This window comes from Lytechinus pictus, chromosome 3 (assembly GCF_037042905.1).
Source record: "Lytechinus pictus isolate F3 Inbred chromosome 3, Lp3.0, whole genome shotgun sequence".
NCBI classification, from domain to species: Eukaryota; Metazoa; Echinodermata; class Echinoidea; order Temnopleuroida; family Toxopneustidae; genus Lytechinus; species Lytechinus pictus.
The window spans coordinates 67,421,155-67,557,761 of NC_087247.1; the positions used below are offsets into that span (position 1 = coordinate 67,421,155).

Below are 136,607 nucleotides of genomic sequence, written 5' to 3' on the forward strand. Positions count from 1 at the left end.
AGAGGTTGGCAGGTCTGCGTACGGGACAACTTTTAATAGGACAATTATTGAAAAATGAAGGGCAGTAATTAGATCCTTATGGGATAAATCGATCACCCATGGTCAAAGATAGAGAAACTGATATTGTGAAATTGCATCATCAAAAATAAAATTATAGGAAAAACTTTTGCATTTTCATGTGTAGTACGGGACATTGCCAAAAATAGGTTCGGATAAAGCAGGGCTGCCCCCATTATGGATCATGAAAATGTTGTAGATATTATTTGGAACCATCAATTATACATTATTCCATTGACCCGCAATATTTTCAACCTTCTCGTGCTTTGCCAATAATCGTTTCAGGCAGTGTTTGTACTTGACTATTTAATTAGCAAAATTATTGAAAATGGAAAATTCCATTGTTTCCCCCCAAAAAAACTACCGGTATTCTTATTTTTTAAATAAAGGCTCTCCAAACACTTGTTAAACTAATTACAGGATATAAGGATGTGCCAACTTGTTTTACGAAAATCAGATCTCTGTAGCCTTGGGAAAACTATAGCAATTTAGTTTTTTTTTTGGTTTCAATTACATAGTGTGATATCACAAATGCATATAATGAGGATGTATTATTGAAAACAAGCTTGATGTTGACTGTACTCAACATTTCTACTGAAATCATTATAGGGAATCCAACTCATTATATCACGGGTGCTCAGGTGCTGTTTTTTTCCTAATTGGTAACGACAGACCCTGCATAATTAAATGTTGGATTACAATTTTCTCTCTATCTATCCCTCTCTCTCTATCCAATTAACTTGCTATGAAGATTTCTTCCGTGCTTTGATCAGAAGCCAATCCTAGCATCATGATTGCTTTTGGTTGCTCAGTAAAGAACAATTCAGTTATGCGGTCTGCTGAAATGAGACTTTATAAGTGAGAGAAAAAGTAGGAAAACTTTTCCTTTGTCTTCTTGTTGCTTTAACATTAATCTCTTATAAAGTACATTCTATACGGTAGATATGTGTTGATTTTGTGCCAGGCATGTTGATGTCTGAAGACGAATTATTCATCTGAATATTTGTAAAAGGGGTGATTTTATGTATTTGATTTTCTTTTTTTTTTCCTTTGCTTTTTGACTATCATGTTTGTATATTATTGACATTCACATTCCTGATTTGGCAGACTGTTTACATAATGACAGGCAGAGTCATTTCAATATGTACACACTTAAAATAAGCATTTATTGAAGTTAGTCTGCATGAATTTGATTTCCACTTGTAATTGTACCAATTCAAAAATCACAGTTGATTTTATAGATAAAAGGTGTGGGTAGTACCAGATTTCAGAATAAAACAAGGCCAACAAGTAAATTTGAACCTTGGATCATAAATGTGATGGTACTTGTTAGAAGCTGAGGAGGTTGTTGTTATGCAATAACTCTTTAAGAGCAAACCTAGTAATGTTGTATTACTAATCATCCTCATACTATACCCACCAGCTTCTTTATCAAATCACTTCATCAGGATAGCTGATCCTAGAATAAAAAAGAGTATACGATTTAATAAAAAAGAAAGGTAGTGATTGGCTTATATCAGACATGAAGTGTAGCTGACTGACCGAGAACAAGATAGAGTTATTATGTATCACTCTATAAACTGGCTTCCAGACCAATTGGATTGATTGTTGATTATAGTGTGTTCACATATCTTTGGATCATGTGGTATGGAAATAGTTGCTCAGAGATGGATCAATCAATGTGTATATCATTGCAACAGCTTCCTACGATGTCTGTAAGTATGAGAGTTGTTATGATTGCTTATATAAATTATTCTCCCTGAGCCAAACTTGTATTAAAATCAAATGTCATCCAGGTCCAAGCATTTTTTTTTTGAGAGATCAGGTTTGCAATACAATGTAATATCAAATGAAAACTAGTTGTGCATTGCGCGAAATTCCCATTTTATACGCAATGACTGATTTTTGAAAAATTTCTTGACACGTGCACAAAATTAAGAAAGAAAGTAAAGAAAGAGAATAACTAAAGAATGAGCGAAATAAAGAATGAACAAAAGAAAGAAAGAATAAAAAAAAAGAAATAAAGGTTCTATTTTATTCTCTGGAATAAAAAGGAAAGAAAGAAAGTAATTGAAAAGGCATTAAAGTGTCAGAAAGTAGAAATAATAAAGAATGAAACGAAAAAACAAAGGAACGTAAAGAGAAAAAAAGAAAAAAATGAAAATAAGAAAGAAAGAAAACAAAGAAAAAGAAGGAAGAAATAAAAATTAAGGACGTTCCACAATTAAAGTGAAATCCATGTCATTTTCACCAAACTTTGCACATAGATACTTTAGAACCTTAATATTCGAAATATGCAAAAACATAGGTCCATGCGCTTGATTTTTTGCTATAGAGCTTCAAAGTTCACCTAAATTGGTGTTCTTAAAAATTGCGCATTCAAAAGAATTTGGCATTTTTAAACCGCCCAAGATTACTACAATGAGTTTAAACCTTTATTACTCAGTCAAAATACATGAAAAAGTCATCAAATTTCGCAAAAGAGTTAATAATTGTATCGTTAGAATGGAGAATCTATTTATAGTGCTATTTGTTTGCAATTTTAAGTTTAACAGCACTGCCAGTTCTTAAAAATGGCGTAAAAGATAACAAAATCCCAATCTAAAAAATGTGAAATTTCAGTAACAAACTCTAAACGTACAATAAATGCTGCACTTTATTCAAAATCCATGTCATTTTCACCAAAATTTGCAGAGTTGTAAAGGAAGGTATACCGAAGAGGTACAAACATTAAAAAATAGGGGTTCATGTGCTTGCTTTTAAACTATCAGCATTTTTATTAGAGCAAATGTGCTTTTAAAAACACCAAAAATGCGCCGAATACTTTGTATCTATGTGAAGAAAAAATCAAAACCGCTCTACCATTTATTCAAACTCGGGGTAATATTCGTGATTCTTGGCAGCACTGCAGAGTAAAGTATTTTGAAATTGTAGATAATTTTTTTTTAATCGTCCATGGAATAATTCCACTTTTTAGCTTCATGAAATAACACATCGGATCTGCAGTTAAAGTACAGAAGATGAGAAAAATCAGCTCATACCCGCAGCTAATTAATCACCTGTTCATCCATTGTGACGTCAGCGCGCAGAGTGTAAACTATGCGCAGATCATAATGCGCACAAACATAACTGTGGAACGTCCTTAAGGGAAAGAAGAAAGAAAGAAAAAATGGAAAATAAAATGAAGAAATAAAAAAGGAAGAACAAAAATAAAGATTAAAGAATGAATGTAAGAATGAAAGATAAAGAACAATAAGAAGAAATAAAAAGATTACAAAATATAAATTGAAGAAAGAAAGAAAAGGGGAAAGAAAGAAAGAAAGAAAGAAAGAAAGAAAGAAAGAAAGAAAGAAAAAAAAAAGGAGAAAAGAAAGACAGAAAGTTATAAAGAATGAAAGAAAATGAGAGGGTTAAATAAAAAAAGGAAGAAAGATGAAGAATAAATGAAAGAAAGCAAAAGAAAAATAAGGAAGAAATGAAAAGAATGAATGAATAATGAAAGAAAGACAGATAGACAGAAAGGAATTAGAAACAGAGAAAATAAGGAAAGAAATTCAAAAAAATTATAGAAAAAAGAAACGGGACAATATAAAGCGTGAATGAATGAAAGAAAGGATGGAAGGAATACTCGTTACTACCAGTGGCTGTCGATTTTGAGCAAGAAAGAACGCGGCCATCATTAAAAGTGATAACCCTAGCTATTATAAATATTATCCTAAATATCGTAAAAGATAAGAACGTTTTCAAAATACCACTTTACATTCTGTCCTTCATCTTTTAGCGCTTTGGTATTATATGCGCAAGTTATAAATTTATGCACTTAGCAAGAAAGAAAGAAAGATTTAAAAAAGATAAGAACGTTTTCAGAATACCAATTTTAGATCATGACATAGATAAGAACATATTTGAGATAAGAACGTTTTCAGAATACCGCCCCTGGAAACTAAGAAAAAAAAGGAGCACTGGAAATCCCCATACACCGTAATTCTAATGCTTATTGAATGTTGCAGAGTTAGGCAGTAAGTTGTGAAAAGTAGCCCATGAAAATGAAAAAAAAAAATCTGATTTTAAGTCAGAATATGGATCATATAAAATCATTATTCAAGGCATATTTAATGTCCACTTATTAATCAAGTTAAAGGGATCGTTTAACTTTGTGAGCAGCTGATTAAAAAAATTCTCAAACTGAGTTGAAACGTGCGTATGAGTGCCTGTATTTGTCCTAAAAAACCCTGAAACAGACCACAATATAGGATGAAAAACTCTAATTTAGATACAAGTAGTAATTTATTAGCCTGATTTTGAGAACCGTCTAGTAGACGGGTTCAGCTTATGACCAGTTTTCTCCAATTGAAAAAGTCCGTTTGCTATTTTGACTGCCTTCTGTTGTGTGTATCTCTTATACACACACTATTAGCTGCACTGTACATTCAGAGTATACCTTGTACACACTGTATGTAGGTCATGCTGTGTTCATCTAGAATTAATGTGTTGTGGTGCACAGATTCCCTGTATACACATAGTCATTGAAACCAACTCCCAATTATTTCAAACTTTGGTTCACATCTCCAAGGTTTTTAAATTGATCCTGTAAATATAATTCTTTGAAACTTTTGGGATGGTATTTTTACACTATAAGCCTAATGTTTAGCCCATTTTCAGGAACCAAAAGGAGAATTTTTTAAATCAGAACAAAGTGAAATGATCACTTTAACCTGGTGGGTGTTTCATAAAGCTGTTCGTAAAGGGTAGAAGAGTCAATCTCAGTGACTGGTTTATTACTGAGGTCAAAGGAGAATGAAACTCTTGGAGCAAGTTAGCTTTTGTGAAAGCAGAAAAATCAAAGAATAAGATCAACAAAAGTTTGAGTAAAATAGGACTAGCAATAGAAGAGTTATGAGCATTTGAATGTCGAGATCACTAATGCTATGGAGATCCTCCTATTGGCAACGCAACCAAGATCTATGATATCACAGATGAACAACTCTCCCCTTTTGGACACTGAAAATATACCCCAAAACATCTCTTTTTGCTCATTCTAATCATGACAAACGATTCATCAATGATATAATGTTGTGAAACCTCTGTACTTGTCCTCTCATAAAGAGAACACCTCACCTTGTGATAGATTCTATAAAAGTGAGAATATAAGTGAAATAAGTACTAAAGCAATGAGGGAGTTGTACGTGTGTGACATCACAGATCTTGGTCGCATTGCCAATGGGAGGATCTACATGGCATTAGTGATCTCAATATTCAAATGCTCATAACTTTCTTATTATTCATTCAATCTTCCTCAAACTTTCAACAATATGTTTCTTTGATTTTTCTCTTTGATATGGATTCAGCTGGTTTCAAGGGTTTCATTCTCCTTTAAACTGTTCATTGCACTTGTACTGGCGCAAACTTAATTGTATTCATTTATATATTGGTGCATACTGTACACATTTTGCAAAGCAGCATAGGATTACCAAGGTCAAGTTACAAATAGTTTTATGTAGTATAAAAATTACTAATGTATGTATGTAAAGCATTGCAATAAGAAATATAACAGCTATATACATGATAGAAGGAATTTATGTTCATCAAAAAAATGAGAAGATCTACCTGCAGGAAATCTAAAAATGCATGGATGAATATAGTTATGAATATAATATATACATTAATTTATCAATGTATCTGATTTATACTTTTTATGGGAAGTCCACCTCGAAATGTTTTGCTTGAATAGGAGCAGAAAAATATGTGGGAAAGGATAGTGGAACTGTGTTCCTTTTCAATTCAATTTAATTCAGGTTTATTGTTAAAAAAGAAATAATAATTGGCAGCCAAAGACTGAATTGTACATGTTTACACAATGCCAATACATAAAAATGATCAAAATTATTAAGATTAACAATGAATATTCAAATTAAAAATACATATGTGGAGTTAAAAATGGAGTTAAAAAGGATTGAAAAAATGATAGACAACACAATATTGCACATTTATTTCACAAATTGCAAACTTATTTTTTCTCAATTTCTTAGTGAACAAACTTATTTCCAGGTTGATTTTTTATTTTATGTAATTTGTTTCACAGGCTAAATTCATTACACATCTGTACATTATCTAAATGTTTTTAAGAAATATCTAAATTTAGTTTGTAAATCTTTGAGCCATTCATATTATATTTTTGCTCTAAATGAAGTATTAAGTCTCTGAAATATATCAGCATAATACATGCAACTTTGCACCAAATTCAAATAATTCAAGAATGCTTTACTGCAGTAATCTGTTAGAATCTGGCTGTTTTCTAGTCTGTACTGCTTGCTCTTTACAGACATGTGGGAGTGTTGATACAGTCCCACTACTGATAGATGCTCAACCAGCTGTGTTTGGGTTTTTACTTGCTAAAGATGGCCAGAATAGTCTCTTCTTCTTTCTCTCTTTCTCTTCCTCTATCTCTCTCTGGAGGGGTATTCCCCTATGTTTGTGTTTTGATTCTGTATCACAACATTGGGGATATGGCACCCATTGACAGTGCACCTGTGACTGGGTCTCACTCCTTACCATCCATGTGTTAGTCCCACCTGCTAGCATTCTATCTCCTACTGTATCACATGCTATTCCAACCAGTCTGTTCACACATGAAAACTGCAGCCTGAAACTTGATATGAAATTTATAAAGTATCAGTGTCTAGGTAATTTGATGTTCAGACAGCACTAAAATTATCCTGCTAATGGAATGAGCATTGCTTGGATCTACTCTTTTAAACTATACATTTTTATTTTAGCTCTGACCTACACCTGTCAGTTAACTATCTAAGAATTCATTTTTAATGCCCCAAACCCTTTCATAATAGTACACTTTGTCCCAAACACCTTGGCTACACATTTATCACATAGATCATAGATTTAGATGTACCAGTTTTGTGTACCCATAAAATTTTAGTGTGTGTCTGAACACAAAGTTACAGACTGTCCTGATTGCTAATGAACAGTATTAGAATTCCACCTGTTTCATTCGCCTCTCAAACTGCTGCTGGGCTGAAGCAAAAAGTGAACATATTCCATGCTGTTCAAAAAAAAATAGAAGTAGTTTTTTATATATATTTAAAACAAATGTATTTATCTCTTTGATGTAAATTTTCTCCCAGAAATGGTTAACCCAGTATATGTACAAATAAATAGGCCAAAGAAAGGAAAATATAAGAAACATCTGTTTCAAACCTATAAAAGGAATTATGCAATTGTGTTTGTAATTATATACATAATAAATAGCAACGCATGATTTATATGGAGTAATCCATTGTCCATTCTCATTGACATGATGAATGTATATATGAGCCTACTACAGTGAAGTTTAATGTTACCCAAAAAGACAAACACAAGCCAGATGTTAAATTTCATTTTTGCAGTTGACTGGAGTACAGTGTAGCACTGAAAAAAGGGGGATGGGCTTACGTGTATATTGTCTCTATCTTTGGAAAGAGCCTTCTGTGAGTTTTCAACTTTAACAAAACAAGAAGAAGAAACAATGGTACTAGCAGATTTTATCTTTTTCCCCCTTTTAACCAATACCCTGTATGTTACAAGACAGTTATACTTGTAGTTTTTACTATGAGACGGTGGTAGAAATCCACATTATGGTAAAAGTTATACTGGTACCTGCATCTAATTGGGGGGGGGGGGGATAGTTAAAGAGCACATTCTTTTCCCATATTTCTGACCATTCACTATCAAATAAAAATTCTAAATCTGTGAAGTGATTTTATGCTTAATTAGATGAGTTCTGTGACATGGACACATTAAGATATGAGCTTTGAAATAAAGAATGCTGTATGAGGGCAGATACTGTCATTAATGTCTTGTATTGATACACATCAAAGTTCTTGAAAATAAGCAGGGAAGTAATGCCATGAACTATTATGTTACAGATATTGGCCTAAATATTATTGATGCTCAGTTCAAATAGTTGTCAGTAAGATTGTCCAGGCTAGGTAAATTTTCTTGACCAATGATGAAGAGTTGTTTGTTTGGTCAGACCGCATGTGACATATCAATCTCTATTTAAATCACAGACCAGCTCAACAGATTCACAGGCGACTCACTAGATTAGTCCAATAGTTCATTGCCCTTGTACTGGCGCAAACTTAATTGTCTTTCCCCCTCTTCCCGACATGTAGGACCCATTCATTACTGTGAGAGAGTTGGCACTATGTTCACTATGATTCACTTTGATCTAGTAAACCAGTGAGGTGATTTCAAGGGAATGTAATTAATTGATATATCAGTGATGTCCAGATTACATTACATTAGTAGCTCTCACTTCTTGGCACAAATTTTCTGTATTTAATTATGTAAATCATTCAGAGAAAACAAAAGAGTATTAAATGAGTTTCTTCTTTTGTGCCAATGTCCTTATTTATGAAGCTAAATCTTGCATTTAGAAATTCCTTTTCTTTCATAAAGGAAAATATTGTCCAGAGCAAATGGATGTTGTAAACTTGGATTGATTTGAGTGCTTTGTTAGAAGGTCTTTAGCTTTCATATATAAGTTTAATCTGGCTAAGATGAAGAGAATGATGATTGGAATGTAGATGGATGCAAAACCTTGCAAGAAGTTATTATTCCAAAGTTATACTTGCAGCATTGCAAATTTGATATACAGAAACAAACAAAATTGTGCATTTTTATATTTGTTTTTAAGAAGCTTCAACCTATTTACAAGTTTGGCTAATTTCTCAGTGCAGGGTATTAGTATTCTTGATTCACAGTTATGCTTCCTATAAACCTGTGGTTGTTTGTCAGTACATGTTCCCTATGTATAGCCCCATGTTACTATTCCATTGCTGGAGGCGTGGATGACAGCTTCAACCTTCTCTCATGTTGAGAACCTTTGCCTGCACTCTGGCCGCAAGTGTAAAATGCTTGGTGCCAGTCAATTATACCAATTTCTCTTCCCCCCTCCATAACGATCGATTGTGAGAAGCTGGCAAGGGGGAGAGGAGGATAAGATTCAATTTTGGATGGCCTTTTTGTTGCGGGCGGGCGATTGTTTTGCATGCGTAACGAGATATTAGAAATGGAAGGAGGATCTGCAGATTTGACAAGTGTCTCTGGTATGGTGCATACCCCCAGGCCGCTCCGAGCTTCGGCTTTTCTCCTACTCACTCAGCCAATTCTTGGGCTTTTTAGAAGATAAAATATAGAAGTGACAAATTGCTTGAGGTGCTTGCCAAATTGTTGCCTCATCCACATCAAACCCAAATCAATTAGAGTAAGGGACGGGGGGGGGGGGGGGGGGGGGGGGCAAGAAAAGGGGCAGTTAGATAACAAGGAGGTAGTGACATAGCTTTAATGGTTAATCATAGAACGTTTAATTTTCATCTTGCCATTTCAAACAATGAACAATGAAATACATAAAATATTCCCTTTCAAACTGGCCTCTTTATTTTTACGTGCGAACTTCACGGGCAAACTTCTCCGGCAGGCATTCCTCACTTCCCTGGCAAAGAAAAAAAATGTACCCTTTCTTACTGACATTTCTTCCCCGGTGAAAGTTGACGGGTGATTGGCTCGAGTGGAAGTAAGTGCAGACCGGGTGTCAATGAAAGCGAACGCTTTTTAATTTGAATTTTAATTGTACTCTTTCCTTATTGGTTGCAGATACCTAATTAATTCTATCAGTGAAGTTATGAAGATGTATTTTGATATTTTAAGCGTATTTTCAGCATGTAAAATATAAAATAACGCTTTTATAATAAATATTGTTAAAGAAAAAAAAATGTATGTTTGAGTGTGTTTAACTCTATGTAATGATCGAATCGCACACAAAGCGTGGCCTTCCACATTTAGCCATCAAAATAATAGCTAGCTATTAGTGGAATCTCAGTTCAGCGGATTTTGGGGAGAAAAAAAAAAGAAGAACTGACGTCGTTAAAGAAGAGAAGTTCTCCGGTTAGCTTTCATACGGGCCGTTTCACTGGTGAACTTCGCTGGGGAAACAGTTTCACTGGGGAAGTTCTCTACCTCTCAAGGTGGAGAACTTCGCCAGCAAAGTTCTCCTGTGTACCTTTCATACTGGACACTTTCCTCTTCGCCGGCGAAGTTCACCAGGGAAAAGCGCAGTACAAAAGGGGTATTATTAGATCTTATACACCCCTATAAGGTTGATTTATAATTTCCAGCCTCGCGACACAAAATATGGTTTGTAACAATGTTTGCAAGGGGGGTGATTCCCCCTCAAAATCATAATGAATTTATAAGTTTAATTTATAAGTTTAATGTTTAAAAGGTATTTATTAGTACTAAGCTGAAGTTCATTGATGAGCAAAATATAAATGCCATTTATGATGACAGGTAGTTAAATTCAGCATTTACCACCATTTTTTTTATACATCTATGGTGAGATGATGAATCAATACACTTTATAACTATAAAAGAAAGTCAATTAACATTATAATTTATGGTAAACAAAGAGTTGTAATTTTGGGCAAAATAATGAGAATTAATTAGTGTGTTTCATTAATTTTCATAAAACAGCTGAGCCCACTTTGTAATCAGAAGAAAAGTAGATGGCAGTAGCAGAAATTGTAAACAGTTCACCCCATTGAAAAATCATCAGAAGATCATGAAAAGATAACAGACAGAAAAATGGGAAAGGAATTTTTGACAAATATAAAATACAAATGTAGTATTTAGTTGTCATGATATTGAGTTTTGCTTAGGCTTAGAAGGCGGTGCTGCACCATCCCGAGTTTGATCAATCTCGAGATTTTAGCCCGATCGGCCCTCTTCGCGATTAATCTCGATATTCAAGAAACCTCGTCTCCACCATCGCAAGAAGAGCGATTTACTGCTCGAGCGAGGCATCGATGCATTATGGTCTGACGCCGTAAGTAAATAATCCAGAGTGCGTCTGTACCTACTAATTAGCGCGATAATTCGTAAAATAGCGCGCCATTTTGCAAATAATCCCAAGTTGACTTGGGATTGCAATCTCGAGATTAATCCTACGAACTAGCGCGATAATTGCGTCTCCATTGCAAATAATCTCGGGATTGTTCAGATCGGGATAATTTGCCGGATCAGAAATAGCGCGCTAATTTGAAAACTCGGGATGTGCAGACGGCCCTAGAGAGTGCTTTCATAAAGCAGAATGAAAATGCATGATTACAATAGAGGAAGACTCTGGCAGTTATCTATCTTTTTGTATGTTGCTTAGTGAAAATATAAATGTATATATAGAGACAAATGGTCAGATAGATGGATGAATGGATGGATTGATAGATGGATTGATAGATGGATAGATAGAAAGATCGATAGGTTGGTTGATAGATAGATAAAAAGCCAGATGGATGGATGGATGGATGGACGGATAGATTTATCTCCCTTTTTTGGTTCCCTGAAAGAATTCATACATGATGAACTTAATTTCAGAAAAATGTGCTTTCAGTATAAAGATTGTAATAAAACTGGTGATTCAAGAAGTATGTTTCATAAGATAGAGATGAAATGCAGGTATAAGAATGGAACACCCTTATATCAAATTTTGAATTAATTTAACTAGTGCCCAATCTATAGGTTTGTAAGAGCCTGGGGCCCAAATGCAATAAAAAAGATTTTTATTTTATGAGAAGAAGCACGTTCCTGCTCTTTTTTCGAATCTCCATTTTCCATCGTTTTGTCCTTCAGTTCCCTCTCTCTCTTAACGTCTTTCTGTAAAATCAAGTGAAAAGGAGTCATCTTATTGGCCAACATGTAACAGGGAATGGGTGTAGGTTATAGGCTCAGATTTTTAGAATTCTTATGCAGTCATTTGGGGTCGATGGCACCCGCTCCCTGTGCTCAGATTTGTTCTAATTTCTGCAATACAGTAATCAATCAGTTTATTTGATTAGTGGAAGATGCTGCACGTTTGAAGCGATATGAGAGAGACTGATGTAGCTGTTTGTATTCACGGCACTACTCAACCTATGAAAGTGCACCAATAGTCATTTTTTTAAACTACAAGTCTTTTTCATTTCATTTTTTTTTTGGTGCCATTCTCATTTTCCTGTGCTTGCACACAGTATCGGCTGCATTTCCCAAATGTTATAAACATGTACAAAGTTTTAAAGAGTGAAAGGTTTAGCTGTGAGTGCAGATGTCAGAATATAAGTTCAAAGGAAAACAAATGAAGTGAACTGGTGAACTAGAAATAGCCATTATACTTTATCTATATTTATCTCTATATTATCTTATAGGAGAAATTAAACAATTCCTTTTTTTTGCAATCTTCTTTAAAAATTGGGGAGTGTCGTTCAGGTTGGAACACAATTTCAAATGATTTCTATGAATTTATGTATACTGAATATGAACATACTATCCTACATATTCAAATTTAAAGAGAATGAAATGTTCTCCCTTTGAATTTTACCTCTTTAAACTTAATTTGTCTAATTTTATATTTTCTGCACTCTTTATATTGCCTACGTGGAAACAAAATTACTAAGCATAATAATGACAAAAATAGATTATGTAAAAAAGCCCCGTTACTATATTCAATTATACTTCTGCTGATTTTAGATTACATTTTAAAACTCTCTTCTTTCTCTTTTCACAACCCCCCCCCCTTCTCTCTCTCTTTCCAAGCAGGTGTATTCTCCAGGTGCAGAAGACTATCATTCAGACCCTAATTATTCATCGCCTAAACCCCCTGGCATGTATCCAGAATATTTCATGGGTGAGTACCTTTAACCTTGAATATTATAACCATTTTATTTACATTTAATTTTATTTAAAATAAACATCAATTGTGTAATGATGCAGTGCCTCAGCGTTTACAATGTGGTGCTCTCTTATCTTTTTTTTGCTAATTCATTTTTATGAGGAGTTATCTTAAATTGCACATTAAATATGAGAAAAGAAGAGAAGTTTGGGAGTGAAGTTTTCTCTGACTTTCCTTCTAAGAAGATGCCAATCAAAGCAAACTGTTTTGTAAAATGGAAGAGCATCCTACTATAAAATCCTGACATATTTGTTAAAGAGAGGAAGAACACACGCCATGAAGATAACAAACCAGCTCATCAAAATACATGTGATAATGATAAAGAAAGAGATGCACTAACGGCATGAAAGTGATCTGCTCCTATGTGACAGAGCCGAAACAAAAACCAGCTCCCGGGACAGAGTCGAGGATCAAACGAGGCAGGTGTTTGGAAGAAATCACCCCGCGGGACAATTTATTCAGACCGGAGAACGAGCACGAAAATGACTACTTGTTGCTGGAGTGCTCGCCATGGGATGAAGTTTCCAATCGATGGAATTCAGTTCTTGATTTCAACCAATTTTCATGGAGAGAAGGAACTAGGGTAGGGGATGAAGAGGGATGAAGATGTTTAAACGGATGTGGAGTGGATTTTTATTGGTTTGTGGGAATTTCTGAGTAATATTTTGATTGACAATGCTGTTAGGCATGAAGTATTATTGACGTATCATATCTCAGGGATTTTTTCTTTCTTTTCAAGGTCCCTTTTTTCAATCTGGAAAGTGATAATATAAATTTGAAAGTAAAATCGTCTAGGATAGATGATTTAAGACATCTTTTTCTCCAACAATATATTCCTTTCTTGTTTGATGGTGAATTATAATTGAATAGAGAGGGTATTACAGAAGTGACCTGGGTAAAAGCAGAATATTGTCAAAAGCGTTTTTCAAGCAGCCTTCTTAGTCAGTGGACCTTTACATTTGTTGATAGATGCAAGTATCTGGTAAATAGATTTTGTTTCCATGGTTATGTATAGTTGACAGATGGTAAGTTACTTGCCTGGTATGAGATACTGCTGCTGCACTGCCCTTTGAAAGTAACAAATTCAGGATTGAGGGGAATGGGATGTAGTCCTTAGGAACACCAAAACAAGGCTTTATTGTCTGGAAAGTACATCCATATTTCCATTCTTCTCTCAAGTGACATACAGAGATTTTCAGAAATTATGGAATACTTTTGTAATGAATTTTACAGATTTCAACATTTTCTGATTTTAAGTGTAGAGAGGATATATCATAAAGTTTGGGTCCTGGAGAGCAATTAATTGTTTTAAGATTATATGCTTAGTGTTGGCTATTTTTCTCTATATTTTTGATGGATTGAAGAGGTTTTTTTTTTGCTTGTGATATCTATGCAATATTCTGGGCAACCTTTAGTTATTTTTTAAATGCCCCTGTCTTTTTTTCTCTTTTTTGTTGTCCTAGAAGGTTCACACTCCCAGGGCCACTCTCACAGTAGTACAAATCCATGGAGCAGCAATGGCATGGCGCCAACGTCCAATAGCTTCCATTCCTTACATAACTCCAGTTCTTATTCTCAGGCAGGGGAATACCCTACACATGAACCTATGGTGAGTGACATTACATAACCCCAAATTTGAAGGAGTGTAAGAGAAAAATCAAACAAGCATGACATAATTAAAAAAAAATCAAGGTTTGAAATAAAAAAAGTTTTGACAGTTATATAAAAAGTTATATTGCACAACACAGGTTTATGCAAATGAGATAGGTGAAAATGTTGATCACTCACTATTTCTTTTATATTGTTTGAAATATAGAATATTTCAATTTTGGTGGCAGATTTGGCAGTAAGGAAACTTTTCATCAAATCATGATTGTTACAATAGCATGATTTAATAATGTAAAGAATGAATAAAAAAAAAGAGATATCCTTCTTTTCTATTTGCAATTTGAATGCTTTTGGGTATGTTCAATGAAGATTTTCCAAATTTGAATAACGTGAATCATAAATCAAAATTGTAATTACAAAACACAGAACACAATCTGCGTGCGCTGTTCATGGTTGAAAATATGAAATTGATTATACAATGATTGTCTGTAAATTCCTCTCTCTAAAAAAAAACTAACTTCATTACAGCTTCCACTGCGAGATCACATTAAACTACTCAACTATGTTCAGTGTCGCATTTTGTTACATTCGCGATGCTGAAGGTTGTAAAATCTAAGTTGATTGTGTTTCAAAACGTACCTTTTCAGCGATTAAATTTTCCTTTGAATCAAGATCTCAAAGATGTTTACTTTCACAACTGAGAATGGGGTACATAGAACTTTCTCATATATATCTGAGTTCTTTGATTTTTTTTAATCATGATTCATGATTGTTCAAATTTGAAAATGGACATTGAACACACCCTTATACAGGTATTAGATGAGGTTACGATGCTCATAGCAGTTCTGAGCATTTTGTGTTTTGTCTTTTATGGAGTGATTATAACCCCCATTGATACAGTGACTCCTTTCAGCTCTCATTAACTTCTCATTGCTCCCACATCCTGCCCTCAGACAGACAGACAGTCAGTCTAACCAACCGTAGCCTTGTCTTCTCTATAAGTGTTCCCACAATATTCACACCAAGCACCTCATACTTGGCTTTGCACTGAACTTCCAGTCTCTAACCCCAGACCTTTTATGCTCCAGCAAAATAATTGACAACATAGTAAACAATAGATGACCTTTTAGCAGGTTTGCCCATCTACCTAAATGCGTCAGGATCCTAGAATATATCCCTCCCTATCCCAATCCAAAAGTATTCTCAATAAGATTGATTTGATTATATCTCATTGAACAACATCTGAAAGGCTATCCTAGAAATTTGTGTGCTTTTTGATGTCTAAGCAGGTTTTTTCAGACAAAGTAATGCAGTATTAATGCATGTGATATTCACTTTTTATTCTGCTTAAGTAAAATGTTGCCCAAGTAAAACAGAATACTGGTTTCCAAAGAGATTTGAATTGGGCAGACTCACCTGTACTTTGATGAGACTTTGGTAGGCCAAATTTATACTGTATAGTGATTGACTTACATCATTCCAAGTAGTAGGCCTTATAGTAAATATATTGTAAATTGTCAATTTTTACAAGTGATTTCCTGTTTTCAGATTCCTTGCTTTTTCAATGTCATTGATGACTGATGACAATACCAATTAATTTCCAATCATAGACTCTTTGATGTTCTGAAATGTATGAATATACATTTTGAAATATTTATGAAATTTTTTTTGGGACTGGGACTGCAGACTAAATTCCTGTTTGTGCAAATCGTAACCTCTTTGACCTCCATGAGGTCAAAGCTTCCTCCCTCCCCCTCTCTCTCCCTCTCTCCTTCCATCTTCTCTCTCTCTCCTTCCATCTTCTCTCTCTCTCTCCTTTCATCTTCTCTCCCTCTCTTTCTCTCTTCTCGCTATTTCTGGTACTCCTCTTCCCTTTCTCTAACTCTTTCCAATTCTCTTTATTATTTCTTTCCAGCTCTTCCTCTTTTTCCTTTTTCTCTCTTTTTGGGCCTTTCAGCTTTTCCACTATGGGATGGTATATAAATTACCATTGGCCATGAGGGAATTGCCAAACTATGAAATTATAAGTGTTAGCTCTTAGGAAGAGAAACTGTAGCTACAAAGTTTTACAGCATCAACTTGAACCTTATTTCAGCCACAAGAATTGTTTCCTTCTACTTTTTTTAGATAAGGATGATTTGATGATGTGCATATGTATCAGTACTACTACATCACTACTTTTTAGAACAATATACAATATTTCAACTCTTTTCATATATTCATTAAGAATTTTATGATTTAAAAAAGAAATTTTTAGTAACCTAGTTTTCACTCAAAAGCTTAACTTCCAAAACACTTTTGAGGTTTTGGGATAAAATTCAATCTATTTACAAGAAGTACTTAAAAACTTAAAGAGTTTGTTTGTTGGAAGGGAGTGTTGCCTCTTGTTAAAGAAATGTTTGAAAGTGCATAAAGGTCTTTACATTTAAAGGCCATCGCACACCTACCTATTAGTCTATGACCTGATTTTGGAATAAAATGTAGTAGAACTTGATGCTAATGATGAGACATTTAATATGTCACTGTGTAATGTTCTAAATCGTACGAATAGCTATGTTCAAATCTGGGACTGCTATACCCTTATTAGAAAAAAAGCGAATTCAATTTCTAGTCATAATGACATCATAGCAGTCGTAAGATTGGTTACGATTTGAAACTAATTTGGATTTTATTCTAAAATATAGTCTTGCATTCATCCAAAATTGTTACATTAGTATTCTTACAGTTAAGTTGAACCTCAAATAAAAAATTTTTTTCTTTCGGATTTTCAGAAAATGCAATTTGTTCCCAAATCAGATCGTGGACCAGTCAGAAGGTCTCATAGTTAGAATGATACATATTATTGGTAAAGGGGAAACACAACAGAAAAAGTGTGGCAAAACAGGAAATTTAAACTGCAATAATCAAGATTGACTGGAATTGAAATAAAACTAAAAAAGAGACCAGTGCTGAAAGAGACACAAAAAGATCCAACTTAAGAGAATGAATCAGTGGTTGAAAAGCAATGTTTTTGGCATGTTAACACTGGTCAGACATGCTGGGAGGAAGAGTGAAATTTACATAATCAACAAGAGAAGGAAGGTCCTATTGGCAGACCACCAGGCTACCAATTATTAGTAGTTATTCCATCAGTGTTACCATTCAAATAGAGTTAGTGCCAATGCTTTACATTCTAAATCAATTATCAAACGTAATAATTTTCAAACTCTTGACAGAGGGCTGGAAAGTTTCCACTTTCCAACCCCCAGGTATGACATAGGAGAATTACTAAAACGGGGATGAAAATTCATTTATATGCATGTCCCATCTTTAAGATAAGCTATAAAATAGCTGCTACCTTGATTTGAGTTTACTTCACTTGTCACCAACAAAATATAGCCAGACCCTGTAGATTTCATCAATTTAAGCATGTAAGAAAAGCTATTTATGATATTTATTGGTGATAGAAGTAACAAAAATCAAATGTGTAATCTGTAAGAAAACAAAAACTGTTTTCTCTGTGTACAAACCTATGAAATCACACCGCTTCTTAAACTGAATGACGTCATAGAGTTAGGCTGGTGAACAGCATATTGAAGCCTATATCCAAAGCTTGATAATTTGAGCTATTCTCAAGCAAAATCTGCTTGCAAGTGGTGAAAATGCTTAAACCTTTCATTGCTTTGTTTTGTAGTTTAAAAGCTTTTGATTGGTATTTACTTTGTCATTTCACTTTTGAGTTCGGTCGGGGTCTTTAAAGTCTGTACTTCGTTGGAGTATGGAAATGGCTATGAAGAGTATATAATTACATGAAAATTACAAGTATTATAGTGGTAACTTGTGTTGTAAACAAAGGAAAAATTATTCCCCTCTCACTCTGTCTTGTTGTTACCCCATTCCATCTCTCCTTCTCTCTGGCTTTGTTTCTCTCTCTCCCTCCTTTCCTCAAACAACTATCTAGACTTCTCTTCACATTCTCTTGACTTGTATTTTTAAAGTCATCCCATTAATTAGGATTAAACATAATTTTTTAAAAATTGCAAACATTCACAAAATTCTTAAGACCTTATGAGCTAAAACTATAAGCCTATACAAACCCCCAGCATACAATATGAATAAAACTGAATTAAAGAAATATTTTTTGTAATAGATTGAAATGAATATTCTTGCTTTATGTGATTTCAGTATCAGAGTAGTAACAGCGGTATGTCATCAGGTCATGACCCTCTTAGTCTTCCTCCAATGACAACGTTTAGACCAGGTACCACTAACACTGCCCCATACACCTCATCACCGCCCATTAATGGCACAGAGACAGTCATGTGTAAGTAACACAATCTACCTTTCATTCCTCTTGGAGAACATATATGTGCTTTAAATCTATTTGTAGAGGATCATTTTAAAGTTTTTCCTTCTTTGAGTTATAAACCTTCTTATGTTATGCAAAATAGGACATATAGTTTATAAAATTGTTGAATTTTAAAACATATCAGAGCATGAAACTTTACCCTAATGTACAAGAAACACTAAACGAACCCTAAACAAATGAAAGTTTGAAGATTATAACAACCCCTCCGTAAAAGGTGAATTTTATATAATTTTTGTCCTTCAGAGAGGACCTTTAGATATTGGTCATCTGCTCATGAACAAGTATTCATACTTTCATACCAGGTAGAAACTAACAGCCAACAAAATGATGGATAACTTTGTTCAAATTTAGTTATAGGCTACATGCATGTTTTATTTTTGGTAATATTATCCTTTGCCAGTGTAAAATGTTGATTTAAAGAATATGTTTTCATATAAATAATAATGATTTACTACATTTATAATATTGAAAAAAATTCTTTCATGTCCTTATTGCAGTAACCTATATTGATTAGAGGGTCTTAATCAACACAATTTTTTATTATTTATCTTTGATTTGACAGCAAGTAGTAGAGGGAATGGCACAAATAACTCATCAGGTTCCAGCTCACATACAGGAGCTGCACTTGGCAAAGCTCTAGCATCTGTAAGTAAAAGAATGGCTTCGTTTCTTGGAAGCATGTTGAAGGATGAGAATAATGGTTGTTGTGAGGAAAAAAAGAGTAGGATAAAGTTTTAAAAAGTCATAATAAGCATTTTCACATACCCTGCAAATGAGCAGTGAAAGGTCATTTAAGATAAACCATCAAGGTACTATTCATATTCATGAACATACATATTCATGATTTGATGATTATTCATACATTCCTTTATAGAATTATTTTTATCACATCCATTGAATAGCAACAAAGTGTTCATATTCACTAGTATTTGACAGTGGCCCAAATAATAGTCAATGTTCTGAATTCAGATAATACCATAAATAAATACCAAACTTGATCACTGACATACTTTTTTTAGTCACCTAAGCCCAGGGCTCCGTTTACATAAAAGTTACTATCATGGTATCTTTGCCATCCATTGGTAACTTCCATGGTAACAATGATCAACAGCCAATCAGAGTGGATGCAAGTTACCATTGGATGGCAAAGTTACCCTGATCTTTCTTTCATAGAATTTTTAATACTACAGAATGCTATGTCCGGAAAGCTTAGGCAACGCCTTAATTTTAAGTGTTATTGCTCATTTTAATGAAAATCTGAGAGGTTATTTGAGAAAAAGATGATGATGAGCTAACTGTGAACTGGCTTATTGTAGTTTGAGGTTTTATTTTTTTTTGGATTTTTTATGAGCAGTGAAAACTGTTGCTCAATGGTTTAATAATGCACACTAACAGTATTAAGGGGGGGGGGGGTGGGCTCTAAAAATAAGTATTTTTTGACAGACAGGCAAGTCACCTATTAACAGCAACATTATATGATGTTTACAGAGATGCCATGTTCTGAGTGCTTGACCAATGCCAATTATCATAGTGCACATATGCTGATATGATGCCATTCTTACCTCGGCTCATGTCCAGATTTTTTTGATAGAAATGGTTTTATCTAGCTCACTCTTCTGTTTGGAAGAAATATATAAATCTCATCAGCCCAGGGAGGCAGAACAATCCCTTTGACCTTCCTGATTGGCTAGTGCATACACAAGCAGTTAAGGCACACCATTTAAACCGTTGAAGCCATTCACACCATCTTGCTCTTAACGCTAAAAGCTTGAATTCTCTGTGCAAGAGAAACTGGATGTTGACTGTAGGTAAAATCTGTCTGCTGCCAACTAGTGGCCAAATCAATCCTAATTGAGGTGGAAGAAAGAGGCCAGTGAAGCTCAATGCATGCACTCTATTATGGATAATATTTATTTTTTTGAACTAGTTTGGATGGTGGGATATAATCATACAGAGGAATGTATGTTAGCTTTGGAAGGTTATATCAACATTGATGCTTAAGAAAGGTATTAGAATCTTATACAGAGAGGCCTATATACCATTCTTCCCTTAGCCTTCCAATTTTTCTCACCTTGTTTTCACACCATCTTTCCATGTCTGTCTTGTTTCCTCTTTTCTCTCACTGTCACAGATCTTCCCATAAGTTGTATAGTGAAAACTTTGGCAGCTCAGTTAATGTTACGTTTTATTCATATACTTTTGAAAAGATTAAATCATGTAAAAGTGTGTAAGGTAACCGTTAAAATTAAATGGGATTACCATCCCCTTTGTCCGCCAAGTTCGTGCTCTGAGCTCATCATTTCCAACAACTCGTACTCCCTCTGGAACTATAATGATTGTCTTGGTAAAGTTTGGGAGTACTCTTGGGGCTAGAGGGATCCAGGCTAATGGGAGATGGGGTACAAATTTAATCGGTGATGGAAGAACTTAACAAATTTTGCCCATTTTCATTGTATTTTCTTAAACTTTTCTGCAGACTGTTTTTAAGTGTTTAGTCTCCACAAGTGTACTCTTATTGCTGATTCACTTTTATGCTTATTGAATTCAAAGCTTGCAACATGAAAGAACAAACTAGCGTAAACTTCTGTTTTATGTTTTAACGTAGGCCTACCAGGCTACCACACTCCTCAATACAAATCTTTTGGTGTGATGAGGGCACTGTATGTAGAATCCATGATAGAATTAAGAAATTATTATTGTAGTTTGCACTAAGAATATGGGAGAAAACGTCTCATATTTGCGATTGAATCACAGGTCATCATGACAGTAGCCTGGTATGATGATTACTTCAATTGAATACCATAAAATGTGAAATTTACCTGACTATATAATTGGCTTCCCCTCGGGGTTTTGTCTAAGTAGATACCATTGCTGAAACAAGAAATCCCTGGTATTAGCATTGTCCTATATTTGTCATATCACAATATCTCATCAATAACCAGTAAGGGAAAAAACATGATCATCAAGAAATAATAAGTTGCTAGATTGGCTAATTGAGAAAAATATTCAGAAACTGAAGTTCCATCAGCCCGGCAATTTACTGATTTATGAGCGGTAGCGCCACCAGAATAAACATGGTAATAATTCTGAAATCCCTTAGAGGATGTGATGTGTACTTTTCTCATATTACTCCCATACATATTTGTCTATCATGTCATACTGGTTTTGTTGTATAGAAAGAATATGATTACCAATCTGGTGCACAATCTCAACTCATGACAGTAAATTATTATGCAAATTTAGAAGATATGTCTCAATACACCTGTAATAATTGAAATACAAACATCTTGAACAAATATCCATAAATATTATAAATGCTTCTTTTACCAAAATCAGAAAGATCTGATTTTAAAGACTACTTTGTACTTGCTCTTCATTCATTCGAAAACAGCAACATGTGGAGAAGTTATTATAGTCGGGCCTTATCCCCCCTCCCATCGTTATCCTCTCTTTCCTTCTACTTTTTTTTTTATTTGGTCATTAACATCTTACTCCCTGGTTATAATGTAATAGGAATATGGGACACTTTAATTGGAATCTTCCATTACCACCATGGGGGTGCAAAAATCATGCATGCAAGGGAGTATATTTTGTACTGGCAGTAGGCCCTACATATTTTATGTTCTGTGTGAATCATGGCTATGATAGGACTTAAATATAGTGTTGAGAACTTAAGATGTAATTCATACTTAAATAATGAAATTCTCTGATTTAAGTGATAAAAATTATAAAATTAAAACTTCTTGTCACCAACTGAATGTTTTTTTCTTAAGAGTTTTACTTTTATCTTAAGAGATATACATAAAAAACACATTTTATGTAATGATCTACTCTAAGATTTATACTGTGTTATAATATATTGGAAAAATGATATTAAGAATATCCCAATGTTGGCATTTTCCCTTTCTTCTTTTCAACAAAATTTATATTGGACCAAAGGTTAGGTTTAATGTACTATATCATATGGTATTGTTGCTTCATTGGAAGATACTATTCAGTTGATATGTTGTGGTGTGCAGCTTTAAGATAGAGTTAGTAGACTGAGAGTTTAGAACGAATCATGATATGTCCCTTTAAAATGTATAGACTGTGTAGTCCCATACATATTGGTTTGTCGTGGCTGTGAAATGTCAAGGCGTCAGGCCTTGTCAGCTGACAATCCAGTGACTGATAAGTAGCAGCCAAGAATTTGACAGAATGCTGGTAAACCATGGCATTCCAACAGGAGATTCCCTCCATTTGGGATTCATATGGTTTGTAGACTTACTAAATGATTCATCCTATGCAAGCACTTGTTATGGTTCTTGAATTAATCAAGGAATAGGCCTACCATTCATAAAGAGAAAGCTGAAGATCAAGATGCATATTTGTCTCGCCTGCATAGCAGAACAAGACTAAAGGCGCCGCTTTTCCGACGGTGATGGCGTCGTCTTCAACATTGAAATTTTAACCAAGGTTAAGTTTTTAAAATGTCATCATAACTTTATATGGACCTGGCTCATGAAACTTGGACATAAGGGTAATCAAGTATTACTGAACATCTTGCCTGAGTTTCAGGTCACTTGACCAAGGTCAAAGGTTATTTAAGGTCAATGAACTTAAACCATGTTGGGGGAATCAATATCGAAATCTTAACCAAGGTTAAGTTTTTGAAATGTTGTCATAACTTTGAAAGTATATGGACCTAGTTCATAAAACTTAGGCATAAGGGTAATAGTGTATCACTGAAGATCCTGCATGAGTTTCAGGTCACATGAATGAGGTCAAAGTTCACTAAGGGTCAAAAATCTTTGGCCACATTGGGGTTATTTGAGGAATTTTCATCATAACTTTAAAAGTTTATGGATCTAGTTCATGAAACTTGGACATAAGAGCAGCCATGTATCCCTGAATATCATCTGCAAGTTTTAGGGTCACATGATCAAGGTGAAATGTCACTTACGGTCAATGAACTTTGGCCATGTTTGGGTTATTTAAGGAATTATCATAACTTTGAAATTGTATGGATCGAGTTCATGAAACTTGCACATGAGAGCAATCAAGTTTCAGGTAACATGACCAGGGTCAAAGGTCATTTTGGGCCATCAAACTTTGGCAATGTTGGGGGTACTTGTGGAACTGTCATAACTTTTAAAGTTTATGGATCTAGTTCATGAAACTTGGACATAAGAGCAGACAAGATCAAAGGTCATTTAAAGGTCAATGAACTCTGGCCATGTTGGGAGTATGTGTTGAATTGGCATCATAACTTATGAAGTTTATGGATCTAGCTCATGAAACATCGATATAAGGGTAATCAAGTATGAATGATTGTTTTGTGCATGTCTTAGGTCACATGATCATGGTCAAAGGTCATTTTGGGTCAATGGACATAATATTTTATTATCATATTAGTGTTTTCTTCTGTGAATAATTATTCATTAGCTGTTTTCAAAGGCAGCACTGCTGCTATATCGAATTGCATAATGCAGGAGAGACTGCCAGAGGCGTTCCACTTGTAATTTAATTACATCACAACTACTCAACTCCAGTTTTAACTGTAAAAAGATAATATAGTTTTGACAGTTTAATTGCATTATCTCCCCGTCCCATTTCATATGTCTTTTAGGGTATTAATCCTTCTTTGGGGGGGGGGGTACATTGTTGTAGCTGGTTAATGATACTGTTCATGAAATATTTGAGAATTTAAGGACATACCATAATATGACAAGAATATTTTAAGAAGAAGCAGAGTATATTTTATTTGTTAGGATATTAACATGGTTTGTCCCTACGGACAGTGTCTTTTGAAAGGAAGTATGATGGAGACTGTTAGTCCCACTTTGTCTCTCTGATCACTTTATAGTCTCGTAATCAGGAAAGCGTTCAAGGACAGACCTTACCAGCAAGAGGAAGGCTCCAGTTTGTTCTTTTTATGCTCAATTTACTTCCATGACATTTTTACCTTCCTTTCAGAATCAAGATTAAAGATAACCATCAACTCTAATCTCATTTCTTCTTTTTCTTCAGGAAAGCCTAATTCTGTGTCATAATTCGCTTGTTAATTGCAATTATGTTTTCCTAATAACTTGTAACAGTTGTCCCAGCAGAGAGGTGAAACATTCATATAGATATTAAAACTCTATTGGCAGCGTCTTAAAGATATAATTAATTTTAATTTTTGGTGATAAATTGATCTGGTTCATTGCCAATTCGAACATATCGTTGAAGTGAAATACAGAAGAAGATGGAAATATACAGCTCAAGATTAGTCAATTAGAATCTTCCTAGACATTAAAAAAATTATGAACACTGATTTTTATCAGTGTTCATATTCAGTTACGGTGTTATGGATATGTTTCCTCATGTGAATCATAAGTGGATAAGAGTAAGAAAAATATCAATTTGTAGCAAAAATGTTTTATTTCCTTAAGCTTATAAAATAATCTTTTAAAGAAGAAATATTTTATTTTGTTGTCAGTCATTAATTACATCATGTCCTGGTGAGGATGTTTTGAGGAAGTAAGGTGATATAATGGTGTATCTAATTTCTACCCTTAGGATTGCAATTTCCTTTTTACTTTTCTTTGAAACAATGTGATTTGTTGAAATCTATATTACCAGTTCGAATTTCCAGTGGTCACTGGTCAGACACATCATTAAAGAGATTGGGTAACTTTGAAGAGATATAAAAAAATCTGAGTTGTGGGCTTTACATGCTGTCAGTGCATACAATAACATTTCAAGAGAAAACTCTGAAAATGATCATTTCATAAGTATCATTACATGCTCAGCAATAATGAAATAAGAATGATTATTTTTATCTCCATAGCCTACAGTGTTGACTAAGTTACATATACACTTTTAACTGTAGTCATCATCACAGCAATTGAGTGGCTGATTCATTTAAAAATCTCAGGTGATTCCTGTCCGACTTAAAGGTTTTGAAATTAAGATTACCGATTTAGCTTCAAGAGAAATAATATTCTAGTTATTGCAAAAGTTGGGAGTGAAAATAATAATGATAGGGGTCTGTTTCAAGCCGTCTTTGCTAAGCCATGGGTCAGGGTTTTCACCGGGAGGGGGCACTCAGTTTATGCGTGGTGGGTATGTGCCGTGGAGGGGACCCCCATTTTTACACTAAAATTTCTTTTCCAAAGTATAGCATTTCATTCTTATCGAGAAAAAATAAGAAAGAAATCCGTTCCAAAGTTTCGCAATTTTTTCGTTACGCCGTTCCGGCCCATTGATGTGCTATAATGAGCTGCAATTTTGGTGAAAAGCGGCTGCAGAGTGCTGTCCGACCATCACCTCTGCGCGAGCGCACCCAGTGCTAGCTAGCTGCATGCATGTATGCCCGTTCCATAGGGATGCATACGCACTCCCACGTAGGCGACCTGTTCCAAGGACCCCCATTTTCACTAACATTTGTAGTTACGAAGGCCGTTCCGAGCACCCTCCTTTTTACCATAGGCCCGCTCCAAAGCCCCCCTTTTTTTTATGGCACATACCTTCCACTTTTTCGGTCGAGTACCCCCCCCCCCCCTTGGGGGGTTTTCATTGCAGTACATAGGCCTACAACTTTGAAGTGTGTAAAAAGTATTCCATGATCACTGAGCCTAGCTGAAGATCTGAAAAAAGAAGTCCCCAGTCTTTATACCGATTGCATTTGATTGCACTGTTTCTGTAATGCAACCCTAATTTGGTTAAGTAGTGCATCCCTTGTGAACCTTGTATGTATGAGTTTCATTAGTCTGAGGTCAGTATAAATAAAGTTGCTGAAACTTTTTTGTTTTTTTCCAGTGCAGTCTACAACCCTTTGTTCACTGGCATTTTTTTTTCTTAAACCCTGTACTATAGGTGGTGCAATATGACAAGTGGGCTAACCCACCTATTATGCGGGACTATCTCGCCCTGCAAAATAACGGTTAGCCAGGAAATTGCACTATTAAAGTCCGGGCTTCAGAGTTATTAGCCAAGCTAAAGTGGCGTATAGAAGGGGGCTTTGGGGGTGCAACTTTTTTTTAATAAACTTTGCCCAATACGCCGTATTTGACCCCCTCAAATTATTTTGGCTCATTCCGCCACCGCGATGCTCCATGTATGCCCTCTGTCCAACTTAGCCAGAGCTGTTGTCCAATCAGAGATAAACACTCCAGGGTCCTGTACCACAAAGGTTAGCAATTGATCGTACGCTTGATTTTTATGATTGATTGTACATTGTAGTCAATGTAATCAGTTGTAGAAAAATGTTCTACGATCATTGCTAAGCTTTGTGTTACGGGACCTAGATGGCTACCACTAGTCCGGGATCACTGAATTTTATGTGAAAACAACAATATATTTCCTTTGCTGGGGTTAGGCAGCAAATTTGGCCGGTGTGAATAGGAAAATTTTTATTTTGGGGTTAAGGAAAGTCCGGGGTTAAAAAAAAGTCATGAGAAAAGTCTGTATGGTACAAACCTAGAATAGAAGATTCTCCAGTATATTTTGTTTGAAGATAGTAGCTGGATATTTGTATTCAAATTGTTAATCAGCAATGAAATTTGGATTGCATAGATATATGGTATAACTTGTGTGAATGAGGTCCTTGAAGTCAGTCACCACTCAGCCATAGAACTAAAACCCATCAAAGCCTTACTCAAGATTCAAACCTAAATTAGCAATCACAGTAAATTTCCTGTGTTGACATGGTTCTCACTCTGAACTTCTTAACATTCCTTGCTCAACATACAGACCTCTCTCATGCAGCAGAATCGGCAAGACTGTAAAACAGTGAGAGTGAAAAGTAATGTTCTCAAGAAAGATGAAGAAAAAACATGTTTTGGCCCTTATGATATGATTGAATTTACTGACAGGAAATTGTTCTCCCACAAGCTTTCAGCCTGTTATCATTTTTTTTTAAATTCTTCCCAAAAGATTGTCGGACCTTACTTTATATTTTCAATTCTCAACATGCTCCTGAGTGATTTGTTTGAATCATGAAACATAAACATTTGTTTGAATATGATTTCTTTTAAAAAAAGGATAGGCCTATACTTTTTACAATTCTAAGTTGCTATTTTGTGTTAATCTTATTTCTGAGTGAAAAAAAATGCATTGATGTGGTATGAACTCACCCCAAAGAAAGGGAAATAAATATTCAAGCAAGATTCTTGTGAGATCTCATCACATCTCCAGATGTTGTTTGTGTATTTGATTACCAAGGCCAGAGCTATACTAAATAACATCCCAAAGCTGTTAGAAATGAATATCAGATAAACAGAATAAAATCAGAACCATTGATTTCAAATCACATCCAAGCTACAAGTCGTATGACTGAATCTCTTTCACCTCGCCCCAATATCTCAACAACAAGAAATGAAATGAGGAATAAGTCAATATTCTTTCTGGTAAAAACAAGAGTTGTAACCACTAGACCATGATGCCCCCACATTCAATTGCTTTGCTGCAGCAAAACTTAATGTATATTGTGAAATTGAAATATTCATTACAAGTATTTAATTGAGCATATTTGGTTCAAAATCGACGGAAAATCAAAGGAAAAAGAACGTTTTATTTTTTGGGAAACAGGGTATCATGCTGTAATTCACACATGTGTAGATTGGATGATATATCATCATCTTATGACATATTTTCAAAAAAGTTACCCAAATTTATGATTGTGACAGATAACTTTTTAGAAGTCAAGTGATATGACAATATTAAAACTCAGTTTCATTCTAAATTTGTAAAAATAAATAGGTCTATGTATGTTTATTCTCTCACTTGTGTTACTATGACTAACAATGCTTGTGAATTTTACATTTCATGAAGAGCTAAAATTTATTCTTGAAAAAGAAAATTTCAATAACCCTGGGGTTTATTTTACTTTGATATGTATTAAAGGTCAAGTCCACCCCAGAAGAATGTTGATTTGGATTTATAGAAAAAATCAAATTACCATAACACTGAAAATTTCATCAAAATCGGATGTAGAGTAAGAAAGTTATGACATTTTAAAGTTTTGCTTATTTTTCACGAAACAGTTAAATGCACAACTCAATGATATGCAAATGAGAGAGTCAGTAATGTCACCAACTCTTTCTTTCTTTTGTTTTTTATTGTTTGAATTATACTTAAAATTTTACAAATTTGACAATAGTGACCAATGTGACCGAACCATAAAGTGATAAAACAGTGATAATTCCACATATTCATGGAAGAATAAAACTTTATTTTAAATTTTAATGAGGAGAAACTTAAAATATGGCATATTTTGTATAATAAAATACAAAAGAAATAGTGAGTGGATGATGTCAACAGTTCCCTCATTTGCATACCTAACCGGATGTGCATATAACTTTTTTTTGTGAAATTTTAAAATGTCATAACTTTCTTATTTTTGATCCGATTTTGATGAAATTTTCAGTGTTATTCTTGTTGGATTTTTCTCTTTTTATTCAAACATACTGTTTGTTGGGGTGGACTTGTCTTTTAATAATTAAATCTTTTCAGGAAGCTAATTATATTGATCATGATAAACAAACTCATGGCCTCTTCATTGATTGAGAGTAATTAGACTTCATAAAATGTACTGGTTTAGTTGCCCATTTAATATGAATGACATCTTGTACTTCATATATGCTTTAACCTCCTAAAAAGATGAAATGGCATGGCCATTTAAATACTATTCTGGAATAAAGGTATGTGCATGATTTCCCTCCACTATTAAACATGTATAAGCCTGAAGATAAGGGTGTAATAATCACCTTCCCAATATAAAACTTTCCCAACTTTTAACCTGACGAAGAAAAAAAGTAGAGGTTTGGTCAAAGTGAAAGCTATCAAATTAAGGAATTGAAAGGGGAGGAAGCGGGAAATACGGATAATGATTGAAATAAAAATAGAGTGAAAATATTTAGAGAAAACAAAGTGTTGTTCTCAAAGCACAGAAGTCATAATTCATCTATGGGCTCTTGAGGAGAGTCAGAGATTGCTCAACTTCCTGAGGGGAATTTCACTTCAATAATTTCATTAGTGGAATGACTAGGCTTCGTGTCTTTGTTTTAATGCCCTTTGACCGCTAAAACCTCCATAAAAACAGTTCAGAATTTTATGTGAGATTACAAAAAAATATGGCATATGACATAGGTACCTGTAAGAAAAAAAATGGAAAGGATGGGGGGGGGCATGTAGGTCTATCTGTTCAATGGGTGATTTCAAGTACGGTGTTCAGTGTTGGTGTTGGTGTTGAGAGCGTAAAAAGGCCGCTGAACCGAGCTCCAACACCGAGCTGGGTTCAGAGGAATGATACCGATTGTGTTATTGATAGCACATGACGTCACGCCTCTGCGCTGCGCTGCTAAATCATCTCAACTTCACGCGATAAGTCTCGACGACGAAAATGAAATCGGAGAGAAATGCATTAAATTCTCATCGTACAGAATACCAATGTTTTAATTAATTCAAGAATTCGAAAGAGTGAACATTATTCTTCATCAAAATATATACAGCTCAAATGATTTGTACTCATCTTAACTGTAAAAGCTAATTTTACGGGGATGTTTCATCGTGTTCGCCTCCTGTTCACGAGCTTGAGATTGCCAACACCAACACCAACACCGAACTTGAAATCATGATTTGGTGTTGGTGAATGGGGAAATTGCGCGTAGATCGTCAACACCAGCCGCAGTGCGGGGTTCAGCAGACGACATTCAACACCAGCATTCAACACGAACTGCCGGAAATACGTCATATTTTCCGAGGTCAATCCCAACACCAGCCTGATTTCAAGTACGGTGTTGTAGCTGGTGTTGGTGTTGTCACAACACCAACACCAGATTTCAACACCGTACTTGAAATCACCCAATGATGTATTTGCTGATAGGCATACTCTAGCCACTTCATATCTGCCATCTTGACCTTTTTGTGATGCCTGTTTGGGATAAAAGGAGTTAGATTTGTTTGTTTTTTCTATTCAGTATTTTATGTTTTCTAGCATGAATACTTTTTTTACCATTGGAATCAATTTTTTTACTTTTTCAGATGCCCATTTTTGTGCAATAAGGTTTTATTAACACCATTCCTATTGAATATGATTGATAATTTCTAAATAAGGGGTATGAAGAAACCTCTCATGTCTCACTCAGTTATCAATGTGCTTGTCATGATTAAATGATGCACTGAAGACTATTGGCATTATTTAATTAAATCTAGTTAATGGTAATATCAGGTCTATGTAGCTGCTTCAGTCAGTGTGAGGAGTAGAACATCTTCAGGCCATCGAAGCGTAACGTGATGAGAGTGAAATGTACTTTGTGAGACAGAGAAGGAGAGTGATGGCCTGACTCTACCCGTTTTTGTCGTCGATGGTTGCGTAATTGGATTTAAATTACTGAATTGTTTTACCAGAGCTGTTTATTAAATAAATAATGAAGGGTTACCCGCCGGGAGAGCAGTGATGCCATTAATCATTCGGGATCACAAATTGAAAATGAATGTTCTTTAGAGACTATGAAGGGAAGCGATAGGCATATATGTTTAAACAGAGTTAGAATACATTATTACATTCAGATGTTCAATGGTTTTCAAAACATATCATATAAAATTTTATAAAACAAAATCTTTACACTCCATTAAAAAAATTAACATTTCTGTTTTCAAGTAGACCTAGAGATATATGACTTGTCTTTATATCATTAAAGTTAAAATGCATTTTGTAGATATTATACATTTTCTATCTTTCTGTAGATCATGTCATTTGGCCCTTGTATCAATAAGCAATACAATGTATTCAAGAGAAATAGAAGAAAAATATAAATGCAAAAAGTTTTTAAAAAGGTAGCAGTAAAATGACACATGTAAAACCTATCATGGTACGTAAAGCGTGGTGTGTTGCATGATTCAATTAGTTGACGATAGTTGCTCTGCCCGGTCAGGCGGAGTCTCCCTGCCGCTACTATAGCTAGATGCGTTGCACTGTTTTTGTCGTTGGTTTTGACATAGCCTAGTCGTTTGTCCCCTTCACGACAAATTAACACGGCGTGTCTTCAATTTCAAGTTTTATCGCTACTCAATATCATCTGTCATCCCTAGAGAGTTGTAAAATCAATAATGCATTGCCTGAGATAGATAAATATTATGGGTAGATATACCATGCTGCTCACTTTATACTATCTTGTACTCTTCTTAGCTCACCTGATAGATAATATTTGGAAACAGTGTGCCTTTAAGAAAATCATTTTGATATCAAAATCAGGTTTTATGGATTTTGTGTCCCCCTACTTGAAAATGGACTCGGACTATTCTCATTCTTCCGACAGAAATTACTGCACGTACAGAGTAAAACCCGTAATCAGGGGTGTCTTTGTTTGCGCAGAGAGAAACTACCTCACGTGCAATAGTAAAAAACCCTGATCAGGGGTATCTTCGTTCGTGGAAAGAGAACTACCGCATGTGCAATAGTAAAAACTCCTGATCAGTAGTTTCTCACTGCTCTTGCTGAGAGAAACTACTGTACATGCAGAGTAAAACCACTGATCAGTAGTTAATCGTTGCTCGTGCAAAGAAAGACTACTGCATGTGCAGAGTAAAACCCCTGATCAGTAGTTTCTTTTTGCTCGTGCAAAGAAAGACCACTGCACATGGAGAGTAAAACCCCTGATCAGTAGTTTCTCATTGCTCGCGTATAGAGAAACTACTGCATGTGCAGAGTAAAACCCCTGATCAGGGGTTTTGGGTATTTTGGAACAATTCGCCTTCCATAGGCTACTTTACACCTTAGAGTTTTCTCTCAGATCAGGTACATAAACATGCTTATTAAACGCAAACACCCTGATCAAGCAAACACTCAAGCCACTCTGACAGAGCTTCAAAAACCCAAGCAAATGCTTAAATGCAACACACAAGCCAAATGTTCGCATTATGCATACGCTTTTTAGCATTAGCTTAATCGTCCTTAGCGATTGCTAACAGGCAATTAGCAATCACTAGTTTGCTTGAGCTTAGTAGCAAAAGCATTTGTTCACACATTTTTGTGCATCTGACCCATTGTGTTAGACAAGCAAGAATTTATTGTTGGTTTCTATTAGCCAATATTGTACTCTTTGCCTGTCAGTTTCAGGTGTCAGCTACTTGGATGATCCCAGCAGAACTGCCCCTTGTTTCATTAAACCCTTTGTCATTGTTGTACTTTAGAAAAATAGTAAGGCTTGTCTGATGTCTTCATCTTGAATAGCCAATGTTCTTTTACTTACTAAGCTATTTCAATTTTGATTTTATGTACATCGTGATAAAAAAAAAATTAAATGACCATGAATTTAGGGTTTCTAAAAAAAATGTGAATTTGGGCTGAAATAAATCCTTGCATGGTGCTTCAAGAAGACTGATCATGCCTAGGCTAGGTGGTAGCTGAGTGAGTCGCTAGGGAGTACAGAAAGGAAGTTCAGAGTTGCCACTTCCTGACCTCAGGCTAAAATACTCCCTGTACTCCTTTTATTTTTTACCTTCTTCTCGGAATCTATGTACTTTATTCTCTTCATAGGTGGAAAACACTTCTATTTGGAATCAATAGTTGTTCATTACCTAAATAAAGTAATTAACTTTTTTATTTGAAACAAAAGTATTGGTGTATTTTAAAAAGATAGAACATAACAAAGGGCTCATTTTAGGCCTATACAATTTTATTTCAATTTAAATATTAATATTTACATTAAATTAATTTACAATTTGTGATTGATATTCTGCAGTTATTTGCCTATCATAACTGTTTTAAAATAGTCCTATTTTATTCACTTCTCTGCCTTTCAAAAATATACAGTGCAAAAACCATTTGAATAATAAGGCTATAAATGAAAAAAATTGTAACATGATTACTGTGATAGGCTTGTTATTTATCTTGTAGATATAAATATCATGAAGTAGTGGCCTACATATGAGAATAACAATATTATACTTGTTTTTTTCATTGATTTTTAATACCTTTCAGTGCCAACTCAGTATGTAGGCCTATACCTGCTTTGAGAGAATTTAGTTTTGACATTTCATGAATCATACACTTATTAGCAGCTACTGTGTAATGTGACATACATCCATTTCATAGTCAGCACTTAAAATCCACCAAAGTGCACCTTACCATAAATTAATGGAAATACATTAATGTGAATGAATAGAGTAAAATTAAACAAGCAAAATGGTTAAAATCTAAAAAAAACAGATGAAATATACTTAAGTTTTACCATTGAATAAGAATGTGCGCAAAAGAATGGTGCCATACAAACGAAAGCCCATCCATTTTTTTCTGTTTGATTATGTTATGAAAGAACATTATGAAATTAAACTATGGTTAGGCTCCTGATGTTTAGGCCTATATTATGTTAAAGGAGAATGAAACCCTTGAAACCAGCTGAATGCATATCAAAGAGAAAAATCAAAGAAACATATTGTTGAAAGTTTGAGGAAGATTGAATTAATAAATAAAAAAGTTATGAGCATTTGAATATTGAGATCACTAGTGCCATGTAGATCCTCCCATCGGCAATGCGACCAAGATCTGTGATATCACACACGTACAACTCCCTCATTAATTTAGTACTTATTTCACGTATATTCTCACTTTTATAGAGTCTATCACAAGGTGAGGTGTTCTCTTTATGATATGACAAGTACAGAGGTTTCACAACATTATATCATTGATGAATCGTTTGTCATATGATTAGAATGAGCAAAAATAAATGTTTTGGGGTATATTTTCAGTGTCCAAATGGGAGAGTTGTACGTGTGTGACATCACAGATCTTGGTCGCATTGCCAATGGGAGGATCTCCATAGCATTAGTGATCTCGACATTCAAATGCTCATAACTCTTTTATTGCTAGTCCTATTTTACTCAAAGTTTTGTTGATCTTATTCTTTGATTTTTCTGCTTTCACAAAAGCTAACTTGCTCCAAGAGTTTCATTCTCCTTTAATTGATATGATGCATGTGTGATATTGAGATAGATTCTTGCTGCACACCCTGAATTTGAAAACAACATGATTTTTTTTCAAAAGAAAAAGAATATAGTTACAACCCAGAATTTTCATGGAATGATATTTAAACAAAGTTTGCATTTGTAGACTAGGTTAGAAAAAAATGGAGAGGGGAGAGTGCTGTAGTGAACAGCTGAGCTATATCATTTCTCAGGCCATTACATAATCATGATATCCCCACCCTCTCTTCCTCTTTCTCCCTCCCTCTGATAACACACAGTCCTGTATCTTTTTCCAAGAAGCTCCTTGCTTTTTCCAATTCAGCAATAAATGCACATGGACACTTCTCCCACTACACCATACTGTGTTGTGGTAGTGGTGCTATCCATTGAATTTATTTAACTTTTAAGCTGTTGTCCAGAAGATGTTCTAGTGAGTGGTAATAGCAGAGCTGGATTGCCCCATCTAATCTGGTGGTGGAAGTTTTTGGTAGCAGGCGCTAGTTTGGGCTTGCTGTGAGCGTGAGAGCAGGAGAAAGCGCTGGGAAACTGGAAGTGATGTGTAACTGGTGGAAGCATTTACTGCTGTGCGATGCGATAAGGTTGTAGACAGTGGATCAGAGAGCACATGGGCATAGTGAAGGGTGTCAGCGCTTCACTTCTTCTACAACTTTACAAGGTTCTTCTGGAATACCTGTGCTACCAATTTTAGTGGAATTTGGTTGGATATACAGCAAAGAGAAGTTAATAAAGTTTGATGGAGTTGTTCAGCTTGGATGTACATTTAGAGAACACCAGATGCACATGGTTGATAATGTAACATTTGCTTGGAGTTTGAGGTGTCTACCAACTTGCATGATCAGCATCTCATAACAATTAAATAACTTGGAGTTGGTGTGCTCTTCTTGGAATGGAGATTATCTGTGGATCAGCCTGATAAATTAAAAAAAGTGTATATTAGGAGCATCCCTTGAATTAGTAAAATGAAAATAATCTTTCAAAGTTGTAGGAATTTGCAGAAATTTGTTTTGTGAAGTTTGCTCAATTAGAAATCTTCAATATTCTTATGTTGGACCCCATCAGAAATAAAGGTCGTATTCAAATCCAGTGAGACTGCAGTCACATCAAATTAACAAATTAAATTGATTGATAATTTACTCTCCTTTAGCTCTTATTTTTTATGAAGAAAAGTGAGTTTAAAAAAAATTACAGTAAACTGAATTTGTGATTCTCTCTGCAAGCAAGTGCCCAAACTCTTTCCTGATCCTGTAATTAATACAAAGGAGTAAATTTGGAGCAATTTGGGAATAAATATTTTGTTTTGATAGACAAACCATCTTGATTGAGATCAAGATGTATAGTCAAGCAGCCCACACTATGCAGGCGGAGTCTGGCTACCCTGTACCGGTAGCTGTGACTGTAGCATCATATCATCAGCAGCCGTCCATGTTTATACCCAACTATGCACATGCTAGATATCCATGGGTAAGCAACCTTCAACCCTCCCGCTGGCCACCCGCCGCCCAACCATGTCTGTTTGTCTGGTCTTGGTTCATAGCTTGCTAGAACTTATTATATCCATTCATCTTGAAATATTATCTATCATGTTTAATTGATGTTTGTCTTGTAAATGCAAGAGGAATCTCTAGATCTTTCCTACCATATTATTATGCTACCTGAAAAATGCATATTAATATCTTAAAAGTTTGGTATATCTTTGTTAACTCATGCAATGTTTAATTCCAAGTTCAAATCTTGTGTTGCAGTTTTTATTGGGAGTAATATTTAATTCCAGCAAATAACTCCTTTTATATTTAATATGGCCATTTTATTAGTCTGCTTCCATAATTATCTATAAGTCTTTTTACTTACTTTTACTTTATGTCCACAATGCTGTAGTGTTACATGAGTGCCTTATTTAAAATTTAATAATGAAGGCTTTCAATCATGTCTGTACAGATCAATCCTGATTCCAGGCATGTGAAAGTACAAATTTAAAGGCAGTTTTTTCCTATTTCAGGATTTCTACCAAAGAGGAAGGTCATCTTCCATGGATAGGAAGGTTAGAAAGGTTATGCTAATTGACAGTGTGAAGAGGGGGTGGGTGGGGTTTGCATGGATCATGAAGATGGGAATAGGGGTGGGGGTAAAGTATGGCAGTCATGTCCTTGTAATTTATGGAGTGAGGCCAAACTCAAGTAATGTTTCCAAATGTGACTGCTGGTCAAATTGTGTATAGCTCTGGTTTCGCCTAGAGACTTTTTGAGTATGCTGTCCTCAGGGAGAAGACTGGCAGAGGAAATGTTCATTAACTCAATTTGGTTTTATCCTTGAATATTATGACCAGAAGAAATGGATATTTCCCATGTTTATGTGTTTGTGGGTTAGGATAGCTCTAAAATTATTCTGTATGTAATGGTTAATACAATAATAACTTTACATATTGTTATTTCCTATTTTCTTAATTCCTATGATGACCTGAACTTTTGGCAATATGCTACTCCTCGAACATCCCCCCCCCCACAATATGTACGACCTGAATAAAATTTAATGGCTTTGTCTAGTCTTTGATCAGTAATGAAAATGATGGAGATTGAATTTAATTCCATTTTACTTTGTTGCTGCAGTTTTTATTAATCTTGGTACTAATCAATCTCAATTTCAAAATAAAAATTATTTTTTAATGTTTACTAAAAAAATCTTCATTTGCTTATTAATTAGATTTTTTAATATAATTTTAATTTTCTTATTCAAACAGTATTTAGGCCTATTGAATTTTGGTAGATGTGTAGGCCTAGCTGGTAAAGAAGAGAGTATAGAACAATTGACCTTGCGTGGCATTGGTTGTAATTTATTGGACTTTTAAAATCTGAGCTGCCGGTTCCCATTTTTTACCTTTACCTGTGATAATGCATTATGATGCAAAAAAGGCTTTGCTAATTAAGTTTTCAAAATTGACATTGCATCAATAACAACAAGTTCAATAAACATAAATTCAATCTCCAAACCCCAACTAAATGTTTTCTTTAATTTACTTATGCCTATCAAAAATCTAAATCATGTAGACACTTATCAATATGTACAGGGTGACTGAAAAATCATCATGTAATAAATCTCCTGATGAGATTAGTGTAACACACTTGTGAGTACATGTATATGGAGTAATTTGGGATGGTCACTTTATTAATTTTATCTTTAAAGTTTTATGCCAGTTGCGGTAATGATCTCAAAATGACTTTTTACAGAATCCAATATAACGACCGCCCAAGTGTCTGTTTGTATGAACAAAAAATATGTGCCAAAGGATTCTGGAAGAAATTGTGTAATTGCTGAGAAGTAAGCAAAATGAGCGCGGATTCTGGCAGGTCTTTATTCCAGCAATTATAATATACACTGTCCCACGTGTGCCTATCTGTGTTGGCGATCTTCAGTGTGATTGTTTTTCAGCTTAGAATTTATGATTTCACAAAGTTCAGTTTAAGTTACTGTACCAGATCTAGATCCACGATGATATAGTAATACTTAACCTTGGTTTTACAGACTTTCTCATGAAATCAGTGTTTTACTGCAACTACTTTCATTTAGCTTCAACTTTTAGAAGCACAAAATGATGATTTTCTGACACAATTTTCTTCTTCAGGGTTTCATAATGATGTCTATATTCTTATTATATTACTATATAGGCCTGTTGATAATAAGCTATCTTATTATTAAATAACATTTAGATATCATAATTTAATTTTATTTCAATCTTCATAGCCACTTATCGAGAATGGGTACACCCATTTTTGCCCATCCTGAAATTATAATGATATTAAGGCACCCTTTGATATGTTAAGTTCATGCAGTTTTGCTGTGTAATTTCATGAAATCAATTTTCTGATTTCATTATTTGCTAGACCTAGATTGATTCTGACAAGAACACCTTACTCAATCACTTTCAATTAAAAGATGAAAACTGGGCTAGGGAATGAGCAATATTATCTTAATTGGAAATCATGATTGTGAAATGAAAGCTAAGAAATATTTACCAAAGTCATCCCATCTTGTCAGTCAGTCAGTGTGCATGATGTCTTGTACAGTGCATATCAAAAAAAGTTTACACTTAAAAATAATGCTGTAAAATTATATATTTGTAATATCCTTATGCTTTTTCCACATTTATGCATTGGTACAGATCTCCTTTAAAAGCAAATGACGATATAACTGTAAAAAAATCTCTCCGCTATAGTGAGCACCACTTTTGAAAAATTTGTTTTATTCCAATTCGCTAAAAATGCAAATGAATTGTATGAGAAATGTACCACAAGGTCATTTTGTTTTCACCTTTTTTCCTTGACCCAGCATGAAAATTAGCATTTCTGTGCAAACTGATTTCTGCGAGCTTTACTTACAAAAATGGACAGTTCTCACTCAAGGTGTGCGATTCTGTCAAAATTTTTACTTTCATTTGATAGATGGGACCCAAACCCAAGAATATATTTGAAAAAAATTATCCCCATATTGTATATTTTTCAATTCCCAAGACTTTTTCAAAGTGTAAACTTTTTATTGATATGCACTGTATAAAAAGGAAATGTTTTATGCATGCTTAATTTACATATTGAAGATATTTTCATGAATTCAAAATAGGCAATAATATCATAGTGGGTAATGACTCTTTAGTGTAAATTATATAATACTAATTAATATATTGATTTCATATTTAGTTAACTGATTCTTACTTCTGTTTCTTGGCTGTCTGAAATTTAGATCTTAATGACAACATTCTTAAATTATTCAAGCCAAAAAAATTATTGACCCCTCAACTGTTATTTTTTTTCAGTTATTTGTTATTTCTTGGTTGTTTAGGATGTCATTATGTAAGACAGTATAAACTATCACAAATCTTTTTAACAGTAAATATCAAACTGCAGTTTCCTATACTTCATAATTTATAGATTCATTATTAAAGGGCAATTCCACTCCAACAAAAAGTTCATTTGAATAGAAAGAGAAAAGTCAAAATTTAATCAAAATAAGATGTAGACCTACAAGAACAGGCTTATGACATTTTCAAATTTCAGGAAACAATGTATGCACAACTCACTGACATGCAAACGAGATATTGAATGATGTCACTATTTCATTTATATTTAATTGTATGAATTAAACAATATTTAGCTTTTTACAAATAACAAGAGGTCACAACAATGTCAATTGTATGTTTCAATGAGGAATCGAAATATTTTACAATAAGGAGAAAATGAAAATAATTTCATAATATGAAATATGGAAGAAATAATGTGTGGGTGACATCATTGTTTCCTTCATGTGTATACTGACCAGGATGATCGATAACTGTTTTGTACAATTAAGCTTAAAAAGAACTAGAAAAATAATAAATAGCAGATCTTATTGTACATCCAATTTTAATGAAATTTTCAGTGTTTAGCTTGTTTCATTTTTCCCTTTTTATTCAAATCAGATTTTGTTGGGCTTGACTTTTCTGAAAGGTTGTTTTCAGATATTCTTGTAACTTTATTTTTCTTAGATCTACTTTTGTTTGAAGTGTTGTCCATATAATTGAGATTTTTGTTTTATCATATGAGAAAAGAAAATAAAGAAAGAATGATTTGCAATTCTGATATGGTCACAAGTTCTATAGTCAGAAGTTGGTTCACTAGCACAACCACTGAGAACAATTTGTAGTGATGGTGATCTTATTGCATGAGGGAAATATTTAGAATTTAGAATTTAATAATTAGTATTCCCAATAGATGAGGACTTACCACCGTCACTGTTCCTTCCTCCTTGTTATTACCTCGTGTTGCTTAGTTTCCTAACAACATTGAAAGATAACTCTATTAGGGTTTGTTGGGCACACAGGAAAGTATGGCAGGCTCCTTCTTGGCGCTGATAAAGGCACTGATAAAATTACGAAGCATGCAAACACTTATGTTTTACAACTTTTTCTTTCTTTTACTCTTCCGTCAGATTTTTAAGGCACATTATCTTGAAATGTTATCTTTTCGAGATTGTCATCAAAATTTCTCTATTTTTCTTTTGTTTTTACCTTTACAATTCAGCATTTTATATTAGTCTTCAGATCAATATCATTTAACTTGAAACTGAAAACCGATTATAACTAAATTAACCATTCACACTCTTTGTAAATTTTGTATATTTTGATATGTTTATTATTCTGTTTATTTGTTATGTTAGTGATATAGCAGGATGAAATGTTTATTTTGTGATCTTTAGAAGTGAGATTTATTTCTTAAATACTTTCATAATTTTCATAAAGTTGCAGAAGAATTTATGGTATATCTATTAGGACTAGTCTTGTAAATGTGGGGGAAAAATACCTTTCATTAATTCATTCATTCACATTAAGTAGAATTTTACCCTTATGTCAGATTGGATTAAATAGAAATTTAAAAGAAATAAGAACAAAAAGTAGAAAATTTAGAGAAACAAATTCATTTGTAAAAAAAATAAAAAATTAAAGGTAAGAGTAAGCCCTGATTTTTAAAGTTTTTGATTTTGTGACATTACATGTGAGCAGCTCTTTTATGATGATTAGTTATATAGTGTGGGATATAAATCCCATAAAATGGCTGGACTGGACTTTGTATTCAATGTGATTTCATGTATGCTTCTATAGGGCCGTCTGCACCATCCCGAGTTTTCAAATTAGCGCGCTATTTCTGATACGGCAAATTATCCCGATCTGAACGATCTCGAGATTATTTGTAATGGAGACGCAATTATCGCGCTAGTTCGTAGGATTAATCTCGAGATTGCAATCCCAAGTCAACTTGGGATTATTTGCAAAATAGCGCGCTATTTTACGAATTATCGCGCTAATTCGCAGGTGCAGATGCACTCGGGATTATTTATTCACTGCGTCAGACCATAATGCATTGATGCCTCGCTCAAGCAGGAAATGCTCTTCTTGCGGTGGTGGAGACGGGTTTTTTTTAATCTCGATATTAATCGCGAAGAGGGGCGATCCGGCTAAAATCTCGAGATTGAGCAAACTCGGGATGGTGCAGTACCGCCTTATGAGAGAATTTTTTTCAGTCGTAACAAATAGATTATAAATTGACTGGTATCTCTGCCTGAACTCTTAAAAACTTGGTAAAGCCCATCAAAAGCTGTGGTAAAGAATTTGTAAAGCCTTAGTAGGTAATGTGAATTATAGTAGGTCTATCATCAAACTGATCTTACATTCCAGTAGGCCTATGACAAAAGTGTAGTGGCTTTTGCATTTTTTTTAGCTGTTTGATTTAAAATTTCTCGGTGATGTTTTTATTTTTTAAAAGCCCTTTGAGCACTTAATTTACAAACTTGGAAATTATATCTTGGAAAGCTGCAGACAAAGATGATATATACCTTGGTATTTTCAGCCCATTCCATGCTTGAGAAGGGGTTTCATTATAAACAAGGCAAAGTTCTGCAAATATTTTATTTTGGTCAGGCACCCAATAAAAATAGATCTTTATGTAGAAATTTGTAATTTTTCTTATATATCCTTCACATCATAATCTTTTAGGACACACTCCAGCACACATATTCATGTAATCTAGTAATGAATTTAAGTATTCACATGTACTTTTGGGGGAATTTACCAAAACCAAAAATAGATTTTAAGCCTCCCTGATCATCATAAGAATTCTTCAAGATGGTTTCAGTATTATTATTTCCATTTTCTGACATTGTAAAAGCTTGACTGTCTGAGATATGTATATATTGACATTAATCAAAGCAAAAGTCACTTTTTCAGTTACTTTCTCTAACCCAAATCACATGGTTTCTGACAATATGAAGCTTTACCATTTTCGATTGTTTTTCACCTCTTTTCCCCTGTATTGTTATATTTGATAGGTCATGCTTGGTCGCAGCCTGGCTGTTGTTGGTATGAGGATTGTATGAATAGGGATGGTAGGACCAGGGATAGGAGGGCTAGGGGAGGAAGAACCAGATAAGTCCAAGCTTGGATTTCCTCTGGATTTCACAACCAAACAAACTAGTGATCCTCAATGCGGCCTGTCAAAGGCAGTGGTGTACTGATAGTCAAGCTAAGCCTGTGGTGCAGGCCTGTGATAAGATGGAGAGGGGTAGCTCTGCCAATTGGCGCAGGACAAAACTACCAGATAAATTCATCAGAATACAAACAATAGTGGTTCAGGCTAGGGCTAAATCATTCCTATTAAATTTTTTTTTAGTTAGTTAGGTGCTCTTGAATTGGTCTCATGACTTTTTGCAACTGATGTGATGTATGCAAAATATATTGTAATTGAATGGTCGCAAAACCAGTTACCAATCGTCTAGGCCTATGTACAAAATAATGTACTGAACAACATCAGATTTACTTCCCCTTGCAATTTTGTGTATATCAGAGCCCTCATTCTGTGATATGTAGACTAAAATTTGACTTTTTATAGTTAAATTCAATTGGATGAAAATTGACATAAATACTTTTGAATGCCATACCCATTTCTGCTTAGTTGTTTTTCTGGTAAAGTCTTTGTATTTGTACAGACATAATTATGAATAATTTTGTTTGCATCATTCTCGTCAACCATGTGTTCGTTCAAGGCTTCAAGCCCCTTGCCCCTATTTTCAGATCAAGCGCAAGCTATTGTAGTAATCCTTTTGGGGGAGACTTGTTGTCATGTACTCAACTTTGTGTATAATTTCATTGAATATTAACTCTTTTCACTCTTAATGAATGACATTTACATAATTGTAAATAATATCAGCAGCAAATTAAATAAAAAGTAATAATTCAAATGCACATCAAAGCTGTTGTGGAATTTGCCAAAACTTAAAAAAAAAAAAGCAAATATTCTTGTACAACATTGATTTTATAATTGGAAAATCATAAAGAGTCTGACCATGAATCTACAAAATGAAAACCATGTTCTCATTACAGTCCTGAAACCAATTTGGAAAAGCACCTAGTAATGTGGTTTTCATGACCACTTTGTTTCGTTTAACAGGCTTAAGCATAGATAAGAACTCAATTGTTGTTCTGGAAGCGATCTTCACATGTGTTTCGCACGCTACTCTACACACGTGTGTAGAATGTCAATGCTGCGGTTTCAAAAATTTGTGCGAATGTCAATGCTGCGGTTTTAAAGTTTGTGCGAATGTCAGTGCTGCGGTTTCAAAGTTTGTGAGAAACATGTCACCTCACTTAGAGCGTTCTCATAGCAATAAGATCGCTTTACATGAAGTGGTTTTGAAAACCCATTTCAGGTGATCAGGTAGGATTGCTAACCAAGCTATCTTCCAAACTGGTTTCCTGAACCGGTTTCCACTTAAATAGTTGTAGAAGGTATACTGAGAACAGGGTCATTTTGGCCCCTATCTATATTTATGAACGAAAGATACAAAATTGTCATTATAAAACTCAAAGTTGCATGTTGTATGTTAGGATCATGGTATTTGGAGTTGTCAATAAATCAACCTGGCTAATGGGCTAACTAAAATAAAAACAGGTTCTCTAAATTACATGCTCTGTATAGGCCTGCTGAAAATGGCCATACTTTTCTTTGTAAGAAATGTGTGCTTTGGAGGAATTAACATAAGTAACTAAAGTGTAATCTTATGACTTGTTTTAATTCCTTTCATGATATTGTTGTATTTCGTTATGTTGCACTCAGCAATAGAACATGATAGGTATGCCATGTCATATTGTATACTTAGGTACCAGGCCTCACTGAACATTGGAAATCATTTGCCATTTATTATTGGAATTGACATTTACACACACATATCTACTTAATTTCTAATGTACAGTGTCATGAATTTCACTCTGCATGAAAATATATGAGGCTTTGAATTGAAATCTGATCCAGATCTCCCTGCCTTCTTCTAGTTTCTCACGAGACATATGGGAAAGATCTCTTGTGGCTGCCGTGTTCAATAATTGTTGGAAAGCAGTGATATTGGATCGGTCTCAGTATCTCCCTACCTCATCTTCCTCCTATCACTTTCACACATGTCCTGGGACCATTGAATACTTTGTTCCTGGGGAGTTCATCCCCAAATGCAACTAAATTGGCTTGTAACAAACAGACTGCAAATGCATTTCCCCCATCATCTATCATTAATGCCTCTGCTTTTCATTCTCGTTTGCGCCTTGCTTTCCACCATAGTAGACTGGACAACGTGAGGAAAGAACCTTTTATCCATCTACATACTGAGCTCATTGTCTCTTGTCTCATCAAGCTAAATCAATTTCACAAATAATTTACATTGCATGGGTTATGCCAGAGAGATTCAGTCTAGAAATTCCAACCTAAATATCAAGCATTCAGGATGAGAGGGCAAAAATGTTGTTTACAAATCCCACGCCACAATGTTACGCAAATTTTACTAGAGTGGGTCATTCTCTTCTGTGTACTTTTTCCTTCCCTCAAATCTTTTCTTCGCCTTCCGATTCTGTCATAAAAAGTGTGTGTGCGCACATATGCGGGTGTGTGTACTACGCATTCCTATGTAGAAAACTTGGTAGGAAGAAATGGATTGCGTGTGAAGCAGCGCTTGTTCAAAATGCACTAATGACTTTTGCAGATGTCTCAGAGCGCCATCTTTTTTTCTTTTCTTCCTCCCTCTAAAAAGTTTAACGAAGAGAGTATGAGAGTGATGTGAGGATGTGACAGGGTTGCAGTCCTGTTTGTTGTAGATCAGGTCAACATCACACACACAGCTCATTCAAGATTAGAAATGACAGTCAGTAGAAATTAGCTGAAATCACAGAAACCTGTCCCCACTATCTGCCACCCCTCCCTGATCAATCATGAACAATAAAAAGACAGGGATAGATGGTATGAAATAGCCACCAGGGAATTAACCCTTGATTAGAGGATATATGTATTTTTTTAATAGATATCTAAAGTGTTAATTGCTCTGACATGCCTTGTTCATTCATGAAACGAAAAGAGTAAGCAAGACATTGCTCTTTTGTAATTAGTGAGTTTTTTCATAATCGATCTTGGTTGTTTATGATAGAGTAGAGTGATTGTTGAGAATGAGTGTTATAACACCTTTCAATCATCTGTATTCTATACTCTATTCAAATTAAAATATCGCTTCTAATATAATTGCTGTTTAAGATCTCTCTCTCTCTCTCTCTCTCAGTAATTTTCACTTTCTTTTTACTCAACTTTTATGATTCTGTTTCACTAAATTCTTTTTCGTTCATACTTTCACTTTTTTCTTTTTCTTATTTTAGGCCATTTTGGAGCATGAAGTACATTTTATAATATCAGATTAATAATAGTCTTGCAATGAATTGATCTTGTCTTTATTTTCTTAATGATTCATACAGATTTATTCAGCAGATCATCCTAATAGCACATATCCCTCCAATCCTTCAACGCCTGTTGGTTCTCCGCCGCCTCATTCAGGTAAAGTATATCTTGTTTTGATGTGAGTAATATCAGAAAATGCTGCTTCAATAACAAAAGTTAATAGCTTAGGCTATAGGCCTACTAATACCCCTCACAAACTGGCCTCTTCATTTTTCCACTGCGAACTTCTCTGGCACGCATTCTTCACTTCCACGGCAAAGAAAAAAATGTACCCTTTCGCACTGACATCTCTAGGGACAGTGATTTTCTGCGATCTCGTAAAACGGACGGAATTCACGGAAAGGGCCTTTTGAGACGGAAAGAGGCATTTCAAACGGAAAATCACGGAAAACATTTTTCCTCAAAATACACATAACAGCAACAGAAATTACACAAGATCTTAACAAAATATGAATATTAAATGGCCACAAAACCCCAGAAAACACGATCTCAATTCGCTACAATTCACACATCATGACTGCACTCAAGTTCATCACACTCGATCGAACCCCTCACCGCCCGTACCCTGCGCCGGCCCTGGCGGGGTTGTATTGGGCTTATCGAAAACATTCACATGCACACATTTGATTTAAAAAACACGGTCGTGTGTTGCTGCCCTCTACATTCGAAGATGTAACAGCACAATATTGGCTTCTTGAAATCCAAAATGGCAGATAGGCGAAACTCGTTGACTGCTGAAAACGATGTCCAAAAAAGCCCATAATCATCGATGAAATTTCATTTTACCCTAAAATAATGCTAATAATTCGAAAGGTGAGGATGTATTTATGTTAAATGTGTTTGTCAAATATTTTGTGTACCCGCATAGATCCGATTAGAACGGATTCTATTGCGTTGCTGGTACAGTGGCAGATACAAATTTTGACCAGCGCGAGTGTTGTGATATTGCTATTCAATGGGTAAACAGAATTCTCTTTTTTTATGTACACAAAGTCTATGGGGAAACGGAATTTCCGTTTTCTGACATGCTGAAACGGAATTTGAGATTTTCTGAAACGGAAAAGGCAATTTTTTTTAAACGGAAAATCACTGTCCCTACATCTCTTCCCGGCGAAAGTCGACAGGTGATTTGCTCGGGCGGAAGTAAGTGCAGACCCGGTGTCAATGAAAGCGCACGCTTTTTTAATTTGAATTTCAATCGTACTCTTTCCTTATTAATTGCATGTACCTAATTAATTTTATCAGTGAAGTTTTTGAGATGACGGCTTGTAAACACTTCTCAGCTGTTGCTGCTGATCAGCTCACTCGGCACGTGCATGCAGAATTAGAACGAACGAAAAGAAAATTGTTAACATCGCTTCTTACCGATTACATAAAGGTGTAAACAAATAAATTACAAGATATTCTAGAAATATTAGAAGCAAAGTAAAAAAGAATCAGAGTATTTTAATATTTTAAGCGCATTTTCAGCATGTACAATAGTGCTTTTATAATAAATATCGTTCGTGGTAAAAACTGTATGTTCAAGGGTATTTAACTCTCTCGAATGATCGAATCGCTCATAAAGCGTGGCCTTCTACATTAAGCCACGGAAAAAAAGCTAGCTACCGCGCGGCATCTCAGTTCAGGGGATTTCGGGGAGAAAAAGAATGACCTCTGACGTCATTAAAGAGGAGAAGTTCTCCGGTTAGCTTTCATACTGGCTGTTTCACCGGGGAAACAGTTTCACCGGCAAAGTTCTCTACCTCTAGAGGTGGAGAAGTTTGCCAGGGAAGTTCTCCTGTCACCTGTGTACCTTTCATACTGGACATTTTCCCCTTCGCTGGCGAACTTGGCCGGCGAAGTTCACCGGGGAAAAGCACAGTATGAAAGGGTATGAAAGGGGTATAAGTAAACGTGATGTCTATGTGGCAAAATATTTGTATTGTATTGCTCAGAATGGAATGTATACCGGAATTATTCCAGGAGTTATGGAATTAAGCACTATCAAAGATTTGCACTACATTTGACCTAACAAGTAGGATGTTTCTGGTATCCCATGAAGCAAAGTCTTCTAATGTTAGTTTTATCTTTAATTCTCATTATAATTTCTGCAGATATTGGCACATTGTGCAATACGTTCTGATATTGCACGGTGCACCAGCAAATCATGCAGACTAAAATAAAAGCTTTAGATACACTGCTGAAAGGCCCTATATAGATAATAATTTATAGTAATAAAAAGAATGTGAACATATTGGAAAATATTGTGTGAATAATTTGAAGGAATAAAGACTAAGGGAAAGGTAGTGGATTTATGCCAATTCAAAAAATCTGGTTTTAATGATAATTGAAAATGCATTTGTTTGTAATTCCGTTAAGCGGTAATTTCTTTTTGAAGGTGGTAAAGTGATTATTCCAAGAAGTTCATCTAAATCAAGGTAGAAAAAAGATTAAGGCCAAGTAGAAGGAAAGAAAATGCTAATTGACTGTGATTAGTAACAGCTGCTTTCTAAACTTGACTGCTGAAGAGATCAAAGTCATTCAATTGAAAATTCATTGAGAAAGTTTTTAAAGGACAAGTCCACCCCAACAAAACTTTGTTTTGAATAAAAAGATAAAAATCCAGCAAGCATAACACTGAAAATTTCATCAAAATTGGTTGCAAAATAAGAAAGTTATGACATTTTAAATTTTCTATTAATTTCACTAAACGGTTATTTGCACATCCTGGTTGGTATCCAAATGAGGAGACTGATGGCGTCATCCACTCACTTTTTCTTTTGTATTTCATTATATGGAATATGAAACAATTCTAGTTTTTTCCTCATTGTCAAGTGAAATAAAAATTAATTCCTTCCTGAACATGTGGAATTAACAACGTTTTAATACTACATGGTTCAGTCTAGTTGATCCTTATTGTCAAATTTGTAAAAAATGAAATATTGTTTAATTCAAACAATAAAAAACAAAGAAATAGTGAGTGAGGGACATCAATGACTGTCTCATTTGCATGTCACTGAGTTGTTTATATAACTGTTATGTGAAAAATAAGCAAAACTTTAAAATGTCTATAACTTCTTTATTTCACAACCGATTTTGATGAAATTTTCAGGGTTGTGCTAGTTTGATTTTTCTCTTTCTATTCAAATCAACATTTTTCTGGGGTGGACTTGACCTTTGAGAAGTGGATGTATTCCTAAGTGCTGCTGGGTACCAAAGGTTCCTTGTTTGAATGCTTATTGTTGTTGAATACTTGTAACTTTCCATACCATTAATGTAGAAGGTACAGCTCTAAAAAAAAAAAAAGAATCAATTTTTTTTTTACATTTTTTTTCCAGTTGCTTAAAGGTCAAGTCCATCTCAGAAAATGTAGATTTGAATAAATAGAGAAAAATCAAACTAACATAACGCTGAAAATTTCATCAAAATCAGATGTAAAATAAGAAAGTTATGACACTTTAAAGTTTCGCTTATTTTTCACAAAACAGTGATATGCACAATTCAGTGACATGCAAATGAGGCAGTCGATGATGTCCCTCACTCACTATTTCTTTTGTTTTTTATTGTTTGAATTATATAATATTTCATTTTTTACAGATTTGACAATAAGGACAAACTTGACTGAACCATATAATATTAAACAATGCTAATTGCACGTGTTCAGGGAGGAATTAATCTTTGTTTCACTTGACAACCGGGAGAAAATTAGAATATTTCATATTTCACATAATAAAATACAAAAGAAATAGTGAGTGGATGAATTCATCAGTCTGCTCATTTGCATACCGGCAAGGATGTGCATATAACTATTTTGTGAAATTAAGCGAAACTTTAAAATGTCATAACTTTCTTATTTTACATCCGATTTTGATGAAATTTTCAGTGTTATGTTTGTTGGATTTTTGTCTTTTTATTCAAATCAACTTTTTTTGGGGGTGGACTTGTCCTTTAAATAAAAAATGTGAAAATGTTTGTCCCTGTCAATTTTAATGTTTGAATCATACTTTTAATTGAATTGAACATCAAATCTAAAATTACTTTTCACAAATATCAAAAATTTGGAAAAAGGATGTGAATATGTTTCTTTACCACTGAACACCAAATTTTGACAATTTTTTTAAAAGTCCTTCTGAGTTGAAAAGAGCCCTCATAAGTTGCTGTTTGAATTCAATACATTATGTACTTGGAATGGAAAAAAATCACCCCCATAACAGAAAATGTAATTATATTCCTAGCCTTAAACGATTTCCTTCTTCAAAAGTTCATATCTGATATTGTTTGATCTTTAAATAGTTTTTGGTGGATACTAGATATTAGTCTACCAAGGCAGGTAAAGTAATCATGTGATATTGGTTGTGGGTCTCATTGTCCAGTCACAATCCTTGTATGACAAATACATTCTATTCTACCTAAGATTGGGAGGGGGGGTGGAGAACAAAAATAACATATAGACCTATCCATTTGTTTCTCCCTAATTTTGGGTGAAGATTGGCTTTTGTTTGAAAAATTGATGTTTTTTTTTAAAGTAATTGCACATTTATTCAAAATCAAGTTTTATTATTTTATGTCTGGAATAGCATTGTAACAAATATTGTGTGATTGTGATGGTGGTAGACTTTCCTTATTGATAATTTAATCAGTAAGGTAACTTTGAAAACATAAAACTTTCCAAGCTTTTCAGTCATTTCCTACAATTCAAATGTTAAAGCTACCAATATATTGGTCAGAATATCTTGATCCAAAGGAACAAGTTATGAGGAGACTTATACCCCTTTCATACTGTGCTTTTCCCCGGTGAACTTCACCGAAGTTTGCCAGCGAAGGGGAAAGTGTCCAGTATGAAAGGTACACAGGAGAACTTCGCCGGTGAACTTCGCCAGCGAACTTTTCCACCTCGAGAGGTGGAGAATTTCCCTGGTGAAACTGTTTCCCCGGCAAAGTTCACCGGTGAAACGGCCAGTATATATGAAAGCTAACCGGAGAACTTCTCCTCTTTAACGATGTCAGAGGTCATTTTTTTTCCTCCCCAAAATCCCCTTTACCGAGATTCCGTGCGCTAGCTAGCTGTTATTTCCGTGGCTAAATTATGGAAAGCCACGCTTTATGAGCGATTCAATCATTCCATAGAGTTGAATACCCTCAAAGATACCGTTTGTTTTTTTCACGTAAGATATTTGTTATAAAAGCGTTATTTTACATGCTGAAAATGCGCTTAAAATATCAAAATACATTGATTCTACTTTGTTTTGCTCTTAATATTTTCAAAATATGTTATAATTTAGATTTTTTTACACCTTTTTTTAATCGGTAAGAAGCAATGTTTACAATTTTCTTTTCGTTCGTTCTAATTCTGCATGCACGTGCCGAGTGAGCTGATCAGCAGCAGCTGAGAAGTGTTTACAAGCCGTCATCTCAAAAACTTCACTGATAAAATTAATTAGGTACATGCAATTAATAAGGAGAGAGTACGACCAAAATTCAAATTAAAAAGCGTGTGCTTTCATTGAAACCAGTTACTTTTGCCCGAGCAAATTACCCGTCTACTTTCGCCGGGGAAGAGATGTCAGTGCGAAAGGGTACATTTTTTCTTCACCGGGGAAGTGAGGAATGTGTGCCGTAGAATTTCGCATGGGAAAAATGAAGGGGCCAGTTTGAAAGGGGTATTATATGCTTACTAATTGTATCTCATACTTGTATCACATACTTGTAGCTCATATTTCATTTAAAATTATCTCCAAGATACCTGTTAAAAAACAGTACATACATGAAGGTGTGGATTTTGATGATGATGCTGTGTAAAATCTGGTGCTTTGTTGAACCTGTACAACCAGCTGATGTGTAACATTCCTGATAAGCATTTGTCAAGTGACTCATGCTGACTTGAAGAGAAACACATTCCAATTGTTAAGAGAGTACAATGCCCCTAACCTGACTGATTAGTCGCCATATTTATTAATGCCATCAGAGACCTGGCTACATCTCAAATTAGTCTATGTCTCCTCCCCCATCCTTCCCTACAGTACAAGCCTGGCAACAAGGAGTAGCACCTCTCAGTCTGCTATTAACTAAAACTTTCTGTTTTATCATTAGCGATTGTCATTTGTTATATGTTGATATTTATTCTTATGTTTAATTAGTTTTTAAAGGTCCCTCAAATATTTTGGTAGATTGAGTAGCAAAATCTACCTTGGTTTTATGTTGAAAGGTCTGAGTTAGTGATCTAGGTCTCCAGCCAAATAATGTCACTCTCTCTCTCATTTAGGCTATGAACCAGCAACTTGAGAGCAATCAGTTAGTCCCCAGCTGTTCTTCCCCCATCTTAGTGTTGATTAGTTATCTAATTGATGCTGTAATTAGGCTATGACCATAGCCAGCCAATGACTTTTCCCTTCATAGTAGGTAATGAATAAGTGAGTGATGTTAGAAGCTGGATATGCTATTGCTAGTGGGTTAGGTGACCACGGATATGTAGATGGATGGAATTCAGTACGAGTCAGTCAATGGCATATATAGGCTATACTCCTCTATCCTTCACACAGACTTCACCTACAAACACCATCACTTAAATACCCACCACCCTCATTTCCAATGATATTAGAAGAATGTTCATTAACTAGTGATCGTGGTGTGTTTTATATCTATAAACAAGACAGTTCCTTTGATATAGACCGTTCACACCCTGTTATAATATATCCATCTCCTATTCTAACATTTGCAATTTTTCACGAGGGAATAATATGCTATGATCATTTAAATATATGCTGTTATATTATAACCAATTCGAATTTCATTTGGGGGGAGTATCATTTAAAAATGTAATCAATATGATGATAATGATGACAAATTTGTTTTATTATATTCCCTAACATGATCTTTTTAAAAAACATTTTGGAGCAGAAGTAGAAAGCATTTGGAAAGGTGTTCCAAAACAAATTTTAATTTTTAGGAAATGGAAATGCAGCAGCGCGCTCTTTGTTGTTGCTATACCAGTATATATATGGCAGGGGGAGGGGTATAATTATTTGTGACTGTTAATATAAATTTTCAAGTTTTCAGAGACATCAAACCTTTTTATTTATATTTTTATTATTCAGCATGGCAACAAAGGACAGCAGATCCTCAGACCTCACCGGGACCATACAGCCAGAGTCATTTACATTCATTGGTAAGTTGATTGTTGTATCCATGTTTAACCCTCTGAGAGAGTATGGGGTTTGATTTATCATTAATAAAAAGGTGCATCTTGACTTGCTTGAGCTTTTGAAATGACCTGCTATTTCTCCTATAAAGAAGCCTGTTCAATGAGCTAGCTTGTTAGTCTCCTTAACATTTAAGTAAACGGGATCCTTGACACATTGGATTTCTCTTTAAAAGAATTATTGAAAATTTCAAGCTGTTTATGATGGGACTTCATCAAAAGCAGTTTATCATTCACATGGCATGTGCACTACCCACCAGTCAATCCTGGGATAAATATCACACAAGATTTGCGTTTGTTTTTAAAGCAGAGTTCGGGCTCAAGACTATATCAGGCTATTCTTTAAGTTCCATTTAGAGTCAAACATTGGTCAAGTTGGTCATTAGCATTTGACATTGATAGAAGATCCAGGTCTTGTTGTTTTCTTTCTTGTCATTTAGCTTAGCCTTGGAGCAAGTGATCAGGCCCACTTACTAGAGAGGGTTAATCTTAATTCCAATAGGGGGAAACTGATGAGTTCAAAGGCAACCATACAATTTCTTGAATTAACATGTAAAACATTCAAGTCACTTTGTTTTGTATCCGTTGGTGAAATGTTGATGGAAATTTTCAGAATATTTGTATCTTATTGTTTATCCTACTTAATACTTAAGAATACGATTGAAATTGTCAACCATGGGTTAATACTTGATGTAAATGGAATTCTAATTAGCAATAGTAAATGGTTATGGAATTGTGATGAAATAAGGTCCAATGGATTGTTTCTTCTACAGACACGTTCCAATTCTTTGGATTCAAGGCATTCAGAACCGATAATTCAGAACTTGTATGGTGGGCCTAAGCAGATTGTCAAGGTTGGTTCTTCAAAACACAACTCACACACAAATTATGCTCTAAACTTTATCCTGTTCCATGAAGTTAGGTTTCCCTTAAATATCTTTTCATGACTTACGCTGGCAGTAGAAAATATCAAGTATCATTTCTTTTTTAATTCTCTCTCTCTCTCTCTTTGTGCATTGGAAAGTGTAATGCCAATGGCTAGGTCAGGTGTACTAAAAGCAATGGCAGGGATACCATGAGCAATCTCCTAAGTCAATTCTTGAAACTGCCTTTGAAATTCATTCAATCCTTATATGCTCTTAGAACAAACATTCTAATCCCTGTTGTTTTTAGGGGGGGGGAGGTGGTAAACTTCTTTCAATGGAAGTGCTGCTTAAATTAACTTCACTTCTCTCAATTGTTAAACACTACTTTGAGTGGTTTGTAGACTAACAGAAAATATTTTGTTCAAAGAGAAGATTGATTTTGAAATTTGTGTTCAGTTTTTTTACGTATTCATTGTAGGAATCCCAATATTTATCATACCTGAAAGTGAATAATAATAACTTACTAATATAAATAGAACGACTTGCCCATTGATATGTAGTATTCAAATAGGCCTATAGGCCTATCACATTAAATGAAAACACACCATGAGTAATTGTATAAGTAAAACAATATTTGCAGAATTTTTACACCAAGAATTGGTTCTCAAAAGTGTATAATGGGATTGATGACTCACCTCCCTACCTTTTTTTTAAGGGAAGGGGGGGGGGGGAATATGGGAAGGGAATTTTTCTTCTGGAGGGTAAAGGCATGAGCGCCCCATGATATGCACATTTTCCAAAGCTGAAATGAGATTTGTCTGTCACCTTCAAATGAATTACACAAATTGACTCACTCTCGAATCCCAACGAATTGAGAAATTTGGTGATTTGACTGATTTCCTCTGAAATTAGAGAGATAGAGCAAGTTGAGAGGAGGAAAGAGGACTAGGATGTATCTGAGTTGAAAGTCTGAATTGGGGTTGGTTGGTTCTAACCCTCTCCCTCCCATGGGGTAAAGCTTAGATATCATCACCCATAAACACATGGTATCTCAAAGCAAAGGGACACACCACTAACTGCTTTGCATCATTCACAGACACCTTCATTTCCCCTTCAATCCAACTAAACCTTTCAACTTTCTCTTCTTAAGATCACCTTTATTTATACCATTTTTTGTACCACTAACTGGCTGCCTACATGATTTCCTCATATTAGCAAGTTTGATTATTTCCTCTTTGAACATCAGTTGAAGTATGTGTAGACCAGGGCCCGTCTTACAAAGAGTTACACAAAGAGTTACGATTGATCCAATCAATCTTAACTCTATGGAAATCCATCAGTGTCATAATTTTTTTACAGGAAATTTGCACAATGTCCTTTGTAAACAAAGAAGAACACACCAAATTGTCAAGAAATCAATGAATTTATGGATAAACATTCACATCTAGAATTTTTTTTGAACAAACATGCATTTAACATGTTGACTTTGCTGGCTTTTCCTAGTTGCGATTGATCAGATCAATTGCAACTCTTTGTAAGACGGGCCCCTGTAGGCTATATGTCTGAAAGCTTATATTGTAGCAATTATTGTCAATTTTGGTTTTTGTTTTTAAGGTTTGTAAGTTGGAAAACAGGGTCATTCATTCACTCACTCATTTTTTTAGGTCTCTACAAGTCTCAATAATATCTTTTTGCTACTGATTTTTTCACACACCCACATTTACACATGCTAAAATGACCATGACGAAAATAAATAGCCCTATAACATAGGTGATTTTAGTTTCTATATTTACAGTTATCCATGCATGTTTGATTTGTAGAATAGATATTTCAATATTGGTTGGTAATTGTACTATATCCATTTGTGGTTTTATGACCCTAGCCAGAATTAACTTGTTTGTTTAGAGGATCAGTTTAAGTAATGCCTGTGAACAGGGATTGGTCACTATTGCAAACATTGACCTAAATATGAATGTTTGAGTAAAATAGAATGTGATATGGAATGGGTTTGATATTAGGGTGAGGTTCTTCTATCATGTCATTGTTCAGACCTAGGGGATACATGTAAGAAGCTTCGGATATGAATTCATCTGACACGGTAATTACATAGCACCATCTTGGACCAATTTACCAAACCTATGGGACAATCTCTGCTTACCCGCTTCCTCTTCCGATTTGCCGTATTATTAGAAACTCACGGATCACGGACTTGAAATTATTTGGATGTGCCCATAGCGGACTACTGTCCTACATGACAAGGCCAATCTTGGATTGTGCTCCTTTGATGAGTAAATATCTCTCCTCCCCTCCCTGTGCTCCTTTCTCCTGTCTGACATTTCCAACTTGGCTACACTAGTTAGTATCAGGCAATTAAAGCATTCACCAAAATCACTTCTGATTTCTGATGTGGGCTTGATGCTACTTGGAAATAGAAATTTCTCTAGCTAACAATAGTCTGTGTCTCTTGACTCTGTTCCGAGTATATCTGATGCAACTCGATGGGTTCGTTCGAGTGATTAAACTTGAACTTGGTGAAGTCGTCTCCTACTGTGTAGAGTGACATTGGAAGTAAATTCAGATCAGGCAAATTCACAGGCTATGTGTCAACTTCTTAGCACTTACTAAATAACTAGACCCCGGCTTGGTGGTTGCGCTAGTTCTTGAGTCACTTTTCTCTTAGATCATTCAGTTATTCTGCTACTTTGAAAGCAACACCTGCAAGTCTAGAAAATCTCTTAATGCTAACCTCACCAAGGATTTTGAGGACAGTATTTACCTTGTTTATCAAAGATCTCTCAGCAGTAACAATTCCTGTATATTTTTCTGTTCATGGTTGTGGATACCAACATTTTTCTAACAAGGTATAGAATTTTCCTTGCATTATGTATTGTCTTCCTGATGCCAGATCTTACAGAATGTACTACACAGGGGTAAGTTGAACATCAATAGTATTTAGCTACTCTTCCATCAGTGCTACAGTCAGTATTCTGCAATTTCATTCTGTTTTTCTTCTTTTCTAATTTCAGAGGCATTTTTATTTCATGATTTTATTTTGTTTTACAGTACATTAGGTTTGTTCAGTGTGTGCTGAAATTTGAATTTATTTTTATTTTTAATTGATATAAGGTATGGAATATAACAAATTCTGTGCTTGGTTGATTAAGTCTTACAATTGACTGATAATTGGTCAGCTTGGTCGTGTTTCAGTTCTCCAGTATGGTTTGTCCTCTCCCAAGTAAGATTTTTCTCATCCCTCAATTCTGATGCATCTAGCTTTACCCCTCCAGTTGTTTTTCCACCTGCTGACCCCTTGCGACCCCGTGAAAACAACCTACCAACCACCCCTCTCTATCTTGAGTGGAGGGAATATACCCTATCGGCTTGCCTTAGAGCTAGGCATGTAGGGAGTCCACTCGAGCCCAAAGGTGTACAAGTGGGTTGAGAAGGACTCTTTATATGCCATATCACACAAAGATCAACACTGAAGAAGATTTTTTTTACTAAGATTTGGGATAAAAATTTCAAATTTTGTTGTAAATTATACATTAATATGAATATTTTGGTTACATTATAGTTGGAAATAACTACCATATGTGAATGACCTAGGCCTACATATTTATGTAAACGGAGGTCCTAAATACTATTGATTTGGAGGATATTGACCACCTCACTGTGCTAGTAGGTGGTTCTTATGACATCTACACTTGTAGAAAGTAAATCACATTTACATCCAACTTCATTCACAACATCAAGTCCATTGGGAAATTTTGTTTGATATCCAAACCTAGTTATGAGAAGATTTATTATCCTCTCAGGAGGCACCATTTTCAGATGGGTGTTGTTGACGAAAGCTTGTGTAATGTAATCCTCTATTGAAAAATAAAATCTAGTAAGCATGAGGGAAATAGTTCCATACCTCTATGAGATATAAAAGCTTTATAGATCTTTAATATTAATATCAATAAAGTGATAACAAATCAAGAATATTACAGAAAGATGTGATACAATTTATACATTCAATTCAATTTAATATATCAGCAATTTTAAAAGTATACCAGTACTACCTATAATACACTCATAATACAGCTTTAGAAACGGATTTTAATAGAACAATATTACCTCTGGGGAAATCTCTTATTTCCCTGTTGAAGATCCCTTTTTGGGTAAAACTGAACAGAATACATTATCAAGAATCAAATTCATGTTCTTTTGAGATGGTTAGGAAATGGAAGTCTGAAAATAATGGAACAAGCCTTTTACTAGCCAACTGAATCTAACACTAACGAGTTTCAACTAAAAGCTCTTTTGTAGCATTAATATTTATCTTGGGTGGGATCAGACAAGAAATCACACCTTTATTGATAACCAGTTATGAATATTCAATGAAACTTGCAATATTGCAGGTTTGAATCTAACACATAATTGTCAAAACCTATTAAAGCTCTAATCTAGTAAACTTGACTCTTGATAATGTATTCTGTTCAGTTTTACCAAAAAAAGGGAAATCTTCAACAGGGAAATAAGAGATTTCCCCAGAGGTAATATTGTTCTATTAAAATCTGTTTCTAAAGCTGTATTATGAGTGTATTATAGGTAGTGCTGGTATACTTTTAAAATTGCTGATGTATTAAATTGAATTGAATGTATAAATTGTGTCACATCTTTCTGTAATATTCTTGATTTGTTATCACTTTATTGATATCAATATTAAAGAGCGTTGTGGCCCAGTGGATTAGTCTCCGGACTTTGAAACAGAGGGTCGTGGGTTCAAATCCCAGCCATGGCGTAATTTCCTTCGGCAAGAAATTTATCCACATTGTGCTGCACTCAACCCAGGTGAGGTGAATGGGTACCTGACAGGAATTTATTCCTTGAAATGCGTGTGCGCTGTAATCTTAGTAATTACGGCTGCCAAGCTACAGCTGGGGTAATAATATCCAAGTCCTTTGGAAGTGCATAGAGACATTATTCATAATTGTGATATGCGCTATACTAGAACTGTTAATTATTAATATTATTATCTAGTAAACTTTCAATATTTATTTGATTACTTTACAGCAAACGCGCATGGAGGAGAGGTTAGATGATGCAATCAACGTGTTACAAAAGCATGCCCAGAGTTCTGTCGATTTGGGTCTCCCGGTGGGACCAATGGGTAGTAGTGGGGGTCTTATGCCTGGTGCTACATCTCATTCTGGTTCAGGACCTATGGGGGCTAACATCTCATCATATGCAGGACATACAGGACAGTATCTAGACTCACACATGGTAAGTTACTTTGTCCTCTTCAGGGGCCCATTGCATGTAGAGTTGCATTCAAATGCAACTTGACTTTCAACCAATAAAATGCGAGTATTAGAGACTTGCGCTTGATTTTAAACACAGCTACTTCCGCAATGGTCCCCCAGTACTAACAGCTTAAAAACATTGTTTTGTCCTTCATTCAGGTTTTCATTCGCACTATATCACAGATTCACTATTTTAGAAATCCATATTCGTAGTAAAGAGTTAAATTATTCAAAGAAATTTTTTTTTACCATAAGAAAGGCAGAGATATAGGTGTACCGTCATATAGCTACACTTTTTTTAAATCCCAGAAAATTCCTTTTTAGTGTAAGAGTTTTGAAATAAAACACAGATAATAGGTAGTCATTTCTAAAGTAATTAGCTGCATTGCTCTCATTTTATGAATTCATAAGGATATCTACAACAGTCTTTCATTTCTTTATAACTTAGGGCTTGTGAATTTAAAACACACAAGGCCACTTTTGAAGGCCATCTATACAGGAACATGACCTATAGTATAGTTATGGAGGTATTTTGTACCTCTGTGGTATAGTGGTAAACAAGAACAAGAACTCCCAAAGGATAAGGAAAAGCGTCCCAGGACTATGCAAACACTGGTTTCTAAGTGCTGAGCTGGGAATGAACTTGAACAGCGGAAATTAACTTTGTAGACGTTACTTGTGATCTCTTTTACAGATATTCTGCCAGCTCTACTGGTTTGGTCTTGACTTGAATATATGTGTTTGTATAGCTAGGTATCGGCTGTATATTTGTCATGCATAAATGGCTTTAGTGAAGTGAATCAAAGAATAGGCCAAAATGCTGAGGAAGAGTTTGAAAAATTAATGTGTATAGAGTAGAAAGTAGATTAATTTTTGTTGAGTTTTAAATCAGACTTTTGTCCATTTAGAGATAAAAAGTTTCACTGGACTATGATTAATGAATGTTGATCTTCTATAGAACTATAATATAAAATTGATTTTTCAGATGAATTTTGATATGGAGCTTATTAATACTAAAACATTTATTTTATTTGAAAATGAAAGACAGGAAAGGAAGTAGGACAAAGGATTTATGGAAGATTGATTATCAACTTATAAGCGTAACCTTGTTTCCCAACATTTTCTTAATACCAGGCTAATCGTTTGAAAGATCTTGACTAGCTCTTAATACAAGGGATCTATTAATAAAGAAAACTATGAGGGAGGTATTCTAATATCTTCATCATTTGCCTGGCATGTGTTAGCATGGTGTAAGAAGCACATCAATCCAAGCTTCATCCAAAATACTGTGCAATGGTTCAAAGATGGACTAGTAGTAAGCAGCTGCCATACTAGTCATTGAAACTGTTCAAGTAGCTGGAAAGCTTGACAATTGATGATGGTATGACTCGCTGCTCACTCCCATCTTGACTGCTCAAACTAAATATGATATGATGGCTGTATAGCTATTGGAACAGTACAAAAAAAAACTTGATCTGTACTATTACTTCCTAATAGTGATTCATTGACAAGACTCAAACGATAACCCACAAAAAATGTATTATCTCTATTAAAAAAAATCTTTATATTAGTTATTGTGTTTAACATTTTTATCACTTTGTTTTGTTCCGATTTGTATTCCAATTAAGATTTTTTGAAAGATTTTTTCTTATTGGTTCATCAAGGATGATTGATTTGTTTAGAATATCGTTTATGGCATAGGCCTGAATAAAATTATTAGTGTCAGCATATAAATAAAATTTTGAAGAGAATTCAGATTAGGCCGGAGTCATGTCAGAATCTTTTCGTTCCAGAATCTGCTGGTGTTGCGCTGGTCGGAATCTGGTATCCTGATAAATGAATTCATGAACGGGGAAGTACAAAAAAGTCACAGATTATACAATATTGATTTAATATTTACACAAACATTCATTAAAAAAAAATATGATGAGAAGACCGGAAAAACTTGCCGATGTTTACGTGGCCATCTTGTTCTCTTTGTTAGTAGCTAAGCTACGAGATGCATATAGAGTCTGCCGCCCTCTATATGCATCTTGTAGCTTAGCTACTAACAAAGAGAACAAGATGGCCACGTGAACATCGGCAAATTTTTTCCCCTCTTCTCATATCTATTATGTGGTCACCTGTCATGTAACAAAGAAACCTAGATTATGATTGGTAAGACTGAATAAAACATAGGCCTTCTCTTTAATTATATTAAGATTAATAAGATATTCAGAAGAAGAAAATGTTAAACGATTTGTTATGTTATTACATTGTTTTATCAGAATACCGGAACCGAAAAAAACAAAACAGGTACCCGCACACATCCGTCCGTTCCGACCCAGGCCTAATTCACATTTTATTATCTACAGTTTATTCATTTAAAAAAAATGATATATATCTTTGAACTCCTCTGTTTTGTGACCTGATTGCTAAATCACATACTTGAAGGAAAAGGAAATCTGGTAGATTTCTGGTATTAATTGGCTATTGCTCTCACAAAATAAGAAAGCATACATGAACAGATGAAATACGGAAGTATTCTAGTAGTAATGGACTGTGCAGTCTAGTATAGGAAAGATTATTTGTCTTTCTGTATTGGAAAAGGGGGAGGAGGGTATACTAGAATGGGGTTACCGGTAATCATTTTACACTAATCTAACCACAACTGCATTTAGGTTCAGTTGCATTGCTACCACAACCACCATCAATCTACAGAAAGTGACAACTCTTACCACAACCTTGGACAGCCAGAATAGAGATAAAGAACCTTTAAAGAAATATGTTTGGTAAATCATCATTACAGAAAAGCTTCACTGGCCCTACATGTGCAAAGTGAAGTTTGCCAGACAAAAAAATATGTTCTTTGCAAAATATCAGAAAGTGATTTGGCTTCTGTTTGAATTCTTCCTTCTCGCCAAATTGACTACCCATCCATCCGCCCTCTTTCCCTTGATCATCTGTGTTTCTTGTTCCTCTCATTACATAAGGTGGTTTCAAACCGCCTCGATCATAAGAATCCCTGTTAAATTACGAGAACTTTTTTAGGCTAAAAAATACCCATTAATTATTCCTGCATTCACACCGCCCCAAATCATACACTTCGGAATAAGTTCCTGAAGTTACGAGCATGCGCAGTATGGTCTGAGAAGCAAGCAATGCGCGAGATTCAAAATCACTAGCTCAGCAGCCACCCACGGCGCTCGCGCCCAACTACACGCTGGGCTAAAAGTTCCAGTAAATTGCTTTCACAATGCCAAAATACCTGCGAAAGTTCTCGTAATTTTGACAAGTACCTACTATTTAGTGGGTATTTTCTTTCGGGGAGATTACGCGTAATTTGCTTTCACATTGCAAATATTACCCAATATTTTCTGATCGGGGTAAATTTCCCAGTCAGAAAATACCTTGAACTGACGAACTTCGAGGCGGCCTGAAACCACCTTATTCATTCTCATGTGTAGACTCTATCTATCTAATTTTTAGGTCTATAGCATTAACTTGAAATTAGCATTGAAAAGGGGGTTATTTTAAGCACATTTTAAAAATAACTTATCTATATTTTCAGTCATCTTTTGAAAATTTAAATCTTTTGATTTTAGAATTTTACCTCCATAACATGCAAAACAAAGAGGAATGGACCAAATACAAAGTTCAATCCCTCATCTATAAACACCCTGTTTTTACAAATTAAAGAGTTTAAAGTCAGGCTTATTGAGTAACAAAATTCAGAGGAAACTCTTCTGACAAGCATTAATATGATTCAAAGATTGAAGAACTGTTTGTTCTGTGGACAGAGTGATAATTTAGAAGTTGTATAATATTTTTTTTCAAACAGTTTTAGACCTTATTCAACTCAGTTACAAAAAAAAATCTTCATAGGAAATTGGAAAAAATTGGTTTTCTAAAGAACCATGTTGTGTTTTTATCAATGTTTAGAAAAGTTGTTGCTCCACTTGAATCACAAAATTGAAAACAAACTTTTTTCCACACCCCCTTCTCAGTGCCGTTTGATGCCACAATGCTTCACTCACATACATAACTCATATAATACCAACACTTCCAAATAAATTTCCACCCAAATTCATAAATGTCAGCAGAGATTATGAATTGGATTTGAAAGGTAGGAGTTGGCAGAGATCGGAGAAGGAGAAATGTAGAGAATAGTGGGATTAGTTAGATTATTGTAGAAATAGGAAGACATAAATAATATAGCAACAGTTGTGTGCGTGTTACGTCTAGAGAGAATTGATTGTCTGGTTTTACTTCTTGAATATTGCGTGCCGAATGGTTGTATTCCCCATGACGTGCTTGTATCGTCTGCCCCCATCTCCACCCCACGTTACCCCCCCCCCTGACAATTGTATTCTACTTGTGACCTAAAATGAGTTAGATTTCATTTCTATTGTTTCAATCTCTCTTTTATGAGCTGACAATTTATACAATCTTTGTATCTTTCAAGATCATGAAGGAACAGAAAAAGAAGCAAAAAATAACAGACTAATTACACCTTTTTTGCCGTCAAAATTATATTTTAGAAAATAGATTAATCAAATTGAATCCTTATAGTGAATCAATTGATACAGGAAAAGAGAACTTTTTTTTTCATGAGAGAAATAATCTTTTCCAAGATCATAATGCCGAATTCATTGTAGAGAAATTATAGCAGCCAAATTTGCCTCTGACAAAATGAGAGGCGTACCTACAAATTGGAAGTTTCTTTTTTTGTTTGTTAAGTTTTACCATACATAGTGAATGAAGCAGCCTGGCAGAGTCCAGCAGGCTGATTATATGTGTGGGCCAGAGCGATGGCCTGTCTGCAACACACTGGGAGCTATGCCATATTGGTATACTAGTAAGCTATTGAGACATGAATTTTCTATTGTAAATAATATATATCTTGATATATGTTTGACCACTTAGTCTGTAAAGTTCAGGAAATTCCTGTCTGACCCAAAGGTTTGCGATTATGATTACAAAGTAGGTTAGGATTTAAAATTTAATCCTAGACAAAGTTATTAATTAATTGCCTTTCATTGAACATGTTTTTGTGTCTCTTTTGAAAGTGAGCTAGGTTTATGAAGGCCTACATTTTTCTTACCACGTTTGTTGATTGGTTGGTAGTTAGATCTCCGAAGGCTGTCGTCATCCATACCTCACCTTGGGTTCTCAATCCATGTGCATTTATATGTCTGTCATCATATCACTACAGCTTGACAAATTTTGCTTATCTCACCATTATAATTCCACTCTGTTATTCCCTCTGTTCTTTTTGTTTTACCTCCCGTTCTACCTTCTTATTATTCCTGTTTTGTCAGGCTTTCTTGTTGATTTTTTTGCTGTCCTCTGCTTATCACAACCAAAATAAATTAACGAAGGAAGGGGCACAACTAGACTAGGCACAACCATAGTAGGTGAATTTAGTGAATATCAAGTGTTCGTCATCTTTCATTTCCACCAAAATGCTTGATGGACTTGATTTTAGTTTTTTCTTTCCTTTTATTTGTTTTGAAATGAGTTAACTTATGAACTCCACTTTTTATCTCATCCAAGCTAGCTTTATGGACTAGAATAGTGGACATGTTAGTCTAGGTTTCATTTTAGAATTTATTTTGGTCTCATAAGGTTTGTAGTTTGAAACTATTGACATGTTTCCTTTGGTCTTCAAATGATGAGCAATTTGCGTGTTTAGAAATGACACACGAGGTCATCATTCTCATCAGCACTAGAGGAGGTACTACAGACAAAGCAAAACAATCTTTTACTTTCACTTGGAATACTGGCCAAATCAGGTCAAATCTTACAGGCTATTTCTTACTCAGAATGAAGGCGAACCTATATCTAGAAATAAGTAAAACAAAATGAAACAAATCTATTAAACATTAAAATGTATGTAAACAATCAGTATTGCAATTAAGAAAGACTTGAATAACAAAGCACATGTAGTGAAATAGAATTATAGTGATGATAATCATTCCTATCCTTATTTATATGCACATGGTGAATCTAGCTATATTATTGTCCATTCTTAATTTGATAAATACTAATTATTAGGTGTTTTATACAAGATTTTTTGGTCAGGAATTTATGTGCCAACTCAACTTGCAATCATCTCAAAAGATGAATATAGGTATTACTAGAATTACTTTAATATGGAAAGCATTAAGAGAGTAAAAGAATAGCCAATTCATAGTGTGAAGTCACATTAAGATGATAGATACACTGGAAAATGTGCACTGCACACTTTCAACATCATGTGATTGAATTTGTAATTGCCTCTGGATTATTCCCAGCTCAGATAATAAGTAAAGGGTTATTCTAGAGTTTGTCAAAAGTGTCACTAAATTTCTTATTTGTATTATGTTATTGCAAATTAAACTAACAACAGTTGATATAATCCTTTTAGTATCTTGATGTTTGATACAGTTTTGACAATATTGTTGATAAGATTTCTTGTAAGATCATGACCATGACCTTGTCTTCCTTCCACCATGCCTGTTACACAGGGTAAGAGAGAGGAAGAAGAGGCGCCATCAAACTCCTGTATTACAATATTATCTTCTCTCTCACTTTCAAAATAGTCTAATTTGTCTCCGTTCAATAACCCTCATGACCCTACAATGTCAACAGACATTACAGTATGTTTCCAATCTTGGACTTGACTTTAATTTGTTCTTCCTTTTCTTTATATACATCTTTATAGATATTTATTTTCTATGATGAATGAAGATAACAATATGTTGTGATTACAATATGAAATATGATTTGATTCTGATGTATTTGGTATTTTGGACATGACTCTTCTTTATAATTTGTAATGTTCATAATGATATATATTTATATATATATTTTTTACAGCCTGGCGGTGCACAGTCATTATCAGAGAGGGGGAGTATGTTATCACAAGATATCAATCCTGGTCAACCTTATGGAGGTAAACTTTGCTTTAAATCATCTGAATTTTGTTTGCTAATTGTATTTTTAAAACTATTAGTTGTTCACTTGTTTGAAAGTTTAGTTTAAGCATGGGAAGGACACAGATAAATGGATTTAAGTAATTATTTTGTAAATTTAGCTAAAATGAGATATGTTAGATTTGTTTCTCAAAGTGAACAGTATGGCATTTTTATATTACCCCTTTGTATGTTTGATTTGTTGTTCATTTTCCTTTGGTCACCTTCTTCTCATTTGATTTCAAATTTGTCCAGCTCGAAATATTATTACCCAAGAAATGTGGAAAAGCTCCTCCAAGTTTGGTAGTGTTAGATCCACTGTGAATAGGGTCTTAGATCTGTGGTATTTTCATCCATGGATTTATGGCTTCTTGCAATTTTTTATCATTCACACATGGCAATCTTTGCCTGATATGGCTTAATTTTCACCTCTCAACAATATTCTTACCCCTGTTAGAGTTAAAGGATGAGGGATTTCTGTATAGCTTTGAATCAAGATGTAATTATGAATATGAAAGAACTTGGTGAAAATAAAAAATGTGAGTTGTCCGAGAGTGTAACCATGATGAGTGTGTATTAAAGGAGTGTGTAACCACACATGAAGTCAGAGTCTGTGTTTTGAGAGGGTATGTTTATTTTCACTGTGCTTGAATCAGATTCTCATCTCTTGCTGAGAGACATCATCATCTTCACCTCAAGCCCCAATCACATATCACTTTTAATCACCTTTTATTCTATTCACATATCATTCTTATTCTGTATCTTTACCAAACTCATTTTAGTCTCCATGTTCATCTCAAGCACCCCAATTCACATTTTTTTCTTTCTTCCCCCTTTTTTGTCATTAAACCTTCATAATTTCATCTGTTCGTTTATATTTAAAACCATCAATCTCACACATTATATCCACTGTTAATGTTTAGGGCTATATGCTCTCAACTATTAATGTTCATACTTAATAGGCCTAAATGGGCATAAGAATATTCTAACCAGGCGTTTGGGGTTTTAAATAAATCCCATAGAAGTAACACATTGTATTAATCACATCAGGCCTAAGTATTTCATATTCACATTTTTGTTTTGTTTTCACATCAAATTGTCCAATGCTGCCATTGTACATTTCAGTGTGCTTTGACAGTCATGTAACAAGATTAAGATGTGGGCTGCTTATTCAAAATTACCATGTCAATAACTCAAAATGTTTATTAGAAAAGGGTTTTATAGATCATCAAATAAATAAGGACTGTGCCCAAATTTTAAATTTTATTTATATCTATAGTCATTTAGGCAGGTGTATAAAGAAAAAGAGGGCAATGATGATGTAGGCCTACTTGCAGGATGGGACTCTGGGTTTTACTTTATTTTTATATTTTTACAAAATGGGTAAAATGAAATATAACCATAAGGCCTATAATTCTAGTTGAACATTTCACACCTACAGTAAACATGAGAATATGATAAGGTATATCCTTGACTCTCAATATAACTTGCAAAATACCTGTTGATGGTATAATGAAGGGGGTGGGGTTGTGGCTAGGTGTCAATTGAGTCGTTGATTCATTTATCATGTGTCATGGCTAAACTATTGATGCTTATAGAATGAATCCATTTTGATGGTCTCTCTGCTGGAGGATACAATAATTAATTTTGAACTACTTGGCTCTGGGATGGAAGACAGTAGATGGGGGAGGGGTAATAATACACCCCATTTGTAAGAGCTTTACCTCCTTGCGAAGGTATCTCAAGGGCCAGCAGCCGACAAGAGTATAGCGTTCAATCCTTTATCTCCCTCCAACGGCTGACTTCAATTTACACCCAAGGTTGGAAAGCACTCCCTTCTAGCTTCAAGATGACTGAATGTTCTTTGTCTATTGTTTGAATGAAAGCAATTGCATTACATACCTGTGCTCTAATAAGAACCAGCTATGGTACATTCATGTTCCAAATAGAACTAGCAATTAGAAATTTGATGTAGACATTTCATAAACATAACAATTATCTCCCATCATGTTATGGTCAATGCATATTGATTGTCAGAAATAATTCTGAAATCATTGGTTGGAATTATCCTACACTGTTTTGTATAGATGTTGAAAAATTAGGATGAGTTTACAAATCTTCGCTGTACATGTATCCAGGCTTTAATGATTATTTTTGTCTTATTGTACATTTAAAAAATCTTTGTCTCCTGTTCTTGCGTATGCCCATCATTCCCCCTTCCTTGAAGAAAGTTGAGAATTTGTAAAGAAGAAGATTTCCATCTGGTGACAGACATGAATTGCTTCATCCTATCCCAAGTCTAGTAGCTAGGCATATTCCCTTTACATTAAGAAACCCCTTTCAAACTGGTTCCAGATTTGTTGTGTTGTTTGCTGATGTCTTCCAAAGCCCTAAAGCATGTGGCTTTTGACAAATTGATCAGGCATGGGTTCAGCTGTCTTACTGACAAACTTTGGGATGGATGGGACTAAAGCTGTCATAAATAGGCAACCCATGTCACTAATTTGAAATGAAATTGCAAGCTCCTTTTTACTCAAGAAAGAAGTATGCAAATACTTAGCTGATACTTGACATTGGTTACTAGTAGGCATGTGTGTTATAAATAGTTCAGTCTTTATATATTTGTTCAGTGTTGGTTACAAATGATTTAAGTTAGAGTGAAATATTGCTTCTTCGCAGTGGGATTAGACTTAATGAAGTCACAGTTTGATTGCAAACTCTCTAATTGATTTCACCTGTCTGGTTAAAATAGCCCATATGTATTGATTTATCTGACACTTTTCATGCCTAAATTCATAATCTTTGCATGATCTGTTCATGGATAGACAGTTACCATGGTTACTGGTCAGAGACAAACATGACTAATTAATCAGAAAATCAAGAGCTTAATGTCAAAACTATTAGTAGAACCTTTGGGGGTTCCAGATATTCTGCAAGTCACTACATCAGGGACTAGAATGCACTTAAAAGTGAAAAGGGGTTTCTGCAAATGAAAATGAAGGAAGCATAGGGATGATTTTTTTTAGCATGAACAGATGAGATGAGTATTAATAATGAAGATTACTTGTACTTATTACAACCATTTTATTGATGATGAATCATATAGATGGTACATATATTTACTCATCTTTATGGTATCAGCTAAATATCAAGATTGCTTCTCATAATTACAGTCTTTGCTATGGGAATAATGTTAATTTATACAAATCAACTTCAGTAAGATTTGAACATATTCAACTTGTCTGATGTAAAATATACAATACACAAATGATAGAGGACCTCAAAATTTATGTCAAAGAAATGCTGATTTGTGTTTGAATTCACAAATATTCCTATATTTTTATTTGAATGCTCACCAATTCTATTTTGTCTTTCATTTATTACCATTAAGCAATTCAATATTAAGATGATTTCCCTTTCATATGATAACATTGTTGAATTGACCAGTAGAACATTTAAGAAAGTTTCATCTAAAATAATATCAATGAATAATTTTTTTTCATATTTCAATTATCAAATATGTTTTGGTGTGAGGAATGGATGCCAATTTATATTAAAGAGGTCATGACCAGAGGCCGATCAACCATGTTCTCCTTTCTACTTCTTCTTGTTTTCCTTTCATATCTGTGCTTGAAAGGGATAGAGGAAAGTAGAGAGTAAGAAAAAAGATTATACACAGCTGGAGTCAAAGCAAAAAGTCTAGCAACCTGCTGAGAAAGCCTAGCTAATTTGAGCTAATTTTCCCTACAAGATGTACATCTAGGAAGACAACAAAATGCCTATTTTTTATGAAGATGACTCATGAATTCGGCACAATTACCCCCCCCCCCCCCCCATCTTGGATTAAAAAAAAATCTACCGTAAGTAACGGTCTATTAACCGCACCTTTTTCTCGGCGGGATAGAAGCAAAAGTCGGGGGTGCGGTTTATCCACGGTGACGGGTCTGAGCCAGCCCGTCGTAACCCCTCCGAACATGTAAGACGTCTGCCAGTTCACAACACATCGAGTGGCCGGGCGTAGCCGCCCAGGGCAATGTCGTTTAGAGGGGTATGAGCCGCGGGTAATGAGAAGCGATTATTACGATCTTATCAAATATTGTCCTTAACAAATGCACCCACCTTCATGACACTAATTTCGACTTTATTCTCGGTTCAAAGCAGCGAAGTTCCCTGGCTAAGTTCAAAGAGCAGCCAAAGCATACTCAGTAATATTTTGTCACAGCTGAGCGAGCGCGAGAGTTGAGTTAGCTGAGCTAGCTTGCGTTGTATTGTGGTAATGGTTATAGTGCGACTTAAGCTGGCGCTATTCATTTTAACCCTCGATTCCCTCCAATGTCCCGTTTCGCGCCAGCTTATTTTTTCTTTCCCGTTTGCTTTTCATAAGATACCATGTACACCACGCAACGAGAGAGACGGCACGAAGCCGTCAAAACAACTGTAAAAAAAATCAAATTTCTTTGTTTCTTGAACCTTCCTGTAATCCCGTATCCAAAATTCATGCTAAGACATCGAATGCTAGACAAATACTGAAAGTGATCATGATGCAAGAAATGTGAATGTTTCTTCCTCCTACGGCGGGAAAGACACAGATCATTATTTTGATAAGATGTACTGGTACCGTATCGTAGTTTCCAATGTACAAGAACGGCAGTGCTGTGTGTGTACACTGTGACTGTGAGGTGAGTGAGCGTGTAAGTGGCCAATATTGTCGGGACCTTTCTTTCTTGCAAACATTTGTAGATGAATTGATCAAGAACAGCAGATTTCTGCATACCGGTAATCTCTTTGGATACTTTGAAATCTTTGACTTAGTTTTTGTTTCTTCGTACCTCAAATATAATGTGAGGATTTTTTTTTTTTTTTAGTCCAAAGTTGGGGGTACGGTTAATCCACGGGTGCGGTTTATAGTCTGTTACTTACGGTAATCAATTGCAATGCAGATACTTTGATTTTGTTGTTTTGTGTCATGATCATCAAATGAGGAAAAGAGGTCAAGTGCAGGAAAGCTGACTCATATGCAGCATTATAGGCCTATTTATGTAATTTCTAAAACCCTATATTTCCTATATATTCAATATGCCTATCTACTAATGTATAGGTTTAATCAGTTTATTTGACATTGACCTTTGACTTTCACACTATACAATAATGAAGTAAGAAGTTTACCCCCCCCCCCCAAACAAAAAAAGAACAAGAACTACACCCCCTAGAAGTTGGTATGACCTGAACTTTATTTGCGCCGTAAAATTGAAGCCTTCCCCTACACAGATGAAAACCAGGTGCTACTTCTCACTCAAATCTCCCTGGCATTTCTAGAAACATTTCTTTAATATCAGAACAGGGATATGTTTGTGAATTTATGCAATATGCCAGAATAGATGTGTGCTTTTCCACCATTTTTTCTCCCCTGTGTTACCTCAACTTCAGTCAAGTCAGAAAACATGTTTTCCACCAAAGTCCAAATAAGCCATGGATTTTTCCCTTTCATCTGAGCACAAAGTACTTTCAGATGATGTAGATGAAGTTTACAGTATCTGTATAGTGACATCTTGTAAGAAAAATGGATAAGGGAGGGGCATAAGAATAAGACGTGTGTATGCCTACTATCCCCATACAATTATTAGTTTGGAGAATCAGAGATGAAATAGAGTATGGAAAGGGGAGGGAGGGCTTCAAGGGGAAATATAGAATGCAAGATGGTGAATTAAGAGGTGGGAAGTAGGTTTAAAAAGATTCTTGATGAAAAAGAATGAAAATTAGTATCAGAAAAGTGTCATTTTCTTTACCAATTATCTTTTTTTTAACTCTCATAACCCTTAGGCCCCTATAGTTTATGAATTTGATAATGATGAAAAAGGCTCTTGTATTTAGCTATTTTTTTTAAAATTTTGTAATGGATTCTTATTTACAAAGTGACAATATTTATATCTCACCCATGACTATGATTATTGTTTAATGCCATTTTTCAACCCTGTATAGAAAATGTTGATAATTCTTTGTACCTCCTAATGGAAAATTGATGCATGATTGTCAAATATACCTTACGGGCATTTGAATAAAGAAGGATTCCAGACTGTCATTTGAAAAGGAAACTCATATTAATAAGAATGATTTACTAGACCCCTTTGTAGATTTGATTGGTATTTGATGAGGATGTAGGTCTTATACAGCATAACATAAAGATGGAGAGTAGTGTGCTTGTAAACTTTCTCAATTATTTATTTGTCTCCAATATTTATTCTTGAAATGATAGTAAATTTCACATGAATATGATGTAGAACTAGTCTGGAATAGCATGCTTCAGAGTACTGGAGTTAAAGTGAATTTGAACTGCTTGTAAGTCTAATTTAATATACCACCAGGGGGTGCAACTTGGAAGGGTAGACAGTGGAAAAGGTTTTGGCAGTCTTGTTTGGAATTGGTATGACAACTGTGTTTTGAAGAGTTCCAGTATAGGCAGTAGTTCTCAGGATCTCACAGTCACATTTGTCTAGTGTGTCTGTGGGTATACTGGTAGTAGGAGATAGATCCCATTACAGTGTAGAGTCCTAGCGTTATTTGAGAGGCATTTTTGAATAATGATAATTCCTCATACCTTTTAAGAAATGCAGGGCAAACAATATCAAAGAGCTAGATTTTTTTTCTCATTTAATAAATTACTTAGTTTATAAATTTATGTTTTCCCAAAGATAGCATACATTTCTGTTTTACATGATCAATTTTGTTTTAAAGAAACCTCTGACAGTACTATATATATATATTTGTCCTTTTTAAACACTTTATTAGACATTTTGGAAGAGTCTATATATATATATATATAACGCCCTTGCTTTCTGCTTTTTATTATACATATGAACTTTCAAAAGTAAGCTGAATAGACAGTTGATCAACTTTGTTTCCTATTATATTTCCATACTGATTTTGTTTTGAAGGGATGATAAGTGTGGTGAATTGTCTTCTCTTTGCCCTCTATATGCCACTGTTATGCTTCTAACCCTTCTGTACCTCTCACTCATAGTCAATTGGTGTTAATAAGTCTTGGCATGTTATGGGCATGGGGGTAAGTCATGCCCTCTTTCTCATGATAAGAGTCACAAGAGTTTAGAAGTCTAGGGAATTTATGTTTAAATTATGTGAACAGTAATCTATAAAGAGAAGGGAAAGATAAAATGAAGGAAAAAAAGAAAGAAAGAAAGATAGAAGAGAGAGAGAGAGAGAGAGACTAAAAAAAGTAGGGAGATGGACAAACAGAGAGGGAGAGATTCAAGAGATATGGGAGTATGTTAGGTAATAAACTAAAATGACATTCTCAATAACACTCTCAATGAGTTGAATGAGGTATTTGAATTCAAAGAGGAAGTTTTTGGCCGCCTCGGCCTCCGGAATGGAAAAGGTCCTTAGAAAGTTTGTCAATCACTGGCACATCACAAGAAAGATGGGAATTTTAAGATGGTTCGGTAGCTCAAAGACTCAACAAATCAACTATATATGTTACCCCTTTCATAAACCCAATAAAACCTATCCTCCAATTAGCCGCCTAAGAGTAATGCGGATAATTCAATAAAAATTGCGTTCACAAACTCCGAAAATTATCCGCATTATTTTTACGAGCGCCCGTCCTGAAAAAGGCGGATAATCGTCATGACAACTGGACACGCCCCCTCCGATGCGGTTGTGTTGGAAAAGGGTGACCTTGTGACCGCACCATGGCAATTATCCGCATTATTTGGAAATACGTTCATAAACTCAAAATCTTGTCCCGATGCTGCTATTATGCGGATAATAGCAGCATCAGAATAATGCGGATAACTCTTGTCCTCCTCTGATTTTACGACCAAATTATGCTGCTATTAGCCGCATAATTGGGTTTTATTGGGTTTATGAAAGGGGTATGTGTCAATTTTGTCGTTCAAAATCATCAAATTGGGAATACTTGTTCAACCCTTCAAAAAATATATTTCCGTCAAAATATGAAATGTTTATATAATAGTCTCTGTTGCTCTGTCCTTTGGTTCATAATTCAACATGAGTTGTGCGCTTTAAAACTAAAATAGAATGAAATATTCAAAGATTGTTGGAAAAATGTAAGAAAGAAAGCTGAAATGGAGCAGCATGAAGTGCAGAAAGGTGGAGATAAGCCAAGTGTAAAAAGGCGTAAGATGAGAGGATTGGGTGATTCTAGGGAAGTTCAGAGATGAAATCATAATTCAATAGTGGAGGTCGACAGAGATTCAGTTTGAAATTGAGGCGTAATTCAATCAGTGGCCTAAAATTTGGGATATAAGATTACTTCTTTAGTGTTGCCTAGCACTGGAGGTGTAAAGGTGATAAGGCAGTTTATTGACTTCCTCAACATTTTAGTGGTTTATGATTGCAGAGAGAAGTTAATGCAACTGAAATGAATGTTTCCTATGGTGACAATTCATATATATCTGAACTGTGGTTGTAGCCAGACATATTGGCGTTTCCTGGGATCTATGAATGCACTGAATGTACACTCAGTATGACTAAAGAATGTGGAGGGAATTTTTTTAAACAGTATTTAAATAGAAGGTACATGTTATTATTTTAAGATGGGATAGAATTATCAATGTCACTTGCAAAACCAGCAAAATCTTACCAGAGTTTTTTTTTTTTAATGACCCTTTATCATAGACTTTATGATGCCCAGTTATGTCTTCATGTGACATTTATACTTTTATCATTTTCTTGTTAATAAGTTGAAGGTTTTGCATAAGTTTTATGTTCTAGGATTCATTTGAAAAATTACACAAATGTTTTAATGTTTGATATTTTGTTATTTCAGTACATGGTGATATGATGGGTAGTGGACTAGACAACGGCCTAAAATCAAGTACCAATACCAAGAAGAAGACCAAATCAGATGAGAGTAAAACGAAAGGAGGTGGAGGAGGAGGATTGATGCTGGATAATGATAGAGATGATGTCTCGGGTGGAGGTGCTCCCAGTTCTAAAAAAGGAGATGCTAATAATGCTCCTAAAAACAAGAAGAGGTTCAAGTAGGTCTAATATGACTTTAATATTATTATCCCTTAATTCTAAGTCACTGTTTACTTCACCCTTATTTCAGAAAAGATATGTAAATGAAAAATCAGAAATCTATTTCGTCAGTCCTGAAAATATGCATTTTTAGCTTCTTAGTATGTATGCTTGCTCTTTATTTTTATTGATCCTTGTATGTCACACCTTAAAAATATCGAACCGGGGAAAATGTCATGTTCATAAAACTGCAAGTCAGTTGAAGTCGTTTTCTCTCACCTACAAGAAGGGAATGACTTTCGTTGCAGGAATATGATCTTGTAGATAGGATTATACCCAATCTTCACTAAGCATGACTGTTCAAAATTCAAACATTAATGTGTTCATCTACTCACTGAAAATGATGAGAGGAGGAAAAAATGTGTGATTGGACCTGTCACCGCCAGCTTAAAGTTTTGACACTGTGCTTGGAGATCAGGTATCGGATGTAATTGAACACCTAGAATGACACAAGACTATGATAGTCATTCCTGTCTTAACTCGCATCCTCTTAATATATCAAGTTCAATGATACAAAAAAAAGACTTCCATCTAAGGAGAGTCAGATATCTATTTTATTAGACCTGTAGCATTTTTAATTTCTGATATGTGTAATCATACATATTTTGAAAGGGCACTGTTGGGTAAAATCTCAGACAATTTCCACAAAAACTCATGTCAGATACAAATACGATGATAGGCAAGGATAGTGTCAAGGGAGTTATAGTTTAACAGGTTTGTAGGCATTCGTGTCATCAACTGACAACCCCCTTGTAGATAATCCCATCTGATTACCCCGTTATTGCCCCTCTTAATCCCTTAGCTTCCTCTAATGAGACAGAGATGACAGGAAGTCTACTGGATTATGGGTTCTTCTCCTTACCTTAATCCAAGTCCCCCTAAGGTTGCTGTAGAAACTCTCTACTTGTGTGTGGGTTGTAAGGGATCAAGCAATTGCCGAGCAGGCTACATAAATCAATTAGAAGACTACAAACTTAATATTTGTAAAGCCTAAGTCATTTTTAGATTAATAACTAATAAACAGTAAACCGTTTGACCTTTTTGAAATGATTTCTTTTGAAATAAGGATGCAGATACATTTTTCCATTCAATGAAACAATAGTCGGCTTGTTTACTGAGTATTAATGTTTGAGCATGAAATTGATTGTGTATGATTTGATTTTGTCAAGTATGATATATAGCATGCTGGGTTGTGTAATCAGTCAGTTTTCATGTGAATTATGTGAATTATAATTATTTGTTTTAATCTGATTTATTTGATTGGGAAGGTGGATAAGATGTAACTAACACCATGCCCTCGCTTTATCTCATCCAATTCAGAAATGATTCAAGAAGTGGTGGTGGTGGTGGTGGTGCAGGGCCACAGCAGGGAGGCAAAAGTCTTATGATCCTCAATCCTGGATCACCAGAGTTAGTTATTTTACTTTTTTCACCTAACACTTTGTCAGAGCTTTCCTGACATAACACCATATAATATCAAAGCATGAACTCAAAGAGATTTATTCAGGACTCAATCAATTCAGCCTTTGACGTGCTGTGTAAGATAGACTTAATCCCACTGATTATATCATTAATCATTTTCTCTGAATCATGTTTCAACCAACCTAGTAAAAATAATTGGTATTCCTCAGGGGACAACAAAAAAATTGCATTAGTAGTTCATGTTATTTAAGATGAATATTTTTTCATTTGACTGTAAATCTGTAAATTGTAGTGTAGGATTTATTTTATATTGGCCAAAAGGGAAAAAATGCCTATTCCAAATGGATGCAGTTTTGCAAACTGGAACCACCAATATGTGAATTTGTCTAAGAAATTAATGACCTAAAAGGAGAAAGAGGAAGGAAGAGATGGAATAAAGATAGGACTTGTGTGAAGGTAGTTGTACTAGTTGACCTGGTAATGAAGGTTCATTGTATTAGTTTTCCATCACTGTCAAAGGCTGATTTGTACATTAAAACAGAGCCATTGGCAAATAAGATCTATATCTTCTTCCACTTTTATCAATGACATGTGATTGTTACATTAATACCCAAATTTAATGAGATGAACATAATGAGCAATCGTTTTTTCATGCAAGATTTTTGCCCACCCTGGACTGTTGCTAATGAAAATGGCATATAGAAATAAGTTAGTCTTGAAAATACATCAGGATATTAGCTACATGCATCATCTGTATGTGGTCGGCCCTTACTTTTCAGCTAATTGAGTCATTATTTGCTCTATATTTTAAAAAGCTTGGGCATGATGTAGAAATACAAATTAGCTACTCTAATTTGGGGATCTGACTTGCATTTTAGCTCTTCTCTCCCTGTAAAAGTATGGCTCTATTATGCAAATATTATTAGGGCTTTAGTTCTTTGTTTTAATTGTTTTTTCAATGATGGTTTGATATAGTTAAGTTTGAAAGTATCAATGAAGTTTATTTACAGTCCCCATTGATTTGATAGTTAATTTGTATGGATTAAAGTAAGCACTGATATTCGGTTATGTGAGGCCATTTTCTTTTTTTTTAATCCTTAATATGAGGAGTAAGACAATTACCTCTTTTTTAAATATTTCTCTACATTATTTTAATGCTGTTAAGAGTCGAAAAACAGAAATAAAATTCTATTATTTATTATTATTTGTAATGATTTATTGTGTAATGGTTCTTTTGTCATGTTATCTACTGAGCAATATTGTTCATTGTAAACTTATTGGTAGTATCATCCAAGACACTAAGAAAGGAATTGTGATCGCATGACTAGTAGATATGAAATAATTGAAGGGTGTAGGGTAGAACAATAATAAGGTCTGTATGTTTATTTAGATAAGCTTTATATTGATTTAGAGCTTGATACAAAGCATGCACTAATATCTTAGATGAAATGCTCAAATTTCCATGTCTTTGTATGTGTTATGTTTGTGAAAATCAGTCTACAAATGGGGAGAACAATTGATTTTTGTACATTATAGTGAAGCATTATAAACATTATAAAAAGATATGCTGTTGCTGAATGATTTTTGCAGCTTCACATCAGAGAACAAAGCATAGCACAAATGTATTGCAGAGCGTTTATATAAGGGGCAATGAAAAAGACAAGATTTTAAAATCATTTTTTTTCATTTATTTTTTTTTCTTTTGATGTGGTAACCTTTTATTTTATTTAAGATTTATGAATGTTATAAAACCTTAATATGCTTTTCACACTGCATTTCCTTAACCCCATACTATCCTAAACTCTGGACTATCCTTAACCCCGTACTATCTTTTTTCATTCACACTGTCTTTCTTAACCCCATGCTATTTGCTTAGCCGGGGTTAACACCTTAACCCAGGACTATCATACAGCTCATGAATATTGATGATTTTACCATACAGAGTGCGATTAACGTGCAATATCAACTTCTGTGATTGGTAATGCTTAGCCCCACTTTCCTTAGCCCAGTTTCGTTTCACACTGCATCTCTAAGCACCGCAATTGTGGTGCTAGCACCACAATAAGCTGGCTTAGCCTGCTTTTTTGCAAGGCCAGATAGTAACATACTATTTATTGTGCCAGCCCACTTTGCTAAAACGTAGTGTGAAAAACTAAATGGGCTAAGCTTAACCCCTGGAAATTGGTGGGGCTAAGACCACCTCCCCCCCCCCCTTCCCCCTTAGCCCACCAATTTCCTGGGGTTAATGAACAAAAATTGAAGTGTGAAAAGCATAATAGTATTATTGTCATTGTGATTTTAGTGATGAAAGGAGAAAAGTTTATGTGGAATGTTTTATTTCCATTTTTTCAGCAGTGAGTCAGATGATGAAGGGTTGTCACCGGAGCAAAAGCAGGTAAAAGAGAAAGAGCGCCGCCATGCCAATAATGCAAGGGAGCGTATCCGTGTAAGGGACATCAATGAAGCATTCAAAGAACTTGGTAGAATGTGTCAGTTACACCTCAAACAGGACAAGGCACAAACTAAGCTTACCATACTACATTCAGCAGTCTCAGTCATTACTACATTGGAGCACCAAGTTAGAGGTAATAACTATCATTCACTTTTCCATAATTCTACTTAGTAACTTTTTAAGGAAGTGAAACATGGAGTCTCTGACTCTAGAAAAGCATGTTGTTTTTAAATAAATACGAAGAATAATGAATATCCCGTAGACTCTCATTTTTATTAATGAGAAGCTCTTCACTCTTAGTTCAATTTGACCCCCCCTTCCCCCATGAAATTTTGTGACCCCCCCCCCCCCTCCGCAGAAACTTTTTGACTGCATCGCTTGTTGACTTTTTATTTAAGCCTTGCAGGTCAAAGCAAATGTGTATTCAACTATAGATGATAAATGTTGATTAATTTTTTTATTTAACTGGGTATATGGATTTATAGTTTATGGTGATTATGATTGCAAAAGGGTCCCAGACACAACGTTCATCAGAAAGAAAAAAAAAGAAAGACATAAGTAATTGACACAACAATAAATCACATAAAAAGTTAATTCTCATTCACTTTTTTTTTTTTAGATGATTGATTAAAATGCTAAGATAAAAACTTCCACCTAAAATTAGCATTTCCCTAGCTATTTTAAGTGAGTTAAGGTAAAAAGCTTATTTCATATTTGCATAATTAGTAAATACCCAGTCTGAAAAAGCCCAGTTAAAATAGGGTTAAAAGAATTGGAGTGCATGGAAATTTGATATGAGCTGAATCTTGTTTTGATTAGGAACATTTAGGCAAAGCGTTTAGGAATAAGAAACATACATGTACTTTGGATGGAAAATAAGATTTGTTGAATATGCTAGCTTTTTGCTTGGAATTATCTGTAAATTTTGAATTCTGAGTATAATCATTGATAATCAAACGGTTGGTATGATCTATGTTTGCTGACAGAACGTAACCTGAACCCCAAAGCAGCGTGCCTTAAGCGGCGAGAAGAAGAAAAAGTAGAAGAAATGCCAAACAGAGGGTCACTTGGAGGACCAGGTCCTGGTTCGGATCCCTTAGTCTCACAGTCTGGACTTGCAGGTAGGTAAGTCTTTGTTTCTCTCAGAACACCTTCTTGCATTCATCTAGCAAGTTGGCTCTGATGTTTGAAATGAGACTAGTGGTCAGCATTATTTGTTGCATAGGATGTACTTGCAGAGTTTCTTGTATTGTCTTCTCTTGTGTGGGTCAAGTAGGACCCCCTTTTCCATTTCATCTTGATCTACCAGTATTAAGAATAGTATTTAGAGGTATAGTCGGTGTTGAGGTACGGAGGAGATACAAGAAGCAAGTAAAAATACATGCAATTGTTTTTTTCCCTTGAAATTGAGCACACTGTTGCGGCTTGAGGTACAGGATATGTTCTGTCACTTTGAATCTTTATATGGCCTTTTCTAGATTTGGCTCTTACATCTATATGATGTTCAGGGTAATAAACCCAATTTCAATTTGGTTCCACATATATTTCTGACCTGGCTTTAGTACATGGAAGTGACAAGTTACAGGAAGAAATCATTTAAATCTTAACCTGATGAAAAACAGCTCTGTAGCATGATGTGTCTTTGTCTGGAAGCTCAGGGTGAAACTCAGGCTAGAAACCCAACATCTTAGTGGTGATTGTAAAGGCTGATTATGCCAGGACCAATAAACCCTAAGCCTGCTACACCAAGTCATTACTGAAAGAGACTTGTCAGGAAACAACGCCCCTTGAATTTGGTTCCAATTGCCCCTCGTCAATTCCCGGGAGGTGTGCAGACGAGAGCCGCTGTGACTGGGCGAGGAACGCATAACCCCAAAGACCTACCCACGAAAAGTGCTGTTTAATCGCAAGTGGGGAGACCAAGATTTGATCCTCATCCTGTTTTGAAGGGCATTTTGTTTTCTGCTCGTAATATTTTAGCTGAAGAAACTAATCAAGTAATATCGGTTATCATAGTGTTAAATTGATGCCTTTCCTGTAGAGGCCCATATTTTGATCCTAAGAGGATTATCTAGTTGTCAATATTTGGGAGCGGAGTGACAACCCAAATCAGATGTTAGCTAGTTTTCTAGTTAGTATATATGCCCCCCAGTTGTGAAATCCAACACCATAACCTCAAACTTGTTGGCTGAGAAAAAATGGAAGTTAATATGTGTTAGTTTTGCCTGTTTTTGATGGCTTATCATTATTGGCTTGTGGTGTGGTCTTATGGCATGGGTTATTGAGTTAGGTGTCATTCAAATCAAAGCCTGCATTATTAGAATATTCATTCAGGCTTTTATCTCTCTCAGATTTTAAACAATTTTTTGCCCTTTTCAATCAAATGGTAAAAATTTATCTAGGATGCAGGAGCATCTTATTCATGATATATGATATTGGTATATACATTTGAATAAACATAGAATTCAATGATGTTTGTGACATTCATCACAGAAAAATGTTAGTTTTAATTAATAGAGAAAAATCAAACAAGCATAACGCTGAAAATTTCATCAAAATCTGAGTTCAAAGTTTTGCTTATTTTTCACAAAACAGTTTATGCACAACATGCAAATGAGAGAGTTGATGTCACTCACTCAATATTTCTTCTTTTTTTTATTGTTTGAATTATACAATATTTCAATTTTTACAATAAGGACCAACTTGACTGAACCATAAAATGTTATAACGATGGTAATACCACATGTTCAGGGAGGAATAAAACTTTGTTTCATAGGAGGACAAGGTAAAATTTGAATATTTCATGTAATAAAATACAAAAGAAATAGTGAGTGATGTCATCAGTCCACTCTTTAGCATACCAACCAGGATGTGAATAAAACTGTTCAATGAAATTAAGTGAAATTTTAAAATGCCATAATTTTCTTATTTTACATTCGATTTAGATGAACTTTTCAGTGTTATAATTGTTGGATTTTTCTCTTTTTATTTAAGTCAACTTTTTGTTGGGTAGGACTTGTCCTTTAATTTGAAAATGAAGTGCAAGGGCCGACATTGTATTTGAATACCATTTTGCTCATTTTATTCAAAATCATTTAAATCAATAATTTTATTTATCTATCTATCCATCTATTTATTTTTATTTTTTTAATTTCTTTCTTTTTTTTCTCTTTTTTTTGGGGGGGGGGGGAGCTTTAGTGACCCCTGCTCCTCTTCTTTAAGAAAACAAACATGTTTTCCCAAATTGATTCAGTTCCTCATACCATTTTTACACTATTATTGTATACATTTTATGTGAAGCATTGATGGAAAATTCATAAGATATCAACTTTGAAAATTTATTATACCATGTTTTCCCAACTTATTTTGTAAGTGGGTATTGTGTCATAAGCCGGTCTGAATAAAGAGATATTTGGTGGACAAAATCTGAATTAATTACACAATATAGAGTAACCCAGGTTTTTCAGTGTGTATTCTTTGGGCATATGAGGCATAACTGAATGGAAGCATTCTATATGATTGGATCGTTAACAGTGATCACTGTGGTTAGGTCACTGTGGTTAGGTATGAATTTGTTTTAAATGTGTAGTAGAACTGTTAGAACTCACAGGACAAACAATGTGGGACGAGAGGGATGACAATTAAAGAGAGGGGTCTTGTTAATGCCTCCAACCTGAGCATTATTCTATTTATGAGTAATTCTATGTGAGAAAAATGATTTCCTCACTTTATTCAAACAGATAGCACTGGGAAATACCCAAATCCTAGAATAAAAATAACCATGCAATTCTAGGTACAATGAATTACAGGTTGACTATATCTAATTTATATTTTCTTATTTAGTAAAGTTCATCTCTTGATCTTGTTTTTTATGTCCAATATAGGCAATAACCTCCATGGTCGTGGAATGCAATCATGTCTGGGGCAGACATCAGGTGCACCAACAGGCTACGCCAGCCATCTTTATGACAACTCCATGTCCCATGGTGGCCCACATCAGACAAGTTTGGGATCGATGGGAGGGGGACATATGTCAGCCATGGACCTTAACCCTTCGCCATCATCCATGGGAGGTGGAGATCACATATCTAAGAGTGCTTTGTCACACCTATCACACTCATCTGCTCAACCATTAGAGCCACTCACGCCAGAGGAAAATGACAGTATTGCTGTACAGTAACACTCACTTGTTTGTTAGTCTACCGTTACAGACCTTGACGGGTGGAGTATCACTCTTTATCTCTTACTGTGACTTGAATAAAGTGAGTTCACTCTAACATAGGATTCATGGAAGCAGTACAATATCAAGACCAAGTAGTTCTCTTTCAGACTGCCAATAACTTTCACTGACTTTATGATCATGATGTCCTTGAAGTGGGTCTGTACCAGTAGACTACATCTGTGTATTGCAGCCGTGCAGCTTTATCTTCTAAAGTCTATTGATTATATATGCCTGTAATGTACATTGATGAAGTCATAAACTTGATTGGAAAACACCTCTTCTATATTTGTGAAGGAGAGGATTTTTGTATGAGAAATTTGTTTTCCCCCGTCTCTCATTGTCATTGTAAAGCTTGATGAGAAAGGAAGTTACAATTGTAATGTTGTGTTTCACATCTGTGAAACCTTGTTTAAGAGATGCTATTGGGTAGTGCAGATAATATGGTGAAGGTACTAAGTTTTTTGGATGAAGACATAACAGGACACCTTTATTTTCAGATGTTTTTTTTTTTAAATGCCCAGAATCATGTGTGCAGATATCATTTGATAGTATTTGGGTTTCTTCTTTTTGTTCTCTTGTATGTTTCATAATAGGAGTACATTTGTTATCATACCTTGTTATTCACTGTGTAAAGTTGTAAAAAGTTTCCAGGAAAAAAAAAAGAAGAAAAAAAAAGACAAGGTGTAGTGACGACAGATTTATTTCTGCATCCAGTTTTATCTGGGTCAGCTGTATAATTATTTTGTATAATAATATTTTATTTCTTTCTATGTCTGGGTAATCGAATTTGTTATATTAAATGTTTCACTGCACAATAGTAGCCACTTTAACCCCCTTCAGTTCCCCATTGATATGTTTCGGTGCTCATTATTTGTTTTATTCTTTGCCAAGTCTTGATGTACTATCAACTATTTCTTTCTCATGAGGGTATGTATTGTCATTTTTTTTTCTTTTACCATTTGTAATCTGTAGGTCAGCCTTGCTATGTCTTTATTCATGTGGACTTTTTAATAATCTTGTTCAACAGACGGTGCAATCTTGTCAACACATGGTTTTTAACTTTTCCTGAAAAAACTTGTTGATAAATAATGTTGCTATCCTGAGAGTGTTAATCTTCCTCCCTGCCCATGGATTCATATTAACTGCCATAGCTCTCATGCTGCTTTCATTTTAAGTCGAAATTTCTCCCCGTTTGGCTGCCAAATCGAATAATGCTTACATTGGATAGCAACTCACTCAGATAATGAGATTCAGTGATTCTCAGGTTGTTAATGGTCACAATTACATTTGGCACATCATATTCACATCAATAATATGACTGGTCACATGATTGATTAAAAAGAAATAGCAAGACAAAACATTCAGTTGAAAGATTAGAGAGTAAATAGTAAGAAACTCATAAATAGTGATTCGACTTGACATTTCAGGTTGAGAATATTGACAAAAATACTTTTTGAAAAATAAGGTTTGGAGAAAAATGAAATTGCCATCACCTTGATGTTTGGTTTCCACTAAATTGGACCAACCTCGTTAATGTATGATGACAATTCAACATTGGCATTAGACAAGAAAAAGGGTCAATAAACCATTGGAAACCAGGTAAAATAATCTTGGAAACCAGGTAAAATAATTTAAAGACTTTTGATTGACTACATTATTTGTAATTTGTAATGTTATGGCATCAAACATAAGATGCAGTGAAAATTAAAGAGAGAAAACAAATACAAAGGGTATGAATGTTATAAAGATTATTGAATAACATGGTTTTAGTGAGATTTTAATATTTATTAATCAAAACAGTTCATTCTTTCATGTGTAATCATTTGCCTTGCAAATTTTATTCCACTGACCATAATTTATCAATTTTTATTTCCATAATTCCAAGATATGGTTGTCTATATTGGAATATATGAAGAGGGATATCTCTATTTTACATCACCTTTTAAAAATTGTGTGTTATTTTTGTTCCAGTTTGTATTATGGAGTAATGACTGAATTTTTCTCCCAATTTCCAATGTTAAAAATTTGGTTGTCATATCAGGAGAAAGTTTATATCAGGGTTTTACCCGTTTCTCAGTATTCTAAACAAATATGTGATTGTATTTAATATAAGAATGGTTTGAATATCTGAAAATACCAATGAACTCTTCTGAAGACACCAATATTACCATGAAAAGTAAAAATTAATGTCCCTTACTTTTCAGTTTTATTTTGCTGTTCTGAGGTGCCAGAAGCATTCTTACCTTTAGCAGTTATTCATAATTTTGTTTGGCACAAGCCACCTAGGTCATTAATGATTGAATTTATGACAAATTAAAGCTAATGGTCCGATCAATTGAGAATTTTTCTTTGCCATGCTTTTCAATTTTAATTTATCAATTAATAATCAAGATTTGCAATTTGTCTCAATTTTGAAACCATCATCTCATGAAATTGACAAATCACATTCCATATGATATGTCCATGCATTAAATGATTTCAATTGTTTTTTATTCTTGGTAGAAAAGGAAAATAAAAGTGCATATTTATATTATAGTTCATAATTGTTATATTGATTAAGTGTATTGTGACAATATACTTCCTTACTGAATTTTACTTATAGTTTGGATAAGCCTGATAGTATTATAATTGTACAGATATGTATTTCTTTGAGCGGTAAATAAACAATCCAGTATTCTTAATCTCAAGGATCCATCACATCTGTGCTCCTCTTTCTCCCTTTTTTTGTGTATTTATTCTTATTTATTTATATTGATTTTATTTTATTTATTTGTTTTTTATTTTTTGCTGCAAAGGTGAGAGGGTAAATGAATCTTCAGTAGATATTAGCTACATTGATACATTGTAGAATTTTGCATGATTTTTTTCTACAATGCTTGTATATGTATTACAACTGTAAATGTTGTAGATTATTGTTTCATTTAGTTGATTAATGACTTAATGATGAAAAAGTATTTTCTGTCTCCCTGTTTCATGACAAGGGAGATAGGGAAATAATGAAAGAGGAGGCAGAAGAAAATTTTGGAATATATTTTGTGACTGTAACCCGAGTGGGGTTAACTTATTTATGATGACCAGGTAAAAGATGAGATAGGCACACTCTAATTCAAGGTTTTGGGGTTTTCGTTATTGCTCTCTCCTAATGTATCCTGTAACTATTTGTAGAAATGTATTTTCTTATGTGTTGTTAATTCTATTCATTTGATCCTATTGTTTTGTTTTACCGTACATGGAAGATACTTCTCACTCATTCATGGACATTGACACTTTTAAACTGTGAAGAACATATAAGCTATGGTGACTGGTATGGAGATTGTCATGTTTTATATCATGATAGTGAATCAATCTTCTCAAATTGGTGAATAGTCAAGGCCATTCTCCAAGCAATTATATTTTTATTTCTCTATAGTAACATGTAGAGTCTAGTAGGTATTTTTGTAGATTTTTCTTGATTTTTCTTATATCTCTGTGTAAGAAGAATAAATTTATTATTTGTGCTTTCTATTGTTGAAATGACACTTCATATCTTTCAGATAAAAGATGGCTAGATCTTTCAAACCATGTAATAATGTCCATGTTTCAATATTTAACAGCATTCACCTGAAGAATTACATTCTAAAATGGCTCTCAACAAATTATTTAATGTAAAGCAATCATGAAATTTATTAGAAGATGAGTTTTATAATATTCACAAAAGTTAGTTTATTTGTCAGATCTTCAAATGGTCTCTAGAAAGCAGTTGCCAAACATCTTAGAACATCTCTCTCAAGGAAATACATGTATAGGTTAGCATAATATCCATGCAAAATGCATTTTCTCATGTACGGTTGGTTGAATAATGAAATAATTTCCTTCATCACAGTGCAGTAATTTTCATTTGTTTCTGTACCGCATCAAGGCTCAGTACTTAAAAATCTACTGCATCCACACCCACCCCCCCCCCAAAAAAAAAGATAAATGGTCATTATTTGTTGTTTCAACACTGATTTCTGATTTCTGTTGAAATTAATGCCAATTATTAATGTTATCTACTGATATGAAAAATCCTGTACAAGAGAATTGTCTTCAGCTTTGGTGAGCCTGTATTCTATCATAACTATTCCTCCTGTTAATTAAAAGTAATATGATTTTTTTTGTTTCTTTTGTTTTTATAGTCTTTAAGAAGAATCTGTCTGTTTGGTATCAACCCAGCATCTTTCAAATGTATATATGCTTCTCGTTTAGGAAATAAATGTGCCATCTCTTTTTACCTACCCAGAATGCTTGACATTGTTTGATTTCATCTCAATGATTCATTTCATCTCAATAAGAGAGAAGTTGTCTGTTAATACTAAAGGGGAAAAAAATGCTATAAATTCTCTGTACCTTTTCTGCAAATATTGTATATTGAGCATCAAAATATTGGGTTACACTTCGTAATTCCGAAGGTTCTTTATTCCGACGGTTCGTAATTCCGAAACACGTAAATTGCCTATACCTCGATGTTCGTTAATCCGAAAACGTAAAAGGGTTCGTTAATCCGAACATTTGTGGCGTTATTCCGAAGGTTCGATAATCCGAAAACGAAATAAGGTTCGATGTTCCGAAGGTTCGTCAATCCGAAAACGAAATAAGGTTCGTTGTTCCGAAGGTTCGTTAGTCCGAAAACATAATAAGGTTCTTTAATCATTAGTTTTCGGACTAACGAACCTTCGGAATTACGAACCTCATTTCGTTTTTGGATTAACGAACTTTCGGAATTGCAAACCTCACTTCGTTTTCGGACTAACGAACCTTCGGAATTACGAACTTTATTTTGTTTTCGGACTAACGAACCTTCTGAATAACGAACCTTCGGAATATCTGAACCTTCGGAATAACGAAGCTTCGGAATTACGAATGTATGCGAAATATTGATAGGGTATGGGAGCAGAGTTGTGGAGAGATTATATTCCACTTACCAAAAAGTATTAAACTTAACATTTGCTGTTATTAAATTAAAAACAAGTGTTAGAGATCGTGGGATTATGGGCTGAGAGTGGAAATGAAAGTGTGCAAGACTAAGGACAAAATATAAGACAGAGACAGATCAAGAAAGAAGGAGAGAGAGAGATGGAAAGTAAAATGAGATATGGATGGTGAGAAAGTAAAGTAAGATAAAGGGAGAATAAATGGAGCAATAATCATAAAGGATATATAATATATAAAGAAATGATTAAACGAGAGGGTTGTTTCATTTATACCTCAGTCACATATGCTGCGGCTGCTGTAGAATCGAAAATTTCTATGGTGAGTAGCAATTCTACGGTCGCTGCAGAATTTCCATGGCTACTCACTGTAGCAGTCACATATGTTAGGGTTGCCGCACGGCGTATTTTTTAATTCATGGTGACAGAAATCTGCGTAGAAATGAAAAAATGTTCAACTCTGCGCTATAATTCTACAGCCACCCTTACGGCCTGTAAAAATTAGGAATCCGCTGTATGTCAATCCTGTAAAGCAAATGTGACTGAGGTATTGTTGATAAATTCACAATTTGAAATTGTAAGCTAGATTTCCAACTGCAAATTAAAATTTTGTTTTCCATATTAGTTCCATTCTTCTTTTACAATATTCCAAGGGCTCTGCTGCCTATCTCAATCATAAATTAAAACAAAGTAACCAGTATTATATATGCAACAGAGTACTAAGAAGTGTTCCATCAACAATTTATAATATTTAATATCAATTATGATTTTATGTAAAAAAAATTGAAAACACTGCCGTACAATTTAACACACAGATTATTCTCAAATTTTACTCAACAAAATAGTTCACATGTTACAATTATACAATACAGTTTGTGTTATACACAAATATGATTACATTATCAAATAAAATTTCCAAAATATTCAATATAGATCAAGAGCTTGAACTAGGGAAATCCTTAATTCATCCAAAAACAAAACTATAATGTTAACCACACAAATCTTTGCATAAAACTTTACTTCTATATTTATATTTAAAAAAAAAGATAATGCCCAAGTTCTATTTAAAAATACGTAAAGATATATTTTTAAAATTTTGATAGATAAATTGCACAATGCACACAAACACACACTTGATAATTTAACGTAAGGGGAAAATAATGCCACATTAGCACACTTATGGGGAAATATATACTTGTATGTTCTTTGTATTGTTAATAAGCAGTCGAACAATTCATTATTTGGCAGGAGACTCAAAACTGTTTTTCATTCTTTGTTTATTTATTTTTATTCCTCCCAGTCCCATCAATTACAAAAAGTTGACATCCTTGAGTGTGGTGTTACTAAAAATATTTCAAATTTCATTTCCTTAGAGAACTGGTTATGCCACCCAGTATATTTCTATTCATGGACTGAGCATCATAAAAATAATGTGGTCACATCTGTGGTAAATAGCATCTCATAATTCTATCATTTCAACTGAAGATAATTGCGAATGTAGAAGAAAACTTTGAACTGAGGCAACTATCATATGGAACATAATATCAAACAGATAACGAAAAATATCAACAAAACAATCATACAACATGCAGAAAACAAAAATGTCACTATATTTTAAAACTATTTTAACTTCAATATCTTTACTAATTGAGATTATATATGTGTACTTCCTCCACAAGCATGCCCAAAGTTGGAACGAAAATAAAACCCAATAAAGCTATGCACCCACATACTTTTAATAAGGTAAAGAAATTATTTGACAAGCTTTGATAAATTTTTTGTTTCTGAGTGTATGAGCAAAAGTGTACCACTCACCCAAATATAGTTTCATTTTGTCATACATTCAACATTATGAGCTATTATACTTTCAACTACAGGTACACTTTCAACCAACATATTACAAATATGTAATAGGCCTACTGGAACACTCTAGAATACCTGTAGAAGTCGGGAATTTTGTTTGGAATAGGCACACTCCATACTTTAATTAAACACACATGTACATTTAGTGTACACATACTATTGGATATTTTAAAGTAATAGAAAATATAAATCAGTAAAGATACAATATACTATAAAAAAAAAATATGAGTTTCCATCATCACTGCATAAAAAGACCCCCCCCCCCCCGATTGCTATCGAAAAACAGTTATTTTCAAATACTGAAACATATTGCATTAATATTTCCAATTTTAATAAAGCTATGCATTAAATAACCATCTCTGGACGGTGTGTGCACTCAAGACATCACTATTATTGTCATTATTATTTAAAAACCCTGAAACTAACAAATGGATGAAAATTCACATGCTGTTGCATGAATTTGTGATTAGATATTGTAAGATGAAAAATTAAAACAAATATTTAACTACTTTCCATGGATATTATAATTATAAATATTTATATTGGTTTGTTCAAATTAAATCTCATATTAGTAGGTTAACACCATTGATGCTTTTTTTTTCAAAAATCACAAAGAAATTGAGAGAACTGTTATGAGAACTGGATGTTAAAATAGAATGATGCTGTTTTCATATATTATTTGTATTATTTGTAAATTTTTCCTATGGACATTGCACCATTCAGATTGTTATCCTTGAAATACAATTAATGTTTATTTCAATTTCAGATTCAAATTTGGTTGTTTTTAACAAAAATTTAACAATAGATTTAAACTTAGTGGTACATGAACATGAGTTTCCTATTCCATACCTACTAGTTCATTCAAACATGGAACCATTGCTATTTAACATTGAGTCTTATTTCAAATTGCAAATTTTACTACTTTCTAAAATAATTTTAACACAGTTAAACAGTAAGGCCAATTTCTATGAACCCTGTTTCTCATATGAATTAGATCACCTCCATACCCAGGGGGGGCAGTCAAATATATTGCTGTAAACACGCATGACCAAAAAACGTGTTTAAAAGGGTGTTTTTTCAGTTTTGGACGCGGGCCGCGCGTGCACTCGTTAAGAGTATCAAAAACACTGATTTTTTTTAAAAAGGGGTAGTTTTGAAAGACAGGTCAATGGTCAATCGCAGGGTCAAACGTATTTAGGGTATTTTTTTCCAAAGCTTTTTTTAAGACTAGCCAAATGTGTGTTTAGGGTGTGTTTTTTTTCCCAAAGCTTTTTCCCCGGTGTCACATTCTGGCGACAACTTGTTTAGGGGGTTATTTTGCACACAGAGAAAAACTCATTTAGGGGGTGTTTGGAAATAATTTGGCCATGCGTGTGTACAGCAATACATTTGTGAACCCCCCCCCCCCCCCCCCCGGGCCTCCATGAAGGTCCTCTACTTCTCTTTGTCTATATTTTGATTTAATTTGTCATCATAAATCATAGCAGTAAAAGGCTCTTCAATGTGTAGAGCTATGATATACATCCCACCAATCATAGCAGACAATAACATACCAGTTGGACTTGCTTTCCTGTACAAGGGATGAAAAAATGCATTGTTATCCTAGAAAGAATTGAATATCAACTTCAAAATCTACTCCACAAACATGCTGCTCATGAACAGTATTTAGAATATATGAAACTGAAACTTGAAACTCTGAACTTGGAAGATTTCATGACATTTTCTCCTTTTTCAACAAGGAAATTATCTGAATACTTTTACTCAACAACACTGAAGTCTTTTTTTTTTACTGTAGAGGCTTGTATAAGTGAATGCCACTGACAACTGGATAATTGTTTAAATCAAATTAATTCAAAAGATAGAAATGTACAAACACACACTTAATAGAGTCTTTTTGTCAACATTGAACACAACTTTTTATATTGCATGTATCAGAAAACTTATTCTTCAATGTTTCTGAGTGCCAAATATGAATTATAATCTTCTTCAAGATTGACAAAAATTACTTACACAAGTGTTGCCCCAATATACTCTAGTGTAGAGCCAAGATACATGGGATTGTTGAAGATATTGAATGGGAAACATGTAACACGGTCTTCCATCAGAATATCAAAACAATCAGCTTTACAGGTAAAGAAAAAAAAAGGAAATCTTCATAAATAACATTTATATACTGACATGTGTCCCAAGTTCTTATATATAGATTAACATACATGTATATATTATGTCAACTTCAAGTTAATTAACTCAGTTGTGGTAACGATCTCAGAATCCAATATAATGACCACCCAAGTGTCTGTTTGTATGAATAAAAAATATGTGCCAAAGGATTCTGGAAGAAATTGTGTAATTGCTGAGAAATAAGCAAAATGAGCGCGGATTCTGGCACTTCCATCGGGTCTTTATTCCAGCAATTATAATATACACTGTCCCACGTGTGCCTATCTGTGTTGGCGATCTTCAGTGTGATCGTTTTTCAGCTTAGATTTTATGATTTCACAAAGATCAGTTTATGTAACTGTACCAGATCTAGATCCACGATGATATAGTAATACTTAACCTCGGTTTTACAAACTTTCTCAGGAAATCAGTGTTTTACTGCAACTACTTTTATTTAGCTTTAAGACTTCTTTTATCAAAGGATTGCGATGGAATATACAAGTACTGGTATGCTCATTTTTGTACTCTGCTACCATCCACTCCCATTTTGAAATATCTCATTTTAAGTTATTTGTATAAAGAATAACTCCCTTTCATCATAAGTTATGTAATCATACACACAATGACTCAGAGCTGACCCCATTTTGAATTCTAGGAAAAGAATAATAATATTTTTGAGATTTCATCTTATTATAATTAAAATGGAAAGTGACCTCAACATGCAGCATGCGTTATGAATATCTTTTTATTAGTGAATAAACATTAAACTTCTAAATGCTATACCTTTCTTTAATAATAACCTATTCAATGATTTTGACTGTTATATTTATTTTACTGTTTCTAATCTGATTTAATAATACACAATTTACTGGTGTCACTTGTCAATGACATTGACCCTATATACTGCATGTCTCATTTTGAATCAAAGTATTATCTTCACAAAATGCATACATCTGTATCCTACATGAACTGATTACATGAACTAATCTGATTACTTAGCATGAACAAATATTTATACAGATAAGCTGGTATATATCACCCTATAAAAAATCCAATTGTTTTTCTAATTACTTCAATTGTTAAGTAGATCTATAACCACTTTGTAGATTTTTGTCATCGATAATATTCAGAGGCATCTGATGATCAAAGGGATGCGGATTATGTGATATCTCACACAAACTGATAAAGGTTGTCTCTGATTACTAGATTGGTTACAAGTCACCTTCTCACTGGTTTAGATTCATGTTCACATCAAAACCCAAAAAAGCATATCAGGGGGATGTTTCGCAGAGAAATTAAGTGTGAATTTCAGACTCAAAGTCGTGCTTAAAAATCAAGTGTAAATTAATGTCATGCTTCAACATCAACATGATCATGACATTAAGCACAAGATCTCATTGATGACTAAGCATAATCTGACCAATGCCATGAATGTGGTAAATTCGTATGCTACTAAATTTAAGATGGGAGAGAGACACGAAGCTGGACTTTCTGGGAGAAGCCTTCCCCCTTTTAAGTGATAAACCTATGGATTTTTGGTACATATTTTGTTTTTTAATTGTACTTTAACTGGTCAGATTATTTTGAAGAAATTACTTACTTTTTTAATAGAGAGAGAGAGACAGACAGACAAATTTTTTGTGAGATAAAACTAACCCATTTCCTGTCCCCCTAATTTATAAAAATTCTTATATATAGGCCTATAAGGACAGCTTAAAAAGGGGGAAATGATTATGAAAGACAACTGAGCTACAGTTTATTTGGAAGTTAAAAATATCTGTTTTGTTTTAAAGGTCATAGACTGGGAGAGACCATGTATAAGAATGTCTTGAGTTTGCCAACTGTGACTTACCAAAACCATATCCATAGAAATTGAGAGCAATAACAGCTGAAGTAGCCATGATAATTCCAGAGACTGTCAGAGTTTGTCCAATCATCTTTACTATTATATGATCCAAAAGGGGCCATGATTCTTGACCTGCCACTGCCCAGTAGAAACTAAACCAAGAATAAACATTTATTAATCTAAATAAGATATAATCCAATTCTCAAAATAAATACCTTAAAGCCCTACAAGTTTTTATCTCTGATAATTAATGTATGTTCCTTGTAATTGATCAGCTAAGGGAGAATTGTTACTCCTTTAATGGTGACATTATAAGTAATCTTGACAATAATGAACGGTGCATTTATATCAAATATACACAAACAGGTAAAGTACACAAATTCCTGCTTCAACAAAATTAGGAGATTTACATAAAACCACTTTAATTCATTTCTGTCAGCTACAAAAAATGATTTTTTTTCTTTCCCTATGTATTAAATGTTTTCTTTTTATCAAATATTCTATTCTTTACCACCCATGTTTCAATACTGTACTCTGCTTATGTCGTCCTTCTATCCGTTGATTAACTGCCTAAATCAAAGCATTTGAGAACAGAATCACCCGGGTATGCAAAACATATTACCAACATATTTGCCCAAGTCTAATAGATTTCAACAGCCCCAAGAGATTTGACTTAAGCAGTACCAGTTTAATTCCCCACAAAACAAAATTGAAGCAGCAATGGTAAAGAGAAACAATATTAGTATGAACGATTCTTACGTGTAAAACCTGAATAGAGCTAAGATAGCAATAACCCCACAGAAGAGGGAACAGGCTACTTTCTTGGATCCAAATAGATTTGTTAGAAACCTTGTTTGATACTCATAGCGAGAAACCTGGTAAAGAGAAAAACAGTTAACCATTCTTAGTTATAACTCAATAGGAGAAAAATATAGCATTTTTAACAAATAATATTGTTTTTAATCTCTTGAATTCACACTTTTTCTTAAAGATATAACCTTATTTCAATTGGACAAATTGAGTTCTTGAATTTGAAAATTTTGCATTACTTTTTTGTGTGAAACAATTGTATATACATGCAATAAGTGGATGTCACAACCTCAATGATTTTTCCTTTTCTAATTTCATCCAATGAATGATCTCACTTCTCATACACATGTAGAAAATATATTTCCCTTTTGACAAGCAGAAAACAAGGATTGTAATTTCATAAACCAGTTATGAATTAAAAAAAAAAAGGAGATGACATCAGATCTCTTGTGGTATATCAAAGACATGCATAAAACTATTAAAATTGTATATATTGAAAAAATGCAAAATACGAAAATGCTATAACCTAGTTGTTTTTCATTCAATTCCGATTGAATATTCATTGTTTTGCTTGTTGTATTAATTCTATCTATTGAGATCTTATTTTCATCCTGGAGTAAACCTATTATAGTTTTTAAAAGGGTTTATGTGCAATACAGGCTCTATCATAGTTGCATCAGCAATTATTTATTTTTATCATAACTGCAAGGAGTTGCTCTCAGAGCTCCTACTATAGGGGGTCAGCAACCCCATCCAAACCCCTCATGATTTTTAAAGAAAGAGAGAAAATGAAAAGATTGCAAAAAAAGAATCAAGAAAGAAGAGTATCAAAAAGAGGTCAATTGAAGAGGAAAAAATGATGTCACCTTATGTTTATATTATATCCTGGCCCCATCCTTATTGCTCTATATGACCTTTTACCCAACATTCTTGAAATAAACAAACATTGAAAAGTATTTTTTTATGATTTTCTTCTCATCCACCTTAACAACCATTAACCCTTACTGTAGTGAGCTATACCCTCCCCTTCCCAAAGATCTCAACTGTGTTCAAAATGAAAATTGGCGTGTATGTTTAATACCCACAATGTAATCTCCAAAATCAAAATAAAAGAATATGAATCTTAATTTTTTTTTCTCTACAATCATAATTTGGCATCAATTCTTTTAATAAAGGAGCATAACTGCTTATTTGGGTTGTTTGTAGGATTTTGATCAAATTAAATTGAAAATAATCAGTAAAAATTTTCAAAAACGTGTTCCATTATGATTGAAAGTAATTGATAATATAGTCACATTTTATTATTTCCATGCTTATTTTTCAAATTTCAAAACATTATCCAAAAAATTCATGAGAAAAATTATGAAAAATATATTTGTTAATAGCTTTTTTTATAGGATTTTTCTCAATGAATCATTATACATTACGAAAATACACCGTTTGGGGTTTCACCGCTGTTGGGGTCGCAAACTGCGGTAATAGACCCCATTTTTCGTTTGAAACTCTCATTTCTCATTTGAACATTTCCAAGCCCCGATAAACCCATCTTGGCCAGGTAATCTCCGTTGTCTCAATTTCACCTCCACTGGCCAGTAAAGCCAAGGACGAAATGATAAACAACAGCTGTGCTATTACGTAAGACTTCTCTGCCTGAAGAAGGAACTTCGGAATTAAATTATTGTCTTCGATATTTAATCACGTTTTCAAAGGCATATTGTATTCAGACATCCAATATTAGTCCTTTTTCAATTTCGAACGAAGAAAATCGACCTCGAAATAAGGAAAATAAGCGAATAAAAATTAGGTTATGCTTTGCATGCAGGGACTGCCCTTAAAGCGCTGCGCACACGATGCATTCACCGCGTGTATACACGGAACTCCATAGCAGGCTCTTAGACACGTTGCAATCCATCGTGTGTGACCCCCTGCTGTGCTGGGCTGTCGCGTTATCTTCAGACCGAGGTCAAGAAACAGGTGTTTTGATACTTAAATTTCTTGCTTGGGGGCAGTTCGGGATTATAGTGGTTGGAGAAGAGAATTGGTGAAAACGATCTGGGGTATAGCCTTCTCAAACGGAGGTATTTCGTCATGATCAGCATTAAATAAAATGATTTGCATATCAACAGTAAATAAAATTTGTATTTGATTTGTACATGAAATAATATTTTCAAGCATTTTTTATAGCAATGTGCAATTCTGAACGTCACAAAGACAGCGTGTCCCACAAAAATGTCAATGACACTTTAAATGATAATGATGTGAAAATTACTAAATCATACTGTATATAATTTTATCGCAAACTAGCATTTATTTTATACAATTGGCCGACATTAATTTTTTCTAACCCCCTTTTCTTTTATCTTGTCTGGCATTACATATATACTCGTCAATAATGTTTGTTGAATGTGTTTTTATTGAATATCAATTACATGTAATTGTATATAACGGAATGTGCATTCCTTTTTTAATGGTTTTTCTGTGAGGACTCGCATGCCTCTGGGCAATAGTACTGAATTTTACTTTTGCGAGTCCTCGCCCATGGAAAAACCATTTTCTTACTCTCTTCTTCTTTTCTTTCATTTTTACTTATGCCCTATTTATATTTAATTAATCAATTTCAAATTGTATTTTGTCTTTACATTGTACAATTTCTGCATGTTTTTATGACCTAATAAATTATAGTAATAATAAATAAATACTAATATAAAAAAAGGTTTTAAGAAAATTAGCATATCTTTAATCAAACATAAAAATCATACTAAACAATAACTACAACAAAATGAATTAAAACACTTTTCAATCAATGATTTCATCTTGAAAAATTTCTGTATTTTTTTCATCTACTTTGTATACATCATTTTCATTTATCCTTTTCATAAGCATTAACATGTTGAAAGATTCCTTTTCTGTACAAAACTCTGACCTAGGTGATCTGCCTTCATATTGATTCCTGTCAAAGCGCAGGCATGTCTGCAGTCTATGCATGTTCAGCCATGTGGAGAACAGACAATTCTTATCCCGACTACACATACTACTTAAACTTAGATGGAGAGGTTTCCTGATGTGTAATGAAATAATGTTCATATCACATAAAATTTCATCTAGTTGTAAAGAAATAATCGTAGTTTACTCATTTTAATATCATACCCATCTAGAGCTAGAGTGCCATTAACATATTTGTGGGACACGTTGTATGGTCTTAAAAGATGCTCTTCTTGGATAAAATGCAATGTCAACTTCTTTGGGAGTAGTGGATAATCTGGATATATCACATAAATATTGAGAAGGGGTGGGGCCCCACCCCCATCCCTCTTCCAGTAAAGTTAGGGTTAGCTCCATTAAAGACATTATTTTTAAATAAAATGGAAAATATAGTATATTTGTGTGACAAGGGACACAGTAAACAGAATACATTTCCAATGAGTAAAATTCTTCATATTGTTTTAATAAAAAATATTACAAATATGATGATTAACATATTTTAATCATAAAAAATGCTTTCTCAATGTAAATTCCATACAAAATATCAGACAGTGGTTTTCTTCCTAACTTGTTCATTCACTAAAATTGCCCTTGTTGTACACTTTATCATGTTATTCCAATGAATTTCATTTTCTAGTAAAACCAGACATTTCCAAGGTTTTCAAAACAGATCAAAGTTGATTTAAAATATAAGTACATTTCAATCACAAGTTTGTTACCAACATTTTCAAACTCTGAATAATAATAACATATTTTTTCAGGGTAAATGTACAGCATATATAAAATTTAGTCTGTGTAGAAAATGCAAACTTTGTAAAAGAATAAATGAAAAACATGTATCTAAAAAAAAAAAATTTTAAAGTGTGAATTCACTGTCAAATAAATTATATATCATATCAAATCCTGTTTTGTAAAAGATGTAATCTATAATATCAAATTAAAACAAATCTATTATGATTATTTTTGTTTTTCTTTTCCTTTTTCCATTTCTAAAGCATGGAATGAGTTGACCAACTCAGGATACAATCTTAATTGATAGCTTTTTGGGCATATTATTAACTAAATCAAGAGTATAGATTTCTGTTAGTATTAAAATAATCTATATGCTGCATTCAACCCTTGTGTAGTAAATTTATACTTGGCATTCCTTGAATGGTAATAAGCAATTTAAAAGCTAAATTATTATTTTTCATAACATTACCAAATCAAAATCTATAAGTCATACTAATGAACCTTTAATTGAGCTGTAATCATGCTTCTTAGGAAGACATCCTTATCCTTACACATATCATGATTGAAAATGGATTAAATCCACAAAGAAGAATTGTAAGTTCACATATTCTTCATATTTACTGTTTTACAAGGCAAAAAAAAAAGTTTTCTACATTTGATATTAATGGTAGCATCAACGTTATACAGCACAAGATCCAACACAAAACCAATCAAGAAATTACAACTGTTTTCATGTATGTTACAACTTGACATTTACTATCATGAAGCAAAACTTATACTAGTAGATCAAACCTTGTCACATGTAGCAATAAACATAGGTTATGCAGCCAACAGTACAATTACAATCAACATATTTTAAGTTACTTGGGAACTATATCTTTTAAATCATAGTAAAACACTCCGAGCTATTAATTTACTAGAATTGACTTGTTTTCATAATTATACTTGGTTTGATTTTGTACAAAAGGTTGTGTACAAACTAATCAAAAATCATTCATGCATGATGGAATTTTTAAATGTACAATCATTAATAAATTCATTATATTGTCACATCTAAGTACTGTTGCTGTTTATTTCTTTCCTCTTCTCCTTTTGAATGATCTGATAGCATTAGTGGATATAAAAAATAACACAAAATCCTACAAAAACATATTTGTAAAACAGAAAGCAAATTTAAACATGACAGAGAGATTATGAATTAGATCAACATATCAAGAACAAATATTTTGATATTATGACAGATATCTGCTGAAACTCAGCATACTCTTACACAAGCAAGTTTTCAGCTATTTTAATTTTGCTAATGCTCACATGTTAAAATTCTTAAAATTGAATAGGGGATATTTTCTTTATATATGAAATGAAAACAATATAATATATTATTTGTTTTTCTTGCTTTCCTCCAGTGCTTTCTGTGCATATATTTCAGTTGTAAAAGGCCCTTCAAATTGCATTGCTATGATGTACATGATTGCCAGGATAGTTGTTAATAATAAACCTGTTGGACTTGCAGACCTGTGCAGGATAGATTAAAAACAAAAGATACACAGAGAAACTGGATGGCCAAAATAAATGAGAGAGTGAAAATATGTACCATGTACAGAAAACAAAACAAAAAATGAATGAAAAAAAATCATGATTAAATAGTGTCATATGATACATTTGTCTCAGCAAATTTAGAGTAGTCACCTATTAATGTTGATGTGTTGAATAAATCAAACAATACATATAAAGTACTAAGTTGTTTGAATCATACAAATACATAGATCTGTTAACTTTATACATATTATTATTTAATAACAATCAAACACTGGTAATTCAGACAATTACAACAAGAAATTTGCAAAATGAAGTTATCATCACATAATATATCTAATTGGTGATTCATACTGTATATATCAAACAATGAATGATCAAACAAATAAATCTTTAATAACTGAATAGTGGAATCAATAAAGGTAGATATTACACATGAAATTATGTAAAACTAATGATAAATCAATTGGTTTAAATTTATACAAGAAAGATAATATTTAAATAAATGTAGATCTCATGTGCATAGAGATTGGATAACTTCATATTAGTATGAAAGTATAGTTGAGGATGTAATAGCATGTGAATAGAACAACAAAAGACATCACTGCAGACAGAAGTTTACAAAAAAGATTTATTGGTTGTAACAAAAACTGAAATGTCAACTTACTGAAGCGCAATGCCAAGATGTTCCAGTACAGAACCAACATACATAGGATCACTGACAATGTTAAATGGAAAGGAAGTTACTTTCTCTTCCATCAAAATACCGAAATAATCACCTGAAAATAAAGGAAAATAGCCATATTACATAAAACACATTGCGAAATCACATTTAAAGCAATAATAAAAAATAAAGACGAGCAAGAATACAAAAATAAAGGGAGTGAGAATTTGCAAAAAAGTTACATTATGTAAAAAGAATTGTTATTCATCATTAAACTGAAGGGAAAATAAACTATTACTCCTACCCTTTAAAGTGATCATTTCACTTTGTTCTGATTTTAAACATTCTCATTTTGGTTCTTGAAAATGGGCTTAACATTAGGCTTATAGTGTAAAAATACCATCCCAAAAGTTTCAAAGTATTATATCCACAGGATCAATTTTAAAACCTTAAAGATGTAAACCAAAGTTTGAAAATAATTGGGAGTTGGTTTCAATGACTATGTGTATACAGTGAACCTGTGCACCACAACACACGAACTCTAGATGAACACAGCATGGCCTACATACAGTGTGTACTAGGTATACACTGAATGTTCAGTGCAGCTAATAGCGTGTGTGTGTAAATAGGAGATACACACAACAGAAGGCAGTCAAAATAGCCAACAGACTTTTTGAATTGGAGTAAACTGGTCATAAGCTTAACCTGTCTACTAGACGGTTCTCAAAATCAAGCTAACAAATTGCTACTTGTATCTAAATTAGAGTTTTTCATTCTATATTGTGGTTTGTTTCAGGGTTTTTGAGGACAAATACATGCACTCATACACATGTTTTGTCTCAGTTTGAGAATTTTTTAAATCAGCTGCTCACAAAGTTAAACGATCCCTTTAAACACCATTTCTCTATTTGTCAGGATATATTCATATCTTCCTAAGATCAATAGAAACCTCCATATCATACTAGTAATAAAACCTTGTTATTACTTTACATCTCCATGCATTTGGCTGTTTTGTGTTATTCTATGGAAGTATTATTAGTCACAGCTGCATCAATTGGGGTTATTGTGTCTAATTTTCATTGTCTGTGTGTATAATTTGTTTTATATCTCTCAATCCTCATCTCTCTCTCTCTCTCTCTCTCTCTCTCACACACACACACACACACTCTCTCTCTCTTTCTCTCATTCTCTTTCTTTCACTTTGTCCCTTTATCCTTCATTTACACTCTATATGACCCATTACACTCATAGTCCCTCACCCCCCCCCCCTCTCTCTCTATAACTCCTTTATATTTCTCTGTCTAACCTGTTTCTTATCAAAGTTTGTAGTAGTATAGCTACACACTTACCTAGATATGTTCCATAAAATCCTAAGGCAAAGAAACTCGATATGACAAGAATAATCCCAATAGCTAATAATCCTCCACCTATCAACCAGATCAAGTTGGATTCTAGAAGTTCCCATTTGTACTGAGTACCAATGGCTAGCTGAAATCTGTAATAAAAAAAACACATTATTTTGTAATATTTTAAAGAAAAGGAATGATTGAAAAACTGCAATTGTTTGGGGAAATGATACCCACTGACACCTGTGATTGGGACAAAGAAACAGAGAGAAAGAGGGGATAAGAAATTCATAAAACAGTAAATAGAACACGTATAGGAAATTAATTTTCAAAGCAACTTTTTTTCAAACACAACTGTTAGGAATGGTACAAAGAATATTTACAAACAAAATAGCATTCTAGGAGCTCTATGTAACAAATAAGAGCAAAAAGAATTATTAATGCACAAATTAGCATAATGAATTTATATTTTAAAAATGAATTCAGAAAAAATAACCATACAGCCTTGGCAGCTAGGAGTTCAAGGCCAGGTTGATTTGCCACCTAGAGAACAGCCCCAAAAGCCTGGCTTGGTTAAGATTAAATACCAAAAGCAGCATACCTCTTCTTTATTGGAAATGGAATATTAAGTGATAACTCTTATCAATGTACAGTCTAATTCACTTTGTTTTGTATGTGTATACCAGATCATTAACACAAACTTTTCATTAACAATTTTCAAAATCATCTATCAAATGCGCCACATACATGTATCTTTGTCCTTCTCTGGTTGAATGACGGTGACCTGATAAAGTTAAACTATGCTTACCGTCTACTTCTTACTAAAGCAAGAAATACAATGGTAGCTGCCAATAGCATACATCCTCTATTTGGTGAACCAATAAGCCTGCTGATAACCTTCTTATTATACTCCAATCTTGCAACCTGATAAAAATCAAACATAGATGTCAGATAAACATTTCTTTGACTTATTCTATATAATCAGGATTTACAAAAGACTCAGACGAGCACTCATACCATCTCCTAATACATGTATTACGATTATGACATACCGAGTTAATTAAAATACCATGATACACACCAATATTTTGTGAGATAGAGATAGCTGAGAAAAGAGAAGCGGTTAGCTACCAAACCCATGAAGTTTCTAGGTTAAAGCAAATGATTATCAAGAAGTCATTGCAAATGAAAAAGGTTAAGAAAATAATCTTCTTTCGAGTTCTATACGATAAAAACAGAAAATTATTGATAGATTCATGCTTGCAACATAAACAGCACAGGAAAAATAGAAAGGCAGGTAAATTAGAAATAGCAAACAATGATTTATAAAGCAAATAAAAGAAAACTTACATATTTTTGATCCACAATGCTATTTCATGCATCTTAAAGATCATCTTCATGCTGGCAATTTCCAGTGGTATAATGGAGCCTAATTTACATATAGTACATTACTTATGAAGTATATCTACCAAACGAGAACTAAACAAAAATTGGCAGTTTCAAAGATTCTACACGCAAAAAGGTAAAATCAGAAAGAAATTAAGGTAAGTTTATATAAATAACGGAGTTGAAAAATAAAATACAATAATTTATCAAAAATATAATTTGTGGGTAAATGGGAATCTTCAGTCCCCCCCCCCCCCTCCCATGGAAAAGAACCCTCATCAATGTATGCCAGTGCATATTAAGGTGTAATGACCGAGATGTTGACATGCGGATGTTTTGGTTTATTGGAATAGTTCTTGAAGTGGAAGATGGGTTTTGAGAGTAAGGGTTTGAAGGTAAACCTTGTAAAGAAAAAAATAATGGTGAGTGGAGCAGAGGAAGAAGTATCAATGAGTAAGGTAGACCCATGTGGCATAAGTCGAATGATGGTAAAGGCGTTCTGATATAATTCTCAAAAATCTTGTCTCACACAGTGTCAGGCCAAAATATAACATACGTAGGTAACCACGGCAAAAGCTCAAGAAAATACAAAGATTGAGAATTTACACAAATGGGTTAATTAATTCGGTATTGACATAGGACTCTAGTATAAGCTGTTGTATGTGTAGGTCTATAGGTGGAGATAGATGACTTGGGATTGGTGCCTGCTGAATAGAAAATATAAAACTTAAATAAACCAAGAACAAAAACTTTTTTATTTGCATATCATGGGTTTTTCAAAAGTTTCGCATAAGTAGACATAATTATAGTGGACATTAGGAACGGTCAACCTTCTAAAATGTAAGTTGCAGAAGCCAACAATTGCTACTTTGGGTCGTAATCTTAAGAACTTCTTTAGAGTCCTATTGTAAACTGGGTTCCAAAAGAAACTTATCAAACTTCACAAAGCACTTTACAAATTCCACTCAGTCAAAATGAGCAAAATTTTGACACAGGCTAGCTTGAATAATCTTTACTTATAAGCACACATCAATAATTAAGAGATTGGTTCAATCACAGAGAGGCTATAGCCCCTTACATCAATTACTTTCAGAATCCAAAGTAAAAATGGCAGAGGTAAAAATGGCTGAGGTAAAATGGCAGAGGTAATAATGGCAGAGGTAAAAATGGCAGAGGTAAAAATGGCAGAGGCAAAAATGGCAGAGGCAAGAATGGCAGAGGTAATAATGGCTGAGGTAAAATGGCAGAGGTAATAATGGCAGAGGTAAAAATGGCAGAGGTAAAAATGGCAGAGGCAAAAATGGCAGAGGCAAGAATGGCAGAGGTAATAATGGCAGAGGTAAAAATGGCAGAGGTAAAAATGGCAGAGGTAATAATGGCAGAGGTAAAAATGGCAGAGGTAAAAATGGCAGAGGTTAGAATGGCAGAGGTAATCCCCTGGGGATGGCCAGTCATGCGTGACCCAAAAAAAACGTGTTTAAAGGTTTTTTTTCAGTTTCATATGCGGGCCACGCGAGCACTCGTTAAGGGTATCAAAAACACAGATTTTAAACAAAAACGGTGGTTTTGAAAGACTGGTCAATCACGGGGTCAAATAAGGTATTTGTTCCATAGCTTTTCTTAATACTGACCAAACATGTTTAGGATATGTTTTCCCCAAGCTTTTTCCTCCTCGTTTCTGAGAAGTGTTCGGGTTCTTTCCGATTGTAAGCAATGGGCCAGAGAAACGGGAAAACGGATCGTGAAACTTTTTTAGTGGTCATATTCTGGCGAAAACTTGTTAATCTTGCACACAGAGAAAAACTTGTATAGGGGGTGTCTGGAAATAATTTGGTCACGCATGTGTACAGCAGTACATATGACTGCCCCCCGGGAGGTAATAATTGTTGAGGTAAAAATGATGGAGTTAAAACTGGCAGAGGTAAAGATGGCAGAGGCGAAAATGACAGAGGTAAAGATCATGACACGCTACATCAACAAGAAAAAGAAAGAGCCTGTTCAGTTAATATCAGTCATAATTATTGACCTTGAATGGACTCCTATTGACGAAATAGTATTACGAACTGATAAGATATTATTTGGATTTTTTTCATCATTTTAGGTCTATACTTTATCGTTGATATGATAAAACTAAAATATGTTATGCCAAAATGATTTCAATCAGCGAGTGATGAAAGGATTTATCTTGGCCAGTTTGTATAGTAGAACAGCACTTCATCACATACATACCAAACAAATTTTAATATAAAGTGAACACCGATGTGCACTACCATTAACACACTGAAATAGACAAGTTCTGGATTTCTTTGAACCACTTGCATAACTTGGATAACAGAAAAATAACAAAACGTTCTGTAATAAAAGTATTTTTTCATATTTCAACATCATAATGGATCCGAATAGATATTGATATGATACGTATATAGTTTAATGTCAATGAATAATAATAGCAATTAGTGCTAAGTTTTTCAGAGCAATACCTCATTGCAGCTAGTCCAAGTGGATGTCAGGTTCCTAAACTAATTTCTATGGTAACGGTTAGGGAATGAATTTGGAAATGTGTAGCGAATCAGGGATTTAAATTTATAGGCGTTTCTTATGTATCATTCTATTGACACGTTTTGAAGGGGAAGTTCACCCTGACAAATGTTTATTGTAAAAGTAGCAGAAAAGTGAAGTGAAGGTTTGCGTAAACCCCATCAAAGATTAAGAAACTAATTAGAAGTTTGAGATTTTGATCTGTTACGTTATATACGAGCAGCAGCAGCTACCCCATATTTTATATTTCAATTTTTTTAATCAGTGGTTCATTATTGCTAAAAAAATCTTTCAGGAGCGGATGTGAAATGATTTGTAAGTTGATATACTAAAAGTACAATAAAAACCGTTTTAATTTTTTTTTGAAAATTACCTTTCATTGATATGTTTTATTACATCATATTTGGGAAAATTTGCTCGCAAATGATGCCACCATTAAAATATAAATTTCTAATAGCTTTTGAAATCTTTGATGGATTCCCTAAGACCCTCACCAATATCACTTTCTGCATTTTTACAATAAACTTTATGTCAGGGTGAATTTCCCCTTTAATGAATACAGTACAATACTTGTGCTTCAAAATTGAATATTAGAAGAGCGATTTGACATGAGAAGGCTGTGCATGTAAGTCCAGGAAAAAAAAAGAAATACCAACTCAAGTATTATAAATTTGGTGCAGAAGATCTAAAGTATGATTTAAAATGTTACCTTTTCCATTAGTCCAACATTAAAATTCTTATTTTTTTCTCAGAACCTTTCTTATTTAATGTACTATACATGGAAGGGATTTTGGATTTTTTGGCATGGAGGTTTAAGACTGGCCATTTATACCTCTTCCATTAGCTCTGCCATTTATACCTCTGCCATTTTTACCTTTGCCATAATTACCTCTGCCATTTTTAACTTTGCCATTTTTACCTCTGCCATTTTTACCTTTGCCATTTTTACCTCTTCCTTTTTTACACCGAGCCGAAAATTAGATGGGACTAAACCAAATGGTCATTCTTTGATTGACTGTTATTGAGTCCATTCATGCATTATGCTTCTTTGACCTCAATAGGTGTGTTTAAAATGTTTATTTTACTTTCGTGTAACTTTTTAATTATTGAGGCAATCAAGTAAACATGCCAAAAGTCATACTGTGAGCTTTAATATAAACTGGTAAGTTTGTTTAACCCTATCTCATTTTCATTGGTCTTTCTTTTGCCATTTTGTGACTTTGGATTCTGGAACCACTTGACTTGAGGGGCTACAGCCTCTTTGTTATTAAACCAATTTCTTAATTATTGACATGTATTAGTAAAGATTATTGAAGCTAGCCTATGTCAAAATTTTGTTCATTTTGACTGAGTGGAATTTGTGTAGCGCACTTGTGAAGTTTGATAAGTTTCTTTTGGAACCCATGTTTTACATTGGTTGAATTTATTTAAGACAGACGCTATTTAAATGTCCCAGACGTATGATATGATGGGGTATATAACATTGTGTGTATTGTCCCCTTTCAGGTCCCTCATGAGGACATACAAAAACCATTGATCCTTTGGTTTCTTACACCCATTTGGGCTACCATAGAGGTTGGGTGTCCAGATAAAATTAAATGGAAAAACAAATTGTGAGAATGGAAACAAAATATTACAAATTTTCATTACTCCTTAAAAGTACATGAGATACATGCAATAAACATAGTCTAGATTAATTATTCAGCAATTTTCCTTCAATATGCGGTATATCTCAGATAAATCAATGACATTTGGGTGTTGGGTGTTATTAGTATAAATGCTACCCAGTCAATAACTTGACAAGATCCAAGGGTTCATGTGAAAAAAATCCATATATTGGTCTGAATCATTGTTTGAGATGAAGGATGTTTGTTCCTATTGGCTCCTCATTTCCCTCCTCCTTTGGTCCCATCTTTCATGATCTCCCATGCAAAGAATGTTATCTAGTATGATGATAATACCCCTGATGAGGAAGGAGGGGGTGCTGAATCTCTATCCTTGAGAGTTGAGAGATTATTTCTGAGGAAGTGTTAACAGGTGTTTAGGATCTCATGGAGACACCAGGCAAGAAGTAAGAAGGTAAGATGGATAGTAAAGAGGTACCATCTTAGTTTATACCACTTTTCATGCTTTTCAGTTCCATTGCAAACAATACATTTCTGGTTTAGATATGTCAATGAATTATAAGGAAGTAGTTAAACCAGGATGAAAATTTAGCTTTTTTAAATCATTAATATCATAATTATCAAGTCATTACATATCATCAAACTTCAATATAGATGCCTATATTTTGAGATTGGATCTAATCTTCCAGGAGGTGTTCTGGAAAATGTTTAAAACAATGTCTTTTCAGTGATTTTCACTAATTCACTCTTAACCAATGATTTGCAGTAGTATCATCAATGATTCCTTTCTGGTGACTCACATAGTTTTGTCTGACCTAAAAGTTATCCCGGATATTGGTTAAGCTGACCACTTATTGCAATATTTCTTCATCTTTGAATGATCTTACAAGTGAATTATACACAAAGTTTCAGTTTCAGCTTAATTTTTTTCTAAATATATATTTAAAACTTAGATGGATCAAGAATTTTTTGTAGCTGAAAAAAAATGTTGGAAATTGAGAGGTCCACTGTGAAGCTGTGCTTATAAATCGTGGATCCCTCAAAAGTAAGAATAATTTGCAATAAACAGAGCACTCCATTGACACAGCAGGAGGAAATCAACTGTATATCATCAGCTGGAAAGAATGTATGTGAAATGCTAACATCTGAAACTAAAACAAAACTACAACAACTGAACCTAAAATCAAGTCAATATTAAAAGCTCGAACCTACATTGAAATGGTATACCACCATTTCAATTATCATGTAGATATATCAGGGTTGTATAATACATTACTATTATACTCAATTGGATAGTTTCTAATTAAAAGTGAAGAAGAGTGTAGGAGATAAGAAAACTTTTTCATAAAGCTTACAAGTTCTCAAACTGTCAAACTTGTTGGCTAGTATATATTCTGCATTGTCTGAAGGATGTACATATTAATAAAACATTCTACTTTTTGTTTGATATTAAATGTGGACTATAAAGCAATAGCATTTTCATTTTCAATTTTATGTAATAATGATGAATGCTGAAAATTTAAAAGTTTACACACAATCAACTCTGAGAATGAAAGTACTAAATAGCACTCCTTTTTGTCTTACATTGTGTAGAGATCAAAGATCTTCAACACAAATTTTAAAACCCAAGTCAGATCACTTTGTAATGCAGGTTTCTTTTATTCCAATCTTAGTCAAAACAAGGAATTACCTGGATAATCTATTCAAAAGCACTGGTCAACAAATTGGTAAAGTTTAATCCCTTTTAGACTCTATGAACTATTCTCCACTTGGTCATCTGGTCTTTCTCAATCAAACAATAGATTAACTTAGGGTAGATGTTCTTTAAGAATAAGTGAAAGACAAGATTAAGGGTTAAGATGATTTGTTCAAGTCAAAAGAATGTGTCATCTATTGATGATATTCAACATGTTGGAACAACAATCAGGTTCAATGTAGAAGATAATGAGCACTCAGGTTCCAGGGTGTTATCCTCTTATAAGATGGATCTGGTTGATACCTTGATAAAACAGGTAAAGGTTCATATTCCTATGCATTAAAGCCATCATAATTTGGGCTCCATTTTGGACACAAAACATAAAAACTTTTGGGAAATTATTCCTCCCCTCAAAAGTTTTTATCACTACTCCAGTTTTGTCCTAAAACTGCTAAGGTGTGGATTTTATGAAATATCTTTCTTAATATTTTTGAAGATGCAATCTGTCGGTTTGAATGGAAAAATAAGTGCATATCTTTTTTTATTTTTTATAAGGAATAGTTATATGATATAATCTTCTGTAACTCTCTGATATGCAATCATAAAATTTATAGGAAATTTTTCATGATGAAAATAGCAATACCAATGAGAGTGAGTGAATTAAAAACTTTCAGAAAGAATAAAAAGATGAAGAAAAAAAACCATCGCCACTTTACTTTGGAAAAATGCAATGTTGGATGATACTCTAATATATTCAATTAATTTAACCTTTATCAAGGATTTAGAAATGCTTTGATATCATATATCAGAAAATAAATGGATTCAAATCGGAACTATAAGTTATCATCCTATAATCTTGGAAAAATATTTGAATTTGATATATGGCATTTGAAACATGAAAATTGGTTTGTTTTGCATATGTATAAGTTAATGTGAATATTTAGATTTTTTGTGAATATCTAAATTTCTGCAATGAAATATGAATTACCCACTTTGGTTATAACGGTGCGCTGCCCCATTTCAATAAGTAAAGTACTTAAAAGCATTGTTAAAAAACAGACAAGCTAAAGTTGGTAGGATAAATTAGGAAAAAATAAAAATCAGTATATCAATCGCTGGTATCATTCACTCAAAATATATAAAAATCATATTCAAAAGGAACTGAAAGGTGTAACTAAAGCATTATGCTTCTGAACTAAATGTTTGAGAGTTGAGACGCATCAGGTCACATGATCTCACAAACCCACTGAGAACTTTTCTCTTTTTATTCTCTGCCTCCAAGATGCGATCCATTTATCTGAAAACCTTTCTATTCACAGGCTCAAATTATTGATCATCATCAGTGACAGAACAGAAGATAAAAGCAAGAAAAACGGTGGGAGGTATTTTGTAAAACAACATGGCCTCCAAATCGGGAGGCATGGGATTAAGAAAAGCAGCGCGTAGAGCAAGCATAATCAATGGATTGTCTAATGGTAGGTACATCTTAAATCAATTATTCATCATCTTTTTTAACTCTTTTATTTCATAGTTTGTTTGGGCTGGATGGCCTGGGAACATTCTATTAGTCTTTTGTCTTGTGAGATCATACATGATCAGAAGGTGGAACATAGAAGGATGATTTGTAATGTTATCTTCATTGCAAACTAGTAGACCATTCAGTCTATAGATCTATCTAGTCAATCAATATGATCTCCTTTGCTGTATTTAGCAAATGCACTGATGTCTCAATTTTCATCTAAAAATTGATGGAATTTTCTTTATTTTACTATGGTTCATTGCTTGTCTAACAAAAAATGAAAAATATGTTGGTCTCAAAATATTGTAAAGAATACAGGAATCACACGAAATTAATAGAAACACAATTCTGGGGCAAAATGTATAAATAAATACAGCAACAGAACAACATTATAAAACAATAAAAAATACCCTGGTAAAAGTAAAACCTGGCAAGTCATGTTTAAAAAAACATTACCACATGGCACAGATAGAAATACAATTTGAATTTAGAAATTTAAAGAACATGGAATTTTCCTTTTTAGATAACAGAAAAACAGGGATTTTGCACTTGTACTATAGCAGTTCAAGTTTGAAATAGAAAGTGTAAATTCATTAACATTACATAAACTTGCTGCATTTATTTGCATTATCATAAAACCACTCAACTATTTTGCGTATATGCAGAAAAGGACTGTAGATTAATTGGCAAGCATTCTCTAACAGACCTATCATCTTTAAATGCACTAACACCAACTATCACTACAAATAAAAAAAACCTTGTTATTCATGCAGCAGTGGTCGCATTATCCAGCATCCACTAAATATATTTAAAAAAATCAGATTCAGAATAAATGTAATAAATAAATTTTCTGTGGTTTAAAATGAGAAAGTAAAATTTCTAAATAAAAATTATAGTTATGGCTAAGTTCTTCAAACTTCAAAAATTTTATATTCAAGAAACATGTACCATGTGTGCATCAGACATCTGAAATACATGTAGATAAACTCTAGTGCCATTGGTAAGTGTAAGAGAAAAGTAGTCAATCAGCACCCAAAACAAATTTTTATAATTTAAAAATATGTATGGTCATCCTTAACAAAATTATTCAACATCTTTTGACATAAAACTGATTGAGATTTTTTAAAGATAACCTTGATGTTCTAAAAGTGAATGATAGATAGTGATGAATTAACACGATTCATTTTCTTACTGACAAATGTAGGTCTGTCATTAAGACTAAGAGTGTGTCACATATGGTGTCTTCCCCACAGCCCAAACCAAAGATTTCTTTCAAGAAATGTGCTTGGTTTCCCATCAAATACTTTGAGTTAGTTGAACAATAGAGGCTCTTCCCTCACCCCATCTTGGGAAGCCAGAGGGGTCTATTGTTCATCCTTGTATCTATTTTCCTTTACTTTCAACAAGTTCACTAGGCCCTGAAAGAGAAATAGAGAGAGAAGGGGGGGGGGGTGATTGTGTACCAAGTCGCTCACTGCTCATTGTAAGGCAAATGAAGATGAGCTAAAGAACCAATGAGAGTTGATTACGCATGTAGTGAATGGGCAACTGGTTTGGCTTGGGGCATTAATAATGCACAAGTATAGATCACCTTACTCATCTATAAGAGAGAGTTTGGCGGGTTTTACTACCACTTTAATAGTTGATTGCAGCTTGGATGGATAAGACTCTCTCTCCGTCTCATGGTAAGATCTTGACTGGTTCTGTGTAGGGATACAGGTAGCTTTGGTAAGACTTATTGCTCTGGCTTGACATTTGTATTCCAACCTGCTGTGCATAGATAGATTCCTGCCATCTCATATTATTCATATTTTATTAAGTCTTGCATTGCTATGTTTTGAGAGTATATCATTTGGCAGTACATTTAGATTTTCATTAATTTTCTTGCTATGATTTGAATATCAATGTATATTGTGTTACAAGATGTAGTTTGTCTAACTCCACTGAATGACAATGTAAGTTACCTAAATTGTTGAAATATTTACAAATCCCTCTCTTACATTATACCTTTAAAGATTAATTACTGCATATATAAGAATATTTTATCTATGATTTCAAATGACAGAGCAAGATATGAAATATATATATGAAAGCTGAATTAAAATATCTTGCTCAAAACTGAAAATAATTTTAAACTCTGGTCATCAGGTGTGATATCGGTTATCAGAGCCTGGTCAAAACACTTTACATTTGTTATATAAGACTTGGTTTCTTCTCTTGTAGGGTCTTAATTAAACAAGATAAGATTTAATTCTGGTTTGCCTAGTTGAGTATCCTTTCACTCAGGACCTATTATTCAGTAGCCTGTATACATAAGGATTGGGATCTGGTTCTTTTGTTCAATGTTCCACTGCAAGCTTACTGAGTAAGCACATTTCCTTGTACACATCTTTTGACATTCAGAGTATTCTGTACCACAGCGCTCCTATAGCAGGTTGATAGAGCGAAGCTATACTACCTAGCAAGAATGACTGGAGAAAGACAATTAATACGGGAAGAATAGAGTGAGCCGTGGCATGCATTATGTAACCGGTCTTTTCTCCTTTTATCTGCATGGGTTATTGAAAGTGTTACGGCTGTATTGTGCTTTAAAGTTGAGTAGAGGGAGAAAATGAGTCTTAATTCCAATGCTTAATTGTATATTCTACACGTGGCTGGTTAACATTTCATATCGATCTATACTTAGTTAAAGACATATAGATGTCTTGTAAAACTTGCTGCCCGATGTGGAGGAAGTAAAAGAGAAGTCACTTATAAGACTTTGGACAGTTGACAGTAAGGAAAGGCAATTTACTTCAGTAGCTCACCTTGATCTATTGTTGGCAACTGCAGTGCTATTGAAAACTAATAGGTGTGTGTCTGTGTGCCATAGATGGCTCCATGACATAAGGATTGCCACTATCACCAGTCAGTCTCTACAGAATGTCATCTACCAAGCTACCTGTGATCGCATTCATCTCTAGTTCCTGATCTGAAAGAAGTTGAACCTCCAATCCTCAGTGTTCTTTGGTTTTTGTGGAACAGCTCCTGTGAATTTTATAAGACCATGAGTTGTCCCACAAAGAACACAGATCGCTGTGAAACAGCATTTCAAGCCACTCAGAGAAAACAACACTTCTGCAAGTATTTCTAGTGTTAGATTGAAAACACACTTTTGAAAACACACTTAGGCTCTAAAACTACAAGAGACCAAAGTAATAGGCACCACAGGAATAGACACGATAAATAAGAGTAATTAGTGTATCTCATATAAAGCTCGATTCAAATGTTCCTGAATAGCTGTTAGAATAGTGTAGGCTTTGATATAAAGTGCAGTAAATTCATATCTTCATTTGATATCAGTTTCCAATTTCATGGTAGTGTTAATGTAAATTGTTCCATGCGTAATGTGATATAGAATGAATAATGGTAGTGACTTGTCAATTTAAGAATTGTTAAATGAAAACAAATATACTAAAATATACAAACAATTATCACATATGCATTCCACTCCATGACAGTAACATACAATTTTCAAGGTAGAATTTTCTCAACAAGTACTTATGTAAAATACAATGTTTTCAGATTATCTTTATACGATTTTTGCATTCAGTATTTTTCTGTTCAAGATAAAATCCATTCAACTATGTTTAGTAAGTACATGTAACGTAAAAGTGTTCTATATCGTCAGTGATTTTATGGACCAGCATAAACCTAATTTTTGGTCAAATTTTAAAAAGTTAGTTGTTTGCATATTCTGAAAGCCTGTCATTAGCTCTTTTGGATTACCCAATTTCTGATAAAAATTCTTATCATTGAAAGAATAAGAGAGAAGATTGAAACCCCCTCCTTTGATTTTATGAAGCTTCTTATATCATCGTTTCTACACTATAGTAGTCTCCTGAATGGAGTGCAGGGGTTAAAAACCTGGCCTAGATGTATCCATTGAATGATTTTACAAACTGGCATATGCCATTAAAAACTATGTACGCATAGTGACCTAAAATCTGTTCTTTGTTAAATTAAGTTTCTGAATGCCTCCCTGTTCTTCTGTTGAAATATTGAAAAAATACATTTTATAACAGAGTAGAATTTATGGTTTCTCTCAAAGCGTTAAGATATGCACTTTGGAATAAACTTCCAAAATATGAACGCTATTATCTCAAAATCGTGTTTTTAAGACCAGCCAAGGTTTAGGCTGGTTCATAAAATTGCTGATATAGGTATCGAAATCATGCTTAAAGAAGGATACTGATACAACCTACATGTATGTGTAAGTGTCGAATTGTTTTAAAGGGTTAAATTTACTTAAACCTTGAATTTTGGGAGTTTCTTTAAGTTTAATATGAAGATCTTTGAAAACTATAGATATTTCATACATGTAGAAAATAATGATAATTATGGGCAATTATGTAAGCCCATACTTTACCATGTAACCACTTGGTCCTGCCACAGTAGCTCATGTCTTGTACATAGGCTTTCTTATAGGGTAATGGAGGGATTTCAGATTTGGAATAATGTGAACATAAACAATTAGGATTATAGTTTAATAGCATTACAGTTTATGTTCTGAGATTAGGTTGTTATGTTTAATATTAATATTTATTTTCATGGGAGCAATTAGCAAGAGCAAATGTCAAAATCAAAATGAAACATAATTCAATTCTCATTTTATAATCTGAAGCACACTTGTGAAATTCAATTAGAATGTGATAGGCTTAAATTCCTTTTTACAAAAGATATGTATATGACATAAGAATATCAACCAAAATTGTTTGTTATTGATGTTTGCCTTTCAACAGGATGAAGAATTAAACTTTTATGTAAACAAAGAATCACCCCCTAATTAGCCATTACATACAGTATTCAACCACACATCAAATAGTCATACAACACAAGTTTTCAGAGTTATACTTATTTGTTCTTCCTATAACCCTTTCTTTTCTCTTTACATGTTGAAGACCACAAACTTATATGAACATCCACCAGTCAAGCTATCAAGATATAATACCCTGACATTTGTTTTTTTTCCATTCGGCTTCTTTTATGCTTCCCTTTAGTTTCATTTCATGTGTCAATGCCCATTCAAAATTTAACATTTTTAGAGGTCAAATCTATTCCAGAAAAATGTTGATTTGAATAAACAGAGGAAAAAATCAAACTAGCATAAAGCTGAAAATTTCATCAAAATTGGATGTAAAATAAGAAAGTTATGACATTTTAAAGTTTCACTTATTTTTCACAAAACAGTTATATGCACAATTCGGTGACCTGCAAATGAGATGTCCCTCACTCACTAGTTGTTTTTTATTGTTTGAATTATACAAAATTTCATCTTTTACATATTTGAAAATAAGGGCCAACATGACTGAACCATATAGTATTCAAACAATGATAATCCCACATGTTCAGGGAAGAATTAATCTTCGTTTCACTTGACAAGGAGAAAATTAGAATTTTTTATATTTCATTTCATAAAAAGCAAAAGAAATAGTGAGTAGATGATGTCATCAGACTCCTCATTTGCATACCGACCAGGATGTGCATATAACTGTTTTGTGAAATTAAGCAAAACTTTAAAATGTCATAACTGTCTTATTACACGTCCAATTTTGATGAAATTTACAGTGTTATACTTATTGGATTTTCTCTTATGATATTAAAATCAACTATTTGTTGGGATGGACTTGTCATTGAAGTTTACATATATAAACCAGTATTTCTGGGACCAAAACTAGTCAACTGTAAATGAACTCATGGACTAACTATAATTTAGTGGGTCAAAAAAGTAAGCATTCCGTGGAAATGCCAAACATGGAAAGGGTGTATAATAGTATTCTTTGGTATTTTTTTTTCAATATTCATGTGCAACATGAATTAGAACTAATTTTTTTCTCATTCTCTTTCTTTGTTTTCTCCTCCTTTTCCTTCTCCTTCTGGACCACAGTCCGGTATATTATTCAAGTGTATTTTCATGTATTTAATTAGGGACTCAATGCATGTTTGATACTTTATATTATGAGTGAAAAATAATGTGCAAGACAAAAAGTACTATATATATTTGTTTAAAGCATCAGATATATGGGCCACTGAAAAAGGGCCTTGACCCCCCCCCCCCCCCATATACATGTAATATATACACACACACACAGTGGATACCTACTCATATGTAGATAATCCACACATCACTAAAAAAAAATACCACGCTGAAAAAATGATGAATACAAAACAAATTAAAGGAAAGGAATATTTGAGTTCATTTAAATCAAAATGTGAAAGAGTACAGTATGTGTATATGCAAAGATAAAATATTGATTTTCTTTTGAAACCATTAAAAGCATTACTAGCACATTTCAAATAAATCAAAAGAAATCTAAGCCTATATTTCTTGAGTGCTAGAAGTTATTTATCTTATTTAAACTTTAGTTCATATAATCATCTACATGTATGCACCCCTTCAACCTGCCATTCTATCTCCCTTGCCCTCAACCCAGCTTTGACATGTCATCTCTTCTGAAAACTTCATATGAATATTCCTGGTGTTATATTCAAAGATGTGACTATGATCATTCCACAAGTTTTACCCCTACTTAGTGGCATTTCTAGTACATTTTAAGGAATATTCACCCCTATTTTGCACATAAGGTGTAAAAATTAACCTTTAACAAATACACCACTATTCCTGCATTTCAAGGACAGCCCTGCCCTATTTTTATAAATTCAAGTGCTTTTTGAAAAGTAACAAAAAAAAGGGACATAAAATCGCAAACTAAAAGGGAAATAAAGCCCTCACTTTTGTTTCTATTTCAAGTACTTTCTAAAAAAAAAAACTTTTTCAAATCACATAATTCATTATTTAGACATGCTTAAAAATAATACTTTTTACTCAAAATTTTAGACAATCATGGTAACATCTTTGAAATACAGAGTGTCAATACTGGTACCAGAATTGACAGTGTGAATGTACTGGTATTGGAGATACATAATTTATTCGAGTAAACTTGACTAATTCTTTGAAGAAGTTATTCTATTCATATATTTTATATATCTAAAAACCTAAAGCTTTTGCTGATATTAAAAAAAAATGTTTGGAGCGGTGAAAAAATATCTTGATTGATACTTGTGAATAACAAAACTTTATGAATGAACTTAAACATCACATTACAAAAATAAGAAAGGTAATAGCGAAATAAGTCTTTCTTCTATAAAGAAAGAATGAAAGAAAGAATATGTGTAAACTAAAGTTTCTTTTTTATGTATCATCTAGAGATATAAAAGATAAATTGTTAATCTTCAAATCCTTCAAATGTCTGTGTTACAATATTAATCCATCTAGTAGTAGCATGTGTTCAGGAACAGGATTAGTTCACAGATAAAAGTACAAGGAACAATTTAAAGATCAATAGATGAGTGCCATGCATTGATCATGGTTTACGTCAGATGGGCGGTTTCTCACCACTAAGGTTGTCCAGTGGTGGGAATATTGATAACTCCAAACTAACAACTTGTTGCTCCCTTAATCCTCAACAATAGGATCCTTGGTATGAATAAACAATATGGTGGGACATTGTCATTACCATCTTGTATTTCAGATCAGTAGATCTCATTTTAAATTGATCGCTTTTCCAGTTATCAAATCAAATAAAGAAATGGCAGATATGACCCCTCAAAGAGAAATGTGTTATTTTACCTTTCCCAAGATTTGCAATGCTTTTTCTTTTGTTTCTTTATAAACATAGCTTTTAAGAATGACTGGCAATAAAACAAAAACTGATTATGATATTAATGAAAATTTCAGATTCATAAAGACTAGGGATGAGCAAGTTTCATGATTTAGTACGTCTTCATTTAGCTCAACACAGCATGGGCCATTTTATCTGTCAGAAATCGAATAACTTTATTTATGGAAGATTAGTACAAAGACTTTCGAAAGAATTACAGATGAAAAAGAAACTAAAGGTTGGTAGTAAATTTTAAATCAAATGTCATATTCATTGCTAATTCATAACTCTTAAGACCTCCAAGAAATAATATTAAAGACAGAGTTATGGAGACGAGCGAGACAAAGAGGGAGAGAGAAAGGTAGGATGGATGGTATAGGGTACAGTTGGAGAAAATTGGAGGCATAGACAGAGATATCTTGCAAAGACTATCGTTCAATAATTCATTGAGGTATTAGATGATGCGATTAAAGTGGCAGGGTACTATTTCACAGACAGAAAGAATAGCAAGTCAGAAAAATCAATATCATTTCACCAATGGATTACCGCTCATCCCTGGGAAAATATTAGAAGAAGAACAGATGTGAGAAAAATAAGTTAATCACCCCATCGCTTTACCACTAAAAAGTCAAATAAAGTATCTGCAAGTTTGTTAGTTTGAAAGAGAATTTGTTTTTGAAATAACCCCTATATTTCTTTTAATGATCCTTTTAAATTGATTTACATGTATATGAAAAACAAATCTTGAAATATACTTTACATATTATTGTGAATTTGATGCCTGGAGCAGATATGAATTCACAATCTCACATTGATCATTTTACCTAATGAATTTAGTTATTAAATGTGCTGAATCCAGAATAACTTTTTTAACATCCCTGTTAAACTCTGCATTAGCATATCAATGACACCCTGGGGTGGGGTGGGTGCAAGTCTATCAACCATATGTACTCTACTGAGCAGTAATAACTAGCAGTAGCCTACATGCAGAGCTTTGGCATTATAATATTCCAGTAAGATAGCAAAGAAGCTTATAGTATGATTTTTGAAACAACAAACTTAATAAGCAAGTGACAAAGAGAAAATGTGTTTAAATTTGAAAGAAATTATCACATTTCACATAATTGTCTTCAGGATTTTGCTTTACAGTTCTGCTTTACTGTTGCCTAAACGGGTATTGCTTGCTGTATAAGTTTATGGAAAGCAATTATTGTCTGCAAAAGTAGATTGAACTAGCAAATAGAGATTTAACTATGTATACATTATATTAATAACATAAACCTATATCACTTACACAGTTCCAGAAGACTGGATTGAATATAATGACAGCCATACAGTAGTACAGGTTAGGGTCAGACCAGTTGATCCTGGGCTTATCACAGGTCCACCAAAACAGATCCAATTCCATCTGGAAAATGTGGAATTCAACAAGACAAGATCAAAAAATGAAAGAAAAATGTGAATTATAAAATATAAATGCACTAAAAGTACACCAATTAAAATCACTGTGCAACATGTAATTGTTTAAAGCTGAATTTGTACACAACTCAGCAAGATAACAATTGAAAAAAAAAGATAACATATACTTATCAATGATTTGTTTGTTTTATACCATAAAGTGGCCAATGAGGTAACATCATTATAAAATGGACTCAAGGAACTCAATTCTAAAGGTAAATAAGATAACGTCACAATATTTCACCCCAAAAGGATGTTTTTAAAGGGGAATCGAACCCAAATAAATGGATTCCCCTTTAAATATCTATAAGACCTACCATTCAGCACTTGCTCATACTCTCAGTAAAAAAGAGAAATATTCAGACAATCAGTTTTGTCTTCATATCTTCCCAAAACTCTAGAGAAGTTAGGATAGAAAACTAAATTCCAAGTCTGATTATAAAGGATGTGTTTATTCTTACTTCTTGCCAACACAGGGATTTATACAGGAAAATTAATGCAGGTGTGGGTAAAGTGAGGGAAAATCAATACATGTACCTACAACAATGAAAAATCCCCTTTCCTTTCTTGTAAATATAAATGGACACAAACACCTCCACACACCCCATCATCATCACACCTACAGTCATGATAAACGTGAGACACTAATAAGATGAGGGTGCATGATTAATCCTGAGGTTTAAATCTAATTTAAACAAACCAATTTCATTTTATCTTGGAGTTTAGACATAGGGTTTCTTTGATCAAATGAATGTTACATGATATTTATTTTCATGTTCCTTTCTTCAGGTTGATTTTACAGATCTATGCCTAACACACTCTCAACTGAAACTGAATTAGATAGGAAGAAATAACGGCACAACTCTCATTCTTGGAGCAGTGAGCATTATTTGAGCAATAGAGGGCTCTCTTTCAGAAAGCTATAACTGCAACATATAAGTTGGCCTAAAGTATGATAAAGTTGCAGACAAATTAGGTATCTCTTGAGCTCTATGCGAACACAAATGTAGATCTACCAAAATCAATTAACTATTAAAAATTGTATTTTTTTATAAAAAAAGTGCACATATATTAGCATACTTAATTAGTTCTGAAATTCTGTGTAGGTTTGTATCCCCAACATAGTGGTATCATATATAGAAAGCAGATTTGAAGTGGATCAACAAATGAAGAAGCATTTTTTTAGTAAAACCGCATAGATAGTTTTCTAGTTTAAATTTCAGAATTCTGTGTCGAAGTTTGGTGAATATGATGAAGCTCTACCAAAAATTTAAAAAATGTGGAGCACCTCTTGCAGTCTCACCTGCATCATGCGATTCAATATAGCAGAAGTGCTGACTTTGAAAACTACTATAAAATAATTATTCGTAAAAAACACCATTCATATACTGATCTACGTTCATTGACAATAAATGACATTTGATCTTGATCATGCGACATAAGACTTGTCAGTTATACAGTTTGATTACCCTATATATCCACATTTTATAAACTATATCTATTAACTTTGAAAGTTATGACAGCAATCTAATAATTACCTCCAAAATGGCCAAAGTTCAATAACCTTAAATGATCTTTGATTTTGATCATGTCACCTGAAACTCACATGAGATGTTCAGTGATACTTGATTACTCTTATGACAAAGTTTTATGAACTAGACCAAATTATGATGGTAATTCAATAAATACCCCCAACTTGGCCAAAATTCATTGACCTTAAATGCCCTTTGACATTGGTCATGTGACCTGAAACTCGCACAGGATGTTCAGTGATACTTGATTACTCTATGTACAAGTTTCATTAAACAGATCCATAAACTTTCAAAGTTATGATGGTAATTCAACAGATACCCCCAACATGGCCAAAGTTAATTGACCTTTGACCTTGGTCATGTGACTTGAAAATCGCACAGGATATTCAGTGATACTGGATTACCCTATGTCTAAGTGTTATGAACTAGACCAATAAACTTTCAAAGTTATAATGGTAATTCAACAAATATCCCCAACTTGGCCAAAGTTCATTGACCTTAAATGACCTTTGACCTTGATCATGTGACCTGAAACTCAGGCAGGATGTTCAGTAATACTTGATTAACCTTATGGATAAGTTTCATGAACTAGGTCGATAAACTTTCAACGTTATGATTGTAGTTCAACAGATACCCCCAACTTGGCCAAAGTTCATTGATCCTAAATGACCTTTGACCTTGATCATGTCACCTGAAACTCAGGCAGGATGTTCAGTAATACTTGATCCCCACTTGATTTTTTGTATTTTATTATATGAAATCATATTCATTCAAATTTTTTCTACAATAACAAAAAATTTAAATCGACAACTGATTTAATGTATTAGATATTCAATTGCTGTAACTTATTTTATTACATGGGAGCCATATCCCATGTACATGAAATTATGATTTCATGTATTGGCATAAGAAATTAAGGAAAATGGGCATGCAATATCATTAAACTATTTTCACATAATATCGCTTAAGTTTAAAATTCAATAAGTTCATTATTTGTTATCCTATTGTGATGACATTTTCAGCATTTGGTCAGTGAATTTGACTATATTTATTTAGATATAATTACTTTTAGCCCAGAGTACCCCTTTAACGAGTTTCAAGATCCTGCATAGAAATTTTGTATCCCCACCTATTGCAGTCATATGAAGCAAACGGAATTGAAATTTATGACACATGAATAAGCATTTAAAGTAATTTTAATATTGCATTAATATCTTAGAAAATATCTTTGTCAAATTTCAAAAATTATGTGTAGAATTTTGAAGAATCTTATGTAACTCTACCAGATGGAACATAAAATAAGAAATTTAAAAAATGGACAACAAAGAAGAATCATTTTTTGTGTATGTGAAGTTTGAAACAAGTGCATAAATTAGCATATTTAATAAATTTCCAAATTCTGTGTAGAAGTTCGATTCCCCTACTTCTGTGTTACGGTCTTATGGGAAGACTTGACGCTCCCATGAAACTGCAAGATAGGCTATGCTATACAAAATTCAACAGGCTTCAATTCTGAAGCAAGATGATTTACATATTATTTTAAAAGAGAAAATCAGCATGAAGTTCAATACGTATATGAATACCGTAACCAAAGGACAGACAGGTACTATTTACAGTTCTACCAAAGGATATGTTTCAATTTTGAAAGATCAACTTCGACTCCCTTTCATCAATGCACTCATTTCATATGATGCTCTTGTACAGCAAGCAGTCTTCAAAAATGAGCAGTAAATGACTCAATCTACCAAAGGATATGATTCAATTTTGGAAGATCAACTTCGACTCCCTTTCATCAATGCACTCATTTCATATGATGCTCTTGTACAGCAAGCAGTCTTAAAAAATGAGCAGTAAATGACTCAATGACTGTTTCTAATTGTGCACAAAGCCAGCATTATTTACTTGCCTGCACAATATTTTTTTAGCTTTTTGTCTTTTTTAATGCTTTTTCTTCTGTTTTTGCTAAGGGGATTTTTTTTTAGCACATAATACGCCCGCCTGTGGAAAATGGAATTATTGGTCAAACAAGAAAAGTGGAAGGTGGTGACTTCACATTTGACTCTCTGACCTCAAATCAATACAATTCCTGGGATCCATGCTAATATCATACACACCAAATTATATGAGCCTATAGGTTAAGTTCAACCAAAGTTATCGCATCAACAAGGACTTCAGAAGGGTAAGATGAAAACAGGTAACTGTGATCTTGACCTCTTGACCTCAAAATCTATAGGCTTTCTGGGGCCCGTTTCTCAACACCTGGACAAGTTAGTCATATCTTTATCCACCAACCACGGAGTTAGTTCCAATCTTACTAAACCCGTTTCACAAAGGGCTTCCTAACTAGAATCCCTTGATATCGATTATCGATACTATCGGTAGAAAGAGCAGACGAGACGTAGCCTTAGTCACAAAATAGCATAATTTTTTAAAAGCAAAAATATGATAAAACTGCAATCATTGTGATTAATTTGGAAATACATCTAATCAAAATAATAGCAGAGGCAAAATTTGTACCATGCATACTTAAACCACGAAGACTGGAGCATTCAATTGCTGAGAAAATCAAATTATGAATAATTCATTTCATGACTAAAACATTACATGTGGACATTGAGATGGGTATCCCCGGGATAGTAAATTTTGATAGTTTACGAATGTAAACCACAATTGTTTTCTTTGTAAAATAATGATAATTATACATTTATTTATGGTTCCAAACATCATCAAAATATAGTTTAACATAAATTTTTAAATTTTTACACACCGAAACACACGATTTGACAAATTTGACAAGTGTCTGAAAACGACAAATACGAGTCCAGTTATGGATGACCTGACGTGATAGAATCTTTAACAATTCAATTATTTTACTATTTCAAAATGAATGGTTTTGTTGCATTTTACCAACAGTTTTTATAGTTTCTGTGCATTACAATAATTATTGAATGATCTATCACACCTGTTTTGCAATGTAATTTCAACTTCTATGAATGATTAAGCAAGATTATAATTTTCAAATTTCTAGATACTTTTGCATGTCATAGTCTACCCACGTGATAACACTTCGTCATTAAGAAAGAAGTTACGACAGGTTCGGAGGTGTCATAAATATTTAGTCGGGTTGTTGTCCCCTATCTTGGCAAAGAGGGCTTAGTAAAACGGTTAGTGGACAAGTAGCTCACTATCTTTCATTTAGTCAAGAAGTTAGACTTATGACAGTGTTGAGAAACGCGCCCCTGGGATCCATACTAGTATCATACACACCAAATTATATGAGCCTAAGTTAAGTTAAACTGAAGTTAACGCGTTTACAAGGAAAAATTAACAGATGGACGGACATCGAGCGTGACCATACCCTAAATTAGTAACTAATATGTCCCGTAGGATGGGCGTATAATTTAAAAAAGGCATAGGCCATAGCATAGCCAATATCCGTAGGTCTACACATACAAGTTGAACAATTGATATTTAAATTAGAGCAGCAATGACCAAATTAAAAGAGGTATTTTGGTCCGCATCCAGCTCATTAAATAGGAACAACCTCTATTCATCATGAATATCACTAAGTTGGATTGGATGTAGACAGCTGGCAGCCGTCTGTTTCGAGGAGTTTTTAAACATTTTTAATTTTTTCATTTATTTCTCTGTATTTGGTGAGTGGAGCCAACGGAGTTCAGCGGAACAACCAACATAACAGAGACCAAAGCTTTTGGTCTAGATTGGATGAAGCTACTGTTTGCAGGCTGGAGTTACTGATTAGCTAGCGCAGCTAGCTGTCTGCAGCAGCGTCGCTGCTGAGCGAAGGCCGACGGGTAAGCTGGTCGAGCTGAAAGATGCATGGTGGGTACTCCGCATGGTGTGCAGCTCTGGGGCATGTTGCACGACGAGATGAGCAATATGTAAGAACGTCCTAGGACCATTCTTCCGAGATAGGATGATTGTCAACAAATCAGCGCTTTCCGTTTCACGAAGGCAATTTAGGACATTCCAAGTCCGCGACATCATTTGATATCGATAGTATCAGAAAAATATTTAGTCTTTATCTCCACTTGAACCTTTTATTTTGGAATGACTACTTTTCATAAAATCATATATTTCAATAAATGGAGATCAAGTAATGTTTTATTTGTTACTGATTGTAGAATTGATGTATGGAGCTATCTTCATGAGGTAAAACAAGAAAAAAATTCAAAGATTCACAAACATAACTGGATAAAATCGAAATTTTCATTATTTCCCTGATCTAGAACACGGTGCCCTTTCAGAGACACCTTTCATTGATATTTCAACGAAAGAGACCCTTGTTCGACATAAAAATTGATGTAACTAAGTAATTCTGACATTGTATTAGTTCAATATACTGATTTTTTTATAGAATACTTATTTATAGTGATAATTTTGCAAATTATTCTTTAAATGTTATTTGTTGAGGTAAAAATATAGTTTGAATGGAGTAAACAAAATCAACGTGCCTGATTGTATGAGACTAAAAAGAAAAATATGAGGCTGCGTGTGAAAAATCAAATTTATTTATTTTATTTGTCAGATATAACGCAAGAAATACAAATGTGTTAAGAGAATAAGCATACCTGTTTATCAGAAGGCAAGCAAAATATGAAAATTGCTGCAAACATGTCACGTGGGTAAAGTAGTGCTTTGTAATAATAAAACATAGAACAATGTGTGAAATCAATCCGCAATGGAAAAGGAAAAATACTATTTACACAACAGAAACAATGCTAAAACTGACAATGATCATAAACGTTGGTCATATTTTAAGTTGATAACTTTATGGAAGTTTATATAACATAAGCTACAAGAATATAACAAAAAATATATGTTCAACATTTCAAAGAAGTTGAGACGTACATTGCTTTGACATGACAAAGGGCTTACCCAACGATTAAAAATGCGCCTTTTCGTATGGAATTTCAAACCTTTTCTTTTATAGGTACAACTTATTTTCATTTGTAATGATTGTGATGGATTCGTAAGCTATAGACCTAATCTATATTTTAATTAGCTATAATTTGTTACTGCAGATTCTTTTTTGTTTCATTCATCATATCTCGATTAAGTTAGTACAAATCCAACAATTTTCATTGATTGTAATTAATCTCATGCAGCAAAAAAATAATAATAATGATTATGAAAATGATTTAGCATGTAGTAACATCTTAGTTTTTATCATGTTTTTTTTTTTTTTGCTGAACGTTATTTAAACATGTTTTCTTTTTTACCATACTGTCCACATAATTTCTTTTGGAAAATTTTGTTTGAAGAACTTTGTTTATCTAATGATAAAGCATGAGGTGAGGGGTCAGAGAGATTGCCGCCCATTTCGATATTTCAAGTTTGCTTGAAAAAAAATGGAAAAGGGGTGGGGAAAAGAGGGAGAAAATGTTAGAAAATAAAATAAAAAATATTTAAAAAAAAATTATATGGGGCCCCTTACGTTACGGGCCTAGATTACCCTGGAGAAGCCGACGGTGGCGGGCGGTGTGCAAAGAAGAAGATCATGCCTATGTCTGTATGTCCTATGACTGAGTATAGGACATATGTCTGGAGGTGTCTTTTCAAGGACCATTCTTCGTATCGCCCAAATCGGCTTTGCGAAACAGTTGAGCGATATCTCGTTCTTGTGTCATGACTGTGTGTAGAACGGTTCTACGAAAGATCAGACCCTTGAAATCATGCAACACGCCAACAGGCCCAAGCGCTTCTCCTGGGTCGCCGGGCTCCTAGCCTAGCCCTAGCCTAGGGCTAGGCTCAGCCTCAGACAACTGCCTGCGACGCGACCCAAAGCCCGCGGGCAAAGCCAAAGGGCCAAACGGGCCCGAATATTACGGCAGTTGAGCCGAAACTGGATTCTAACTTATTTCTACTGTATTCAGAACACACCTTGTCAAAATTAAGACCTTCAAACCACTGGCAGCAATCTGTGAACATTCCTCAAGATCAATTCTTCAAAATCAAGACAAGAAGTCAAGCATGAATCACCACATGATAATCCCGTCGTCTGCTACTGCCGGAGTAGAGTAGAGTAGGTGTGGGCTACTAAAACTAAAGCACTAGCCCGTTGTTTTTCTTTACAAATTGAAAGAAGGGAAACCCCCCTACACACACCCAAAATATATTTCAGGAGCAATCTTCCAATTGTATTTTATAAAGAGGACTTTTGGTTGAAATTTACTCCTCAATATACGAAAAAACATCGAGTATATAGGGGTGTGGGCTACTAAAACTAAAGCACTAGCCCGTTGTTTTTCTTTACAAATTGAAAGAAGGGAAACCCCCCTACACACACCCAAAATATATTTCAGGAGCAATCTTCCAATTGTATTTTATAAAGAGGACTTTTGGTTGAAATTTACTCCTCAATATACGAAAAAAACATCGAGTATATAGGGGTGTGGGCTACTAAAACTAAAGCACTAGCCCGTTGTTTTTCTTTACAAATTGAAAGAAGGGAAACCCCCCTACACACACCCAAAATATATTTCAGGAGCAATCTTCCAATTGTATTTTATAAAGAGGACTTTTGGTTGAAATTTACTCCTCAATATACGAAAAAACATCGAGTATATAGGGGTGTGGGCTACTAAAACTAAAGCACTAGCCCGTTGTTTTTCTTTACAAATTGAAAGAAGGGAAACCCCCCTACACACACCCAAAATATATTTCAGGAGCAATCTTCCAATTGTATTTTATAAAGAGGACTTTTGGTTGAAATTTACTCCTCAATATACGAAAAAACATCGAGTATATAGGGGTGTGGGCTACTAAAACTAAAGCACTAGCCCGTTGTTTTTCTTTACAAATTGAAAGAAGGGAAACCCCCCTACACACACCCAAAATATATTTCAGGAGCAATCTTCCAATTGTATTTTATAAAGAGGACTTTTGGTTGAAATTTACTCCTCAATATACGAAAAAAACATCGAGTATATAGGGGTGTGGGCTACTAAAACTAAAGCACTAGCCCGTTGTTTTTCTTTACAAATTGAAAGAAGGGAAACCCCCCTACACACACCCAAAATATATTTCAGGAGCAATCTTCCAATTGTATTTTATAAAGAGGACTTTTGGTTGAAATTTACTCCTCAATATACGAAAAAACATCGAGTATATAGGGGTGTGGGCTACTAAAACTAAAGCACTAGCCCGTTGTTTTTCTTTACAAATTGAAAGAAGGGAAACCCCCCTACACACACCCAAAATATATTTCAGGAGCAATCTTCCAATTGTATTTTATAAAGAGGACTTTTGGTTGAAATTTACTCCTCAATATACGAAAAAACATCGAGTATATAGGGGTGTGGGCTACTAAAACTAAAGCACTAGCCCGTTGTTTTTCTTTACAAATTGAAAGAAGGGAAACCCCCCTACACACACCCAAAATATATTTCAGGAGCAATCTTCCAATTGTATTTTATAAAGAGGACTTTTGGTTGAAATTTACTCCTCAATATACGAAAAAAACATCGAGTATATAGGGGTGTGGGCTACTAAAACTAAAGCACTAGCCCGTTGTTTTTCTTTACAAATTGAAAGAAGGGAAACCCCACCTGAGGTCTCACAGGCCTAATTCATTCCCCATAGACTCGTGTGTTAAATTGGCACTTTAAAAAATTCATAAAAAATAAGGATGAAATTCGGGGGTCGAATGTTTACTACCAGTGGATAGGATATATATCTGGCAATCCATATCTGACCAGAAAAGGGTCCTTCGACTGGCTCATTTTAAAAATAAATTGGCGTGTTTGAAGACAGCGTCGGGGGGAGCAGATTCATCACCTCAAACAGCAAAATAGCCCTAATCCTTCCGCCAGTCAAAATACAGTCCAAAATTGGTGATATTTCTTCCCAATTTGGGAAAAGGAAGTTCAGTAATTACCAAAAATAGAATCAGTGTTAGATGGAAAATCATATGCATACACTTTGTCAATCAGCCATATCAAAATTTAAAAAAATGGCAATGGGTTGGCTCGAATGAATATCTATGGCCTGCCACTAGTGATTAGGCCCGTGTAGCCCTGACCCCGTTTGTTTGATTTCTACAAGAATGCACGCTTCTCTTCTTGCGCAAAATCCTGTATCTGATCTATCTTATATCGCGATATTGTTGGCTGGAACTGTTGGCTGGCTTGCTGTTGGCTGGCTTATTGTTGGCTCACTTGACATAGGCTCTGCTACTAGTACTAGCTAGTTCCGGAAATATAAGGGGTCAAAGGTCTCATTTAACACAATATAATATTTATCCGCTTATTTCATTCAAAAGGAAATAAACAGAAACTTGCATTATTTGAATCATTGATAGTAATCAAATATACAATTAGCATGTTCTTTCTCTTTTTTGGGTAAAATATAATTCTGACTTCAAAAGCAATGAAAAACGTTGAACTTTTTTTTTAGTCAATTATGGTATCGACCAAAGCGAAATTGTGTGATGAAGCGCATGGTCCATGAGCCGTGGAAACGATTGATTGAACTGATCTCGGAGGTCTCGGAAGTGTATTTTATGTTTTTCCATTTTATCAGACAACGACTAACTATTTTCAGTCATTTTGATGAATCATTGTGAAAATGAGCAGTAGATTGAGTACAAAGCCATCTAAGAAGGACAGGCCAAGATCGAGTGGTTAGTATATTTATGAAAATTTATGAAAAGCCCTAAATGTTTACAGGACTGGCGCCCTCTGCGAGCGTAACTTAGTTGTGTTGTCAGTACACAAGTGGCAGTCCCCACAAAAATGTTGAATAGAATAATTTTAACGTTTTTACTTTACTTTACTTTACTTTAAGTCCACGATGCTGTAGGCTTGAGTTGAGTGCCTGTTCATCGATCGTAGTATCTCCTCTGGTGGTAGTACAGTAGTAGTTTTAAAAGGAAGTTCCACAGTTTAAATGAAATCCATGTCACTTTCACCAAAATTGGCACAGAGATACTAATTACTATAGGCCCTATTCAAAATATGCAAAAATTAAATGGGTTCATGTGCTTGATTTTTTGCTATCATTAGCTTTGTCATTGAAGTTCACCCACGGCCACGCAGATCTACTGTACCGGTAGTTTAGGGGGGGGGGGGGTTACTGCGGCAGCCCGAACACGACGTTGTGTCGAGGTTCAAGGGGGGGGGGGTATTCTGAAAAGTCTCTTTAAGTTTCCACTTAACTTTCCTCATAAGTTACCTATTTAATGGAGCGCTAATGGTATTCTGGGGCCCGTTTCTCAACACTGTCATAAGTCTAACTTCTTGACTAAATTGGAGATAGTGAGCTACTTGTCTGCTAACCGTTTCACGAAGCCCTCTTTACCAAGATCGGGTACAACAACCTCACTAAATATTTATGACAGCTCCGAACCTGTCATAACTTCTTTCTTAATGACGTAGTGGCATCACGTGGGTAGACTATGACATGCAAAATCGCATAGAAATTTTAAAATTACAATCTTACGTAATCAATCATAGAGGTTGAAATTACATCACAAAACAAGTGGGTTAATGCATTCAATGATAATTGTAATACAAAGAAACTATAAAAACTATTGGTAAAACGCCACAAAACCATTCATTTTGAAATAGTAAAATGATTTAATCGATAAATATTCTACCACGTCAGGCCATCCATAACTGAACTCGTATTTGTTGTTTTCAGACCCCTATTAACAGTTGGATAAATTCTATCTCTAATTTATGCATATAATTTGTCAAATATCGTATGTTTCGGTATCAATGGTTAAAAATGTTTTGTTGAACTATATTTTGATGACGTTCGGAATCGTAAAACACCGCATAATTATAATCATTTTACAAAGAAAACCGTTATGGTTTACTTTCGTAAACTATTAAAATTGGATATCCCGGGGGTACCCAATCTCAACGTCCACAAGTGATTTTTTTAGTCATGAAATGAATTATTCATAATTTAATTTTCTCTGCAATTGAATGCTCAACTCTTCATGGTCTAAGTATGTATGATGCATAATTCACCTGTGCTATTATTTTGAAAAGATTTATTTCCCATAGGAATAGGAGAGTCACATGGATGCCGGGAAAGGAAAAAGATTAACTAAATAACTATAACCCGAAGGTCTTCCTTTCCAATCCATGTGACTTTACAAAGATAACATACATGTAATACAAAATAGTAAAATACAACTATATAATTTCTTTATTACCAAATATCAAATACATTCCCTATTCCTTATTTTAGGCATATACTTGTTTCTATAAAACCTTCTTTCCCTTTATTCTATTCCCTTTTGATACCTTTCTCCTTAATTCTTTTCCTTCCTCCTACTTTTGGTCACATTAGTAAATCGATTTGATGATATTTATAAGAAATGAAAGCCACAATTAGCAAGAGATGATGAGACTTAATGGACCTCCTTTCACCATTATGTTTCCTCATTGGAAAGTCGGCTAATTGAGCGCTATGAGACTTTTCAGAATACCAAAAGTCTTTTAACGACTCAATTAAGTCTGTGCGCCGTCATAACGTGTACTATTGCAAGTGTGCGCAACGCAACCCTGCCAAATACGGAAAGGGGCACTTAAGTGACTTTTCAGAATACCAACATGCTAATTGAGCTTTCAGAATACCGCCCCAGGTCTTGAGAAATAGAATTCTACGCAATACTGCATATTTTATGAGATCAGAAAGTTGAGTTTCTATTACTCAGTCAAAATCCATCTAAATTTCATCAAATTCAAAATTGTCATTCAGAATTATATGCCTAAGGTAAAGAACTCACTCATATTGCTATTCATTTGCTCTTAGAGTAGCAGCACCTTCTATTTTTATAAAAAGGTATGAATGATGATAACAACATAACTAACAAAAGTGAAATTTACAAAACAAACTTAAGAAGTACAATAAATGCTGCACTTAATTCAAAACTCATACCATTTTCACCAACAATTTTTAATGGAGAATAGATCTACTAAAGAGGTGTGAACATTAAAAATTGGGAGTTCATGTGGCATGTGCTTGTTTTCAAACTATCAGCACTTTTGTTGGAGCAAATGTTTAAAAAACACAAAAACGCATCAAAAAGCTGATATCTACATTATCAAAAATTCTACACCGCTCTCACATTTAATCAAACACGAGGCGATATTCGTCATACTTCGCATCACTACCAGTGGCGTAGCTAGGATTTTTTCCAGGGGGGGGGGGGTCACTGGGGGTGTCCTTGCTTTTTAATGGGGAGGGGGGCAACAATTTTTTCTGTGTGTGTATGTGTCACAGGAGCGGATCCAGCTTTCGCCAATAGGGGTGGGGCCGATCGGCTGCTCAAAGTTGATTTTTCTTTGAAGGGGTAGTCCTCACAGTCACTTCTTTATTCTTATAAAACAGCAAAAATATGAAATAATCTCATACGAGCCCTATATAAATAATGCGAGTGCATTATTTATATGATAAACGTTCTGGCCTGATCGAAAAGGGACCTGTTCAGGATTGTTCGCAGTTACCAGACCTGCCAACCAGTACGTTTTTGGCGTATTTACCGTAGTTGGTTTTTGCAACCAAAATATGGCAGTACGTTTTTTCTTTAAAAAGTATGTTTTTGTAAAAAAAAAAAATCATCTCTATAGGTCTCTATTTCATAAAACTTACACAAAAATACTTATTAGATCAATGTAATCTCAGGTAACTTGTTTTTTTCAATCATTTTGTTAAAACCAGGGTGAGATATACACATGTTTCAATGTTTTTTTTTTCATCTGCACGAGCAGTGCGCAATTTAGCTTGCATGCAGTTGAGCGCCACGATGAGCGAGTGCGCCAAGCGTTTATTATGAAATACACTTTTTTGGGGAAAAATAGTTTTTTTATCACAGAATACAATTTTTCATTCCCAGAGGTTGGCAGGTCTGAGTTACCCATGAAGATGATATATATTTATATATCATCGATATCATATATAACTAAATAATGCGAGCGGGAGCTGAAAATTTTTGACATTCCGACATAAAAAAAATTGTCATTTTAAGCACTTTTCGTAATCATGAAAGGGATAGGTAAGTATGTAAACAATTGGTGTGAGCGGAAGACAATTTAGATTTTAGACCTAAAAACGGGCCACTCTATTAATGTTTTGTAAATCATGAAAAGGATGGGTCTTCCTACATTAATAATGCAAGCGTGAAGCGCGAGCAGAAAATTATTGATATTCTGATCTGAAACTGGATAACTTACGCATGTTTGAAATACAGAACAAGCTGCCTATATCAATAAACATGCGTGTGCCTGTTTTAGATTTAGACATAGAATCTGGACATTCTGTATACATGTTTTACTCATAAAGATCAGTAATGCCAGCTTGAAGCGCGAGTATCTTCCTATTATTCCTAAGGGCGAGATGAACCTGTTGATTTTCCATTATGAAAAAGGGCAAATTTAGTTATTAGGAAATCATGGAAATTTTATTTTCTTATTCATTAATCTAGTATGCTTAATGATAGCATGGAATTTGTTGATTATTAGGGCTTGAAAACTGGACAAGCATTTTGTAGTTATGGATAGGACGCATGGGTTAATACATTTTTAACATTAATGCGAGCGCAAATCGCGAGCCAATTTTTTTTTTACAAACTAATGAAAATGGGATTTTAAGTAGCTTGTTAAAGAATTGATAGAGAGGTATACATAACTCATCAATCAAAATGTGAGCGCGAGGCGCTAGCTGATAGGCCTACTTTTGACAATCACATATGAAAAGAGATATTTTGGTTGGAGGAAGAGGATGTTAGTTCCCCAGACCAGAGAAAGTTACCCCAACCATGTTCAGGTGGGCACTCTGACATTTCCTCCCGGGGAATGGAAGGGGGGGGGGCACTTCCATTGATGAGTGGATACCATGCGTGACAATGGGGTTTCAAAAAGCACCTTAAACAAGTGTATTCTATGTTCTGAAAATGCACCCCTTATCAAGTATTGGCGTATGAAACCATACCCTTAACATGTATTGGAAACAAAACGGTACCCTTGACAAGTATTCCCTGAATTGACCCCCTAAAGAAGTACAACGATATCTTAATTGTTATGTCATGGACATCGGCTTTACCTTTACTTTCATTGGGTTACCACCCCACAGACCTCTTTCAAATCGGACCCTTAACACGTAGTGTTGGCAGTGGCATAACGGGTCGGTGGCCAGGGGGGGCAAGAGCCAAAAATTTCCCGGTCATATCATGGTATGAACAGGCGTAATGGTGTAATGAGGCCACGATTTTGAGAGGGCCAGATATTGCGTATCAGGCAGAATTTATCTTTTTAAAAAAAGTTGCGAGCGAGCAAAATTTTTGACATTTTTAATACAAAAATCCAATTTTGTGATAGATTTTGACATGATATCCAGAGAATAATATATTTCACTCTTCTCTCTTTCCATTCCTTTTTTAGTGGTCTGTATGCCACTGTGAACACGATTCTTTGCAGCAGTAGCGTGAAGAGTAAAAAATCAAGAGGCGCAGTATGGCACAAGTGCTAAAAAGCTGCTTAATATAAGTCCCGAGCGAAGTGAACGAGAATAAAAATCACATTTTCATGAGAATTTAACTTTAAGATATTTTTTGACATTATATTCAGTGAATAAAATCATATCCTACACTTTTCCTTTGCTTTTTGGCCTCCCTCTTTTTCTTGGTTGTAGAACTTTTGGGGACTATGGCCCAACCCTTCCATAATCATGTACGGCAGTGCTTTGCGGTTGGGGTCCGTCTGGAGCCCCCGGAACTTAATCAAATCGCGGGTATATACTGAATATAGCTTTTACACAACACATTTATTCAACCCAGTTGAACCAAATATTTTGAGGGGGCAATACAGAGCAATGTGGAAAAAAATGCTTATTGAAATAAATTTTAATTATGTGATAGATATCCATTATATTCAGCAAATAACACATTTCATTATTTCCATTCATTTCATTAAACGTTGTCTCCTATAATTTCTTTTATTTCCTCTTGGGTGTGGAACCAAGATTGAACGTAACGCTTAATGTAGGAAGGGTTCCTACAGGGGGGGGGGCGTTATAGAGCCATTTGAAGGTTATAGATGAAGAGCCCCTACTGCGTGGGGTCTGGGGCAAAGCCCTGGTAGCTTATTTGCATAATGAATTTAGCAAGCTTATAGCACAATATTGTATGCAGTCCATCTCTCTTCCCGCTCTTTATTTTCTATCCTCGGCAGCCCGGTCATGTTATTATTTTTTTTTTCTTGTCCCTTTTCTTTGTTTTCTAATTGAGCTTTTGACTAATTACATTCTACCTTAATTTCCCGTTATTTTTTGCCACTTTGTCATCTTTTAATTTATTTCCCATCATGCTATTGCATTACATAGGCCTATTTCGGAATGATTTGTTCTTTTTCAAATGTTCTTTCGTTCATTTTCCCGCTTTCCTTCCTTTTCCATTAAAAATATATCTGTCTTCGTTTTCTTAATTTCTTTTCACTTTTCCCTTTCCTTTTCCCTTTCCTTTTCCCTTTCCTTCTCCTCCTTTCCTTTTCCCTTTTCCTTCCCCTTTCCCTTTCTTTCTCCCTCCCTTTTCTTTGGTCCCGTTTATTTTTTATTTTCCCGGTGAAATCCGCCAGGGGGGGCAACTTGCCCCCCCCCCCCCCCGCCTGTTACGCCACTGAGTGTTGGGGCAGCCCAAAAAAGTAGGGCCTAAATCCTTATACCCTTACAAAATAGACTGTAAACACATAGTTTTCCTTGCGAAATATATACCCTTTTTTCATTATTTTAGTGTTTTTGACACCTTTATTACGTTACTTACGTAATGTGCCCTGTCTTGAAAAAGCAATTTTTTATTTGAACTTGTTTTATTG

The 136,607-nt window shown here is 34.2% G+C and overlaps 3 protein-coding genes and 1 long non-coding RNA gene across 4 annotated transcripts; 1 reads left to right on the plus strand and 3 right to left on the minus strand.

The window, feature by feature from the left end:
- Positions 1–12,680: 12,680 nt before the first annotated feature.
- LOC129256790 (transcription factor 12-like) lies at positions 12,681–84,464 on the plus strand. The gene is made up of 14 exons (XM_064097622.1): positions 12,681–12,766; positions 14,275–14,420; positions 18,584–18,722; positions 19,330–19,412; positions 46,018–46,096; positions 53,077–53,147; positions 53,954–54,034; positions 59,105–59,314; positions 66,175–66,250; positions 75,076–75,289; positions 76,650–76,739; positions 79,107–79,336; positions 80,190–80,324; positions 83,088–84,464. Exons 1-14 carry the CDS (start codon positions 12,745–12,747, stop codon positions 83,381–83,383), a joined length of 1,872 nt encoding a protein of 623 aa, XP_063953692.1. The 5' UTR covers positions 12,681–12,744; the 3' UTR covers positions 83,384–84,464.
- A 4,497-nt stretch (positions 84,465–88,961) lies between these two features.
- Positions 88,962–97,630, minus strand: LOC129255391 (phosphatidylethanolamine N-methyltransferase-like). Its single transcript, XM_064096061.1, has 5 exons — positions 97,610–97,630; positions 95,000–95,115; positions 94,247–94,392; positions 92,245–92,356; positions 88,962–91,804 (listed from the first exon to the last, which is right to left on the minus strand). The coding sequence occupies exons 1-5, from the start codon at positions 97,628–97,630 to the stop codon at positions 91,669–91,671; spliced, it is 531 nt and encodes a 176-aa protein (XP_063952131.1). The 3' UTR covers positions 88,962–91,668.
- Positions 97,631–98,474: 844 nt separating this feature from the next.
- On the minus strand, positions 98,475–103,290 carry LOC129256789 (phosphatidylethanolamine N-methyltransferase-like). The gene is made up of 4 exons (XM_054894955.2): positions 103,119–103,290; positions 102,314–102,459; positions 100,968–101,079; positions 98,475–100,279 (listed from the first exon to the last, which is right to left on the minus strand). Exons 1-4 carry the CDS (start codon positions 103,250–103,252, stop codon positions 100,144–100,146), a joined length of 528 nt encoding a protein of 175 aa, XP_054750930.2. The 5' UTR covers positions 103,253–103,290; the 3' UTR covers positions 98,475–100,143.
- Positions 103,291–113,261: 9,971 nt separating this feature from the next.
- Positions 113,262–127,803, minus strand: LOC135153665 (uncharacterized). Its single transcript, XR_010293153.1, has 3 exons — positions 127,669–127,803; positions 120,069–120,182; positions 113,262–114,101 (listed from the first exon to the last, which is right to left on the minus strand). It is a non-coding gene; the product is annotated as an uncharacterized LOC135153665 (long non-coding RNA).
- Between the last annotated feature and the right edge of the window lie 8,804 nt (positions 127,804–136,607).

Excerpts from the sequence above, each read along its gene's own strand:
- LOC129256790 (XM_064097622.1), top strand. The coding sequence starts at position 12,745 with ATGTATCCAGAATATTTCATGG. Across the intron at positions 46,097-53,076 it reads TTCTCCGCCGCCTCATTCAG|CATGGCAACAAAGGACAGCA; the intron begins GTAAAGTATATC and ends TTTATTATTCAG. Across the intron at positions 80,325-83,087 it reads CTCACAGTCTGGACTTGCAG|GCAATAACCTCCATGGTCGT; the intron begins GTAGGTAAGTCT and ends TGTCCAATATAG.
- LOC129255391 (XM_064096061.1), bottom strand. The coding sequence starts at position 97,630 with ATGAAAGAAAAGAAGAAGAGA. Across the intron at positions 95,116-97,609 it reads TGAAAGAAAAGAAGAAGAGA|GTTTCTCGCTATGAGTATCA; the intron begins GTAAGAAAATGG and ends TCTCTTTACCAG. Across the intron at positions 91,805-92,244 it reads TATATTGGGGCAACACTTGT|GAAAGCAAGTCCAACTGGTA; the intron begins GTAAGTAATTTT and ends TCCCTTGTACAG.
- LOC129256789 (XM_054894955.2), bottom strand. The coding sequence starts at position 103,252 with ATGTTTGATTTTTATCAGGTTGCAAGATTGGAGTATAATAAGAAGGTT. Across the intron at positions 102,460-103,118 it reads GCTTTAGTAAGAAGTAGACG|ATTTCAGCTAGCCATTGGTA; the intron begins GTAAGCATAGTT and ends TTTTTATTACAG. Across the intron at positions 101,080-102,313 it reads ATTTTATGGAACATATCTAG|GTGATTATTTCGGTATTTTG; the intron begins GTAAGTGTGTAG and ends CTTTATTTTCAG.